This window comes from Fundulus heteroclitus, chromosome 15 (genome assembly GCF_011125445.2).
Source record: "Fundulus heteroclitus isolate FHET01 chromosome 15, MU-UCD_Fhet_4.1, whole genome shotgun sequence".
Lineage (NCBI taxonomy): Eukaryota > Metazoa > Chordata > Actinopteri > Cyprinodontiformes > Fundulidae > Fundulus > Fundulus heteroclitus.
This window is the reverse complement of record NC_046375.1, coordinates 21239739-21383244: the sequence shown is the minus strand read 5'-3', so window position 1 is coordinate 21383244 and position 143506 is coordinate 21239739. Positions and strand designations below refer to the sequence as shown.

At 41.7% G+C, this 143506-nt stretch overlaps 5 protein-coding genes and 2 non-coding genes across 13 annotated transcripts; 6 read left to right on the top strand and 1 right to left on the bottom strand.

Moving 5' to 3' along the window:
- The first annotated feature begins 4821 nt into the window (after nt 1–4821).
- LOC105930627 (serine palmitoyltransferase 2) lies at nt 4822–23383 on the top strand. Of its 2 annotated transcripts, none has more exons than XM_012868917.3 (12): nt 4822–5113; nt 8694–8888; nt 9234–9388; nt 11187–11335; nt 11656–11780; nt 12627–12720; nt 14037–14142; nt 14525–14744; nt 15542–15668; nt 20320–20455; nt 20589–20718; nt 21772–23383. In XM_012868917.3, the coding sequence occupies exons 1-12, from the start codon at nt 4970–4972 to the stop codon at nt 21883–21885; spliced, it is 1695 nt and encodes a 564-aa protein (XP_012724371.2). In that variant the 5' UTR covers nt 4822–4969; the 3' UTR covers nt 21886–23383. The 2 variants fall into 2 exon arrangements, with proteins under 2 accessions (XP_012724371.2, XP_021175342.1); XM_021319667.2 differs by having other exon boundaries at nt 8673–8888.
- Nucleotides 23384–27570: 4187 nt separating this feature from the next.
- Nucleotides 27571–45560, top strand: ism2b (isthmin 2b). Of its 2 annotated transcripts, none has more exons than XM_021319657.2 (6): nt 27571–28276; nt 37636–37881; nt 39764–40052; nt 41571–41708; nt 41802–41870; nt 43004–45560. In XM_021319657.2, exons 1-6 carry the CDS (start codon nt 28163–28165, stop codon nt 43519–43521), a joined length of 1374 nt encoding a protein of 457 aa, XP_021175332.2. In that variant the 5' UTR covers nt 27571–28162; the 3' UTR covers nt 43522–45560. The 2 variants fall into 2 exon arrangements, with proteins under 2 accessions (XP_021175332.2, XP_012724392.2); XM_012868938.3 differs by having other exon boundaries at nt 39734–40052.
- Nucleotides 45561–57907: 12347 nt separating this feature from the next.
- On the top strand, nt 57908–57990 carry trnal-cag. The gene has a single exon. It is a non-coding gene; the product is annotated as a tRNA-Leu (tRNA).
- A 2971-nt stretch (nt 57991–60961) lies between these two features.
- trnat-ugu lies at nt 60962–61034 on the bottom strand. The gene has a single exon. It is a non-coding gene; the product is annotated as a tRNA-Thr (tRNA).
- An 83-nt stretch (nt 61035–61117) lies between these two features.
- Nucleotides 61118–66656, top strand: LOC105930637 (cholesterol 24-hydroxylase). Its single transcript, XM_012868936.3, has 15 exons — nt 61118–61347; nt 61428–61505; nt 61726–61807; nt 61903–61976; nt 62680–62766; nt 62886–63024; nt 63114–63224; nt 63320–63482; nt 63921–63986; nt 64155–64227; nt 64307–64391; nt 65160–65270; nt 65421–65509; nt 65624–65690; nt 66252–66656. The coding sequence occupies exons 1-15, from the start codon at nt 61199–61201 to the stop codon at nt 66393–66395; spliced, it is 1518 nt and encodes a 505-aa protein (XP_012724390.2). The 5' UTR covers nt 61118–61198; the 3' UTR covers nt 66396–66656.
- A 1181-nt stretch (nt 66657–67837) lies between these two features.
- Nucleotides 67838–76827, top strand: LOC105930632 (cholesterol 24-hydroxylase). Its single transcript, XM_012868926.3, has 15 exons — nt 67838–68929; nt 69012–69089; nt 69171–69252; nt 69399–69472; nt 69601–69687; nt 73260–73398; nt 73522–73632; nt 73694–73856; nt 73988–74053; nt 75201–75273; nt 75340–75424; nt 75543–75653; nt 75791–75879; nt 75970–76036; nt 76136–76827. Exons 1-15 carry the CDS (start codon nt 68781–68783, stop codon nt 76283–76285), a joined length of 1524 nt encoding a protein of 507 aa, XP_012724380.2. The 5' UTR covers nt 67838–68780; the 3' UTR covers nt 76286–76827.
- Nucleotides 76828–79255: 2428 nt separating this feature from the next.
- ccdc85cb (coiled-coil domain containing 85C, b) lies at nt 79256–139011 on the top strand. 5 transcript variants are annotated; one of them, XM_036147662.1, is made up of 7 exons: nt 79256–80587; nt 123837–123916; nt 126079–126120; nt 130732–130836; nt 136422–136514; nt 136691–136798; nt 138808–139011. In XM_036147662.1, the coding sequence occupies exons 1-7, from the start codon at nt 79876–79878 to the stop codon at nt 138895–138897; spliced, it is 1230 nt and encodes a 409-aa protein (XP_036003555.1). In that variant the 5' UTR covers nt 79256–79875; the 3' UTR covers nt 138898–139011. The 5 variants fall into 5 exon arrangements, with proteins under 5 accessions (XP_036003555.1, XP_036003557.1, XP_036003556.1 ...); XM_012868930.3 differs by having other exon boundaries at nt 79876–80587; nt 136691–136789; XM_036147664.1 differs by lacking the exon at nt 126079–126120 and having other exon boundaries at nt 130735–130836.
- Nucleotides 139012–143506: the final 4495 nt, after the last annotated feature.

Here is a 143506-nt window from a genome sequence, read left to right as displayed (position 1 = left end):
AACAGAACGGCGAGGAGCATATTCGTACTGATCACTATGGTTACTGGTGCTCCATTGTTATTTCATCATTTCTTATTTACTCCACTTAGATGCCACTGAAGTATGGGAAATGGTTGCTTGCCAAGACTTCCAATCACAATGAGTCTTAATATGCTGTCAGGGGGAATAGGAGGAGAACCAGTCCTCCTGGTGATTTCATTAGATGACATCAAAGCAGCAAAAGAGAGCAGGACTGCATTTTCTCTGATGAGGAAATATTATGCCATTCGGATTTTACTGCAAGACAAATCAGATGCGACACTGCAGTTGTGATACTTTAATGATTATGCGTTTCTCTACAGGGAAAATATATTGGGGGGGGGGGGGGGGGGGGGGGTAGGAGGAAGAGGGCGGCATTCACTGTTTTTCAGCTCATGATGCAACAGAGAGCAAATAGATCATCTTATCTTTTAAAAACATGTTTGTTTGAATGCAGGCATTTAAGAATCGTTGCCAAACCAAAGGGCCTTATGGCTGTCACCACCTGATGCGAGCCTGTCTGTGATGTACGTCTGTGAGTCAGCATGAAGTTAATAACTGATGGGACTTGTCTCGACTTGGAGATACATAGTACCTTGAAAAGAAATATCAATTCCCTCTAAAACCATTTCAAATTCTGTTCCATTATAACAACAATTCTGTTGGGACTTTATGACATAGGCCAAAACCAAGTAGCACATAACCAGCTAAGAACAAAAATAACACCTGTCTTTTTCATCAGGGAATTGCTACATTTTTTTGCATTTAGTTCCCTTTTACTATTTGGTCTAGTTATAGTGCTGTGAAGGCCTCAGAGCTTTGTTGGAGCACATTAGAGAACAAACAGCCTCATGAATACCAATAAACACAGCAGAACACAGCAGATAGATCAAGGAGAAAGTTATGGAGGAGATTAAAGCGGGAGTGAGATTACTAAATCATTTCAAGATTTGGGCACTGTTTGATCCACGGTATCGTCTGAAAATGAAATGAATGAAAATAGTGTGCAACAAAAAAAAAAGCCTACAAGATTGCCAGAGTTACTATGAGCCAGCAATGAAGAGGCTCGTGGTAACTCTGGAGGAGCTGCAAAGATTCACAGCCCAAGTGAAAGAATATGTAAACTAGACGAGTACGGTATTTATCTTTGTACGCTTCTACTGTAGAATTATTGGTAAGATCAAAATGATTTATACAACTGGATATTTAAGTTTTCTTCTGACTGGATATTAAAGCTTTAGAGCACCCCAGACAAAGTCTTTGCTTGTCTGAAAGAATTTCTGAAAAGGGAGCTAAAGATTAGGATGGTGCCAAGAAAGTCTTTCAATTCAAAAGCCATGAAGGTCATCGGTAGAGATTAATCATCAAAAATGCTTGTGGAAACATGCAAAACCTCTTGTCAGTAATCATAAAAATGGTTTAAATGCTGCAATTCCTATTAACATTCTTATTGAAATAGGTATAAATATTTGTCAGCATACTATTTTTATAAATAAAATGCAGATAAAAATAGAGATGTTTAAAAATGCTATCAAGTTTTACATAATAGTTTCTGCTGATAGGTGACTTTCTCATTCCATTTAGCGACAAACGTCTTAATTGAGTAAATCAAGAGGCTTTGAGGCTTAACTGTGCCTGTATTATATCCTTAAATGAATATTTTGAATTTACGAAAATTTGAATTGATAAAACAACAACCAAGAACTTTGGAAATTTGAGCCAGGAAAACCAGTGTAGACATTAAAAATGCGGGGAGACCTTGTTTAAAGATGTAATAAACAGCTACTTTGACTAGGATTTAACACATAGTTGTAAACTACTAAATTACTTATCAATCGATTTCTGTGTAAGGCTCCACCGTAACAGAATGATTTTGCAGCCACTGTCAGGGCTTTAGTTTTACGAGCCTATATTTTCATTTTGACCCCTGCTTTGACCCTATTAAATCAGAATCAGCTCCAATAGGTTTGGGAAGTGTGTGTGTGTGTGTGTGTGGGGGGGGGGGGGGGGGGGGGGGTCGTTGTACAGGCACTCGGTGGCCTTCGTGCACAATGGTAAGAGCTGACCCAGCTAAATGTCCATTATCACAAGCTAGAGGTTGCAACCTTGAGAGGAGAGTTAGAAAGAGCTAGAAAACGGATGTTATCACCAGTGTCTTTGGGTGTGACATCCAATAAATACTCTGATTGGCTAACCAATCTCACTTAATTCTGGACTATTATCCAGCAGCATTACCTCCTCTGATTCTAAACCTGTTAAGAGACAGCAGGCAACCCTTTGGCTGCCCAACAGTGCCATCTAGGCGGTTGAGACGGAGAAGAGGTTTTTGCAAATGTAGAGCTGCTTTTGCATTTCAAGAGTCTGCACAGGCTCTGTTTGCACACAGAAATGCAAATACATCCAAACAAAAAGGACAGGATTTGCACTGCTGCCAAACTGCATGAACAAACACTCACATGCCTGGCACGTGCTCGCAGGCACGTTTCACAAGACAACGCCTACCAAACAGGAAAAAGAAAGGAAGCAAGTCCTGGAATTTTTGTGTCCGCCCAAAAGCCAGGAACATTCTTGTCTCCAGCAGTCACTCACAGCAAAATACTTTTTACTAATGCGGGAACCCGAATAATCAATACTGCATGGGGTTCTGCTATAAATTGTATCTGTGAGTCAATGTTGAGCATTACCCCGTGTTAATCACTATGTTTGCTATAAAGTAGGAAGCTTTTATTAAACAGTTTAGGGTCACACAAACACTTCTTTGTATCATGAGAGGAAATTAGCTTTTTTTTTAAAGAATTCTGCAGATCAGGAGAAAATGCCTCAAATCACCTGCAGGGTTATGGTTTCACATCATACTGGGATAAAAATCACACTAATGCATTTTAAGACATTTTAATCAAAGCTCTGTACAGTAGAAATGAAGACCAACGGACAGAACAGCACATAAAGCTAAAAGGAATCAGAGAAAAGGCAGAAATAACATCTAAAACATCTAAAAACATCTAAAAGGATCAGAATAAACATAAAAGCATATGAAAACAATTTAAAATATTTTTTAAACACGAGAGAGAGAGAGAGAGAGAGAGAGAGAGAGAGAGAGAGAGAGAGAGAGAGAGAGAGAGAGAGAGAGAGAGAGAGAGAGAGAGAGAGAGAAACACGGATAGTTCAAATGATACACACCAAGAAATGGGTCTTTTATTTTGAGTTAAAAACATCAACTGAACATCCCAGCCTCGTTGTTGGAGGTAGACTGTTCCATAATGTTGGTGCAGGGAATGAAGAAGCTTTGGGATTTCCAACAACCCTGGGAACACAGAGCACATGTGGCTGTGGAAGGAGTCAACAGCTCTGACAAAACGCAGCAGAGCTAGGCCATTTGTTAAAAGCATTGCCTTAAAGGGTCTGTTTGGATTATTATTATTATTATTATTTTGAAGGGTGGTTATTGGTAACGGTTGCATTACCTGTAATAGAAAGATGTAAAAACACCACAAGCTTATTGGTAAATTAAGTAAGCAAGTCAGACCTGTTGTGTATTAGTTCACCCCGTAAAATGATCTACATACCATCTTCGACTCTGGTGCACCCCTGACCCAAAAACAAATTGACAGATCTATCCAAACCAACCGGGCCCTGTATGCAAAAGTAATTACCCACAAAACCCGATGAAAGGACCTTGTGCTCCAGTTTAAAGCTTGGAATAATTTGCCTCCTTCACTTAGGTGTATCACCTTTTTAAAACATTTTTACGTTGTCTTTACTTACTTTGTCAAACGTCTTGCTCTTGCTTTCAATAAGAAGAAAGACTTGTTTATCCTGGACTTGGTATGTGTGTCTTTATGTTAAATTTGCATTGTGTTACATTTTGGATTTACTTATTATTTGTATTTCTGTTGTTAATATTTATGTTTCGGAAGGACCCTCTTGATAAGTAGATGGTACAGCTCAAGGGGTTATCCTTGAAATAAATTACATGAAAAAAAGCTTTTCTAAAAGAATACATGCTGTATTCTTTTTGCTGTTTTGGCTGATCTAATTTTAATAAAATGTGGTTCTTGCCCATTGCAATTATTTGTCCTTTTATTTTTTTTATCGGTCATTATAGAATAAATGGAATTTATTGTTTTCGTTTTTAGTTGTCATATAGTTAAAGTGTATATGTTCTCAAATGCGTTTCCTGTGTTACATTTTATGCGGTATTGTACTCATTATAGATTCAAATTCAATTGGTTCAGACGGTTTTGCGCTTCCAAGGGTACTTTTGAATTGTTGTTTGCGTGCACGTTAATTTGTTTTCAACTTTTGCCAAGCCCTTCGTGATACACTGGACTGTGCTAAATAAAATCTAATTTAGTTTTCATGGAAGGAACGCCTTGCCAAACGAAATCAACGGTACAGCGGTGGGCGGTTGGCTATGCGCTAATTTTACTCCCAATGAAGAAAAAAAATACAGCTCCGATAAGGTCTCCTATGCTTCCATAAATTTGTTTATATATTGCAAACCACGTTCACTCTTATGTAATGTTTAACTCATTCCAGTAGCGTTAGCAGCAAGGGTTGTTCAGGTGTTTTAAAAGGTTACCACAGGTTAAGTGGGCTGAGCTTCATAACGTCCCACGCAAAACTAAGAGTGGGGAAAACGCAAGAGCTCTCACTGTGCTCCAACAGACGACGTGACAGCTCCAGTGGGAAACAACGCTGCTTTAGGGTTTCGGTCCTAACAAACCGCTGTTTGAATAGACGATCTTCGTAGTGGCTTCACGCCATTGGTCGACAACACCAACACAGGGGCGTGAATTTCCGGCAACCTCGGCGCGGTCACAGGGCAGTGTCGGGAGTGGGCGTCAAAATCCGTCTCCCCCCCCTCCTTATCTCAAATCCGACTCACGTTTTCAATCGCTACACAAGCGAGAGTCCGCTCAGTTCGCGAAATCTCGCCCCGGGGTTAAAGATGACGGAAAGCGCCGCGACGAAGCTGTTGAACGGCGACGCCTGCCGCCGGACGCTGAATAGGAAAAGCCCGAGTAAAAATGGCTACGTGAAGAACCACTGTCTATTCCAGCAGTCACAGAAGTGCCGTCGCTCCGGGGACAAGGTAAGGCCCAACCGTCACGGAGAGGAGACAGGAAGCGGGGGAATAGGACGGGCGTTGCTTTCTGTTGCACTTTTTATTTTAATATATATATGAATTAAAACACTGTCCGTGTTGTGTACGTTCACACGGCGTTCAGATAGCGGCTGCATTCTTGTGTGGGAGGTTCTTTTCCTGAGCAGCGCCGTGGAAAGGCGCGGCTGCGCGTCAGTTAGCGGTCCGTCGCTGCTAATATCGCAAAATTACAGCTAGCTTCTAAACACACAGGCGGCCTCACATATCAGCTGTGCCGAGTTTTCTGAACGCACAACATTTACATTTCCCCTCGTGACATGACAGGCAGCATTTTTTTTTTATAGCTTCAATTATGTAACTTTGCCTTTTGTTGTGGATCGAGAAACCTGATCAGGGATGATTGTAGTAGTGACTCCGCCACCTCCTGTAACTTTACACCCTGTTGTTTCCATAGTGTGTGTGTGTGTGTGTGTGTGTGTGTGTGTGTGTTAGACATGCTCTCTGTTTACTGACTGCCATTTGAAGAGGACCAGTGTCCTGTAGTGTTGCTGTAGAGGTGACGTCTGTTTCCAGGAGGGAGGAAGGGTCAAAGGGGGGTTGCTGGGTCTATTCCCTTCAGCTGGAGGTTTCCAGACTTTATAAAAGGGCGTGGTACCTCAAGGGTTTGGTTGAAACAGCAGAAATTCTTCACTTGGGTGTGTGTGTGTGTGATGGCTGAGATGGGTCTCTCTACTCCAAAAGAGCATTAAACACACATTGGGGGGGAATGTCATATTCCACAGCCTCAATATCTTGTAAGGGGGGGATTTCAACTCCCAGTTGTTTTTACCTCAGTCGGTTCCATGTAGGGCTGGGCGATGTGGACCAAAAATCAAATCTCGATATTTTTTGGGCTGAACGCCGATATACAATATTCATCTCTGTTTTTTTTCTTTCTTTCCAGAATGTCATTAAAAAAAAACAGCCATCTCTGAATCAAAGATTTATCCCAAATGTCTCACTGGCATGTTTTAACAAACAGCTGTTGGATAAATATGAGAAATGGCTGAAAAAGAACATACTGGAATGCGTAAAAGTAGGCCATCTCGATATAAACGTATAGTCCCATCTAATCTCTTTTTCTTTTTTTTCTTTATCTAGATATTTTCAAAATCTCGACATGCTGTCCAGCCCTGGGTCCATGTTGTCGCTACTGAGCTGAACAAAATGTCAGGTCTGCCTACTTGGAGTTAAAGGGAGAGCTAGGGTAGCCTTCACAACTAGCATACTACCGTGTGCAGTTGTGACCGGCGACGGGAAGTAGAAATGCACCGATCGCAGACTGTCGACTGATTTCTGTGCAGCGTTTTGATTTTTACGTAATCCTTGAAACGGCTTACTCCGAGTGTTCTTTAAAAACTAAAATCAGCAGCGTTCAAAGTCTTGGCGCAACATTGGGCTTGAAAGAGCAGTCAAAACAAAACTCAAAACAAACTTCCCAAAGTCTCTAATGCTGCGGCGTAGCAGCCTGAATAAACTACTTTTGAAAAAACTAATTTTTTTTTTTTTTAAACAACTCCTTGCAGCCTTCTCCTCTTCCCCTGACTTGATTTTTCCCACCCCAGTGACACTAAATATCAGCCCACTTTGAGTCTTCCTGCATTAAACGTAGTTCCACTTTTTGGAAGTACAAGCAGCAGTTTTTTAAACCACTTTTACATAAGGTGACGCAAAACTCTGATCTATTTCTAGTTTTTGCTAGCGGTTCTGTTTTTTAACGCTGGATATTTGCTTGGCAAATTCGGCGTAATTCTGACGCGGGAAACGAAACAAAAAAAAATTTTGGGATGTGGGAACCGGGAAGGAATGGAAACGATCCCCCACTTTAAAGTTCGGCCCGTCTTTACAGCGGCTCAGCATTTTGCAAACAAGACTTCTGGCTTGCTTGTTTATTGTCTGAGCTTGATCCCAGCGACGTGTGCTTACGCCATCAGCGTCTCCTATTGTGTAGGCAGCGTAATCTGATCGCCGCGTCTCCGAGATGCAGAGCCAGCGGGTGAAGGAGCGGCCGTTCTCGTCCTTTCTGTTCGGGGCTCTTGTAGTGGCCGGCTGACGCGTGACCTCTTGGATTTTAGTCTTTTTTTAGCGAACCGATGAGCCAATATGATGTGTAGGAGTTAGCTGCATTGCTTGTTATCTGCAGGTGTTAGAGAGGTTGAATCTGGTGACATTTTTCATAAACAGCCACTATGTATTTTATTTATTTTTTAGAATGCTTTGGAGATGGACCTGTTCAGCAGACTTTCCTAACGTACAAACAACACGTGCATCGCTCTTTCGGTTGCTCAGAGGCATTTCATCAAGAGGCATGACTAGTCACATGAGGAGTGGCTGCTTAGCTGCTGGCCGGAGCTGCTAATGAGTGACTCCGTGTTCAAGTAAAAAATCTCCCCAGTTCAGCTTGAAACTCTGCTTCCATTTCCTGATGCGGCTTTCGCCAGGGTGTGACAGAACGTCCGCTTTGCTGCAATCCAAGCTCAAAATCCTGTTGCTAAAAGGCAGTCATTTACAGCTCTGGGTTAATAACATTTTCTTTTTTTTTTACACTCCGTGACCCTTGTGTGCGACGGTCTCTGGGACTTTGTAAATATTCAGCGTAGTGTTGATTCGCCTCCTCGCTCTAAGATAAAGCGCCCTGCCGTTCCTCAGCACACGCGGAGCACGTACCCACCGACGTCTAAACTGTTATTGTTTTACAGTGGCCCGTCATTTCATGAGTCATCTAATCTCAACGCCGATAAATACTTGTCTTTTTTTTTTCCTTCCATATCTGACGTTTAATTAGTTTTTACGCCAGTCATTGCAATGAGTCTGGTTTTATTTATTTCCTCCATCAGGTGACTGATGATAAACAGGGCAAATTCTAGGAGTTATAACTTTTTTTTTTTTTCATCACGCCTATAAATAAGTAAATCAAAACCGAAAACTCCCATGTTTTTTTTTTTTTCTCTGCAAATGCATCATGTTCCTGATTCCTACGTTTTCTGTTGGATCTAAACCAAGCAAGCCCTTATCAAAAGACTGGTTGCACACTGGTACTTTTTGTCTTTGTTTGCTGACATTTATCAGCTGAATTAAGAGAAATCGTAAACAAAAACGTCTTGTTTGCGTGATCATTATCAGCCCAAACTGTTTAGCCCGAGCCACGTTATCTATACAGGCTTCTCATGATGTCGTACATGTTCCATGTTCTAGATAATTGTACTTATTTTTAGACCTTTTTATAAGGTTATTGTCCACACGTACCACTCATCCATCTAAAAAGAGTTCATTCATCCATCGACTTGCATTCGGAATTTCTTTTTTTTTCTCCTTTCAAATTCTGCCTTTACTTTTGGCCAGCGTAGAAGGAGGTGTAGTTAAAGCGGGAGATATTTTTGTATTAATACTTTAGTAGTTTAGAAAAAAGGACTGAGAGCTTTGGGGAAGTATGCAGATTTAGACCTGAAAAAGATGTGGGACTCAGTTCTAACGAGAGTTGTAACGGCCGCTTTGGGTTCACCCCCAGCTTTCCTTTCTTGTTCCCCAGAGGCAAAATGCCACTCACAATCCCAGTTTGTACAAGAAGCCCTTCGTGGAGTCGTTCGAGGAGACGCCTCTGCTGGTGGCCGTGCTCACCTACATGGGCTACGGCATCCTCACCGTCTTCGGCTACCTCAGAGACTTCCTCCGCCACTGGAACATCGAGAAGTGCCACGTGGCGAGAGAGAGAGACGAGCAGAAGGTAAAGCGCCTTTTGGCTGTGTAGAAAATCTCAGACGTCAAGAGTAGATGCCGAATATAGTGACTCTAACAAAAAAATAAATAATCCAGGCCTTCTATCAGTAAGATTTGGGTTTTATTTTTTTTTCCTGATAGGGTTGCTAAAACAATCTTTCTGTTAAGATCCTAAGCAGAGCCGCAGCTTTTTCAAAGCCAGCGTTCTGCCCGCGTTTCCTGTCTTAACTTTCACTCCCCGTTTATCTCCAACAGTAAATATTTCCTTTTGGCTTGGAGCAAAGATAACGCACAAAGTATGCGTGTCAAAATGTGAAGATAATCTCGGAACGCGTTCTCTCCCTCCTCCCAGGATTTTGTCCCCCTCTACCAGGACTTCGAAAACTTCTACACCAGGAACCTGTACATGAGGATCCGGGACAACTGGAACCGCCCCATCTGCAGCGTCCCCGGAGCCAAGATGGACCTCGTGGAGAGAGTCACCCACAACTACAACTGGACGTTCGAGTAGGTTGTTTCCTCGTGCGTTTCTGTTGATGTAAACTAGAAAGTTGACCCTTTTATTCGTTCATTTTCATTTAAATTCACGAACATTCCCCGTCGATCATCGTAAAGTAGGCCTAGCTGTGCTTTTCCCAGCATACGGTTTTCCAGTCGCTGTTTCCTGCCGCGATGACGCCACTCTGGCGTCACGCTCAGTGGTTGCTTAAGGCCCACCCTGAGCATCGTGTGAGTTTGGTTCTCATAAATGTGACGCAAGCTGTGATTCAGTTATTTTGTAAGCATCGGTATCTGTCACATGGCCTTTCATGGAAACGACATTTATAGAACAACCTTTAGCACATCTCATCCCTAAATGTGGTGACAGTGGCCTTTTGATCGGACAATCACAGCAGCAGGGAGAGAGCGGATGGGTGTGGTCACCTGTAATCAGATGTGCTAACTGAAGGAAATGAATGCTATGTGAGTTTCCAACACTAACATTGGTGAATGCTTGAAATATTATTAATGGAGTATCTCTTTCACAACAGCTAAAGGAAGCGTAGGGCATTCTTCACTGTTTATGTAGACAAGCTGCTCTGATAACGTTCTGGTTGAGTTATGCTTTCCTGTTTATCACCTTGCTATGACAGGCATGAGCAAGAGCGTCTGAAGTGCTTTATAGAATAAGTTACTGATGGTGTAGATGAAGATAAAGACAGGTAAAGCATAAACTAGAAAATAATAAACAAAGACACACCAATCCTAAATTTTGTAAAAGTCTGGTCGGCCATTTCTAGTTGTAGCTTATTTCAACTTTTCATTTGTTATTATAAAGAAGTTATTTTTCAGAAACCACTCAGTTACAGAGCTCTCTGTCTCCTAAGACCCCAAAAAGAAGTACAAGTATGGTCAAATCCTCCAGGTTATGGGTCCTATATAAGATATTTTTCTACAAAGTCATTAATCAAACTGTTTCCAATTAAATCTTAAATGGGCAAACAAACTGCAATCTATTTTTATGTGTCTTATTGTTAAATCATTCATTACTTATTACAGTTTTAAGCCGATGTTTGTCAGGGTCTGTCATACATTTTGAGCACAGACTAAAGGACCTTTTTTAAGGAGTCATGTAATTGTTTTAATGAATGAATGCATAGTTTAACATTTACAGCTCTGCTGATTTAAAAAGGAGTCTTCTTGTGTTACAAAGCAAAGAAGTAATTACGGAGTAGACATTTTTGTCGTCGTATGAGCGATTTCTGCAGTTGGAATGACTAAAATCAGGATATTCCCTGTACTATAGGTACACCCTTAACTGTTAGATACAAAAAATGACCGACACAATAGGATTCTACCAAATTTTAAAACAGAACGGCTTTGCTGCAACATCTTAAGCTCCCTGTCTTCTTTTTGGCATCTATCTTCCTGTTTTACCTGCCTGAATAAAAAGCTGCTGAGTCACGTCTGTGAAAAATGCAGTTTTTGTTCTTATAAAAGCTTCCTATGTCGTCATGCTTTTAAAGCCCCAGTGGTTCTGAAAATGGCTCAGTCTTCCTCCTGCAGTAACGGCTTCCTGACTGAAGAGTGTTGCCGTTAGTCCGAGATCTAAACATTTAGGTATAGTGGCTCAACAGATAAAGCGAAAGGTTTCAGCCGGCTGTTTACTGTAAGCGTAAAACCATCATTATTGGCCGATATCATGGTACCTCTGGTAATTAAAGCAGGCGGCTCACACTCTGAAGGTTAATGGGGCTAATGACCAAGGGTCCATGTCACAGTTTTTTAACCCAGCTTTTTATTTTACTTTATTTTTATTTTTTAGGCACACCGGCAAGGTGGTGAAGGACGTCATCAATATGGGGTCGTACAACTACCTGGGCTTTGCTGAGAACACCGGCACTTGTGCTGATGCTGCCATTGAAACCACACAGAAGTATGGCGTCGGAGTGGGAAGCACCCGCTCTGAGATGGGTAAGGGCAGCAACCTGTGACTGCCGCCGTTTGTTTTTGTTTTTTTGAGGAAAATAAAATTGGCTTTAAAATGTCTTTTTTGACAGCTGCTCCATCAGTTTTTTTTGATGGCAGTCATCAAGTTTAACCCAGGACATAGTCCGGTTCAGGCCTATTTGAAATAAGCAGCTCCTTATTTGTAGAACCTCGGGTCAGTTTTGCATTGGACTAAAGTAAAGCCCACCGAATTCTTCCCTTTTTATCAGGGTTTCTGTCTGACGGCAGCAAATAAAAGGGTGCAGAAGACAACTTGGGTTAAAACTGAGCACGCTCTTTTTAAGGCAACCTGGATATCCACGAGGAGATGGAAGAGTTGGTTGCCAGATTTCTGGGCGTCGAGTCGTCCATGACCTTCGGAATGGGCTTCGCAACCAACTCCATGAACATTCCTGCTCTCACTGGGAAGGTGGGGACTTTTGGTCACTTCCTTTTGTTTTTTTGTTCTCTGACGAACCTTGCGTAACTCTTCCTTTTGTTCGCCTCATGTGTTTTTTTCCCCTAACCAGGTATTGAAACGTACTTCCAGTAACCACTTTACTGTTGAGGAAAAGCAGCTCTCCCGCCTGTGTATATGTATTTTTATTAAAAATATTTTCAGCAGTGAGGCCAAACAGGAAAGGTTCAGGCTGTTCTACAGCGCAGCTGCTTCCGGATTTTTACTGGAGAGGGCTGATGTCTGGCTATTTAGCCGAATCTCGGTTATCAGCGGTCATCATCATAGTTTTTCTTCTTCCCCATTGTTGCTTTTACAGGACTCGCTGTCACTCAGAAGTGTACAGAGTGAGCCGATATAATCATTTCCTGACAGAAAACAAATGAGGAACAATTAAGACTCATAGTGAGGATCAAAACAGACAAAGGTTTAAGTCACAGAGGGTTCATAGAAGCTCAGATGTGTATTATGCAACAAGTGTTTTTGTTCTTTGGCCACGGGACGTTACGTAAACTGAACCCTTGCTTTTGTAGAATGTTTGTTTGCTTTTTAGATTAATTTCAATAGCTTTTTTTTTTTTTTTTTTCGGGATTCTAGTCCCTCACAGGCTTTAAAGATTAATCATTGGAATCCCATAACATACATGTATTGTTGACCACTGCATTTATTACATTTCTTTTTGCCATGCAAAGTAAAAAAAATATGGCTCTGTTTTTAAGCACAATAGCCTAGATTAGCATTAATCACGAACAAATGTCTGAATGTCGATGCAAAAGATGGTGTAGTAAAATCCAGGTGGTTTCTTTCATCTCCCCGCAGGGTTGTCTCATCCTAAGCGACGAGCTGAACCACGCCTCTCTGGTGCTGGGCGCGCGGCTGTCGGGCTCTACAATCCGAGTCTTCAAACACAACAGTGAGTGGCTTCTCACGCAGACAAAACGTCACACTGAATTAAGAGTCCAGCCAAAGTGTGTAGAAATGCTTACATTTTTGGATTAAATGCGTCCTTTCGACACCGTTCGACGATTAGCCGTGAAAGGCTGTCTCCAGGTGGCTGGTTAAACACATAATGAGATGGGCGTGTGTAGGTCTCTGCGTGTTTTTACATTATTCTGACTCGCCCGGCAGAGTCTGACTCTTTCACCACATCATTGTGGAACAGATTTATCTTTAAAATGTGGCTTACGTTTGTATTCATCTCCTAGAGTCAATACTTTGAAGAAGAACCTTTTGCTGCAGTTTTAACGGCAAGTCTATCAGGATGTTTCTACCCTCTAGCTAGTAAGGCGCATCGATCGACTGAAGGTTCTGGTCATTGTTCTTTGCTAAATACCTGAAGCAGTGGGGAATGAATTTAGGTTTAGACTTCGACTAGGCCTTTCTGACACAAATCTGCTTTGATCTAGCCATTCCACTATAGCTCTGGCTGTATGTTTGTGGCCATTGTCCATTTTTCTTTCTTTATTTTATTTTTTTTACAATAAAAAACTTTTCAAATAACCAATTATTCTAACCCCCCCACAAAAGAAATAAAACTACTTTTTTAGTTTTTAAATGTCACCAATGGAAATTTTCATTTTAAAGTATGAATTCTAAGTATAAAGTCTAAAGTATAAAGCCTCTGGCATGACAAAATGAATGCATTTATTTACAAATAAAAGGGCCTTCATTTTCACAATGATGGGACATAACTGGAAATGAACAAATAGTTAAGATTAGTAACATTTTAATACATAAGAATACAACTTTAGAATGAGTTGTATTTTGGAACCACGTCAGCCTGGTTCCACATATAGCGTAATCTTTTAGACGGTTAACTTCTGATCTCGTCTGACCAGAGCACTTTCTCCCACACGTTTGCCGTGTCCTCTACTTGTAGCAAGCTCTTAACAGGAATTGTTACAGCTCCGTTCATCCATGGTGGTCGGACTTGTGCTTTGCAAGAGTAAAAGTGGTCCTGATTCTCCCACCGGAGCTGTGGGAGTCTGCAGCTCCCCCAGAGTTACTAAGAGCCTCTTGGTTGTCTCTGTGATAAAAGCTCTCCTTCCTTAGCCTGGACAGTTTAGACAGACCGGCAGCTGGGCCGGACGCTTTCCATTTCCAGATGATGTTACTGTCAGCCCTCCTAACCTCAGTAGTTTAAACCCAAGTTTTGACAAATCTTCCGATATGCAAAGGCCATTTAAGACTTTTTTTTTTTTTTTTTTCCCCACCTATTCTTCTCTGTAGACATGCAAAGCCTCGAGAAGCTGCTGAGAGATGCTATTGTGCATGGGCAGCCCAGAACCCACAGACCCTGGAAGAAGATTCTTATTGTAGTGGAGGGCATTTACAGGTATGTAAGCGCACCAGTTCGGTAATTAAGTTGGCTTAATGAGGTGTTGCCTGGCTTTAATCTGAAGGTCAAAAGTTGTTTTTTCTTTTTCTTTTTCTTTTTTTATTAACAGACAAATAGTTTTTAGACAGATTGCGATGTAAATGACGTAACCATGGCATTTCATTGGCCTTCCTAAAGTAGTAAATACCTTAAATGTGTTTAAAGTCCCAAGCTGACAGAACTGAAACCGCAGCTTTCTAGGGTAGCGCCTCTAATCGCTGGTATCGAATAATATTCCATTTCAAAAAGAGGGGGAAAATGCCACCCTGATTAAAAAAAATGTCACTGTTTATTTTATGTTTGTTGATGACATCGAATGTATTTCTTTAAAATCCCAAAGCATGGAGGGGTCCATCGTGCGTCTGCCTGAGGTCATCGCCCTGAAGAAGCGCTACAAGGCGTACCTGTACCTGGACGAGGCTCACAGCATCGGTGCTCTGGGACCCGGCGGCAGAGGCGTCGTGGACTACTTCGGCCTGGATCCCAAGGACGTTGACATCATGATGGGAACGTTCACAAAGAGCTTCGGGGCGGCTGGCGGATACATTGGAGGCAAAAAGGTTGGCGCTTATACGTCTGCTGGCGTAATGCTTCATTCATACCAGAAACCTAAATAGTTTACCCATAGAAGTAGACGACGTAAAATCTGATTGTAATAGTTTAAGCGCTTAATCATCGTCAGCTGATTGAGCAGTTTTCATGGTGCGTCACTTAGTGTCGGTTCACGCTGTTGCGCAAACACAGGAAATCCGCCTTCTTTTTTTATTTTTATTTTCAAACTCTCTTCTTCCTGTCATTGTTATCCCTTCAAGAAAAAATGCAGACCAGATTTAGTTGTTTCACAGTAAAAATACAGGAATTTTAATACACTTGTCTTTTGATCAGAAATAGGATCTGTGTGTCTTAAGCTGAGCACGATCAAAGGTGGACCAACTGTCAAACTATGCAGCTTCTTTTTTTCTTTTCTTTTTTCAACAGACTAAAGGTATCAAAGTTCATTAACTATTTTGAAGATTTTTTTTTTTCTACTTTGAGAAATTTAAACATTAAAATTTTGAAATGGATCTAACATACTGTAGTTAATTTAAGGTAGGTAGATGCCAACCAAACCTTAATGCCCAATCAGAAGCCATTGTTGGCTTTATTTCATGATTTGGGGAGTCGAGTGAACCCTGGTAGTGTGTGTGAGCATTTTCAAGGTGCATTGTTGGTACTCAAATTTTCTAGAACTGTGATTAAAATCTAAAAACTTTGGTTGGAAAAAGTTGCGGTTTTTGAAAAGGAAAAGGCTTTGGAAGCATTATTTTTAGATATTAAATGTCACGTAAAAAACTAACTTCAGTGATTTCCCTGACAGGAGCTGATCGACTACCTGCGCAGCTACTCTCACAGTGCTCTCTACGCCACCTCCATGTCCCCTCCTGTGGCCCAGCAGATAATCACCTCCATGAAGATCATTATGGGAGAAGATGGAACCACGCTGGGTACGTGCCAAAATCACTATTGGGGGAAAAATTAATCCAAACCCACCTTTTTGGTTTTGTGTAATATATAGAAAACAATAAAACATTTATCATCTAGAACAGTGTGGAAAAAAAAAAAAAATCGAAAAGATGATGCAACCTCAGAACAGACAATATATACAGTAAGTACAGTGATATTAAAGGTAGAATGGATGACTTTTTTTTTTTTTTTTTTCTGGAAATGTTGCTAAGAAATGGTCAGATCAGTTTTTGAATATTTGCACAAGACCACCCTACCTGCTCTTCCTGATTCTCAGAGGGATCGCGTGAAATATTATCATCTCCCCGGAGCTCAAAGATCGTCCACCATACCTTTGAGGGCCTGAACTTAATAAGCAGCAGTTGGGTAGTTTACCAGCTTGTTGCATGACGCTGTGCTGCAGTCTGATTCGATTATTGATCTGGTAGTAATGTCAGGAGTTCGGTCTCCTTTTTCTTCAGCGGCCCTGAAACAGATCCTGGCCAATTCAGTGGTCCTCTCATCTCCCTTCACTGTCTTCTACAGGGCCTTCTTGTCACCCACAGGGCTGATAGAGTATCATCTTAAAGGTATATAGCCACATTATATGCCTATTAAAAAAAGACCAAAAACCATTTGATCTTGATAAAATACGGTTATCTACACCAATCGTCCTTCCTCACAGTGTATTGATTGTCCTTTTTGAGGCTTAAAATAACCCCGGCACAGGGCATGATGATCAGATATAAACAGATATGGCGCCGTCTAACGGCATTGCCACAGAACTATCAGAAAGCATAATAATAAATAAAATTAAATCACTATTAATAATTATGCCGAACCGAGCCTGACCCTCTGCAGTGCCTCGCTGTAAAGAGGCAGCTCAGCGTAACCGAAGACCAACGAGTTATTAACTAAATACATCGATCTACGGCAACGCTGAGAGCCTCATATCAGAACATCACGGAGAAATTAATTTCTCGTTTATGAATGCAAACAGGGACATAGCACTAAGGTAAGAACCAGTCAATCAATCTATTTATAATGTTTTTTTACTTAAGACTGTAGAGGCTAAGAAGAGCATTGCTATTACTATCAGTATAAAGAAGGACTTTTGCTCAAGTCAATCAACTCTGCGGTCACATCCTGGTAACTTAGCTTTAGCGTCCGTTTCAGTGAACACCAACATACTGTATTCCCAGCACTGTTCCAGCCTTTTCCCTTTTGGAATCATATTTTTTGCGTTTTTTGTTTACTGGATCTTGGACCATTGTTCCCATTACTTAGCTGGGAGATGCTAATAGCCATTAGCTGCACACACGCAGTGTCGTACTTCTGTTGTTATTGTAAATAAACATGAAGGGCTTTATTAATAACAAACTGAGCAAAAACAAAGCATTAAACGGCAAAATAACAACTAATCAGCCAGCAGGAAGTGATAACCTTACATAAAAACTTTGTATGCAACCAGAGTGCGTTACTGACATATAAATTTAAAAAAATTCATAACGTGGCTATGCACCTTTAAGATCATCAGATACCACTCATTACATATTGCCAGGTGGTGGAGTGAGGTAGTTTGTGATCGTTCATCCAGACTATATGATAAAAACATTTCTTTGCCATCCAATACAATAAAAGATCATCCCTGTCATTTTGATTTTATTTTAAAAGTTTCTTTTACAGCCTTGAATTGTTAAAAAAAATGTTTGGTAAAACCCCTGAATTAAGTATTTTGTATTTGTATATATCTATACCATATTAGACTGAGGTTCATGCTTTACTATTTCATTTCATCTGAAATATGCAAGAGTTTAAAAAACGTTTGATTTTTGTTGCCGCTAAACCTGTTGCAGTTGTTTGATGTGACCACAAGATGGCGGTAAAACCCTGTTTTACATTAAAGCGTGCAGACCAGAGGCTGAGCCGTTGCTACTCAAGCCAAAGCATTTTGTTTCTCTCGGTTCCCATGAGCTTCGCCAAACTCACTGGCAAACAAAAGTGGTTGGGCAGCTTTATGAATAAAATAAATAATTAAGACGTCTGTGATCTTCACACATATTAAACTATATATCAGTATAGTCAAATTAAATGTAAAGTTCAATAAAATTGTATCTTTTAGTTAAAACTTGACTTTTAATAAATGCTGGGTTTTTTTAAAGTCATGTTCTTGGCCCATTTCCTGAGCCCTGACAGCTTTTTCTTCTTAAATTTACCACCTTTTCGTTAATCCTAAACCCAGTAGGACCCTTCTTTGTTTCTTTGTTCGGCTTTTGGCCCGGCTGCTGGAAAGGTCTTTGCCTATTCCCTTTTATCACTTTCACATGTGTGCTTGTTTTTTTACTTTCACACTGTGGGTGCAAAGCAGCATGAGGCCTCAGGACCAGAGGCCTCTGCAGACCCGACTCGGCTGGACTCTTCTGCACAGCCAAATAAATGACCCAAGTCTTGTTATTCTTTCTGGGCGGCACCCCCTTTACCTTTTGCCAAGCTTGATTGATTCATCCCCCCATCCAAAAGCCGATCCTAGATCAGGTTACACCGCTTTCAAGCCGTGCGGTTGATAGGTACAAGAAAAACAACTCCTGCTGTAACCTTTGTAGTGTTCTCTTCCTGGTGTGCCACCAGCTCCTCTTTTGTGTCATTTCCAAGAAGAGAAAGCCTGACCTTGCGGCAAGCATATTGGCTCGACAGGTTTTCCCCGCGGAAGAGTAACGGCGACAGTATGATTAGTTGCAGCTCAGTCACTGTTTGCAATTCAAGCCTTTGAAGTTTCAGATGCTGACACAGAGTCAAAGTGACAGTTGAGCTGCCTGTTAAAGGCCTGTTGGTTTCCATATGTTGCAAACAAAGGGACACCAAAACACATGCCTGAGTTGAGATGGACGCTTTGATTAAACATGAATGGGACGAGGAGGGCAGAAACGAGGTGGTCTGTGTTCTGAGGCCGAAGCGTGTGAATGTGAAGTTCTTCTCGGCCAACGGATCACCCTGTGCCAAGAATACCTGTGGATTTCTTCACAATGGAAAATATGTGTGGGTAAATATAAAGCCAGAGGTTGTTGTGTCTCAGGTTGCTTTGAAGCTTCGCTGTTTCTAGTCTGGTGTTTTTGAGCGCAGGCAGGCAGGCAGGCAGGCAGGCAGATGTGTGTTGCTGTTGCCACTCTGTGGCATATGGCTGTTTGTTTGGTTAGGATGCTATCCCTCTAGGCCTGGTCTTAGAGTTCAGCATGTGACTCTACTGTGTGTGTCAGTTTTTTTTCTTTTCTTCCCTTATAATAAATGAGGGTCGACATAAATATTTCATATGGTTTTGAATTTCTTTGTTGTTGAATTGACCTCTTACATGAAAAACTGAGGCATGGATTTAATTTTTCAATCTGGGTCAAACATGCTGAAAAGCAGGCCTAATAAAGCGGCTTGCAAAAAGTATTCACACCCTTTTCCTTTATTGACCACTCAGCGCGGTTGGACTCGATATTCGGGGGTTTCCATTAGGAGCAGTTCTATGATACCATCCCCTTTTTTAAAAATATCATCTCACTATAAATTTTATATAGTGAGATTGAATGATATGTGTCTGGGCTCAGGGCAGGGATGGCGACAAGAATATTTTTACATCTGCAGCAGTCCAAAAACAAGTCCAGTACTCCTGCACTCTGAGCCGGCAGCTAGCTTCCACACTGCAGTGACCCATTTCTTTCTTAAGGGCGCACCTTCACTGAAAGTTGTCTTGTTGCTCCTGAGCTGGATGCAGTTTGTTGCACAGGAAGCTAAACATTTGTTCAGACATCCTGAAGTTCTGCAGCGCGCCGTGCGTCCGTAAAACCAGGGACGGTACCGTCGCACTGCTGGGAGGATTATATAAACATCCAGACCAATGGGTTTCAGCAATAAATGTTCAACAGGACAGCCATACATGCTCCATTAACAGATGCCTCCAACCATGAAGCTGTTGTACGCTGGGCTTATTGTGTATATGACCACTGTACCAAACTAGCATTAGCTACCATTAGCTTAGCCTCACACGTCATCTAGCTCGTACCCTTCAGGTTGATCCCGCTCTGTGTTTCTTCTTGCCACCCGCACATTAATTCATTAATTTATTTTTATCGGGTTCTAGGACCACCTTGCTATGTCAACAGAAAATGGCCCGGGCAGTGTAGGGCCGAGCAGAGTGGGTACAATTGGGAAAAGGGCCATTAGAAGCTCCAAAGCTTTTGAGGCTGGGGTGGAGGTTCTTCGTCTATCAGGACAACATCCCTAAACGTACAGCAAGAGGTACAAATGAAAACGTCATGTTGGAACGACCCATTAAGAGTCCTGACCTAACCGAGAAACTGAGAATCTGTGGCAAGACCTGAAAGCTGCTGTTCTTACGGTCTACACAAAAGTCCGACTGAGCTTTTCGGGTAAGGAAAGGCGGGTTACTTCAGTCTTTAGACTAGAAATGGCCCGGTACAATGACCTTAAATCAAAATAACATGGTTTCACCGTACGGCATGATACCGTGGCCTTTGAGCAGAACTGTTCACTTTGACCTGATTTTGTAGTAGGCCTGGTACTTTAGTGTCCACTCTTTTCCCGACTTGAAATGCTGGTTTGAATGTGACGGGAAGATGGAAATTGAGTGTCCCTCTCTATGTTTTCTAGGAGCCGATCGCCTCAAACAGCTTTCAGAGAACACCAACTACTTCCGCAGAAGACTCCGCGAGATGGGTTTCATCATCTACGGCAACGATGACTCGCCCGTTGTGCCCCTGATGCTGTACATGCCTGCCAAAATCGGGTAAATGGTTCAGTTTTTAATCCTTACTAAATCAAATGAAGTTGATTTAGTTAAAAAAAAACGCCATGTACCAACAGGGGATCTAAAACAAAATGTTAGTGAAAATGAAGTTTGCATATTTCTTGTCTTTCAGGGCTTTCGGCAGAGAGATGTTGAAGAGGAACATTGGCACCGTGGTTGTCGGCTTCCCAGCGACGCCTATCATCGAGTCAAGAGCACGCTTCTGTGTTTCAGCTGCTCACACCAGAGAAATGCTCGATACAGTAAGTCGATCATAAGCGGCCGCTGAGGAGAGATGGTGCTGTAGGCTGCTTTAGAAATGTCCTTTCAGATTGGAATGACACGTAGTTTAAGTCCAGTCCTCCTCCTCCTGAACTCTACAGTCACAATACCTATTTATGCAGACAGTTCCATATTGGGAGAGATGATCCCCCTTCTCTGAGTGCATATTAGTGAAAAAAGATGAAGGTTAAAGTGGGCTTTTATTATCACAATAGGGCCTGTCTTAATTTACCAGTCAGAAAAACTTGTTCAGACAAATGTTTTCTAAAGAGCTTAACTACGGGGACAGTATGTATGTGCATTCTGCTTCCTATAAAAAGAGCAGAGATACAAAGAGCCTAATAAAGAAAGTGAAGAGCGCCTCATGGTGGACTATATAATCTGGATTCTTGACCTTCTCTTACCTGAGTACATTCTAAATATCTTACCATGATTTGTAGTCCTTGGGTTGCCTTCTCACTAGAGTTACCAAAAAAAATAAAGATCACTTCAAACCTCTTTTTTATTTAAATCACCTGCAAGGCCAAAAGTCTTTCAAGATTACTGCAAAGCGTAGACAGATTTTTATTAAGTCGCTCCGTTCCTTCCGCAGACACTTCATTTATCTGTCCGGGGAGCACATCGGCACCGTTTGTAATCGTCCGTTTAACGGGCATCTGCCTTCTTTTGTGAAGCAGACAGAGGAGCCGCTTTTTCCGTCTTTGGAAAAGCCAGCCCTCTCTGTTCCTCAAAGCATGGAATCAGGAAAAAAAGAAAGAAAAAAAAAGGTCAGGAGGAAGGTAAATTGTTTCCAGGTGCCCTGCAGTGTGTTGCAATACTGATAGGGTCTCTGTTGGAAAGAAGTGTGGGGGGGGGGGGGGGGAGTTTTTGTTCAATGCTGTTTTTGTTTGTTACAGTGAGCCTTCTGTTCACCTTTCACCTCTACTTTCCCACTCGTGACATGTCCAAACATCCTTACCTGCGTCTGACTGGAGCAAACGGAGTCTCTTTGAACCGTTATTAATCTAAATCTCCTGCTTCCTGTTTCTTTTAAGGCACTGGAGGCCATTAGTGAAGTGGGCGACCTGCTGCAGCTGAAGTACTCCAGACGGGAACAAGCTCTTTCCTCTCTGGGATGGATGGCTGAAGAGAGCCTTCTCCAGGACTGAACCAGCTCCGTCTGTCCTCCTTCACCCTCACTGTACACCACATCCCTTTTTTATATATCCGTTAGTCTAATAACACTTCCTCGTACCTCGTTTTTGCTTTGAGCCAGTCTCGCCACTCGGCTGCTCTGTAGCTTCTTCTACGAGACGCTCGCGCACTGCAGTCTGTGACCTGTCCCGCTTATTCAGCCTCACCAAAATCGACAACGCATCCAAGGCTGCAAACTGCTCCCACAGCTTTTTTTTTTCTCACTTGCTCTCACGTCATGTCTTAATCCTGAACGCACAGTGAATATATGTTTTATTTGTGCAATATAAAAAGAAAAAAAAAGTTGAGATTTCAAGAAGGCTTTAGCAAAGTAGGCAGAGGTGTATTTTGAGCACTTGTAGGGGGGAGGGGGGGTCCTGATCTCAGACTATTGTATGTGGAAAACATGATGTATGTAAATATTATTTATCACAATGGTTGTAATTCTGCCCTATAGGGGTAGCACCCAGACCTCAAAGACAAGCGTGTTATTTCGCACATGATCCCCGTGTTGCTGATCTGATTGCTCCCCACCGGTCACCTCTTTATGCAGAGTCTTTTTTTATTTGTTTCCCTAACCAAAGGTTGCATATGTATAGATATATTTTCTACCATTTTTCTTGAAATGCAAAGCAGATGTTTCCAAAAGAAAAGAAAAAAAAGAACACACACACAGAGAACGGGGCGGAAAAAGAAAATCCAGGGAACAAGACTGACAGATATTTTTTTACTGCTCATTTTCTATTAATAGTCTGCGGCCTATTTTACTGTTTACACCTGCACTCAAACGTTTGAGCCTAGTGTCTTTAACATTTCTCTAAGGCGATGAGCTACATGTGGTGATTTGTATGTTTTTGTTTTTTTTTGTTTTCCATTTCTGCTCACTGAAGTGCTTTTACGCGAACGGCTGATCAGAGCATGACGACACGCTGTAACTTCAATCTGTATGCATGACGATGCTGCTTCCCAACTCATCCGATGTACAGAGCAATTTATTTATTTAAAAAAAAAAGTTATTATCTTTTTGTCTGTTTTTTTTTTTTTTAAAAGGCAGCTCTAAAATGTGCTACAGTTGAGAGGATATATATTTTAATCAGTTACATGTATTAACATTCGCACTCTACCGCTGAGAGGCGTTTTTAAATGCCTGAATGACGCTGGTAGGAACGTTTATCTATCTATAAATATATATGCATACTCTGAATGTTTTTTTTATTTATTTTTTTTTCACCATGATTTAAATTTTATGTTGATCCTCTGAAAACAGCATTGCATAGTCGCCTTGCTTTCAGTCTGTAGTTGTAGTTTTGGTCTCAGTTTTTTTTCGGTACACTGTCCACTGTCCAGCATTTCTTTGTGTTTTCATGTTCCATAACTACTGATTTCAACTTAAGGGGGCGGTTGTTGGTCAGACAGTCGTGTATTGTTTGCCAATGTGTCCGTTAATGCCGATAAAACTCTACAAACATCAAAGGCTTTGTTTTCATTTCGCATCTTTTTGTCCTCCTTGCATTCATTATGCACTATAGTGACATTTTTTTTTTGTCTGATGCATTCCAACCTCATCATTTAATGGTGTGAGCTAAAAATCTGGAAACATAACCTCAACGGAGTTCTCAGAAAAAGTGCTCTGAGAAAGAATTTTCATCTCATGAGAAGTTTCCCATCAACCTTGCTGTCGGTTACAGTTGCACGGCTAAAATTATTCAACCCTTAAAATAGGTTTGTTTGCAATAAATAGATTACTCAGGAGCAGCTTAAATTGTTAGAAACGACTAATAGTACCGGGATTTTGTCTAAATTCAGCTCGACGCCTTCAACCTCCTGGATAGACTTCCTCATGAGGGCAAACCAGGCGTGGTCTCCAGCACCAGGGCGTCAGGAGCTGCAGGTTTGAAATATGGCAAAGACAAGAGAATGGGACACAAGAGAGGAACCTCTTCAATTTTTTTTTTGTGTATCTGCTCTGTCTTCTCTAACCCCCAGTTGGTTGAGACACAGGGCAGGTCACACTGTACCTGGTTCTGCTGGAGGTGTTTCCCGTCTCGTTAATGGGGAGTTTTCCTCTCCACTGTCGCTTCATGCTTGCTCAGTATGAGGGATTGCTGCCAAAGCCATGGACAATACAGATGACTGTCCCTGTGGCTCTACGCTTTTTGATGAGGAGTGAATGCTGCTTGTCAAGACTTGATACAATCTGGTGGGTTTCCTTAGACGGGAAACTTTTTGACCAAACTATAATCTGATCCAATCTGTATACTTTGATTGAATTTTACTTTGTAAAGTGCCTAGGAATTGACATGTATCGTGAATTGGCGCTATATAAATTGAATTGAAAGACAAATGTTTCAAAGGATGTTCCTAGAGATGGAGGTGGAAGTGTAGTTTCCAAGTTGAAAGGAACAGAGGTTATGCCACCTGGACGAGGCAGGTTTTCATCTCACCTTTAAACAAGAAAATTAACTTAAATCACACCAAGGCTTGGTTTCATAGGAGGCCCTGGAAGATGCTATAGTGGTCGATACAGTTGTCTGACTTGAGACTTCTGGAAAATCCCTGGTGGGATTTGAAAAAAAAAGTGGCTGCAGTACACCAGCATAAGACAAGAAACGAACTGGAGGCCTTTCCCTGTGAGGGTCAGGCGAAGATTCCTCAGGAACTGTGCCAGAAGCTGGTGCCTGACCAGTGGTCACCTTTGCAGCAGGTCATGACAGCGAAGGGGCGCTCTAGTACTAGAGATGCTTGTCCTGAAGGGCTGGAACAATTTTGAGAGTCCAGTAGTTGTTAAAAGCAACATTAAGCGTTTAATTAGGAAGAAACACTTTAATTTTGAGCTCCTGTAATCATTCTTATTTCATTTGGTTATTGCAAACAGCTGCTGGTTTGTATATTTTACCAATAAAACCTCCAGTGGGTGTTGCGTCATTTTAGTGTGACCGTGAGTCTCGGCTTTTCTGCATGCAACATTTTTTTTTTCTTTTCGTTTTTAGCTACCATTACATTTACTTCCTAAACTGCTAAATGTTGTGACCACTGGAAACCGATCAGCCACTGTTGTACTCAGAAGTGTTTTCAGGCGGATGATCAGCCGGTTAGAGGATCCAGCAATGCCGTGATGTTTATGAAACATGCTGCTAGAAAACTGTGCCAAGAAAATAAAAATTGGAATCCAGTTTTGAATGGGTTTTTTTTTTTTGTTTGTTTTTTTGTTGTTTACCATCTGCAGTTAAACGTTTAGAGCTAAAATGGCAAATTACGAAGGACAAGTCGTTGACATTCTGACAAAAGCACCACCTTTTAGTTTTATGGAGCAGGAAAAAAATAAAAGGTGCAGGGCTTTACCCATCGGTTTAACATTTTAATTGGTTTTAAGAAGGTTTAAAACCAATTTAAGGTACAAAAGCGCATAATAGATTTTTTTTTTTTTTTTTTTTAAAAACATGCTTAAGTGGAAACGTTGGTGTGTTTACATGATGCCAACAGGGAATCTTATCAGCAATGATGCTCAGGAAGCTATTATGGCTGCACATAAATCTGGAAATGGTTAAAAGACCATTTCCAAAAGAAAAAAAAAAAGCACAAAGTTCTTCATTCCACAATGACAAAGAAAGGATTTTTCTGGACATGTTCAACTGTTTCCACCTGTCTCAGAAGTGGACAACTCCGTGAATGCCCCTCATGGTCAGTGCGATGCTCAGAGATGTTACAAAGAACACTCCCTCTTAGACTTCACAGGCCTCATTTAGCACTTTAAACCTCTGTGTTCACTACAGTACCGTTAAAAAGATTAAACAATCTTGTTTGGAATGAAGAAAGTCTTAAGAGTTATCTGAATCAAACGCAAGACTTTTTGGACAGTGTCCTTCAGAGCGATAAGACCAAAGTAGCGATGAATATGAACGAACAAATATGAACCAAACAAGATATTTCAATGTCAAAGTCAAGATCCAAAACCAACTTCAAACGGTGTTGAGGAACCCTAAAAGAGTTTTCCAGACATGAAAAAAAAAAAACGTAAACTGGAACAATTTTATCGAGAGCCGGTCAAATACCCAAACATCAGTTTGAGAGATTTACTTAGTTGTACATAAAATACACTTCGAATAGCTGCTGTGAAAGAGGGCTCTGCAGGCTACAGAATGGTGCAGGCAGATTTATTTTTTTATTTGTGAAAGAAGTAAAATTTAAGTTTTAGAATCTGCTAAAGTACCGTCCTGAGGTGTCAGTCCTTGACCTTTATCACATTGTTTCACGAATCCTTCTATGTGTCGTATTGTGATTTAACGTGACAGATCACAAGAACAAAAAAAATACATACATAAATGCGAAGTGATAGGAAAGTGGTTTATGGTTTTCAGACATGGTTTTAATGTTTGTTTTTTTTTGTAAATAAGAATCTGAAAAATGTGTCAGGTATTTTTTATTCAACCCATTTCAGTGGATACTTTCCTTCATAGGACAGGATTTTGTATACTGAGGATAAATTACGTGTTTGTACTATTTACTGATTCGATAACTTTTGAATGCAATTAGTGACACTGGGTTTTATTTTAAGGTTCCTGAGTAAAGGGGGCTGATAACAAATGTACGACACACTACAATGAATGGAGCTACAAAGAACGGCTGAAACCGAAGCTAACCACTAAGCTATACACTAAGCTAACCGCTAAGCTAACTGGATACATAAACACTAGAAGTGCGCATGTGCAGGCAGCAAGCGGAAACTAACACGGAACGTTCACGCACCCAGGTGTTACGTGAGGGCGTCAGAATGATTGGCATATGGAACCATAAACATAATATAAGACATCTTATTTTATGTCTATGTATGGAACAACCAATAGGTAAGGTGATACCCCAGGAACCTGGGGGACAGAGGGGGTTGAGAGCAGAACCAAAGCTCTGACCAATCAGTGCCCTTCGGTGTGACTGACTGATTGGTCAGAGTTTTTACAGGCCTGCCGCTCCCACAGAGATCAACATTTTTAACCTCCTTTTTCTAAATACATAATGTATTGACTACTTTCAGGATGGAAGGACCATTTCAGCCAGTATAACAAAAAGTGTTTCTGAGCCGGATTACCAACTATAACTTTAAAGAAGGTCAGCTCTGTTTTGGGGACCCATCTAGAACTTCTGGAGATGGTTGCACAAAGAGGGATTCTTCATAAAATGAAAAACATTATGGACAACGCTGAGCATCCTCTTCATCAGTGTTGTACAACAGAGTCTTCAGCAGAGGCTTCTCCAGATTTGCTGTAAAACAGAGGACATCCTTACTGCCTGCAGCCATCAGTATCTACAACAACATGTGGAAGAAACCACATAACACGAGTTACAACATCATTTAATTACCCTTTGGGATTGATAAAGTATATTTGAACTTAATGACGAGACACCTTGATGGTATATCACATTAAAAAAAACTGTTAAAAATACACTGAAGCTTATGCTTATGTAAAAGTGTCAAAATCTGAAAATATTTAATGGGTTTGAATACGACTATGACCTCTTCTGTTGCTTTCTGTCAGTTCCACTGAAAAAAAAAAACTTGCACCTTGTCAAACTCCTCCGTGGCCCCGCTGCACTCTCTCCTCTCCTCACAGCTGTGAGCAATCCCACCCCCCCAACTCTCAAAGCGTGAAACCTCCAAGTGCGTGCGTAAAAGAGGCAAACCGTTTGGCTGGGCGGGACGCGCACGAACACACGTCCCGTGAAACCGTTGGATGAACCTTGGCTTGATAATGGATTAGCGCATCAGACCGACAACCACCGAGATCAAGCCACATCGCCCGCTTGTCAATCTCTTGGAAGAGAACACTTATGCGCCCACTGACGAGGAGTGAGTCACGGTTTAAAGCAGTGGAATAAGCGTGCGCCGGTGCGGACGGGGAGATTCAGCGTGGGGTTTTACACTCCATTTTCGGGTACTTAAAGCCCGCCGCTGCAGCGGGTTTTATGGGGAAGAGAAGCGAGGAGCTCGCGCCGCCGAACGGAACCACAGCTGCTGCGCGAGCCTCTTGAATGCAAGACATGGAGAGCGCGCGGGATGCCCACGCACACTGCTGGTGCGCATCTTCATAAAGAGCGACTCTGCGACCGACGAGACTACAAAACTACCCCTGTTCCGAGATAAAGTTCGAGTCCAAGCGGAGGACGTTTTTTTTTTTTTCAAGAGCGTTTCTCGCTGAGAACAAACCACAGAAACATACTTTTCACAGGAACCTCAAAGGGACCGCCGCCGCCGAGAAGATGCGTGGAGAGGTCGCGAGGAGATTTCAGATGCTGCTCGCGCTTTATTGCTTGATGCTTCTCGTCAGTTTGGCAGGGGGCTTTCCAACAAGACGCAAGAGTTTTACCCATAAAGTAAGACAGTTTTGGTAAACCTACCTTTTTTGGTTGTTCCTGAGTTAATTGAGCAAAACCATTATTATCAAATGTTCACTTAATACTTAAAACAACCAGTACAGCTACCTGGTTTATTTTATTCCTAATTATAATGGTAATAACATAACATGTTAAATCGAACTAACATTGGTTGTAGAAAATTAAAGTAATTGTGTTATTCCAGAGCCGGCCCAAGATAATATAGGGCCTTAGTTAGAAGTTGATCTGGGGACCACCCGAGCAGAAATGGTTGAAATAGACTTAACTTTTCTCATGATATCTTGTGGTAATCATTGCAAGAATGTAACAAGGGATGGTCAAAAGTATTTAAAATCTCTGTCTTTTGGCAAAACATCTGTAACTGGATCAGAGCCCAACAAAGGCAAACACTGCCCTAAAAGTAATAGCCATTTTCAAACAGACTACCAACCCTAAGCAGCACACAATAATTGCTCGCATTCACTATTTCTCCTCCTTACTTCAAACTACCATTGGTCTACCAAAATCTCCTGTACACAAAGTATGTAAGTAAAAGTTTTACTAAATACTTATTGTCAAAACAAACGGCTTAATATGAAAGAGTTTAAAGTTTTCTGAAATGATACCAAGATTATTAAAGATTGTTGGAGAAGTCTACATCCTTCACTATATATATATATATATATATATATATATATGGATAGATAGATAGATAGATAGATAGATAGATAGATAGATAGATAGATAGATAGATAGATAGATAGATAGATAGATAGATAGATAGATAGATAGATAGATAGATAGATAGATAGATAGATAGATAGATAGATAGATAGATAGAGATAGATTTAGATGCCGCTATGAAGCATGTGAAGGACACCTGGAGGAGGTCAAATTTGGTAAAACTTTGTAAGATAATAAAACTTTCTAAGATAAAAAAAAAATTGAAAGACATTTCATTTCCCATTCATCATCAAAGAGTCAGTTAGCATACAAAAGGAAGGATTGATTGTCATCGCGTGATTTATAATATTAGTTACACTGATTTACAGATTGATAAATACTGTACATAAGGTACACAAAATTTGATTAACCACTAGGGAACGCCCTGGGAACTAATCATGTACTAATAGTTAGATAACCGGCACTTACCGGGGAATGCCCCGCCAGCCTTGTTTGGAGACTACTGGTTAGTTACCTGGAAAACAAATAAGAACTAATCAGATTTATCAAGGAAACCAAAGAGGAACAAACCAGGAGCTAATAGGCAGTTAAAGCTATTAGTTGGTAATCCTGCTAAGGAACACTTTTTGTTATACTGGGTGAAAGGGTCAAGTAAAGCATGGCGGCCCGCCAGGCTAACAATACGTTGGGGGAAACCCTGCGCACCACTTACACTTTGCTGGAACGGTAAGTCTCATGTTAGGAAACGGCACCTGTCTTGAGATCCTTCAAACATGGTTTTGTTGAACCAAAGGGTTGACGTTGTGCCCTGGCAATGTCGCTAGCAGAAAGTATAGGTAGAGAGAATTCTGAGTTTGCCTTCGTCTTCTCCAAAACTACAACCCACAACGGCAGCGTCTATATAGCAGATCCGCCTACTGGAACTAAAACAGCAGCCAGACTCCATAATATCAATGCTTTTATTCATGTTACGCATCTATCAATGTGAAGTTCGGTGAATCTAACATCTAACATCTTACTTATTGGAGTTTACAGCATTAAATGAATACCTGAAATGAGGACACTGTAAAAGATTGAATGACTGGGGAACCAAATCCGTGTTGCTTCTAACGAGTCACTCTTCATGACTGTATGTCAAAACAAAACAAATGTACAGTAAACATTTCTTGTCTGTTTGTTTTTCAAACAGTTCAGTTTCGGTTTGATGACGCTCAGAAGTTATTTCCGATAAAAGCTCTCAAAAGTTAACGCCATGTTTTTAGGAGTTGGGCTGATTTTAAACTTCACTTTATTTAATCTTCTTCATGCCCGTGGGGGGCCCCCTACTGCTGTGGAGGTGTAAGCGGTCTGTTTAGTTTAGCTATGCTTTGGGTTAGCTCTGTGTTATTATAACTAAAATAAGCAATTCCTAAATTGTGTTTCCACTAAAGATCCTAAAGGAGCACTGTAATTAATTCACTCCCCGTTTCAAATGTTAATGTCATCTGAATCCCTTCAGTATAAAAGCAACAGGTTTTTAAAATATGTATTCCTTTTTATATCAGCATGGCAATAATAGATAAAATATTGCTATTTATTCTCTGGTAACTGATTACATGAATCTATCATGAGTTTAAAGTCGGCTGCTTCTACGTTTCAGCTTAGACCCTATTTCTTTTCTTTAACTTTACTTCTCTTTCCATGTATAGTAACGTTTGTCATGACTGGCCATGCACTCTGCTATCATAAATCCAAACTCAGTGCGTAGCTCGGCACAAGGGGAATGTTTGTGTTACGCGCAGACATATTTGGAAATCAAAGTCTGTTAGTGCATGTGTGTGTGTGTGTGTGTGTGTGTCTGTCTGTCTGTCAGGGTTCAGTTTTTGCCTTTGAACTCTCCCATCTTGTGTGGCCTCCCATTGATGGCCTGTTGGGACTTTCTCTCTCATCATCCGTCTGATTGATGTAAAAGCATAAAGAGGCGGAGAGAAAACAGAAGGAAGGGAAAGAAGGGAGTCATTAGAGTAAGTAGAAAAAAAAAATAAAAAATCTTCCCTGCAGAGTGTGCGACGGTTCATTTCTATCCCCAGCAGCTTGTGGAAGATGACGCCCTACCTGTGCTCGTGACCTGCAGGGCGTAGGCTAGCCCCGGTGGGAAGGAGAAGCGGGAGGCTAACATCGCTAGAGTAACTGGATGCTTATGTAACCAGAATAAGGCAGGCCTTCAGCCTCTCCCATACTGGGGCTCAGGTCAACTGTCATTCATCTGTTTGTTTACGCTGGCTCTTTTTTGTGTTAATGTGGAATTTCCTGTTTTTGGGTTTTACCCCCATCTCTCCTCACAGTAGAGAAAGAGGAGTGTTGTGTTGAAGTGGCCTATTTCCCAAATATCAGGACCTGTTGGCTCTGTTTAGTCTCTGCTTGTACCCCCAGGCTCCACGAGCTCACCCCCGCTTCCTCTGAGCATGCATTTGCTGTCCTGTTTCTATTTGAAAAAGATGCCGATCAAAGAGCATCCATAGTTTATTGTTCTTCTGTAATGGTTTGGAAACGGCCAAGTGCAGGGGCCTTTGATTTCTGCGCGCACATAAATCAGGCCTGCCACTCCGCATGCGTTCCCAGCCTCCTCACCAGTCCTGCCGGATCTCATCTCTACCCCTTACTGAAGCCCCCCTGCTGCTTCACCCAGTCTTTCGACTTCCTCTTCTAACCCGAATGTGTGTCATCATCAGCAGTAGCAATGACAGTAGCCCTAATTGGGTCTAATCTGTTAAACCACATTAGAGCAGTACTCTCCGCTTATCTTCAATTGTGGCTCTCTGAGGAATAAAAGAAAAAAAAACTGCAGTCTCCCAGGTCAGGACTGATGTGTCCACATGCATCCACGCAGTCTCCCTGTTAAACCCGCTGCATGCCATCAGCCGTAGAGCCTTTGATCAGGGGAGCCCCACTACCAAGTAAGGAGGAGAGGAGGATCAGAGAGAACAAGGGGGAGTAAGAAAGGAGGAGGAGAGTGATATACAGGGCAAAGGAATACCAGATCCAGATGTGAAACAACACGAGATGAGGAGGGTGTGAAAGTATGTGGCCCCTTTCATGGCTCTAGACTTCAACGTTTTTGTGTTTGTGTGGGTCTGTAAGGTATATATGAGGTGAGCATGGTCTGATCCAATGCATTGCAGCCAAGCACAGAGTCAAGTTTTATTTATAATAATAAATTATGAACCAGGCTTAAGCTATAAATCAGATACGGTACACAGCATTATGTTGACATCCAGGATGGCAACAGTTCTTTGTAGGTATTCTGCAGGTAAATATAATTAAGCTCCAAGCACAATGTGAATAACTCCTAAACATTGAGATGTCCACGGACATCTTCTTAATGGTTATTTTAAGTGGACCAGGCCTTGTCTTTGTTCAGCCCGGAAAACATATATTGAATATTAGAGATGCACTGATCAACTATTTGAAGCCGATTTTCCATCTCCAGTCTTCCGAAAAGGATTTCTGCCGATTTCAAAGTATAATTAACAGTTTTCAAAATATTTATTTTTTAGCCTTCCAGCAGAAAGCAATCATTATTGTTTAATACTGGAAGCAGAGGGTTAGCATCTTACATTAGCGGTTAGCCCATTAGCATGGTTAGCCTTACCAGTTGTGAACATATATCCCCCAGTGAATATAGACCCTGGGCGCTCCAAACAACATCGTTATGGATGTTCAACAAAACGTCCATAATGAGGGTATGTTGGTATTCTGTTTAAAACAGCTCCTCTTTGTACCTGAACAAGTTAATTGCAAAACATCCAACTGCCGGAGCAACCTAAAAATCAGTTAATAGCCATCTGTAGAAAATACAATTTCCTTTAAAATAATTGCCTGCTTTGACTTCATTTTTTAACAATTCTCACCTTAAACTGAATGTAGATGATTTGATTCGTCTTCCCTCATTAACAACTCCAACACCGAAGAGTGGTATGTTAGAGCTAAGATAAATATTGGATATTTTTGGCTTCTGACTGGCATCAGGCCAAACATAATCTGATCTAAGACACTAGCCAAGTTTTTTAGCCCACATGTATTGTCCAAATGTAGTCTAAACACAGACACGGAAGCCTGGTTAGTCTTTTTGATCAACTCTAACAACTTTTCACCCAGGTTTAGATATTTTTGTATATGTTTATAGACGACATTTCTAGGTTTAGACAAAACCAGTGCTGTCCTGGCTAATTTTTGCTCGTGGGAGGGCTGTAATATTTTGTCCTTTTAGTTCAGTGAAAGCTGACAGTTTTACTGTCTAAATAACACAGAAAATCCCAAGCTATCGAGCAAATAAAACAGCCTGAAGATGGAAGTTTTTGCCAAGAAATTATCTTCACAACTCAATTTCGCAGCTCTTTCAAATGCGTCTTTTATCCGTGCTCTCTACAAAGACCTTTAACTGATTGCAATAGTTACATATTAGTAAAATATTTAAAAGTTTAACTTCATTTTAAAACATGGCCCAATGAGTCAACATAATATTGCTAAAGGATAATTTTTTTTGTTTTGTTTTTTGCAACACCTTTCATTTGTCTTATGAGTCTATTATCATAAGATGTTGAGGCGCTCACTTAGGATTTACTGGACCAGGTGTCATGTTGGCTGGAAATACATCCGGGAATGGATTCAATTTGGGGTAGAGAGGTATAATGACCCTAAAGTGTAACCTGTTTTCCACCATTACTTTAAATATATTTAGGGATGGAGGCTGACTTCATCCATCATATCTTGACAGAGTTATCTGCTCCACACGCTTCACTTGTCTGTACCCTTGACCAGTGGCACAAGATCTTTACGGGACAATCATTGACATTTCAGCGTAACTCCTCCTCTCGAGGCCATAACTATATATCATCAACTCACTGGTCATGACTTCAAGCAATTCTCCTTCTCTTCAGTCATCCAACTGGCCCTGTTTTACTGAGCAGACCACTAGCTGATCTCCAATCTTTAACTCTTACATAGTCATGCGCAAGAACGAGTGCAACATATTACAAACAGTATCTCGCAAAAGTGAGTACACCCCACATTTTCTTTGGTAAATATAAATGTTTTCATGGGACAACACTGAAGGTATAACACTTTGCTAAAATGTAATGTAGTTAGTGTACATCAACAGTGTAACTTTGTTTTCACCTCAAAATCACTCAGCATACAGCCAATAATGTCTAAACCATTGCCAACAAAAATAAGTACACCCCTAAGTGAAAATGCCTAAAATGTGCCCAAAGTGTCAATATTTGGTGTGGCCCCCATTATTATCCAGCACTGCCTTAATGTTCTTGGGCAGGGAGGTGACTAGAGCTCCACATTTTGCCACTGGAATCCTCTTCCACTTCCCCATGAAGACCCCATAGAGCTGCTGGATATTAGAGACCATATGCTCCTCAACGTTCCATTAAAGATGCCCCACAGATGCTCAGAAGGGTTTGGATTTGGAGACATGCTTTGCCAGTCCGGCACCTTCACCCTCACTTTCTTAAGGTTCGGGCTTAGCAAGGCGGTGGTCGTCTTGGAGGTTTGATTGTGGTCTTTATGGTGTTGGTAAGCTGTCCTGCGGTCCAGTTTCCACAGAGAGGGGATCGTGCTCTACTTCAGTATCTCAGTACATCCATGCGGACCAATTTGATGCAGAGTGCAGCGTACAGTTTGCGCACTGACCAGCTGACATCCCCACCCATTCAACCTCTGCAACAATGCTGGCAGCCCTCATGTAATGGTGGCTTGTCCATAGGGGCTCAGGTGTCTCCCCCATCAAAGTTGCTAGAGAAAGTATAGACACTGTACACATAAATTACAACAAAATAAGTTATCACCTCTGTTTTCTCATAAAATGTTTCTAACTTTAGATTTTTCAGTATTTTCATTCTGTTTTGGGTTTATGTGGGGTTATGTACATATGTTTCTATGGTAAGGAGCACCAGACAGATGAGTATGTATCTTCTTCAACTTTTGTCTTCCACGTGACTTCATGCTGGTCTCTAATTGGCCACTTAAAGATTCTCCTCTGGGGAGAGGAGCACTTTTTGTGCCATTCTTCATCCATCCATCCATTTTCTTACTCGCTTTATCCCTCATTGGGTCACAAGGGTTGCTGGTGCCTATCTCCAGCATTTCAATGGGCGAGAGGCGGGATACATCCTGGACAGGTTGCCAGTCTGTCACATGGCAACACAGAGACAGACAGGACAAACAACCATTCACGCACACACTCACACACACCTAAGGACAATTTAGAGAGGCCAATTAACCTAACAGTCATGTTTTTGGACTGTGGGAGGAAGCTGGAGTACCTGGAGAGAACCCACACAAACACAGGGAGAACATGCAAACTCCATGCAGAAAGACCCAGGACTGGACTTGAACCCAGAACCTTCTTGCTGGAAGGCAACAGCGCTACCCACTGCATCCACAGTGCAGCCCATTCTTCATCCAGTCGGATTAATTTGTAAAACCTGTAAATGAAAGCCACACCCGCAGCAGCTTAAGGCGTACGGGCGATAATTCCACCACACATACGGATGCAAACAGAAGAGTCAGGCAACAACAAAAAGACAGGAGAGAATGGAATGACACAGTGAAAAGAAAACTTTGGTCATTCATTTACAAAGTAATAATTTAACAAAGCTTCTGCTGGAGGAGGAAAAAAAGAGGATAAAGGAATAAAGACCACGCCAACCAGGCTTAAAGACAGAGTGGACGGTTTTTTTTCGGAAATGTAGTTAAGAAAGAGCCAAGTCTCTTTTTGAACAACTGCGACAGCTCACCAGATACATAAACACTAGACATACTCAGCCAGCAAGCGGAACTTAACAAGGAACGTGCGCGCACACTGGCGTTATGCGACCGCGTCACATTGACTGGCATGTGGGACAACCAATAGATGAGGTAATCCCCCCTGAACTCGAAGCCGAGAAAGATCGTCCACTATACCTTTAAGAATCTAGCTGCAGCCAAGTGACCGTAGATGGACTTATTTTTTCGCTAGAGTTTATTATTTTAATCCCTGACTTCTAGTATGTCTGTTTTCAAAAGACAACCTCTGGTTGTGACTCTGGGCATGTGCACTCATCTTCTTTTATGGACCATTGGCGAGGCCTGTTCTGAGTGGAACCTGTCCCGTTAAACCGTTGTATGGTCTTGGCCACCATGCTTCAGCTCAGTTTCAGGGTGCTGGCAATCTATCTATAGCCCTATAGCTCGGCCAGCTTCACATAGGGCTTCAGAGAGTCCTCTGCCATGAGGGACCATGTTGAACTCTGGTTATTTTGAGGGGACAACAAATTTATACTGTTTTACAAGCTTTACACCGACTCTTTTACATTGTATCAAAGTGTCATACCTTCAGTGTTGTGCTGTGAAAAAAATATATAATAAGATATTTACAAAAATGTGAGGGGTGTGCTCGCTTTTGTGAGATACTGTACAGTAAAATTGGTTAAAAGTTGTGGCTCAGTTTAGAATCAGACCAACAAAAAGAAGATGCAGTTTGTTTATATTTGCAATTTTTTTTCCTATTTTGCCTTCACACTTCTTCCTTGGTAACTGCGAAACCTGGAAGGTCCCATTCAGTGGGGAGTAAAAACAGCAGCACAGCAGGTCCAGACACCCTCGCATCAGCCCAGGAGTCCCACGCCTCCCAGGCCCTCTAATTAAAGCTAAAAGAGGATCTCGCCGGCACAGGACGCCCTTTGTCCACAGCCTGGATGCCATGACTGTTGTGGGGGGGGAAAAAAGGAGCGAATGCTGGTTGATTACTTGGTTAGTTATTTGAATGCCTCAAGTCTTTTACAAATTGCTGACCTTGCTACAAAATGAAGAATAGTAGTTATTTTTATAAAGAAGTACTGCACTGGCGGTGTTTGCTCTTCATTTGGCCCCCCGAGTCAATGCTTGGTAGAACCATCCTTAGCTTGAATTACTGCAGCAACTCTTTGGGGGTATGTCTACCAGCATTTCGCTGTGACTTAGACTTATTCTTCTTTGCAAAATAGGGTCCCTGTCCTGCAGGAACATGGACTACTGACCCGGTCTCAAGTGTTTTAGCAGCCTGTAGCAGTTTTTTTTCCAGATTTCTCTAGTTTTAGCTCCATCCATCTTCCCAGTATTTCTGACCAGCCTCCCCGTCCATGAAGAAAAGCATCCCCACAGAATGATGCTACCACCACGTTTCACGCCGGGATGGTTCTTTCAGGGTCATGTGCAATGCAGGTTTTACAGCATTTGGACCACTTTCTTCTCTCCTCTCTGACCGTGTCAACTAAATTTGTGAATTGCGCAATTTATGGCTGTCCTGTTGAAAACTGATGAAACTATTCATTGCTGGACCTTATTCCCTAATTGGGGAACTTACGAAAACACTGGTTGCACTAGATTTATTTTCTTGGTACCAGAGTAAAGGGAGGAGGGTGATTTGTTTTTCAGATTTATAATTGTTATTTTTAAGAAAACCACATGACGATTTTGCACTACTTTGTATTGGTTCATGAAGTCTAATCTTAGTAAAACACATAAGACATGACAACATTTCAAAAGGATATAGGGATATTCGCAAAGCCCTGTAAATGTGTGTTTAAAGTTATTTTGTCCCTAAACATCTGCTTTGCACCTATGCTAGAAAATTCAGATATATTTTACTTCCTGTTTTTCATCAGATTCACGGCCATCCAGTTCACGGCGGTGGGATCCAACATGTCTCTGAGGAGCAGCAGAACCAGGTCCAGAGCATTCTGCCTGAGCCTCACAGCCACCAGAGGAGGTGGTCTCACCCCCAACACCGCTCCGTCGGTGTCCTTCCACAGCCGGAGCCCGAGGAGGAGACCAAACCTTTTATCTTCGACCTAAACAACTTTCCAGACCTAGCCAACGCCGACATTAACTCTCAGAACCCCAACATTCAGGCGAGTGAGGAGAGGGCAGACACACTTTATTGTGTTTTTTTTACTACTTTGTTGAAGCAGCTTATCTGTCCGTTGGAAACTTTTAAATTACAAGAAAAAGTGGATGTGAATGACAAAAGCACTTCACTGTCCTGTTCCCCCCAAAAGTCTAGCAAAATCAGTAATCTCTGATTGTAATCTGTGCTTCTTTTTGCTACTTTTTTTAAAATGTAAATGTAAAGAGAAATGGCTTTATAATAATGTTTCTATGAAGTCCTCGTAACTCTCCCTAAAAGAAAATGTTGAACTTTTTTTCCCCATTCAACTTAATTCTCTCCACCTCTGCTGAGTGATAATCATGACGTCGTTAAAGGCCGTTATGATGTAGGCCTGCGCTCATCAGTCACATTAGAGCACTCGTCTCCTTCAGACCACGAGAACAGCTTCGACTGTCAAGACATAATTCTGAAAAATTGGAAAAACTGGAACCTTTTTTCCTCCCCTGCAGCACATGGATTTGTTGCAAGACCAACAACATTACCCACTTCTCCCTTCCAGTGATGATTAAATCTTTTATGAGTGGCCGTTTAGCGCACAAACATCCAAAACAGCAGTTTTTACAATTTATTTCCCCGCAAACAGTTTTTTTTTTCTCGGTCTGATGAATGTCTCGACTTCACATCAGCTGAATTGGGCTTTGGGAAATGCTGTTGCACCTAGGATGAGTCATCTTGATTTAATGAGAGGTATTTATCCAGAGTGAAGGTTGACTAATTCCCTGAGAGGGTTGTTTGATCTACTGTATGCTCATGCTCACTGACTGACTTACATCTATGGAAAGATTCAGTCACTGGCTTAGTCCTCGAATGATTTGACAGGGCTGGGTTTCTGAGTAGAGCTTGCCGCTCAAGCAAAACTTTAGATTTCCATGAACACTTTGATGAGCGTACCTTTTGTAAATCTATATCACACATCAAAAGCAGACAAAAACGAGATTCCCTTTTGCTTTTTAGAACTACAACGAGAAGTCAGCTGTTGCCTGGCATGGGAAAGTGTTCACGTTCATTGGCCCTGACCAATGAACTGCCAGTCGGAAACTCAAGAATCGGATCTTTTATTGATCAGTTAACACGACGCCGAAAGCAACTCATATCAGAGTTGAAGCTGTCACTGATGTTCAGTGTCAGTTGGGTGCTTAAAATCAAGTTAGAGGAAGTGCAGAGGAAAACATGTATACAAGTTGACCTATGTCTGCTGTTCATTTAGACTGGAAGAAGAGAAAGACTTTTATCAGATAAAAAAAAAAAAGACAGTTGCTCAATTTCATTATTTTAAACTTTAATGTCTGTTTGTCATGAAATACGCTGGATTTGAAGATATTGGCAGCTTTCTTGAGATCCTGGAGTTAACTTAAGGATCTGCTTCCTTTGTGAGTCACCCAATTTGACTTTTGTTTACAGCACGTTGAATCATCTTGTTACGGAAAAGTGCTATATAAATAAACTCGCCTTGCCTTATGGAACGCACACGGACATGTTGATTCGATTTCAGTGACGCTTGTTGAGTTGTCGGTGCTAGTCCTTAAGAATAGCTGGCTCAAGTCTTCACTACATCAACAGATCAAAGCTTGTGAAAGAAGGTCTGATAACTTAATATAGAATTAGAAAGCTCATTCCAAGTCACGCTATTCTGAAAGCAAGGCAAGTCAAGTATATGTGCATAGCACATTTCAATAAAAGGACAAGTGCTTTGCATGATTGAAACATAGGAAAATAAAAACAAGTAAAGAAAGCCTTCTTCAGGTTCGCAGAAGCTTCAGTTATCCATGTTTAGAAGCATGGGGTTAACAGAGCGTCCCCCTTGTTTCGCGCAGGTAACCATAGAAGTTGTTGATGACCCTCAGATGGAGGTCGAGATGGACCTGGCCAATGAGAAGGACTGGCTGCCTTCCTCCCCCTCCTCCACGGTGGATTGGATCGGAGGCAAGAAGCTCTTCTGGCCCCTCTTTTGGAGCTACACCGATTCCAGCGAGGAAAACAACAGTCGGTCAGGCACGGAGGACACTGGGGAGGAAGAGGAGGAAGATGACTACTCTCTGGATTATGGAAGCGAAGAGCCCTTACCCAGTGGAGTGGGGGCCGACTGGGATACTCGTTGGAATGAGGGTTGGGATCCCATGGAAAGCTACTATGGTAAGCTTTACCAAATGGCACAATCTATCTATCTATTAGTAAAAAAAATCACTATTTGTCACAACTTTAGATTTTTTTCTCACACTAACAAAGTGTAATAGAAGGTTAGACGGAATTTAAAATGATGAGGATAGTGAACTAACTATAGCTGACATAAATGAGATTCAATGCAGAGCAACCACTCGGTGGCTTTTTGAGGCCTTGTCACTCTCAGAGAGAGCCAAAATGATGCCAGCATACGAGGAAGCATGAGCACTCGACCATGAGGACATTGTGGGCTACGGCCACTTTGAAGTCGACACTGTCGTGCCGGTCTCAGAGGCCCGCCCTTTGAAGATGGCTCTCATGGGCTCGCTAATAGCAGCGTGAGGCCGGCACTGTTCTCTGGGACAAAACATCCCTCTGCTTGTGGACAATTAGAGGGCAGAGTTGGAACACGGAATGGCAGAGACCATTTGGCCGGCTCTTTCATCCCTCCCCGGGACCCCTCGGGCCCCCCCCCCTCCTCCCCTTTACGCCCTCACTGTCCTGCGCGGCGCAGCCTTTTGAGCGAGTTCAAGAATTTGCGAGGCTGTAAGGCCGACCGCATAACTTGTGTTGCGTCTCAGCTTTCACAAACAACTTAGTCGGGGATAAAAATAGTTTCAAAAAAAAAAGTGAGAGAAAGAATAGCAAGGTGCACAGTGTCAGGGCTAGAAGAAGGGAAGAGAATCCCAGATGCAGAACCAATCAGATTGGTATTTAGGAGGTTTTGGGGGGGGTCAGTGAAAAAACATTGAGACACTCCTGCTGTAGACAAAAATATGTTATTCAGCAGGTCTCTTACCTTGGGATGTGTTAAATCTAAAAACTGGGTTTAATCCAATCTGTTCTCTTATCCATTCGGCCAATATACCTCTTTTAATCTGTTTTAGTGCATACAGAAGAAGTTGCAACAATACAACCTAAATGGTCACATCTAAAGACTTTGTGAACACAAATGAAGGGTGCCAACCGTGGCTGGATCTGTAATTACAACCTCCCTGAGACCTCATGCCCCTTTGGCCACATGGCGAGCTGGCGTTGCCCGCAAAGTCAAATTGGGTGACTGCTACACCCAGGCTGGTATTTCTGCACCCACCTCGCCTTTAATCAAGAATGACTTGTTTTCAGTGTTATTAACACCACAAGGAAATATGGTGCGGAGGCGGACAGCCACAGCACAACCTCTCTCCCTCTAATTTCACTGAAGTCTGCTTAAAAAGAGCAGAGGATCGCATGGGAAAAGGTTAAACCAGGAGGAAAATTGCCGTGTGTATAGACTAGGACGTTTGGGGAACTTTGAAAGCGTGTTCTGGATTAGAGCGTAGAAGTACACAAATTCCTGTCAAAACAAAACGTCTGTTTTGGTTGTTTTTTTTTGCTCTGTTTTTTACACTGATCTAATCACAGAGTCTGGAGCTGGCTTTGAAATAAATCACAAGAGCTTCTGCTGGGTTTGAGTCGGTGGTGATTTTGGATTTGGTTTCTCTCCCACAGAGAAAGAGACAGATGAATGGACTCCTTGGTCTCCCTGCTCGGTGACGTGTGGACACGGCGAAAGGAAGAGGACTAAATCCTGCGGCTACTCCTGCACGCTGACAGAAGCTTCCAAGTGCGACCTGGAGCCTTGCCCTGGTAACATTTCGCCTCTATGTTAAAGAATAATTCTAGTCTGCTTTGCCAAATTGTCTGTAATCTGAATTCATCTACGCCTCTTCCTCCTCGTAGGCGACGTTAACGCTGTGGTAGAGCCATTCCCTTTTGAGATGGAGAACGGCACGGAACCTTTTGGAACAGGTGGGTGTTTTATAGAACGATAGCTGAAAATATCAGGTTACCGATTAATAATTCGGGTCCAGAATTCTTCAGTGGTAGTTCTGTTATGAACAGAACTTCATAACAGAACTACCAAAGCTTCATGGAAACCCACTTAGACAAAATCTTTAGAAGTCACAAAGCAGCATCAGGAAGACCAAGGAACAATGGCGGCATGTCAGGGATGTGAGAACCTGTCGACTGGAAAGCTGTTATTCATGCACTCCACCAGTCCGGCCCGTATTGGCCAATGGAAACCTTCTGTTGACAGAAAGCTACAAGAGTGGCGGTTTTTCACTGCGGCATAGGCGACACAGCAGACGTGCGGAGGATGATCTGCTTAGATGAGACCAAAACTACAATTTTATGGCCCACATAGAAACTGCTAAGGTTTCTATGTGGGCCATAAGCAGGGACAGGGAAGCTGGTCAGAGTTGATGGGAAGACGGGCGGAGCCAAACCCTAGACTGGAAGAGAGCCTGTTAGAGGCAGAAAGACTGGGATGAATGTTCACCTTCCTGTAGGACAGCAGCCCAAAGCATACAGCCAGAGCTACAATGATCTGGATCAATTCCTTTTGATGTGCTAGAATGGCTAAATCAAGGTCTGCATCTTAATCCAGATGAGAATATGTGATAAAATGTGAGAGCTGAGGTTCACAGATGCTTTCCACTAAAGTTCTTTAGTAGAGACTTCTACAAATTATTTATTCTGGCATATTTTTAAAATGTTTTTTATATTGAAATAACTTTTAGAAGCAGGCATCATTTCCCTTCAACCTCACCGTTATACAGTACCTTATGTTGGCCTGTCACCAAAAATCCCAATGACAGACTCAGAAGTTTGTGAAAAGGTTCAAGGGGTGTCAGATCTTTAGCAAGCCCCTGGATGTACTGGAAATGTTAGCCAATGAGTCACGACTCTGTGTAACCGATATATTTCCCCCGGAGAATGCAGATGTTCTCGGTCTGAACGGCGATCTAAATGTTTAGAAAAGCCACTCACATGATGTAGACTCGCCTCCGTTCTGACACCTGTTCATTCCGGTCAGCGGAGCTGCCGTGAAAGTGCTCAAGACCCGTTTTTTTTGCTTCCTCTGCCCTCTTTCCCAACAGATGTGGACAGCTGTGAGAAGTGGCTGAACTGCAAGAGCGACTTTCTCCAGCGGTATCTGCAGCAGGTTTTGTCTGAGCTGCCCAGCTGCCCGTGCTCCTACCCGTCTGAGGCGGCGTACACCGTGGTGAGCCTCTACGACGAGACCCGCGGGCGGCCTTTCCGCTGGCGCGACGCCAGCGGCCCGAAGGAGCGGCTGGACGTCTACAAGCCCTCAGCGCGCAGCTGCATTCGCTCGGCGCTTTCCAGCGACTCGTCCACGCTGGCGGCGCAGCACTGTTGCTACAACGACCGCGGGCGCCTGATCACGCGGGGGAAGGGCGCCGGCACGCCCAACCTCATCAGCACCGAGTTCTCGCAAGAGCTGCACTTCAAGGTGGACGTTCTGCCTTGGATCCTGTGCAAAGGGGACTGGAGTCGCTTCCACGTGGTGCGGCCGCCGAACAACGGACTGACCTGTCCGGAAAACCCCCACGAAGATGTGTTTATGAATGAACTTGAAGAGGCCAGAGAGTACTGAGTTACCGCAGCCAAAACAACTCCAGTGCAGTCGGAGAGTCAGAGGACCCTGTCCTAATTTAACACAAAACAGCCTAAAAGTTGTGACATATTACTTTCAAGCCACTCATCAGCTATTAATGCATAAAAATACAACCTCAAGGGGCGTTTTCATTTGTGTTTGTGAGTTTTGATGAGGCCTATTTTCAAATTAGGAATAGCATCATTGTCCTGAACACAGGCGCGACGGACTGATTCACATGAATGGATGAGGAGAAAAAAATGTCCCTTTGGTTGCCATCTACTCACACATCCAGTGTTACATCCATTCACTGTATTTTTTTCTTCTTCTTCTAAATTTCCTTCCCTCTGTGGCTTGTTTTATGGTATCTTGAAGTTACCGTCTACAAGTGGATGCTAACCACATTTGCCCTACATCTTTATCGTGCTTCTTAAAAGTTTTATAGAAAGAACGGCTCTATTAAGAAAGCGTGGTTCTTTATAAGACATAAACAAAGGTATGGGCATATTTTAGCTGATCAACATTATACCAATGCTGCTACAACGTAAAACCCCTCAGGCTTTATAAGGCTTTTTAACACAAGACACGTGCAGATCCAATACATGCATCCAGTCAGCGCTTTTGCCTACACAACTGCAAATCATCAAGGAATGTGGATCTGAACACGAAAGGGTCTAAAAGGCAAAGTGACATCGTCCTTGTAAGAATTTTCGGCGAGCGTTACGAGAACGGCCTTTTTTTTTTTTAGCAGGAAACCATCCAGACGAATCGCGCTCGATTCCAAACGTTTTGTCACACTAATTGATCTCATCTGTTTCCCCGCGTTTTGCTTTCACAACCGCGAACGCGTACGATCCGGGTGCCAAAGAGATAGAAATCGGACCGCTGGGTGCCAGTGTAAACCCAGCCTCCACATCTCTCCCAGGGCAGATGTAGGTAAAGAACAGCTTGGACAGAGAGTAGGTTTTTCTTGCAGGTGTGTCTCTACAATGTTCTCAGGGGGACTAAGTGACCACGTCAAACTAATTTGTTCATATACCTCACCAGCAGGACACTTCTGGATCTCTTACAAAGCATGTGGGGGGAAAAGATTAGTGGATGCGTATCAACTGTGGAATCCACATAAGAAGGGATGAACAGATTATGTTTTTTTTTTTACGAAGCTGTTGGATCCTTTAAGTTCGAAGAGTTGTACGGTTGGTACGTATTCCTTTCAAGCTGTCTTGATCGAACTCGATTGGATAGAAAAGACATTCCTTCCTAAACACTGTCACGTAGTCGGCTGACACAGGATATTGGTACTGGCAAGAGAAGCAAGTTGGTATTACCAAATACTTTAGGCTTTAGCCATTATGTATGGTGCATGATATTGAGAAAAAAGAAAAAAAAAGCACAGTTTTAACCTCTGGCCAAACATGTTTCAGCTTTCAAGAACTGCCTTTGTGACGGACACACCCAGCGTGACCCCCAGGACTTGTGCTTTCTATCCAATCCTATTCCATTGGATGTTTGCTCCGAACCTCTTTTCAGGAATTCCGCCTCCACGTGCGTACAGGCATTTGTACTTTGAAATAGCCAATTTTAAAGTAAGGCACTTTATTTTCGTTTTGCCATTCATTCACACGCTTGTTATCGTGAAGGTTAAGCTCAAGAGAAATGCTGCGTTATTTCATGAAGTTGCATACCATGTAAGAAGTGTTGATAAACCGCATGATCTCTTCGTGATTAAGTCTAGTATTACATATTATGGTGTTGTACAGTATTTATTTGTCTGTTCTGTACTGTTTTTAAGTTTGCTGAAGCTTTGAAATGTCTCTCCACTCAACATGGTGCACTAATTGAACTGAACAAATGAAGGAACCCAGTAACAAAGGGAAGCATTTTGCCTCACATCACCTTAAACAGCGAAACACGTCTGTGTTTGATTTTGCGTTGGACTGCTCTATGACTCTGTTGTTGCAATTATACTGAAGAAATATATAAATATCTATATATAAATATATGTATATATATATAAAGAGTTTGCATTCATCATCTGATTTATTAATGTGTGTCTTTTATTGCATCTCAAGACGGCGTGGCTGATATCAAATCAGCTTTAGTTGACGGATTCAATCAATTTCCCACGCGTGTGAGACAGAAGCCACTATAAAACAGGTTGTTACTACTGCAAAACAAAGACAAAATGATTACAGAGCTTACACTGCCTTTAGCATCTTATGTTAACATGGTTAACATTAGTGTAAACATTAGTCTTAACATTAGTCTTCAAGTGTGATCCCTGGAGAATGTAGAGCTAGGCCTTATCCCAGATCCAGCATTTTCCATAACAAACACCGACTTAGAGCTCAAAAGAATAAAACAGTTGCCTTCAGCTAAAATCTGCTGCGGATCAATTCCCCTCCTTCGCCTGTTAACCAGAACGTCCCCAAGGCAAGGCAGGATTGACCTCCCATGGCAGATGTTAACTTTTGTAACTTGAAAACGAAACAACCAAAGCCTCAAAAGTAAAAAAAACAACAAGGAATAAAATGACCAGCATCTGCTAAAGGTCTATTTTCTGTCGTCATAGCCTCAGAGAAGAGCTGACATAACACACAGAAGACAAGATTTTAAATAGCTGCTTACAACTTTTGAGCTTGTCCTGACTTCAACGGAGGTATTGATGTCAGAAAGTTGCTAGCTTTGAGTCTTCTTACTGTAACACCTTCCACAGCAAGGAGTATTGTGGTTAGCGCAATCTGATACATGTGGGTAATTCACTGATCAGAAAAGCACAAGATTTTATGAGTTTCGACCTCGGCAGTTAAAGGTTTAGTGGACGATCTTTTTCGGGTTCCGGGGTGACCACTTTATCTATTGCTTGTCCCACACGCCAATCATTGTAACGCCAGTGTGCGTGCACGTTCCTTGCCCATTTCCTCTTGCCAGCTGCACATGCACACTTCTAGTGTTTATGTATCCAGTTAGCTTGCATTCATTGTAGCTCCGATGCACTCACTGTATACTTTGAAAATGGCGGAGAGAAGAAGAGGAAGGCCTCAGAAGAAAGAAATAATATCAGAGTGGATTTGGGAGATTCTTTCACGCGATCCCCCTGCGGAACAGTCTTGCGCATGCAAAGTCCATCCACTTTACCTGCGACAACATTAATGACTTAAAAGTGTCCGGAAGATTGACTTAATAACTTTGGTGCATTTGGTGATCAGAATAAAACTTGTCCAACTTGTCGGCCATCCTGAAAGTCAGACGATTCCAATATAGCCACCTCAGTAATAGTCAATAGAGCTCTGAGTCTTCTTCCTACAGTAGCAACTTCCACACTGAAGAGGGTTGTAAGTCCTTTAGGCTGCTCCCTTATTCTGGGGTCACCACAGCAAACCTTTACAACTTGCACACACACTTGGCACAAGTTTTAAGATGGATGCTCTTCTTGACGCAACCAGGTTTCAAACCTCGGTCCCCCGTTTCAAAGATGTAGACTTGTGCTGCGTTAAGACCAAACACTCTCTGAGCGTCAAAAAGGCGTCCAACAGCTCAACTTGGACGTCTGTGCACATAAAAGTCAGATGAGCCTCAACACTCGGATGGCGTATCTGGCAAAGTCGCACCCATTGGGTGGACCTACCCTGTTCTTTTCCTCTGCCGGACTCTTTGAAGAATTGCAGAGGAAATCGAGAAAGTAGCTTGTCTTTATTTAGTGAAAAAAGCTAGAGAACATCGCCTATCTGCCGTATCTGAATTCACCAGGATATTCAGAGGTGTTTTGAGTTCGATGAGTTTCACCACCTCCTTCAGGAGCTGCGTGTAGACGAGGATCGCTTTCAGCGCTATTTACATTTCACCTGAGCCCAGTTTAAATGACCTGCTGACCGGCGTTGGTGCCCGCCTTTCCCAGCAGGACACCAACTACAGGTGCCCCATTTCAGCTGAAGAGCATCTGTCCATACGTTAGTGGGCATCATTCAGGAGACTTGATGTTAACATTTATCCGTGATAAGAGGTATATTTGTCACATAGCGGGATCTCTCTGATTGGTTGCTGCTCTGCATCCAGATGCAAAAGTCCTGATTTTCCAACTCTGGGGTCGGCTGCTCAAGAGGAGCTTATCGTGCTTCAAGCCAAACACGTAGCACGGAATACACGATAAGATTTAAAATATGCAGTGCAAGAGGCACGTCCACCATAGACTTTGCGTGTAAACCTGATGCCCTTGATGCTCAGAGCGCGTTCGGTCTGAACGCCTCATTAGCCCACCACACGACAGAGAGCCACACCAAAGAGCTCTATAGTTGGCATAATCTGGTATGTAGAGTGCATTCACTGATCAGTAAAAGACTGAATCTTTGGGTCTCTGACCATCTAATCATCACAAATACCTAGCAAAGAATTGTCCAAACCAGCCAATGTTTTTGGTCCATCTGTAAAAAAACACAATTTAGTGAGAGCTCTATTGTGATAAGAAAATAAGTGTACCTCCCAAACTACTCCTTGTTTGTTCCTTTGAATGTGCTTTGATGACAGACCACAAAGAGGGACGCCAAAGAAAGGTTCCAGGTTAACGTTGCTAGGTTTATCCACTATATGCAGAACTGATGGAAATGGCAAAGATTTGCAATCTGTAAGAAAAAACAGTTTGTGGTTTTTGTGAGTTAGTGCCCACACTGATGAGGAGTAATCAGAATGAGCCTGTAATCTTTCCAGTCGAAGCTACATTTTCCACATGCAACAGATGCTGGAAATAACAGGAGCCGCTTAGATATTGCATCTCTCACAAACTCGCAGGCTCGAAAGGCGGCCATTAGTCTCATCAATTTCATCAGACGCTTGGGCATTTCCTTCACAGGCCGGCTGATGACGAACGCAAGTCGCTGATCATACACATCTCCTGCATAAAACAACGAGCCACGGCCTTGCATTTATCGAGAACAGGTTGTTGGTGATTCATAAAAGGGACAAATGTTTCACAAACGTGACAAATAGATGTGGTCAAACCACCATTCATGTGGTTCCTAAATTGAGCCATGTCTGCCACAATGTTGTCTGCAGCTATAGCCTTTCCAGGGGATTAAATAACCTTGAGATTATAAGTTTAAAGGTCAGCGTAATGCAGATCCATAGGCTTAGGCAATGCAGACTACTAAATGCTCCACTTTTAGTGGGTCGTGCCATTCGTCCCTCTCTTATTGTTTACTTTAGGCCTACAAAATCAGAGGTTCGCGCATTAACGCTAAATATCCAAAGGATGGGACTAAATGTGAGCCCGTGTACATGTCCCTGTGTTAAGTTCTCACTGTCAAATGAACAACACGCTTCTTCAGTCTCTGTGTGGTTCTGAAGTTGACTACAAATAAGTGCTGAGTGAAGGAGAGCCAGACAGATGCTGACCACATTGCTGCCACAGAATAACAGATAAATAACCACAGATGTGTAGACAGAGGAGAAAGCCAGAGCAGGGGGGAAAACAGGGGAGCGGGGAGCTGGGAGACGAAGGAGGCACTTGAAAGAGAGGGCCGGTTTGGAAACACCAGGGGCCGGGAGATGTTATCTGACACACTGAACGAAGCGGGCGTTTTACGGACAGATGCGTTTAAAAAGCGACCGAGTGGAAGGCATGTGCGTCTTGTCACCTTGCGAGAACGCTGCGGTTTCCTGGAAGTTTAAAGCCGTTTAGCTGGAATGGGTCTGGCTAAGTAACAGATCGAAAAAAAAAAAACGGAGCTATGAGTCAAACTTTCTAATACAGGCTCTGTTGCGGGCCCTCGTTTTCGATGGTTATGTGATTCACCTCTGTAGCTGAGCGCTGGTGGCTCGGGCCTGGTGCCAGCCTTCGGCGGTTACAGATATGTTTACTTTTGTAGGCTGGCAGGAACACGAGATTTCCTCTGGGTGCGCTGCGGCTGGCTGACCTGCAAACAGCTCGGCCCTCAGAGGGCCTCCCTGCTCCTGTTGCGAGCTGCCGCGACCCCTCCCAACCCCCAACGGCGAGCGCTCGCACGGCGGGTTAACGCCGCACAAACAAATACAATTTAACGCTGACCTGCAAAGAGTTTTTGAAGTCATGTAAGGCGGCCATTATGGACACGCTGACAGGGCGATTTGTGCGAGCACACGCAAATTCATGCGCGTGTTTTAGCAACTCTGCCGACACGGGAATGCCAAAGGGCCTTAGGATCTTATGGATTATCAGAAACTTGATTAATCCCATTCCTTAGCTGGGCTTGACACAGAAGCATGCCTTGTTCTAGGATGATCAGCAACACTAACCTTAAAGACGCTGCTTCTGTTCAAGAGATGATCAGAAAAAAAAAAAGATGATTTCCAATCTTTGCGATTGTTTTTTTCCCCCTTTTCTGACATACATAGACCAATGCGATCTACAGCAATGACATTAAAACTCATGACAGAAGGGCTGAAATAGTCTCGCTTTATACTGAGAAACAGAATCTTAGTGCAAAAAGGAAGGAAGCTGATGTCAGTTTTTCTTTGTCGTAGCAATGCTTCTTGGGATTTACCCTAAAAGCCTGCTTTTTTCCCCTTAAATGGAGGCACACTTCTAGGTAAACTGCTTTTATAGGTTGAGGCCAGAGATATTGAGATGAGATGAGACCAAACTCTGTCGTTAAAGATGACCGCACGGGGTCGCTGAACTCCAATTTATTAAACTCTGGCCTCCAATGATGTTCCCCCCCCCCAGAGATTGTGATATAATCCCATAACATCACACTGCCTCCACCAAAAGCTGTTTGGCACTGGCAGTTTATTCATGGACGCCACCCACATACAAAACTCTTCTTCTCAACCCGCGAATGCGTTTTCATTCCAAATGTGGCAACATAAACATGCTTTCCAACGGTGCAGGATAATTCATTGCAAAAAGCATTGCCACAGCGACAAAAAAAAAAATCAATTAAATACAAATCTTCTCCCTTTTTGTGGTAGTTATATCAATTTTGTAAGGTTAAACGGTCATTGGACTGGGTGTTTAGGGGGATTGGGGTAGTCTCTAATTAACTTTAGCTTTGGGAGGAAACACTTGAAGTAACCAAACCTCTGTCAACCATTTTGTGGAAAACCTTGATGTGATTTAACATCAGAATGTTCTTTACATAACTTACAAATTCTGAAAACAAATGTGAATGCCTATTAATTTAAAACGGAGCCTTTTCACTTTTTTGCCACATTATAGCCACAAACCAACATATTTCATTGTGGACTTATGTAATGGACCAAAATAACAGTTCTGTTTTTGATACAAATTTTTAAAAAGATCCAGTGGAACCAATCAGAGAATCTCATTTAACAGATATACAGAGATCACTTTTGTTCAATTTCCTTTCAGTATGAATCCCGCTGTTCTCTGAGCTGCTTCAAAGGTCTGTTGGAGAACATTAGTGGACAAAGAGCATCGCGAGGACCAAGGAACGCAGAAGACAGGTCAGGAGGAAAGATGTGGCGACGTTTAACATATCCGGCACTTTGAACATCTTTGTTGTCCTATCCGAAAAACGGAGAGTGTTGCAGCACTGAAAAGCCACAAAGGCGTGTTTGGCTTCTTCTGTACATTAGAGCCTAAATGGGAGAGAATTAATGACAGAAACAGCCGAGAGGCACCTGACGAGAGAGCAACTACTGGTAGCATTATGGTTCACAGATCCATGCTTTATGGAAAACTTTCTGGAAGACAGCAAGAAACCAGTATTTGAGAAGTTCCCTTCACAGTTTTCAAACATATAGTAAGGAGTGCCCTCTTCAGCTTAGAGCATAATTAAACTTTTTTTTGTTTGTTGCCTACATGGAAACACTATGCATGATGTTAAAAAAAACACACGCAATGCACCTCACCCTGAACACACCGTCTCCACTCTGGAACGTTTTTGGTGGCGGCTTCATGGTGTGGGGTTGCTTTTGTTTGCCAGGGACGGAGAAGCTACTCAGAGGCAATGGATAGATGGATAGAGCTAACATCTGAGCAATCCCGGAGGAAAGACGGTTAGAAGTTGTAAATATTTGAAGATGGGGCTGAGGTTAACCTTCCAGCGGGACCACAGCCCTTTACATCCAGCCATAGCTACAGGGGGAAATCAAACCATATTCCAGTGTCAGAACGGTCAAGTCAAAGTCCAGACATAAATTTCATCAAGCATATGTGGAAAGACTCGTAAAATACTGTTTACAAACACCACATCCAATCTTACGGAGGGTGGGCTATTTTCTATTGAGGAATGGGCAAAACGTTTGGTGTCTGGATGAGCAAAGCTGGCAGAGACACAACCAATGATTTGAAGCGGTAATTGCAGCGAAAGGCGGTTCTACACAGCACTGAAGGCATTGGACCTTTCAGATTTGTTTTTGCAAAAATTTGAAATCATACATCATTTCCCCTTCAGTTCCTGGTTATGCGCTACTTTGTTTTGGCGTGTCATCCAAAATCGTCTAAAATGAAATACTTTGAGGCTTTAGGGATTTTGCCAGACACAAATGGACATTTTGGGGGTATTGTGGGAAGGGAGGGGTATGTACATTCGCTTTGGGGTAAGCGAATGTCTTTAAGCCCCACCTCCGGCACAGGGGGCGGGGCTTCATTGTGTTTTGCCTGAATTTGTGCTCAAAATAACTTGCTTAAATCTGATTATGTTTAATTTAACACTAGCAAACTCTATTCCGCGCATGTGGAATCTACCAAAATGTCAAATTATTTGATATATATATATATATAATATAATTGTTAATATAATAATTATTTAAATAGTTTGTAGTTGCTGAAAGGTTATGTTCCTCCACCAGTACTGGGGGCTGCTTGAAGGCTGGGCTTAAGAGGTTGTAAGCTTCAATATCTGGTGGTCTGAATGGGATAAATTTGGAAGAGAAATTTAATTTGAATGTACATTCGCAATGGCAAATATTTATATGACGGTTATTTAAAACAGAATTGCAGGTAACATGGTGTTGCTTGTTCAGAAACCACTTTACCATCGGCCAAACCAAGTATTTGTGGACCCCAGACCTTAACAAAGAGACGTTTATGTCTAAACTTGGCAGAATGGTGTTGATATGTTCATGTAATACAAATCTGTATTTCTGATGGTGCCTGCCTGAAGTTAAGTCCTGGGTCATTAGAAGCTATTGCTTGCTGTGAGTGGAGTACTTGGTCACCTGAATCATGATGAGATGCTGATATAATCTCTTTGGAACGTGTTGGAGGACCGAGCTGTAGACACTGGGGAGTTGGAAGTGCAATCCTCCCCCCTCTGTTCAGTGATGGGTTTTCTCTTTTCACCAAGATGGCGTCTTTTACCCCTCTTTCAAACCATCTGTTCTCCCTGACCAAAATCTGGACATCATCAAAACGTGCCTTTTGTTCTTGAGGTGCACATAGACTGCTGAATCTTGCCTCGAACTGCTGCCACTCCTGTGCTGGTTTCTCCTAACCCATCCTATCCGTGACTCATCCTCTGATTAAGTGTCAAGAGTCTGATTTAACTGAAGCAACAACTGTACACTTTTATTACATTACCTTTTTAATATTCTCCAACCGTCCCATCTCCAGCTTTGGCGTTTTTCTTTGTATCAAGCAAGACCAACACTGAGGACGATAACACTAACACTCGACAGTGGACATCAATATCCTCTGAGAAGTCTGAATAACTTGCATTCTTTGGCAGAACCAGACTGTACAAACTTTTGCTTGTTTACTCGTGTCCAGAGGGAGTCTTAATTTTTCTCCAACTTGCACTCTCTGTTGATAATATAATCAAAAGACAGGCCAACACAATACCTTTTGACGTGAGGGGGGGTTGCCTGCAGATCCAGTCAGTTCTGAGGCGGCAGCCAGCCAGTCATAACAACATCAAACAGGCCCCCTTAGCCTCCAGTGCTTATACACGGAGCCAAGACCCCGGACTAGAAATATGATTGCCCCATCTTTTTAAGATAAGAATGCAGACAAGCTTAAAAGTTATTGCGGACAACATGTGCAGGTATGAGACGGCCATAAAAGCAGAGGCTGAATCGAGGTGAGCAAAATTGGAAGGAGGCGGTGGTTAGGGTCAAGAGAGGAACCTTGATATCTTGCCTAAGATCAAAATTAATGTTCCTCTTGCTTGGCAGGAAATGGGGGGAACAAACGCCTCACTGCATCACACAGGTGCACTGTAAAAGAGAACACATTGTGATGTTGTCTACACAGAGCAGTTTTCTTCCAGTCAGTTCAAGAAGAGGACAGCAAAGGCAGAATGGAACACCTACTGGTCACAATTAGCAATTACACCACCTTTGTGTGTACTGTATATATATATATATATATATATATATATAAATATATATATATATATATATATATATATATATATATACATACATATATATATATAGATATATATGTGTGTGTGTGTGTGTGTGTAAGTGATGCATTGAGCAGGAACACATGGATCAGCGAGCACTGTGTCATCATTATTTAGAACTTGAATGGGCATGTTTTAGATCAATACACAATGCATGGTACGCTGAATTTTTTTTTACAATCAAACACCTTAATTGATAAAATAAAGTCTATTAAGACAGAATTTAAAAATGTATCATTTGAAAATGTACCTCCTCAAAAGGGACAGTGTTGATGACGAGAGCTACGGGGAACCACAAGGACAGAAATAGTTATTTTGGATCTAGCGACAACTTCCCTGCCTACTCCACCATGGGCTTTTAGTTGCCTTTTGAAAATTAAGCAAATGTTCAAAAAATCCATTCACCCAAAATAATTTTGCATTTCAACGTTTATTTGCATCACCTGCTCCATTGCCTCTTTCTACGTTTCTTTTGTGAATCTGCGCAATATTCCGCTGTGACTCAGACAATTACGCTGCTTTTATTTCAGTATTCATGGACATGTGTGCAATTGCATGAGCCACAACTGGGTCTCCCAGCTTCACCAGCCGAGTGACGAGCGCGAGGGAAATTGTGCATGAAGCACATCACTCTATCTGTGGTTGCATGCTCTGGTTGACAATACCAATCCTGTTATTTTAGGTTTTGGTGGATTTCCCAGTGAAGTGATTAGTGGGGGATGAAAGCTGTTAAAAGCTGAAACTCTCCTGTGTCATATGCAATATTGACTGAGGGGAAATTTTGTGTGAAAGCTATATAGTTCTAGTTCTGAGTCACAAGCCATACAGTTACTTTAAAAAAAAACATTGAGCTGTGGTTACTGCAAAGAAACATTGTGTGTCAGATGCGAGATTCAAACCCACGTCCCCAGGGGAGCCTGCACACCTGCGCCCACCGAAGGGTGGTGCGGGTTCCGAAAGGCTTGGATGAACGTCGAACATTAGCACTAATAGCGTTTGTGGAATATTAACATAGCTCTCAACTCTCACGCATTGACCGTGTGACACACGCATTTCATCAATTGCACACGCTCACACGCATTACTTTGAAAATCTCAATCTTACAATGAAAATCTCACTCTTGAAACGCACGCGTACGGACGCTTCACGTCATGGCGGTACAATGGTTTCCGCACGTCCAGTAGTAGCGGTAACACAGCTGCAAGGACCGGCGCCGCGCAAACAAGGTTCCCTCATCCAAAGTGAAACACTTCTACGGTCCGTGTTGTGTGCGAATTAAATGGTAAGTCGGCATGTGTTATTAAAGTCCGTGTAAAATAGTGACCGTCTTGAATCGAACAACAGCACCCAGCCCCCCCCCCGTCAACAATCTCACTCTCAACAATCGTCAAAAGTTGAGAGGTATGAATATTAAGTTCATGGCCAATGGTCTTTAAGGGATGTTGAAATGAATAGCCAATCGCGTTTAGAAACAATGAATGCGTAGGCCAACGTCGTTCAGAAGCTTAGGTTGGAGTCGAGGGAGCACGTGTGTTGAAGTCTGTGGTAGACTGACGGTAAGTTCCTTGTTAATAACAGAGCAAGTCGACGTTGACAGTAGAAATGTGTCTTTTTAACGATATGGTAAGTATCTACACCTTTCTGGTAGTGCTGTATGATATTGGCATGATTATAAGATAACCTTTTACCGGACTGTTACACCGTGAAATAACACTAGCTTCACAGTCATGGCGTTTTTATTACTCCATTAAAACATTTCGAGTTGGGGTTCATGGACGTTTGGAGTAAATTTTATATATCTGTTATATTTATCTATTTATTATATTTATATAAACCTTTATTTAACCAGGAAACCATAATTGAGATTAAAATCCGTTTTCTAAAAGTGGTCGTGGCCTAGTCAGCCGACACTTGGAAATAGACGGTTAAGATAGGCTACGTTAGCGCTCTCATAAAGATTAGCTTCGCGCATACATGGTGCTTTACGGTAACAGAGCAATCCGGGATGGCCTTGCAAGCGAAAAATATAGAAATGAAGAGAGAAGGAAAAGCATAATCCTGATAAAATGTATATCTACGACAAATCTATTACTTTCACACTCATACTATAACAACAATAAATATTTAACAATGTTACTGTATATTTTTGGAATAAAATATAGTGTAACATATACAGTAAAAAGTTCCTTGTCTAATTTTCAGGAATTTATTTCTCCAAAATGCTAATTGTGCGTTCAGACCAAACACAATTCCTGGAAAATTTCCGGCTGAACGGAAGTTTTTAATGTATTATAACTTACAGGATAATTTGTTTCAAGAGAATAAACACAAATATATATTATGATAAACGGATGAACAGCCATCTAACCAATAAACATTAATTTCCTCCTGTAAAAAAGGCAAACATTTGTCAAACAGAAACCACTGAATAAATCTAATATAATGTAAATATAATGTTTTTATTATATCAGGGTCCTCACCAGGATTTTATTATCAGCGCAACGATGGACAGCTGGCGGGAAAGGTGGACAGCTGGGGGCTTTAATGTTGTGGGGGGTTATTTATAGCTGCACTGATGCACGTTCAAGAGCTTTATTGACTTTCTATGGTGCTCTCAAACATCTGTGTCATAGTGTTCCCTGTCTGATTTTTGTCTAATTTCAGCATAACTTTGACAACTTATATTTAAATGCGCTGGCGAGAACCCTGTTATAATTTTCTCTGAAACTGCTGCACTAAAATAATTCCCTAAATTTGATTCCCACACAGCTTCAGTCACTTATTCAAATCACGGAGTTAAAATGTTCAGTTTTCTAAGTTTAAAAAAAAAAATTTTTTTTTACCTTAGCCATGGCCGTAGTGAAGAGAACAACGTAATAGCTTAAAATATATATTTTTACCGCAGTGAAATTGTTTTTACAGGATTGATTTGGCATGTAGACTCTATGTTTCAGTGGAGTAGAGGATGCTTTCAGGCGCTACGTGTTCATCTTTTTTCTTCTGTTTTCCGCTTGTAATTTCAATTACATAGAATGACAATTGTCCAAAATAACATCCACCTGATTCAGTGATGCACTTCACATTTTGAAAAACCTACAAAACACTACCACTAAAAATGATGTGCATGTTGACTAATATAAATATTATTTGGTCTTTTGACTTGTTTTTTCTCCAACAATCTACAGAATATTTACTTTAGATATAATATAAGGGACGCTTTAACAAAATATGAAGAGAGTTTATTGTCACCTCTTAGCATTTTGGAGAAATAAATTCCTGAAAATTAGACAAGGAACTTTGACTATTTTATTGGATATTTTACACTGTATTTTATTTAAAAAATATACAGAAAATCTTTTGAAATATTTATTCTGGCTATGGCATGCGTGTGTGAAAGTAATAGTTTTGTCATAAATACACATTTTATAAGGGTTACGCTTCTTTTCTCTTTCCTGTCTTTTTCGCCTGCAAGGTCACCCCTAGCACTATGTTACCGTAATGTACCATGTATGTGCGAAGCTAATCTTAACGAGAGAAGTAAGGTAAACTGTGTCGGCTCACTTGACAACAGTCAATAACGCAATTGAGTAGTAAGTCAACTAATTTCATGTACTGGGACAACTACAGGGAGTTAAGCGTACATATTTTGCATTATTTTATCAAAAAAATCTAGCAGTAATGGTTGTAATTGTGCTTAAGGTTAGAAACGGATTATTTTTTATAAGTAAATATCCTGTTTAAACAAACACAAGGTTGTTGCTGTCAAAAGTACAACCATAAATGTGTTCAACTTAACACTTTTGCTAAAATCATTTGAAAAGTCGCCTATTTGCTTGTTGTTTGAGTCAACGATGACTTAGTTTAATTTTAAAAGGGCTACGCCACCTAGTGGACATTAAATACATAGCAGCTACAGGATAGGGAAATGTTATGACTTATTTTGCCGTAGCTCTAAGACATTTCCCATATTCTTTAGGAATATGAATCCATAACGCACGTGATGCGTGTTTATCATTACAATTCGGTTGTAATGGTTTCCAGTTGTCAGGATGGCCGAGCGGTCTAAGGCGCTGCGTTCAGGTCGCAGTCTCCCCTGGAGGCGTGGGTTCGAATCCCACTTCTGACATCAACATTTTTATTTACAGAAAAGAAAGCTATTTTATTACCTTTTAATATATGAGCCTTCATTTAGAACAGGATTTTGAACAAGCCAAAATGTACATTTAAAGATATTCAAAATATGCCTTCTCTGTGTGTTTAGAAATAATATGACTGTGCTAATTCTCAGTTATCCGGGTCATTCCAACAGCAAACAAGCTTAAATCGGAGGCAGCCTGACTTTCGTGTTGCCTCCGATTTAACCCTGTTTGCTGTTAGAAAGAATCGTTAAAAACTAATTTTAGATAGGCTTTCTATCAAATTTTTCGAGGCATTCTGGATGAGTAGATAAATAAAAATGGGAAATAATATTTTAAGAAAACCCCAACTCAAACAGCCTCTTTCTGTATCCGTGTGCCGTGGAACCTTTCTGTACACATTATGCCAGCCTCGCACACAGTGCACTCCGCCACCCGTTTGTCCGGGCCGGTATGACGGACATTTATTTTGCTGTTGGTCTGTGAAGCTGCTCTTGTGTTTTGACTTGTTGTAAACGGCAGCTGTCCGCTACCCTGCTGCTCCATCCATGAGAAGAACAACACACAAGGCAGCAGGTCGGAGATGACGTCACACGGAAGAAAAGCTGCAGTATTCCATGCATTCTACCAATGATTACTCATTTCATCATATTTTCTAAGCCTTATAAAGACGTTTATAAGGCTTTTGAGACCGTAGAGCACGACTTTATGTTTAAAACAACTGAGGGAATTGGATTTGGTAGGACAGGCGTCCCATTACTGACTCATCTCATGTGCGTATCTCCCATCTACTTACGTAAAAGTAGCTCATTAAAGGGTGTTTCTATCGCACATAGATGAATTATAATTAGTCAATTGTTATCCTCTTCTAAAACTAAAGAAAGTGTAATTTCCTCTTAAAGACTGCAACGATACTTCAAAAAAGCAGCTTCAAAAAGTTCTATCTCTAACAGGATGGTTATTATTAACAAAGGCAGAAGGATTGTCTTTTTTTACTGTCCATTAACAAGTCTCTACCGCCATAGATGAGTTACTATCCAGTTTTATATGGAAAAACAAAACACCTTATGTGAAGAAAATCTGTTATTATGGACACTTTTACTTTCCTTGACGTTACTGACCTCAACACTACCTTTAAACTTAAATGGATAAAGCAGTTTTTGCATAACCCTAAGTGGAACTTTTTACGCAAATACATTTTCTCTGCCATTGGAGGCCTTGAATATGTAAATTTATATTATTATAAAATAGAGGAGCTTCCCCTGTGGTTATGGGATTATCATAGTGCTGCTGGCGTGGCCGCTAATTTATAAGCACAACTTTGCCCCACTAAGGAGTACTAAGAAACCTTTTGACCCCCCCAGTGACAGCAGTGGCAGTGACAGCATATTATTTTCTATCACATCCTAAAAAATTTATAAATAAAAAAAAAAGCCTGTTGCTACATTAGGTCTTTATTTCAAGCAGATATTGCCACCACCTCATCTGTTTATTAATCTGATTATTGATCTGGTAAATTGGGTTAATGTGTGGAACTCGACTTTTAGGCACGTGCTTACAAACAAAGTGAGGGAACTGTCATGTAAACCAGCTGTTAGATATTACCCTGCCAAGCAGTACATGTTGAAATTTAAGATGTGTGAACTGGTCCCTGTGGAAGTCTGAACAGCTTAAACTGTCTAAATACACCAGTGTTCTGCCTCACGGCTCACTACTGCCACCTTCTGGCAAGAAGTATTCCTGTCTGTCCAGATGAAGATTGACATATATACGTCTCAGTTGGAACAGTTTACTGATTGGTGTCCATTATCTTAAAGATAAAAAACAAACAAATAAACAAAAAACAAAGAAAGAACACTATATTATAGATATCTCTGGAAAAAAAATACCACATTGAGTTTAGTCATAATATTCCCTCTGTTCTGCCGTTTAGGTTTAGGTTCAAAAACACTTGGTTTATGTATTTTAATTAATGTTCTTTCATATGAACAGACTCCCTAGCTTCTGTTCATTTGTTTAAATGTGTATTGAATGCATTCCTGCTAATAAAACTTGGGAGGTCAATGTATGCCGATCATTTTCATTATTGTACGAACACTCCACCCCGCTGGAGGACCAGTGTTCTGGCTCTGGCTCACTACTGCCATCTTCTGGCAAGAAAGTATTCATGTCTGTTCCTGGATTGTCACGTAAACTTAAGGTAAATTTCGGCTAAAAAGCCTGAAAACCTTTTTTGTCTGAGGCTCAGACTAGAAAAGTATCTTGGAGAAAAGACAAAACTTTTCAATAAAGAAGAACCTGTTCAGAGGACCATCTCAACTTTCTTTTTTTATGTTTCTACCTGAATTATTGAGATGCATCGGGACATATCTTTTAATGTTGTATACTTAGTGAATCGAGTTACTGAAATCATTTTCAAAAATTTTAGTTATTTATTGAGACGCATGTGTAGTGGTTAAATAAGGTAGAGGATCAAACGATTAACCTAATTACCTCTTATTGGCCGATTTGACTGTTTTTTGTGTTATTCTGTCTGCCATTCAAAACGGCTTAAAGGAAAGAGATGGAAACAGCGCCCCCAAAATGACGCTTGTGGCCAAATATTATATTACATCCGTAGTGGTTTAGGACTACTTTTGCAAATGGTTGAGGGTGGTTCAGCTAAATAATTAGCGATGCCGAGAGGCCCCCATAAGATAAGAATTACTTTTACTGTCCCACAATGGGGATATTCCGGCAGAAACACATAGACATATCCTGAAAAATGTGGATGTTTGGTCAGCTTTAGGCCCCGTGAGCGCGTTATTGCGTACCAAGCAACAAACATTAATTGTTCATACGACTAGCAGTTTCACAATAATGCTGCGCAATTTAAAAAGGATTTAAAAATATTAAAACTGGCAGGTGCGCGTAACGTCCCTTAGTTGTACCAATAAAAAAATAAAAAGATTTTACCCGCAAAGGCCCCAGCGAGGATCGAACTCGCGACCCCTGGTTTACAAGACCAGTGCTCTAACCACTGAGCTATGGAGCCTCTTGCGATTTTTGCGAGTAACACGTACATTCTTAAACAACTACGACAACAGACGACGTCTTGCGTAATTACTGTGTGAAAACTATCCAGGAACTGTCGCCTGGATCGCCCCGCTGTAGGCTGGTTTGCAATCCGTCCTAAAGATCGACGCTGAATGTACCGTAATGGCACTGCTCGCTCTCCTTTTTAGCGTGGGCGCTAACGTTCTTACATGGGCGTGCTTTTTTCTTGTTTTTGCATTTCTCGGGTACTGTTGTTATATCAAGTACATCCATATGAAATATGACCACATACCAGGGCCGCCGAGAGACAGGTAAGCCAAGTCCGCTGAACTCTGGCACAAATGGCCGTACACTAACCCCACCTCGTTGTTTTTTTTTCCCTCCGCCACAGTTTCTTCTTGGGACACTCACCAACCTTTGTGAGGATCATGAAAAATGACGGGATTGTGCACAACAAATTTCTGGAGTGGTGAGCGCCCAAAACGTATCTGCGATGATTTGTGTTGGATAACAATAAATAATTTGAAACTATCGCGCCTACGTTTTATTTCTGCTGCCTCAGCTGTCTCAATATTCTGATGTAAGATTTAAATGGCAGACACTAGTGCTAGTTAGCCCCGTCCTTATAGTTTTATGTCCAGAGATGTATCTCTTTCTGTTCAAACTTACATTATTCTTGTCATTTACAGGGCCGAGACTTATGGGCCTGTTTACAGAATAAACATCCTGCATTACATTATCCTGGGGGTGACCTGTCCAGAGGCAACTAAGGTAACCACGGTTGTGTCTAAACTTTGATCTTTGACCGTGTTTGGATTGAAAAGCATATTTCCGACTGTTTGGTGCATATATCTTTCTGTTTTCAGGAAATCTTGATGTCCCCTAAATACCCCAAGGATAAATTCCTCTACAAGGGACTGTTTAACCTGTTCGGTCAAAGGTAGTAAAGATGTCATTATCACTTGATTCATATACACCCAAAAATAAAATAGTTATAGACCGATTTTACTTATTTTTATTTTATTATAACCGGTATTTATTTATTTTTTTGTTGTTGGATTGATCTGTTTTTTGTGGGACATGTTGCTGTACGATGTCTTGTAACAAAGTATTACTCACACCACTTGACTTTTTCCACGTTTTATCAGGTTCCAACCGCAAACTTCGGTGGGTGTTTATGTCATATACCACCACAAAGTAGTACTTGTGAAGAGAAACGTTCACATCGGTTTTCAGGTCTTGCTACAGATTCTGCGTTATAGTTTTACGTCTATACTTTGACTAGGCCGTCCTAACACATGATCTAAAGCGTTCCATTGTACGGTAAGATGTTTAGAGTTACTGTTCTACTGGAATGTGAACCTCCACCCCAGTCTTCACCCAAAGCCTCCCTGGAGCACAACTCTGCCACCACCAGGATGTTCATCTCAGTTTTCCAGCTCACAGCATTGGAGGACAAAAAGTCCAATTTTGGTCTCATCTGACCTGACCTCTCTCTTCCATATCATATAAAACCTTTGCAAGCTTGTGGCTGTGATGTAATGAAAAATATGAAAAGTTCAAGTGATAAGAATACTTTCTTTTTTTTACATTCTTGAATGATTTTTTTCTGTAACATTTTCTCTCGCCTGACTCCTTCCCAGGTTTTTAGGCACGGGCCTGGTCACTGCAAGAGATCATGAGCTGTGGTACAAACAGCGGCGGATCATGGACCCCGCTTTCAGCAGCTTGTAAGTCACTCTGTCCCTCTTCCTTGTCCAGCTCTGTGTGAACGCCACGTCTCTCCAGTTCCCACGTGCAGCACCGTCCAGTCCCAAGAAGTCCGACAGGCTTTCTTTTTCTCCGTCAGATATTTGAGGGGCCTGATGGGGACCTTCAACGAGAGAGCAGAGAAACTGATGGATAAGCTTTCAGAGTTAGCTGACGATAACACAGAGGCCAACATGCTTCAACTCGTCAACTGTGTCACGCTCGACATCATCGCTAAGGTGTATGATATCTCCTTTAACGTAAAAAAAAAAATTTCTGATGATAGATTTGCCGGTCTTAAATGTATGTGACCTTTAAACATTTCCAGGTTGCGTTTGGAGTGGATTTAGATCTCCTCTCCAACAACTCGCCTTTCCCCAAAGCCATCGAGGCCTGCCTAAAAGGGATGGTGCATCAAATCAGAGACTCTTTGTTTCGGGTAACTCTTTTTTACGCGTTTTCAACAAACAAACGTTGCGCGCAAAGCAAAACCTGCCTGACGTCAGCTACGAAACGAACTCTGCCCCGTTCCAGTTCAATCCGAAGAACTGGGCGTTCATCGGCGAGGTGCGGGAAGCCTGTCGCCTGCTGCGCACGACTGGAGCTAAGTGGATCCATGAGAGACGGCGCGCCATGCAGGACGGAGAAGACGTGCCAAAGGACATCCTCACGCAGATCATTAGAACTGCTGCCACAGGTAAGGATGCTCTAGGGAGGACGTTCTTGATAACGGGTGGGATTTTGAACACTTAGGAATTGTGTATGATTTTCATCCAAATTTCCTTATTATCAGACTTTGGGTTGCACCGCTTTTGCGGTCGGTGTCTGCCTCTATCTCGCCCTGTCCTCTGCTTTATTTTAGCCTGGGGTCTCATTTATAAAACTTTATAAAGCTTATATAAAGCTTTGGATAGTAGACTCCATAAACTTCAGCTCATCCACCTTCAGTACTTCTTGCAGGTTTTTTTCTTTCTGTTGCTGCATTAAGCACCTATGTTATGAAGGATTTCATTTAACGCTCTTCACAAATCAGAAAAAGAAGCTTTTATCTAGTGGATAAAAGCTTCTTTTTCCTTAATGACGAGTACCAACATGTATTTTTCCACTGATATGACTCTTGTTCGCATTAATACAGAGGAAAACATGGCTGAAGAGGAGGAAGAGTTTATGTTGGACAACTTTGTAACATTCTTCATCGCAGGTAAGTTTCTTGACCCATCCATTTCGGGGCAGTGTAGCATCATTTGTAGCCTTTTCCCTCTTTATTGTTTTGTTTTTTACTGCTTCCATATATTCTTAAAATCTACATTTAACTAGATATTTAACTAGCTTTCCCCCCCCTTTTTGACTTGGTGTCACATCCCTTTAGGTCAGGAAACAACAGCCAATCAGCTGGCGTTTTGCATCATGGAACTTGCGAGGCACCCCGAAATTCTGGCTAAGTGAGGACAAATAAATGGCCAGACCACGATGATTTGTAATTTGTTGGGTGAACCACGCCTTTCATGTAATGTTTTCCAGAGTGACAAAAGAGGTGGATGATGTCATTGGGATGAAACAGGAAATAAGCTTTGATGACCTCGGGAAGCTAATTTACCTCTCCCAGGTAGGTCAATTCAATTCAATTCCATTTTATTTATACAGCGGCAATTCATGACACATGTCATCTCAAGGGACTTTCAAAAGTCAAATTCAATCAAATCATACAGATTGGTCAAAAGGTTTCCTAAAGAAACCCGGTAGATTGCATCAAGTCTTAACAAGCAGCATTCACTCCTCCTGAAAGAGCGTAGAGCCACAGGGACAGTCGTCTGCATTGTCAATGGCTTTGCAGCAATCCCTCATACTGAGCAAGCATGAAGCGACAGTGGAGAGGAAAACTCTCCTTTAACAGGGAGGAAAACCTCCAGCAGAACCAGGCTCAGTGTGAACGTTTATCTGCCTCGACCCAATGGGGCTTAGAGAAGACAGAGCAGAGACACAAAAAGCACAGAAGCACACATTGACCCAGGAATCCTTTCTATGTTATATGGTAATAGCGGATCATCTGTCTTCCCTGGATGATGTCACAGCTAACAGAACACCAGACCAGGTGTACCTACTATGAAGCAAAAAAATTACAGAGAACAAAAAGGTAAAAGATGAAATAACAACAAGCAATGCGAACTGGAGAACAGTAGGAGAACTCAGCAGAGTGAGAAAAATAGACCTTGATCAGTGTTTAATTCTGTACGGACCGACTTTAGCTGTGCGTTTCTTAATGCATTTGTTGTTTGAACGTCTGGCAATGTCTGACTGGTTTAATTCAATCATTTGGAGTCCTGTTTAAGCAGTTAATCCAATATGTGAACTCCACATTGATGCCGTCCCACAGGTGCTGAAAGAGACGCTGAGAATCTACCCGACTGCTCCAGGCACCTCTCGGGACATAGAGGAGGACATGACGATCGACGGCATCCACCTGCCTGGAGGATTTACCTGTCTGGTGAGCCTCTGCCTCAGAATAAGCCCGTAGCTTTGGAACTGCTATTAACTGTCCGACTTTCTAGGACGTCAGACACTTCAGAGCATTCGTGTTTACCCGCCACTTGTGGCAAACCGTTTACTCCCATCAAAATGTGCCACTGTAATGCAGTTTAGCTCCTTCGCGACCGGGAGAATGGAAAAGTTCTTCGAGGAGCCTCTGAAGTTTGATCCAGACAGATTTCACCCGGATGCTCCCAAGTAAGTAAAAGACAGTCCTGACATAGTGCCAGGATTTTATTTTTGCCTGAGTTTGCACAATCTGATAGAGAGCAAGAAGAAGAAGGAAGTGTTTTCTCTTTTCTGTTTCACAAGGCCCTACTACTGCTACTATCCCTTTGCCCTCGGTCCACGGTCATGCCTGGGGCAAAACTTTGCTCAGGTGGGTGGGACCAAAAGAAAAAAAAAACAAAACAACAACACACAGTGACTTGCAAAATACTCGTTGAACCTTTTTCTCTTTTGTCATGTTGCATCTACAAATTTCAATGTTGTTTAGTTGGATTTAGTGGGTAGATTAAAAGATAAATTAATCTTTTAGTGAGCCAAATAAATGTTTTAAAAAACAAATCAATGTGTCTCATCTCTCCACACCCTTTCTGTGTCACCTTGCTTGTCGGGAATCACGAGCATTCTTCATTCCCACAATGCTTTTCTTCTGGCCTCTAAACCATGGGGGTCAGATTTGTAGCGTGCACGGCTGACAGCTGTCCTGTGACCAGATTTTTCCTTCCTGAGCTGCAGAAACCTGCAGCTCCTCCAGAGTTATTCTCTGGATGGATTCTTGCCCTGCCTGGCTTCTCAGTTTAGGTAGCTAGAATCACATTAAATGGCAATTAAAGAGACTGTAATTTGTGGTTGTAACATGGGAAAATGTGAAAACGTGTAATGGCACTGTGCAATACCGCAGCAAACGTTTGTTTTTTTTTTGGTGCGTTTTCAGATGGAGGCTAAAGTGGTGATGGCGAAGCTGCTCCAGAGGTTCGATTTCCGCCTCGTCCCGGGCCAGAGCTTCGACATCCAGGACACCGGCACGCTGAGACCGAAGGGGGGAGTGATCTGCACCGTCAGACACAGGAAGTACTAAAGCTAAGCAGTGCTAAAGCTTTCCGTCCGAAGACAAAACGCAAACGCTCCTGACCGTTGTTAGGTTTGATTTCCTGCCCCAGTTGGTTGTGTTGTAAAACTGATTTGCTATGATTGTTTTCATCAAATCCTATAATAATTTTGCCTTTTTGAATTATTTCTCCATATCCCTGAACCTTTTGTGCCTCTAACAGTAGTATGTAAATACCAAATGTCATCAGTGTATGTCAATAAAACTGAGCTGTTATAAGTCTGAACCTGACTGACATGTTGTCTGCTGTGTTTTGATTATTGCCGAGAGTGCACACACGGGGGCGCTGTGATTTTCTTAACAGAATGGAGTAAGCTTTTATTTGACTTTAACATAGAAAAGCATATGATATCAGTAGCAGAAGCACATTTTAAACTACATAAAAAGTACATTTATAAAGACACTGGTGAAAATTATAGCAATAAATATACCATAAATACACAATAAATAATTATCCAGGAGTGCGGCAGCTAAATGTTTTTAAATGAAAACATAATCATTACTCTTAACAAAATGTAGCAGGATATAAATATACCTGACAAAATTAAAAAGTGTTGGGAACCCAAATAAAAGTATAGATTATTTTTTGCATTTTAGTTCTGTAACAAACTTAGTGAGCGAGAATGTTGCAAGAAAAACACTGTTTAAATTAAATTTAAAAAAGTACCAAACCTCTACTCATTGTAAGAGAAAAAGGGAGAAAAAACAGAATCCTGAGCTTTTTAATGTGGAAGAAGAAAAGACCTGTTTGAAACAGAGCTGACCATATTTTCTAGATTATCAAGGAATTATTTGGCCTTGTTTCTGAGGAAAAAAAAGCACACCGATTGAACTGAGTTGAAACTCCAGTAATGTTGACCTTTGTCTCGGCACGTACGGTTGCAGACTTTAACAAATGGCCTTATTTTTGCACACTTTGAATATTTCACAATTTGCACAATAGGTTAAACGATGAGTGGAAGACGAAGACTGTTGCTCCCGTTTGACACTTCTAGCTGCTTCCAAAAGCACCTTTAGGTCGCTAACACCTTTTATTATCTTAACCTTCTATTGGGGTCACTAACTACTGTGTATGTGATGCCAGCATCAGTGTCATATTAACTTTGTCCCAACAATGGAGGGCAACTTTCTCTTTATGCTTATTGAAAGAAAGTATAGGATGAATTTAAACTTTAGTCCTATAGTTCTGTGATACTCGAGCTACTTGTACATTCACCGATACTCAGACAACATTTTTCTACAAGTATTTGAATATTAGGTGGTTTAAATGTGATAATTATGAAACACCAACATCCAAATGGTTTGTTTAGCCACCCTGCTCACTCTGTCCCTTTGCTTCATCAAAAACAGATCTAAGATGGGTGCAGGGAAGAAAAGAAAAATTAGAGTAATCCTTGTACTTAAATGAAAAAAGGTGAATCAGAAAAAAGTGCTGTATGCTGTATTTACCTCTAAAGTCAGAACATAGATCTGGGGATGAAAGCGAACTGGACTAACAGTAACTGCGCTCCAGTTCGGTTTGAAAGTCAGTCAGACTGGGGTAAATATCGTTAGCAGTGCTGGTTAGTAACAATGCATTTCCCTTCATTTTGCACTTTCAAACACCCTGGCAACACGTTCCCTGAAGGGAACCATATGTGTTTAAAATATCAATAGAAAGAAAAATCCCTAAAAGTGCAAATGAACTGTTTTACTGCAGCTACCAGAAACGTAAGACAGCCATGTTGGATTCTGAGGGTGGGGTTGGTGAAACACCAACTCTTGAACTATTTCTATTTTATTGGACCTTTCTGTTAACTTTTCCAACTTGAAATTTCCACCGCAGAGTAAAACCCGAGAGCATGATTAGATTTGATCTCTTTTGCACCATGATTCAGCGTTACCAGAAGAAAGTTTCTTTCTCCTTTTTTCTTTTCTTCCAACAAACCGAAATAGCCCAGGTCCTGTTGTCGCACCTTTTTAAAGACTCCGTCAGTATGGTTCCACTTGGATAAGTTAGCATTTGCTGTGATTGTACTTGTTAGGGAAGGGTTGAGAACCACTCCCTCAGAAGATTATAGAAATCTAAGAAGCAGCCGTCTGTGCTTGTGTACTTTTAGAACCAGACTATGGAAAATTCCCAAATATTGCCCCTCCTCAATAAATTAAGATCTAAGAAGCCAAGTAAAGAGAGCAGATCATATAATTTGATTGCTGTATTTACTTGCTCTCTACAGCACTACCTTACCCACCTCGAACGCAGCATGAACTTTGATTGGATTATTTCTGTTTCAGAGTTCAGGGGGAGGGACCTGGATTTGATAGCTGTACTCTCTTTGAACGATCTCTCAGCTTTCCTGGACTGAGCTCACTGAAATGGCTGTTTTTCACCTTCTTCTGGGTTTGCTCGGAAAAGCCCTGTTGCTGCTCTCCTGTCTCCTCTTCGTCGCCTTTCTGGGTTACTGCTTGTACCTTTGGCACGTTCACGCGAAATATGACCACATACCAGGGCCACCGAGGGACAGGTAAGCCAAGCCGGGCTGTGTTTGCTACTGTTCTCTGTGAACACTGGATCTGACACTGTTTGTCGTTTCCTTCTCCACACAGCTTCTTCCTTGGCCATTCACCAACAATGCTGAAGATTATGAAAAAAGATGGAATAGTGCATGACAAATTCCTGGAATGGCAAGTTTACACAACAAACCCAACGTGAGCTTCACCAAATGCCCCCGTCTTCAAAATTAACCATTAGCATGTCATCTGCAGGTCTGAGACCTACGGACACGTTTACAGGCTGAATTTTCTGCATTACGTTACTATATGTGTCACCTGTCCAGAGGCAACAAAGGTAAATATGAGCTGGATGTTGCAAGAGAAACAGCGTCGTAGTGCAGGCGTAATGGAGGCGTGTCTGCAAGGCAAGGCCCTGACAAATATGAAACCCCAAGTGTGTAAATCTTTGTTTATTTGGTATTTCATTGATTCCTGTTTCAGGAAATCCTCATGTCCCCAAAGTACACTAAGGATAAATTGGTCTACAAGAGACTCTTTAATCTCTTTGGTCAAAGGTAGCGTCTTCAGATTGTTCTTACGTTTTTGTAACATGAGGAACCTCCTCTTGGTGCAGTTAATTCACTGAGCTTGTGAACCAAAATTTGAAAGCATTACGGTGACGCTAATCCTCAGGCTTTTTCAGGCTTTTTGGCAACGGCCTGATAACAGCTCGGGATCATGAGATGTGGTACAAGCAGCGCCGGATCATGGACCCTGCCTTCAGCAGCTTGTGAGTCCTTCAGTCTCTGCTCATTGAATGATGTTTGAATGATTGTTTGCAATAGAAAGCCTAATATTAGCCCTTGTGGTAGTAGGTCTGGACTTTGACCGGGCCATTCTAACACACGAACACGGTTATTATATCTAGATCACTTCTCCCTGGACGGTAAACCTCCACTCCAGTCTCAGGTCTTTCACTGCCTCTAACAACCTTTTCTTCCAGGGTGGCTCAGTTTTTAGCTCCATCTGTCTTTCCATTAACTCTGACCATCTTCCCTGTCTCTGCTGAAGAAAAGCCTCCTCACAGCATGATGCTGCCACCACCATGTTTCACAGTGTGGATTGGGGTGTCAGGTTGATGTGCAGAACAAGGTCAATAAGGTCCATAAAGCCGGAGCACATTCCTCCAGAGCAGGGGTCTTCAACCTGTGGCTCTGGAGCCACAAGTGGCTCTTTGGACCTTCCACAGTGGCTCTTAATAACTTTGACTACAAATTATATTTTTATTATGGTATTTGAATGTAATAACGATTAAAAATGTAGGTTTTAGCTGTTTTTTTCTTGGAATAATTGCTTTTAATTTTTACAACAGAATGATGCTAAAAGCGCCAGTAATATTTAATTTTAAATCAATATTTTTTCAGACCTGTCCAGGGTGTACCCCTGCCTCTTGCCCAGTGAATCCTGGAGATAGGCACCAGCAACCCCGCGACCCCCTGAGGGATTAGGCGGTTTGGAAAATGGATGGATGGATATTTTTTCATTTTGTTGGAAACTATTATTTCTTTTATACATCATTATCCGCAAATAATATCCCATCCATCCTCTTTTTTTAAATCTCAAAATAGACATAAAAGGGCATTTCTTTAACGATGACAACATATTTCCTACAGTAGAACTTTATCAAAAATTATAACTTGTCTTTTTTCAAAAGGCCAGGCAACATTTGCGGCTCTGAATGAGTCTAATTCAAGTGGACTGTAGGGAAAATGGCTCTTTAGACTGTAAAGGTTGCAGGTCACTGCTCCAGAGGTTTGCTCTGACGGAGGCAGCTCCATCCTTCCCGTTGTTAGCGGGGCGTCTGATCACCTGATGACAGACACGTGAGCATATGCCCCGCATGCCAACACTACATGCCAATTACATGTCCCTTTCAGAATGCTACATCGGTGTAGCCTTCCACACGCACCTTTTCCCGTTTGCAGTCCAAGGGTGCACATTTGGTGACATTCGTATCCATTTTTACTCATACATCCCGAAGAGAGGACCGTGACTGTGTTTGAGCATGATAGATGGTTCAGCATTGAGCAGGAAGTTTGGAAGCACTGTGAAGATCATCTACTTTGGTTTCTCCAGTGCTTTTAATACCATCCAGACGGGACTTCTGAGGGACAGGCTGGAGCTGTCATGATGAGTGGTGGGAGACAGAAGTACTGTGAGTTAAGATCACCGTTGTGATCAATGTCTCCCACCCCATGCATGAAGCTATTGTAGAGCTGGAGAGTCATAGACTGTTGCATCCTCAGTGCGCTAAGGAGCATCCTCGCAGATTCTTCCTTCCAGCAGCTGTTAGGCGCATGCATGTATCCTTGTTTAAAATACAAGGTGAGGACCATGCATTGACTTCCATAGACTTCCATTCATTTTCAAGCCTTTCTATGGCCTAACCCTTACCCTAAACCTTTATACCTAAACCAACCCTAACCTAAGCCTAATTGACACCTTAGTACTAAACCTCCGTCCGACCGTCTGTTGTCTTCCCCTTATCCGGGGTCGGGTCGCGGGTGTAGCAGCTTCAATACGGAGGCCCAGATGTCCCTCTCCCCAGCCACTTGGGCCAGCTCCTCCGGGGGAATCCCAAGGCGTTCCCAGGCCAGCTGGGAGACATAGTCCCTCCAGCGTGTCCTGGGTCTTCCCCTGGGTCTCCTCCTGGTGGGACGTGCCAGGAACACCTCACCAGGGAGGCGTCCAGGAGGCATCCTTACCAGATGCCTGAGCCACCTCAACTGGCTCCTCGCTATGTGGAGGAGCAGCGGCTCTACTCTGAGTCCTCCCCGGATGACTGAGCTCCTCACCCTATCTCTAAGGGAGAGCCCAGACACACTACGGAGAAAACTCATTTCGGTCGCTTGTATCAGGGATCTCGTTCTTTCGGTCACGACCCAAAGCTCGTGACCATAGATGAGGGTAGGAACGTAGATCGACCGGTAAATCGAGAGCTTTGCCTTTTGGCTCAGCTCTCTCTTCACCACAACGGATCGGTACAGCGCCCGCTTCACAGCAGAACTCCTCCACTAGGGGCAGCACATCCTCCCCAACCCGGAGAAGGCACTCTACCCTTTTCCGGCACAAGACCACGATCTCAGATTTGGAGGCACTGATCCTCATCCCAGCCGTTTCGCACTCGGCTGCGAACCGCTCCAGTGAGAGCTGTAGATCATGCCCTGATGAAGCCAATAGGTCCACGTCATCCGCAAATAGCAGAGACGCAATCCTAAGGCCACCAAAACGGATCCCCTCAACACCTTGGCTGCGCCTAGAAATTCTGTCCATTAAAGTTATGAACAGAATCGGTGAAAAAGGGCAACCTTGGCGGAGTCCAACTCTCACTGGAAACGAGTCCGACTTACTGCCGGCAATGCGGACCAGACTCTGACACCGGTCGTACAGAGACCTGACAGCCCTTATTAAAGGGTCCGGTACTCCATACTCCTGGAGAACCCCCACAGGACCCCCCGAGGGACATGGTCAAATGCCTTCTCCAGATTCACAAAGCACATGTAGACTGGTTGGGCAAACTCCCATGCCCCCTCCAGGATCCTGCTGAGGGTGTAGAGCTGATCCAGTGTTTCACGGCCAGGACAAAAACCACACTGCTCTTCCTGAATCCGAGATTCGACTATGCGACAGACCCTCCTTTCCAGAACCCCGGAATAGACCTTACCAGGGAGGCTACTAGGAAGGTACTAAACCTAGCCCAGAAAAAAGTGAAGAACAAAAAAAAGGTCCACACTTTACATCAACGTCCTCACTTTACTAGTAAAATTAGCAAAAAATGCTCTCGCTTAGCTGCAAGTAAAAGAACACACACACACAAGGAAAGAAAAATATGTTTGGTTGGAGCAGCAGTTTGATTGAAATTTACTTTATGCTACAGAGCCAGCAGAGCTGATTGCGAAGGCCTTCAGGCAGACGCTTTTGACCCTGGTGACCGATGATGGCTGAAATGTAATTGGTCAACTGTTTGAACATGAAAATACACCTCTGGAAGCCGCAACTGCCTTAAAATCCACAAAAGGAAATGACTATTTGAAAATATTTTATGAGTATTCATGGACTGCAGCTCATCCAGAGTCACTGTGGGCCTCATGGCTGCTTCTCTGATTAAAACTGTCTGTGCCCCGGTTTGTTTAGCACCATGTTGTGCAAGTGTGCAGTACTATGTGTTGGCCTGATACATTCTATCTCGATAAAATACGCTGAAATCTGTCGTTAACAGCTGAGCTGTGAAAAAAACAACAACAAGCCATACGAATAATTTTGCAAGGCTTCGTTCTAGTGCGGAACTGTCTTTTCTTTCAGGTATTTAAGAGGCCTAATGGGGACCTTCAACGAAAGAGCAGAGAAACTGATGGATCGGCTCTCAGAGTTGTCGGATAGGAACATGGAGGCCAACATGCTTCAGCTTGTTAACTGCGTCACACTTGATGTCATCGCTAAGGTAAACACTTTCTGTGAAAAAAAAAAAGAATGTAGAAAATGTGGAATAAAATCCCATTTTAAACCCCAACCTCCTGGCTTAATGAAAAAACAATTGCCTTATTTTTTCCTACTCAAACCTTAGGTTGCGTTTGGCATGGAGTTAGACCTCTTGAAATATACTTCACCTTTCCCCAAGGCCATCGAGACGTGTCTAAGAGGGATGGTGCACTACGTCAGAGACGCCACGTTTGAGGTACTAATGCAGCTTTATTCGAATTGAAATGTGTGTGACAGCGTGAGTTTGCCGTTTCCAGTACTATCCCAGGAACAGAAAGTTCGTTAATGAAGTGAGGGAAGCTTGTCGCTTGCTGCGCACAACCGGAGCTCAGCTGATCCAGAAGAGGAAGGTTGCCATGCAAAACGGAGAGGACGTTCCAAAGGACATTCTCACGCAGATCATCAAGACTGCTGCCACAGGTTGTCATGATGTGAACACCCCCACCCCCCATTCTTTGTTTTTTTAAATATAAAATATTAAGTCCCTGCTCTTTAAAGCACATCCTTTTAGGTAACATTTGTTAACCCGTCCATTTTTTCCCTTACTGCAGAGGAAATCATGACTGAAGAAGACGAGGAGTTCATGTTGGACAATTTTGTAACATTTTTCATTGCTGGTGAGTGTTTTTCTTTCCTTTTTTCGTCCCTTGCCATGGTGCTTTCTCCGCTCTTAAAACTGCTGGGTAAAATATAAACTTGGGTTAAATATAGACTGATGCACCCCTAGGTTAATAACAATACATCACAGGTGTCAAACTTAAGGCCCCCGGGCCAAATCTGGCCCTTCAAGGTAAATCATCCGGCCCTCGAGAGCCAAAAAAAGGCATATATCCTTTTATAGTGTATAAAGTGGCTAAAACTGTGCCTCCTGTAAGTGTAACTCACCCCAATATCAACTTTTTTTGCAGATAAACTGTATAAACTGGGCCTAAGAGTGCTACTTTTATGTTACTGTGCATTTTTTATACTACTGTGTGAACTGGAATGAAATTATGAAATGAAAAGTATCGTCTCTACACATGCAAGCGGCCCTTTTTCATGATGCCACAATGGCCCCATATACAAATTAGTTTGACACCTCTGCAATACATGGTTGGGTTATGGGTTTGACCCGGCATACAGGCGAAGGTTTTGAACCCAAAAAGTCAGTTAAAGTTAAAGATTACAGTAAAGGCCGCAAAAGGGTGGGCTTAACAGAAATGTGGGGAAAAAAAGGAGGGGATTGGTAACACAAATCATTTTTATTTTAAGTTTAATTTTGCAATAGGTTCCATCAGATTTTAGTGTTTATAATTTAATTTGAATCCCTAGATTCTATAGTAGATTAGGTACCTTTTGGACACCTTTTTCATGACCACACAAAAAACAACACGCATGAAAAACAATTATTGTTTCGTTTTTTATCAGTCGGATTTGATATGCTAATCTTTACATTTTTGTAATAAAAAAACTTCATAATTAAAAAAAAGAAGACAGTCTGTATATAATGTGTATCACTTAGTGTGGTGAGTTGCTGAAATAAATGAACTTTTCTATTACCTTTTAATGTACTGGATGGATGTCTGTGTTTAACATCAACATTAGCCCAGAATTTTACTACTGGTGGACTACAAATTGCTATCTTATCCACCACATTTATTTGCATTTTTACATTTATTTATTTTTTTTACACCCAAATTTTTTGGTTTTAACCATTTCATATAAGTTTTGGATCGTTTTAATGTGATGTGTTGATTCAGCTTGGCTTAAACTGCACCTTTCCAGGTCAGGAAACTACAGCCAATCAACTAGCGTTTTGCATCATGGAACTTGGAAGACATCCTGAAATCCTGGAGAAGTAAGGACTAAACATTGTGTTTCGCCGTTCCTTGCAGTTCAGTTACTGATTGCTCGTACTTCACAGGGCAAAGAAAGAAGTGGACGATGTCATTGGGATGAAACAAGAAATAAGCAACGATGACCTTGGGAAGCTGATCTATCTCTCGCAGGTCATTTTCAGTGGCTGCTCCTCGATTTGCTGTCATTCTGCGTATTTATACAAGCTTATTTCTAATTTCGGCCTCAGCAAACCTTGTTAATTTGTTTATTTTTGTCATTCTGGCACAGGTGCTGAAAGAGACTCTGAGGATCTACCCGACTGCTCCAGGAACATCCCGGGACATAGAGGAGGACATGATGATCGATGGTGTCCACATACCTGGGGGGGTCAGCTGTATGGTGAGTGCTTTGCTGTTAAGTGGACTTCGTTAATATGCAAATCAATATGTTGCACAAATATCTGGTTTCAACTATAAATGATCCAGAATAGCAAGGTATGTCCGTTGTTACGCGTGACACGTTGCTCTGATACTCAGTTTAGCAGCTATACCACTGGGAGAATGGAGAAATTCTTCAAGGAGCCTATGAAATTTGATCCAGACAGATTTGATCCAGATGCTCCAAAGTAAGTAAAACAACAATCAACCCATAATGCCCAGTTTTCATTGCTGTGTGCCAGAAGAAAGAAACATTTTCTCTTATCTTGTTTTACAAGGCCTTATTACTGCTACTATCCCTTTGCCCTCGGTCCACGGTCATGCCTGGGTCTGAACTTTGCTCAGGTGGGTCAAACAATGAATCAGCATATGGTCCCAGTACAAATACAAACTCACAGGCTGATTTTGAAAAAAAAAAAAAAAAAAAACCTGCTTCGTTTTCAGATGGAGGCTAAAGTGGTGATGGCGAAGCTGCTCCAGAGGTTCGATTTCACCCTCGTCCCGGATCAGACCTTTGACATCCAGGACACCGGCACGCTGAGGCCAAAGAGTGGCGTGATCTGCACCGTCAGACACAGGAAATACAAAAACTAAGCAGTTTTAAAGCTTTACAACGCAAGTCACAGTGGTCCTTGTGGTAAAACTGCATCGCTTTCTAGGTTTACAGTCTTGTCTAAGCCAGAATATGCTCATGTAGAACGACAAATGTATGTATTTTTCATTTGATCGTGCTTATAACAATCTTTTATCTTGTCATTTACGTTTCGAGTGATGTTGCTAATCAAAATGACTTGCAAAGTTTATTTTGGGTGCATTATACTCTAACACGCAATCAGTTGTTACAGAGAATATCATTTGACCATTGCTGGCAATCTACACATGGGGGCGCTGTGATCTCTTCAAATAAAAGCTTTGGTTTGACCGTACAGGAAGCTGAAACTCCATTAGAAAAATGTATGCTGTGGTTGAACATCACAACTTGTGCTTGTTCTGCTCAGTCTAAACTAAAATCACAGCTCCTGCTACGTTCTCAGGAGACGTAATTGTGACTTGTTTTTCACAAATGTGTGGCAAAAGCTGTGTGAAACCAAAGATTAAATTATTCTGTCACTTTTCCCCCTTGAGACAACACAACCTTTGGTTCAGTTCTATGGTGTCATTATTCTTATTCTGTCTACACACCAAAAATTTCTTAAAGAAAGGAAAAAAAAAACACTAGAATAATTTTGGGGTACATCTTTCCTCTGCGCTGGATATTAGACCTAAGAAGTGTCTCCTATTTTTTTTGTTTGTTCTTTTCTGTTCAGTCTTTGGTAATATTTTATTTCATATATTTTTGTTTTTGCTTGCTTGAATTTATAATAAACAAATACATCGTTTTTGATTTTGTGTAATTTTCTAGTACATTAGCTTGATTTTAATTTAGATTTGTGTTTTATAAGACTTTTATGGGGTTTTGGATGTAGATGATATGGTTCTTCACCCAGGATGCCAATGTGTCAGGGGGCAGCAGGGGCAGCAGGGGCAGCTGTGTCACAAACAACTTGTTTCTTGCTTATTTGCATGACTAGTGGATGGGGAGTGGGCACTCCTTGTATTGTGAAAGGTCCAACCGCTATAAGTACCTAGATTCTTTACCAGTGGTCAAAGAGCTATTTCACTATTTATTTAGGAATCTAGATTGCATTTACCATGTCTGTTTTAAAATCGAAAATGGTAAAAGTTGTCAATTGCAATTAGGATTATTACATTTTAAAGGAGCTATAAGTAAGATATTTACTGTAAAATCAACCTCAATCATTCTAATTTGTCACCTGGGATGGAAGTAACGTTCCCTATAAACAATCGGTACTCTCCATCAACAATCATTTAGTCAAGTTTTTCTCATTTCAAACCAATACTGTCCAGAACTATTTCGGTTCAATGTAGCCCGTGTTTACTTCCTGGTTCCTGAGCCAATCCTATGAGATTTCCATATGTTCCCAACATAGAGCGCTGCATTTGGTATTATATCTTGGCAAAGGAGCAGCAGCCAACTAACTTGGAAGCCAGTAAGAGAAGCAGAGCAGAAATAGAACAGAATACAACGTCATAAACCTCTCCTGTGTAAATAAAAATTAATAAAAGCAAAAGACCGTTTAAGAACGGCATATTAGATTTTGATTGGCAAGCTGTTGTACCGATATGAGCCACACGGTGGCAGTATTACTTATAGGTCCTTTAAACATAGATGATTTAAAACACAGTTTAAAATTTTTGAAACCTTTATTCTAATCATATATACAGAAAAGCCCCTGTTCTGTTTTTATGGCTTCAAGACAAGTACAATTTATAGGCATATCAAACCTGGACTCAATATTCTACATTGATTACGGTTTTGGTTAAACACAGTTGGGGTTTGTGAAACCTGTTTGTGAGAACAAAAATATAAACTTTCTCGTTAACACTGCTAACATTTCTATTTGTCTTTTTTTTATCAGTTTCTTCGGTCCTCCCCCCCTTATAATCTCATAGTCTTGTGAAAAAAATTAGGATACCACATTAAAGCCTGTGTGTTTTTCAAGATTTTGATATCTCTAATTTTACAGATACTGAAAATTAAAGCAATATTAACCCAGACAAACTGAAAAAAAAAAAAACATCTTAAAAAGTTTTAGAGAAATGTAATACAAAAGAGCAAGGTCCCGGTGAGAAATAAATTAGTAACATGGCTAACACAGGCGTGGAACATCCGGAGTAGATGATTATAAGATCACTCAGTGTTTAGAAATCAGGTTGCCCCGTTTTTACCTCAGATATTTAGTTTGGTGTGCTCCTGACTGTTGAAGTGAGTGTGAACACCATGGTGAGATCCAAAGAGCTGTCCGAGACTTTTAGAGAGAAAACTGTAGCATTTTATAAGGGATTTGAAGACTTCTCAAAGACAACTCTGGCTGTCCAAGCAAATTAACTCTAAAAGAAAGACTCATTGCTGAAGTCTGGTTAATCAAAATATTGTTTTAAGGGAAAGCAGTTGTACACAGCGTGGTTATTCCATCTTTTGTTTGTTTGTTTATAACATTTAACTTTGTTTTAACATTTTCATTTATTATTATTATGATGATGATGATTATTATTATTAAGTCGAACTTTTGAAAAAATAAATGCTTCATTGTTTGCGTCACTAAAGCGTGCGCTTTACACATTTTAACATGCGTGTGTATATTGTTGGGAACTGGGTGTGTTTTCCATTTTCTCTCGCCAAATCCGCCTCTGCACATTAAAATCGAGCCAGCATAGTATTCCTCTATTGCCGTCTTAGTGTTTTCACGTAACCAGTATTTGTTCCCGGTTGCTGCGTGGTGCCGTGAACGCATCGTGCTGTGGCTTTAAGGGGGCCGAGCTTCCAACGCTCCGAGTGTGGAGCGCGCTTATCATCTACCTGCCGCCTGCCTCTCTCCTCCGTCTTGATTGGCCCTCTGGAGCCAAATCCCCTTGAATGATTTCAAACCCGAAGACTTTGGACACAGAGGAGGTGGAGGGGGGGTGAAGTATTTGCTGGAAACTGGTCAGGGTGAATGAGTGAGAGAGACTGAGCCTTCTCAGTCCACCGAACGCAACATCCCAGGACGGAGGTTTTATGCGCGGAGGAGCGCTGTTGCTGACGGCTTGCTGCGTCCAGGCGGAGGAAAAAGCTAAACACACACACGGAGCGGAGTCCGCGTCAACGCTCGCTGATTGGGGCTAAAGCTGGCCGAAAAGCAACCTGCTTCATTATTCATGTTTTTGTCCAGCGAGGATGGTTGTCTAAACTGCGGGACGCGGTGTGCTGACTGGACTCGTCGCTTAGACCGACAGGACCAGACAGGGAATTCCTCTGAATCAATATCTGGACGTAAACAGTGATCGCTGGAGAAATGTGAGTACCAACAGTTGTCTCTGCGCTCCAGTAAGGCTTTTATTTACCAAGATCAAAAGGGGGAAGGAGGGGCGGAGGGGAGGCATACCGCTCCTGCACAGGTTGCCATAGCATCACATTAATATTTTCATCCCTGTCAGAGCCCAACAACATCTTCACGTTTTGGACGATGTGTTCGTTTTTCAATACCGTTCCTCAGCTCAGGTTGGGTTGAATCAGGTCCACGCAGTAAACCCCCCCCCCACAGAGCCACGGTGTTCCCCGAGCTGAGCATCAGATCACAATCATGGCCAAAAACCCCTCCGAGGGGGCCAAGGATGACCTGAGCCAGCAGACGGACGACGACCTGCTGCGGTGCAGCAAGGAGGAGCTGGTGAGGAAACTGAGGAGGGTCGACGGCGAGAAAATGAACTTGATGATCGAGCACGGCAACCTGATGAAGGACATCAACCGGCGGCTGCAGGTGCACCTGCACGAGATCCGGAGTCTGAAGGAGGTCAACCAGAAGCTGCAGGACGACAACCACGAGCTCCGGGAGCTCTGCTGCTTCCTGGACGACGACCGGCAGAAGGGCAAGAAGCTGTCCAGGGAGTGGCAGCGCTTCGGCCGCTACACCGCCGGCGCCATGTGGAAGGAGGTGGGCGCCTACGTGATGAAGCTCAAGGAGCTGGAGGCCAACCAGGAGAGCGTGCTGAGGGAGAACTCCGAGCTGAAGGAGATCATCCTCATGCTGGACGAGGAGAGGAACGGCGCCGGCTCCCGGAGCTCCATAGACAGCCAGTCCAGCCTCAGCAACCTGAACGGCGGCGCCGGGACGGTGCGAGACGTCGGCGACGGGAGCAGCACGTCCAGCACAGGGAGCGCCGGCAGCCCCGACCACCACAACCACAACCACGTGCACAAGCCTTCAGAGAACAGTAAGATGCCTACCATGAGGAGGTCCATGGATGATCTCTCAGCGCCGCATCATCACAGGAGCATCCCCAATGGGCTCAACGGTGAGTACGTCGTCCAGCTCGTCTGCAACACCACTCGCTCTTGAAGTTTGTAATAAAAGTTGTTGAGGACGCCATTGGAGTTTCATGGTTAGTTTCACTGTCATCATGTTTTGCATCCTTTAAAAGACCTTTGTTTTCAGTCTTGAGCCATCCCATCCTTTGATGTCCGCCCTAATTTAGGTCAGCGCCCGCTTGCTTCTCAAGGAGGCCTAATAGCTTTGATGATGAGCGCCGTCTCCCTGCTGGAGGAAGAGAGCAGGACCTCTTTGCTACGGGCACGTTTGACATGCATGGCACGGGCCCAGAAATCAATGTCCCTGCATAAACCTAAATACGTGGCCAGAGAGCCACAAATGCCCTGATGGGACATGAGGACACTAAGCCTCGTTTTGGCTCCCCGTGATCTTTTTTTTTTTTTTTTTTTTGGCTAAAGGAATAAACGCTGCTTCGCTAGAAGGGAATAAAAAGCCCGCTTTCTAGCTGAGGCTTTAATTTTTTTATTCACAGGGCAGCGGCACGTAGGAGCAGGGTCGGATCGGATCGCGTGGGCACGCGTTATCCGTCAGACATTTCCAGAGTTGTGAGCTTGATAAGTGCAGGTAACAGATGCAAAACAAAAAAAAAACAAAAAAACAGATGAAGCAGTGCACGAGGGAGAGCCGAGGGAGCCCTTAATCCGCATATTGTCATGCACAGCGGTTAGGGCAGTTTTTGACTCCTGTTATGTAACATCACCATTGTGTCGCCGGCCTTCTAGAGCTGCTCTGAGCTGCTGTTTCACATGATGTGTGTGACATTGTGTGCCCCAAGGGATTTATCCCGGAGTCCTGTTCAGTGCCACATATTCTCCATTTGACTTTGACTAGGCCATCCCAACACCTGGAATGATTAGCACCGTTCCAGCGTAGCTCTGGGTGTATGTTTAGGGCCGAAAGCCGAACCTTTGCCACAATCCTAAGGCTTCTGGAGGTTTTTACAGGTTTTCTTCCAGGATTGCTCTTGTTGCATCTTTCTCCATCTTCCAATGAACGCTGACCAGCTTCTCTGTCCTTTTTTCTTAACAAAAAAATGTCTCAAATTTACTGTCTGTAGGTTGCACTCATTATCAGTAGTGCAAAAAACTTCTTGGACTGCTATATATTTTTTTTCCAATTCCATAAGTAGCACCCCTTGATTGCTAAATATTTGCTGCTGCATGCTGTTCAAAGCAGCAGGAAATGTTTTAATTTGGCATCGAGGTGTTCCAAACTCTTCTGTTTTCTTGTATCACAAAAGTTGATTCTTTGCCAACAAAAAAAGCAGCTGTGAGAAGATTTTGCTTTTTTGTATATAAACATGTTGTTGGTGTGTAAATGTTGATTTTTAGGTTTTTCCCAGTTTACTTCACGAGCAACGCAAAGCACAAAGACATTTATGCAGTTTAATTTCTTATTTATCGCCAGTTGCGTCATCATTATCGTGACATTCCCCAACATTCTTGCATTTAGCTCGCTTTCCTGAAATTTTGCAACCTCTAGTTTAAACTGAGAAGTAATTACACATGCTTGGACTCAATTTCAGGGTTGACCAGAATAACCAGAGTAAAGGGGACTGAATATAAATGCACTGTGGGATTTTCAGGGTTTTAGTTAAAAAAAACAGAGCGCCATACTTTTCGTTTTAATGTTCCATTTTTCATTTAGAGAAGCTAAAGTTGTTTTGGGAGAGTTTTTTTTTTTGATGATCTTGTTTGAACCCGTGCACCAGCAATGAGATTGATGCTACCTGGTACAGCACGGGGCTGAGCATCAAATCTGTCGTTCTTGTAAACAGCTGAATTTGGGAAGGAACAGAAGCGACATCTCTTTAAGGTGCCATTTGATAACGGTAACAAAGCAATCCTCCCCTGGTGCCGAATCTCTGTCTGTTGCACGTTGGATTGCTGTGAGAGGGACGCGCACGGATCAAAACGCAGTTTTCTTCCTCTGTGAATAATTCCCAACAACTCTCTCCCAGATAAGAATCTAGTCATGACACGGGCTTCTCTGCCAGACTGGGGGGAAAAACTGTCTTTTTTTTTTTTAAACCGGGAGAGATTTACTCAGTTGGCCGGTTGAAATCTGAGAGAAGTGACCGTGTTGTGAGGTCGCCTCTCTCCCCCCGTGGTTTGAGGTCTGGAGTGGCTTTTATTTCATGCTGTCCAAATGCCACGAACTCCCTGGGGCATTTAGGACACAACCTCCGGGATTGCCACTCAAATGCTAAATGAACAGCATCTGTCTGCTTACGAGACACACATACAGTCGGAGAGGAGGAAGAGGGGGTGGATAGAAATGAGCTTGACCATAGGGCCTGGCCAAGTAGAAGCTTTCTCTGGCTTTTTTTCTGGTCCAATCGTCATTGGAAAATTCCCACCGTTTTTGGATTGTAAAAAGCCCGAAGAGGAGCCTAAGCAAATTGTTCTAAGTAGATTTTGGGTTGTGGTGGGAGTGGCAGAACGGCAGCAAGGGGTTGGTTCAGAAGATTTGGAGAGCCATGGTGGGGGCTCCTGGAGTGCCTATTAAGCTCCACGGAGGCACGGTTTTGCAGACATCCCACTGTCAGCTTAATTGAATTTCTAGAGCACGGATACGTCTGAACATTTCCAAACCCCCCCTCCAACCCCCTCCCCTATTTCTTACTGTGTGGCGGAGGGTGACGACTTCTGTTTAGAACAAAAACGCAGATAAATCAGCAAGGGCTGCTTTGAGTGCCATGCCATGGGTTTCGTAACCTACTGCATAATCATAATAGGCTTTTCAGAGTCTGCAATCAATTTTGGAGCCATGGAACCCGATTCCAGTCAAAGGCCGGCTGATTCTGAGGCTGTCGCAGAGAATTTGCATAAAACTCCCTCATAGAGCCTTAAAAACTGAACTGAATACAGCCGTAGGATTAAGACAAAGTGACACGGGGAACTGGTGCCCTGACAAGGTCCAGATGAGCTGCAGAGAAAAATCCTCTTTTGCAATGATGCTTGTTGACTTTTAGCACACCTCAAATGCTCCTACGGCGTTTTAGCCGATGGCGGCTTTGAGAAGCAGTATTTGTATATCGGCAGATAAAAAGTGCTCTGACTAAGCCAACAGCTGTGGTTTCTCGCAGTCAGACGAAAACACAATTAAAACATATCAAACGCACCCTGACGTGAACGACTATAAAAACAAAAGTGCTTTGACAAACTGCGCCTCGGCTCTTCTCGCTTGGCGAACGCCGCTCGCGCCGAACGCGGAATTGACAAAAAAACGGGGATGTGCCCCCACTGGCCGCAAAGAGAGAACAGGGCGCTCCGTCCCAGCAGGGTGCACCCCAATGTTTATTTCATGAGTGGTCATTTGTACGTCCATAGGCTCTCAGGCACAAACACCGTGTGCTACTCACTTTTAAAAGCCAGTGGGATCTTGAAACTGGCCCCATAAGGTTGTATCTGTCAAAGACATAGATGAGTGGATTCTTAAAAATATAAACGGTACATTAGCTGTCCTGTTGACTCATAGGTGGTCATATCCGAACTAAGTACTCCCAACAACTTTTAATGGAACATCTCTTTAGGAGGTCCAGTATTTTGTTAGCCATGTAATAATTCCATTCTTTAGTGAGACTGTCTATTTGCTATTCCTATCAAAACCCCTGGATCAGTGATGTCAATCTGAAGGGAAAATGAGATCAGGCGTGTCTTTGTAACACCGTGTAAATCGTGGTTTTAGTGGGATATGACTCTCTTCATATTCCTGTTTTGTCAACTCTGTTGATAAAATATGGTGAGCATAAATCTTTGATTATCTCTGTGGCAGACCCTTCCTGCTGGTTTGGTGCTAAATTCGTCTCACCTCACGAGGTTTTGATTGGATATAAAATTCACACTGACTACGTTGGTTCTTCGGTTATACGCACTGCTTTTTGCCACAATAGAGAACGTTATTGGCCAAACCCATTCCTTGCAAAAAGTGACTTAAGCGATACATAATATTTATTTTAATGTTTTTCGTTTACCTTATTGGTTAGCATGATGTATTACTATCCAATGCAGTGGCAAGTTTCAAATCACATAACGGCTAGAGATGGGCAATACATGGATCAGCTACTTTATCACCATATTGTTTTTGTCAGTTTAAGCCGTGACCAGGCACCCATTATAACCCCTAACCCTCCCAACCAACGCCAGTAGCACCAAACCTAGCCATCCTTCGGGACACATTACAATATGTTATTCAGTTTTTGTATAACAAGGGAAAGAGCTGTCTCAACTCTTGACATTCTCGGCACAAGCTCAAGCTTGTCTGCAGTACCCGTTGGACTCGGCCATGGCTGCTCCTTGTCTCTGATCCTTGTTGTGGTGTTTATGGACAGGAACTCAGGATGTGGTAGTGGAGAAGAAGACGTCTGTCTCACGACCATGGTGTTTTGTTTGTGAGTGGTCGAATAGGGTGAGAAATGGAAAGACTGATTAGGACCTCGTCTGCAATAAGGCAGGTGCAGCTCTGGTCTCTCGTAGCGACCTACGTTCTGACCCTCGCTGATGGTTACAAGATCCCGGATCCCGGATACAATCTGGATAAATGGGCTTCCTCTGTTAAGTGGCTGGTCTCAGCCTTTGAGAAAAATCGAAAAGCTTCATCTTCTGCGGAGATCTTAGAGGACAGCCACTGCTCTTCAACATCAAAAGGAGTCACCTTAGGTGGTAACAGCATCTGGATTAGGACTCATCCTGGGTGCCTCCCTTCTGAGGTTTTCCAGGCTCATCCTTCTAGGAAGAATGCCTGGGAAAGATTTAAAACTCGCTGGAGGGGAGGAGTACCTCCAGAGTGAACCGGAGAGGATGTCTTGGGGGAGATGTCTCTGGGTTTCCCTGCTAAACTTGTTGCCTGTATGACCTAATCTTGGGTGTGCAGTAGATAATATATTTTCTGGCATTTACTACAGTGATGATTGATGAAGATTGTACCCAGTCAAACCTACCTATTGCATGTACTGCCTAAAAAGTCTGGACTAGATGGTTCTGTCTTTATTAGCCAATAACTGTTGATAATCTCCACCTCTATTGTAAATTATTTTTTTCTCACGGTATAGACAGGATTTAAGATTGGAGTGCGTAGCACCGACTCTTACATAAATGGGCTGAACTTTTTCCTGATGGCATCTGAGCCAAAGAACCAAGTATTACTTGACAAGGAAGCAATTGCTGGGTCAAAAAGCATAGTGCAGAGATTAAAGACACTCAAGGTGCATGCACTGGCTTTGCTTGTGATCGCTACCTGGAAGCAGTCTCCACAGTGTCTGGGCATTAAATATTTTAGGGATGAGCTCTGAGAAAGAAAGCATTGCTTTCTTTTTCAGACCCATGAGCCAATTCAGCTGTGCGCGACTAAGAAACCAGTCGGTTCGGTTGGTGATTCACAGAAGATTAACATTCATGAGACCTTTAACAAGACGTTCATTTAAATGTGCGGCATGCCACGGTCACTCGGGCATTTTGCATAAATCACGCTGTTTCTGGGAAAGAATTCCTCCTGGAAAGTTAGCCCTCCCGAGTGACCACTTAAGTTCACCTACTTAGGCTCAAAATGGACTCTAATTAGACTTTTAATGAACTTGTTATGGTGTTGAGTGTATGCGAACTATTCCAGTTTCTCATGTAGTTGCTTCTCACTGTTTTCATTCTATTTTTCTTTCATATGTTACAAAAACTCACAATGAAACCATTAAACCAGTCCTCCCAGATGTCCTCCAGTGCGCACGTGTGTGTTTCATAATAGTAACACAAATGAATCGATGTATAAATGTCGACATTTAGGCAAATCTAAAGGACTTCCGTCACTTTGGGCGCAAAAAAACCTGGGTCTACAATCTTAGGGATTACAACGTTGGAAACCTATGACTGTTCTAAGTTAAACGACAGTATCTGTTTAGGCTCTCCTGATGTGTAACAATCAAAGTTGTGTGCTGGTATGCTCTGCTTGGCTTAAATAAACCTTAGTCACACCCCGGCATTCCTGAGTTTCTATTTGAGAGCTCCTTTCTTTCGAACACAATGGTGTTTTCTTCTCAGCAGCTGTTTCAAGTCATTGTGTTGTACGTTTTCGGGCTGAAGGAAAAAAAAAAAAGGTCTACTGAGCAGGAAAAGGATGTTTCGGTCACTTATATCCTGTTTGTTCACTCTCATGTTCATGTTTCTATGCTCCAAAGTGCATAAGTCAGTTCCTTGCAATCCCCCCCCTATAATAATTCCAACCTTTTGTGACGCATCTGAACACACACCTCTGTGGTGAAACATCAGCAGCACCTGAGATTAAGATAATCCGTGTAAATAAGATTGTTTTGATTGGGTCAGGTTAAAACTTGCAGGAATTGCATCAGATATGAGTTAAGTGCTTCCCTGGACATCTCTGGTTTGTGTTCCCCCTGTGATGCCTGTCTGCCTGCGTGAGGCCCGGTTGGCTGATAAATCACAGATAATGGAGCACACACACACACACACACACACACACACACACACACACACACACACACACACACACACACACACACACACACACACACAGAGGAGAGGTTAGGAGAAAGTGCCACGGGGGAAACTCTCAGCTGTGTACTGTCAATGAAAAGCTTGCCTGTCAGGACGTCCCACATTCCATCATAAACAAAAGAGGAAGTGGGTCTCTCTACTCTTTGTGACACAGCAGGAATGACACCGAATGGAGAGAAAAACACCAGGAGTGGAAGGGAGGGGGGAGGGGTGGGTGAAATGAAACTTGTCTCCAGATTTCTTTTTTGAACTTTTTATGTCAATGTCTTATCCTACCTGGCTGGCAGATTTCTCCAATCTCTCTTTCTCTCTATCTCTCTCGCTCTCTCTCGCACTCGATCTAAGTTCATCTTTCTCACGATTCCTGTGAACCGGCTGTCTGATCCGCTGTCCTATCTGTCCCATCAGCACAGCAGCCTGCCGACAGAATGAGGTTATGGAGCCAGTGTGAGTCTTGCCCTGCACAGGCGCAACCTTGCTCTGACATCTAATGCAAGGACAGTAAACGCAACAGTGAGCTCTCCAATAAGATTGGAGCTGCATTGCGTTTGTGCGGTCACTTCTGATATTTTGAAACGTAGTTCTAGCTCTATTTGTTGACACCGCTGGTAAAGATGTACTACAGGCAAAACAAAACTATATATATTTTTTAAATCAGTTAGTCAGAGCAACATGATCTCTAAGCACTGGAACTGCACTTCTTAGGGTGTGCAATGGTTTATTTTTAATTGGAGATTCTAGTTATTCAGCTGTCTTAAATTCTCCTTGATCTTACTGCTGCTTTTGACACAGTAGATCATGATATTTTTCAAACTGCAGCCATCTGCTGATATTAAAGTCACAGCCTTAGAGTGGTTTAAGCCCTACTTATCCAACAGAAGTTTCTCTGGATCCATTTTGATCCTTTTGTTGCTCTTCTCAAATATGGTGTACCACAAGGTTCCATATTGGGGGCTATTTTATTCTCTTTGTACCTGCTCAGCTTGGGGTACGTTTTTCAGGATTATAATCTGTCCTTCCGTATTTATGTAGATGATGTCCAGATATATCTTCCTTTAAAATCCAGTGGATTCCAGTCAACGAGGAGTTTGCTGAAGTGTTTGGCAGATGTGAGAGCATGGATGGGGTGGAACCTTTTTATCATTTAAATTAATGGATCCATGCAGTAGTTCAGTCTAGTTTTTATCATCTAAGCTTTATTAGTAAAGTCAAGTGTTATCTTCCTCACGATGTCCTTGAGACAATAATTCATGCTTTTATTCTAGACTGGACTACTGCAACTCCCTCTGTATTGTCCAGTCTTCGAGAGACCAGGATTGATCATGATTGGCATTGTTGTTATGCCTTCAAGAGACTGGTTTCTTTAAGGACATGGAGGATGGGCCTCCATGTCCTTTAAAAACAGCAGCGCTCCAACTACTGGTTGCTCAAGTGCGAGCCACCAGAACTAACCAAGACTCCTGGATAGGTGTCGAAACGTTTTCATGAAAAAACTCATTAAAAGTCTGGTTGCCTCTGATTTAAGCCTATTTGCTCACCAGTCTCTTCTTTGACATGTTCAGCTGGTTCAAAATTCAGCTGCCTGTCTGCTAACGGGGATAAGACAACTTCAACATATAACCCCAGTTTTGTATTCCCTTCACTATCTGCTTGTTTCTTTCAGAATTGTTTTTTAGGTGTTTCGCTTTTAGTTTTTCAATATCTAAATGGTCTGACACCTCTTTACCTTAATGAACTTTTGCATTGACACATCCCCAGTAGAGCACTTAAATCTAGGCCAAAAGCTCTTGGTTGTTCTTAGGGCTCTGCTCATGACCAAGGGAGACAACAGCCCCTAAACTGTGGAATCCTCTCCCTCTTTGTGTGAGGTTTGCACTATCAAGAGACCAGTCCTTGCTTCTTCTTTGCTTATATTGCTGATTTTATTGTTAACCTTGTATTGCTTTTCGTTTTTTTTTATTGTTCAGTTTTATTTTGCTGTACAGCACTTTGGTTTCCTATTGGTTTTTAAATACTTTATAAATAAATTAATGAGTGAATCAATCAGAGGTCGTAGAAACTTCTGGTTAGTAATCCACGACTCAATGTTTCCCTGGGGAATAAATATAACTTGACACAGAGGCCTATTTCTCAGATGGGATCCATGTTTATCTTCCCAACACATGCAGAGAGAGGCATGATAAGGGAGGTACAGCAAAGCTCAGTGTTAGAGAACTGCTGAAAAGAGTGGCACCATGGGGTCACCAAGTTTTCATATCAAATATCAGCTGCTACCCACACTCACCGGCTACTTTATTAGGGACAGCTTTTCCACTTCTTGGTATCACAAGTAAATAATATGTCAGTAGTTATGCTTACATGGACAAAATTCCTTGATCACACCGAAATGTGTTTGGATTGGAAGAAAAAAAGTAATCCGAATACATCATTAACATGGGCAGAAAATCAATTAATCGGATCATGATGTACGTTTTCATGAACCGGCCTTTATTCAGAATAAAAGTCCTTTGACAAATTTCCCTAAAAAAACACAGAAGAAACTATACCTGCTTCTGTGTTGAAAAAACAAACAAACATTTAATTAGTAATCAAATTGTCATTTGATTACTTTGAACATGGCTTGTCTGTTCTGAATCTGCTGATCTACTGTGATTTATTATTATTGTTTTTCTTTTTCTTCAGGTTATTTCTTTATTTTTATTTATAAATGGGACAATACATATCAATGAACATAGAGCAGATATGTGAGATTTATAGCATATGGCCAATTTTCATCTCTAGTCCCTTGGCATGTTGAGGTAAAACTGTAAGAACATAATAAATACAAATGTTCATTACATAATGCAAGGTCATGCAAATGCTTTTAAATAAATAGCATAACTTGTTAAAACAAGAGAATAGTGCAGAAAAAAGACAAACATCCACTGAGCAACAAATGAAAATGCCTCATTGAAGTCAGAGGTTGTTAGAACCAAGGAATGCTATCTCTGAATGCACAACACATTAAACTTTGAAGCAGATGGGCCATAGTAGCAGACTATCCTGGGAGCCTCCCTGATAAGATTAGAACAGGATATGGGTGCCTTGGGTGTAAACAACATGATAGCACGTTGTCTGCGCTTTCCTGTATTAGTGATTGCGCCTGGTAGTAGTGGGTTTGGGGGAAATTTTCATGGCAAACTTTGGGCATATAGATACCAACTTAGCATGGGCTACATGCCACAGCCTACCTTTGTGTTGTTGCTAACCATGTCAATGCCTTCATGACCACAGTTTAACCATCTGCTGATGGTTACTTTGAGTTGAACAATGCACCAGGTCATAAGTTCAACAAATCTCAAAACTGTTTATTTATTTTTGTCTTCAACATGACAATGAGTTCACTGTTCTCCATTGGCCTTTTAGTCACAAGATCTCATTTCATTAGAGCCACTCTAGAATGAGGAGGACCAACAGATCTGCAGTCGACTCTGTGATGGCGGTATGTAAATCTGCATCTTTGAGGAATATTTCCTTCCCTTAGAATCTTTATTGCAAAATATTCAGGCAGTAATGCAGGAAATAATGAAAAAAGGCTGCTAAGTTAATATGCCAACTTGTTTTTGCAGAATATTGCCAGAGAAAAGCCTTTCTGGGCTACTATCACCAATCTGTGTGTCGTTTGCCCAACTCTCAACCCGGACCTCCACGGGAATTGGTTTTGATAAGATGAGACCAAGATTGAGCCTTGTTAGAGAAGATTAAGTGCTGATCTTCAAAGGGTTGTTAGTAGGGGTGACCTAATCTAGTCAAGTTAAAGGCTGGATTTTCCTGAATTTATTCAGTGACAGGTTATGCTACTGCAGTACAGGTGTAAACAAATCTTTCTGGCACTGTCTATAATCTGCTCTAAATGTAGCTGCTCCATGTCAAAAAGTAATTGTTTCTCTTTATCTGAGAGATAATGGTAAGTTAGGAAGTTTCAAATTATCCCCAGGAGCAGACATTCCTCTTTATAAAGCGTACAAAGCAAATACCAAGGCACTTGGCTCGTTCCGCTCCTCATCTTTGTCCCCCTTTTTTGTCTGTGCTGATCTGAGTGGATGTCCCTCTTTACTGATCGCAGGGCAGCGCGCCACTGGAGGGGCTGGGTGTTGCTCAGTTGCCAAGGCGACAGCAATGATCAGTGGGGCGAGTGGACGGCACCCAAGCCTAGCCTCAGAGTTAGTGAAGCGAAAGGGCAATAAGACGTAGGGGGATGGGGGATAGGTTCGGGCACAGTCGCCCTCCGTGCCGGCTGACCCGTGCACAATGATGCCGGCTCCAGTGAGGTCAGTGTGTGTTCTTACAGCATCAAAATTACTCATAAAAGGAACCCAGAATGTATTTCTATTAACGAAACATGCACGTTCCTCCTAAAATTGTAAAGGTTTATATACCTATTACTCTAAGGTAGACTTGTAAAGTTTGTTAAACAAAAACTACTTAAAACAATATTTATATAATGACATCCTGCTCCATCCAGGTTGGACATCAGTGCTTGCCTCAATCGGAGGAGTTAAAACATCTTGGTCTGGTATTCACAAGGAATTGTCGGATGGATAGACAGATCAGGACCTCATTTGTAGTAATGTATTAAAAAATGTTGAGGCAAGACGCAAAGCTCTGAATTTACTGGTTTGTCTACGTTCTGACAATGTGTCCCACATATCCCAGATACAAGTGGATGTGATGAGCTTTTTTCCACTGGGTGGATTTTCTTAGCTTCAGAGACAAGTAATTCATGAAACCCTGATATGGGCAAGCTCAGGGTAGAGCCATGGCTTCTCCTCATCAGAAGGCCGGTTGAGATGGTTTGGGCATCTGATCAGGATGTCTCTTCTATGTCTCCTGGATGTTTCCCAGGCAGGTTCCAGTGAGACCCCAGTGAAGAAGCAGTACTCGCTGTGTGTCGACCACGGCACCAGCTGAAACGCTTCCACCATGTGGATACCAAGGTAGATCGGGGGTAGAGCTTAGCTCTGTCACACTGTACCTAATCAGAGGCTACTGCATGTATGGAAACATCGCTCGAGCAGAGGCTATTTATAACAAACGGATGCTTCCACTTATTAAATTCTGGAAGTGATCTGCTGATATTTCCTGTGCATGTACAGTTGGAAACTAAGCATTCATGTTGTGCAACTGTTTACCAACTTTAACACGCAGGGAACCAACTAACGTGACACGCAGCTAGCTGTAACACAGTATTAATGTAACTCATGCAGTTTTTGGCCATGTGGCAGGTGACATTCAAAATCTATTTACCGTTTGGTCAGCTCCTAACAGTAAAATTTCTTTTCTGTTGTAACTATAACACGGAAAACCGAAATACATGTAACCAGGTTTCTAAAAGCTAAGCCAACATGGTGTTTTAAAGCTGCATCAAAAAAGGCCTGTGCCCGTATTTACAAGGAACCCTAAGACTAAAAGTAGCTCTTAGTTATGTCATTTTAGGAAAAAATTTAGAATTTTACCTTGGTAAGATAAAAGTTATTTAAATGCATTTACGGCTTTAAAAGAGCTCCTAAAGTGAAACATTTTTTAGAAGTAGTGAGGAAGACCTTTAGAGAGCCTAAGAGTGTCTTAAGCAGTAAAGATTGTGGAAACAGAGAGAGATGAATTGCTGATCCACCACCTACTTTAATAATCATACAATTAATAATATGTAAATAAGATAAATCCTATCATCCCTATAGAGGCAACTGAATTAGTTTCAGCCGCCCCATGAGTCAAATGCACGACTCTATAACGTCATTTTATTGAAGATAAATAAATATTAGAAAAATAATTGAATAATCACTTAAAAAGTGAAGAATTTACAAAGAATATAAAAGAGGCGTATTTTCTGTACTGCATCATGATGTCAGCAGCCTAAATGGTCATGTTGAGGTTTGCTTGTGTGATGCCATCTCCTCGCTTTTGATTGCTGCACGGAGCGCTTCTCACTTTCCAGGCTGTGAGCACCAAGACGCGCAGGAAAAAAAAAGATGCATTGGTCTGCGGCAATACGCTTCAAAGTCCGTGTATCCGGGGAGCCAGTTTACTTTTAAACACTCCTCTATTCTCCAAATGTGTGGACAGAAGTGCTGCTGTTCAGTTCGTTTTTTTTTTCACACCCTTTGTCTCCATTTTATGTTGGTCGCTTTGCCAAATTCATCACTTTTATACAAGCTGGCAATCCAAGTAAAATGCCGACAGGTGAGTGCGCATTAAAATCAAACAGATAAAATAGTAAAATGACTGGTGAGTAAACATAACAAGCAAATCAAACTAATGATGAGGATCTAAATAAGGTATGTTCAAACATTTTGATGCATGTGGCAATGAATTTTGCCAAGTTTCATCATCATGTCACACATTTCTTAATCCAGTCTAATCAGTTAATTTCTCTCCTTTGATTAGTAGAAGCTCATTTGTGTTGTTTTTTTCTTTTACTATCAATCAATCACAGCTCTTAAAAGACAGCGTCGCACCTAGCAAAGGGGTCAACCCCACCTCCTCACTAAGATAACATTTTCTGTCATTTCCTTCCCTACTCATTCTCAGCAGCTATCTGAGTCACTCTTAAGATAAGTCGGATTTGTTTTAGCTCTCTGAGAGTCTTTGTGAATATAGGCACTGGTTGTGAGTCTGATTCTTTGACCTGTTTACTTTGGTCAAAAATCAATAGGCTCTTTATTATGATCTCTGTCAATTGTTTCATTCTTTTCTTTGATAAAGTGTGGTGTTTATCTCATGAATAACTGTGCCTTTAAAGGCAGGGGTACTCAAAACTTTCCCTCTAATAAATATTCTCTACTGGCAGGAGGTTGCCTAAACTTCTTTTGGTGTGATCATAATCTCATTGTTAATAAGTATGAACCGTCAGAACCAACATAAATAGATATCAGTTGTGATAAAGGGTTTTATGAAAAAATATACAATGAAGTTAGATTATACCCAAGAACTGAGTTTATGGTAATGTTTCTCAATAAATCATTGAAGTACTTGGTTGCAGGAAGGGCTTAAATGCAAAGGTACGGAAGGCCAAGTTGACTGATAGCTGCATTCTTTTTTCGTTTTTTTCCTGATCTGAGACCACAAACCATTGGTATTAAAGCCAACATACAACGTTGTTACATTTTAGTTTTAAAAATCAGTTAGTTCAATGGTAAAATATGAGGAAAGTTTAGATTCTGAGTTTGGTAACAAAACCTGTCTGTTTTTTTTTTGTTGTTTTTTTATACTACAAAGTACCTAAACATAGTGCCTGTGTAACACAGCTGTATGCATTTTTCAAAACTCACTGAAAACTTTTTTATTTTATTTGTTACTGCTAAGCTTTTTCATAATCCTTAACCAAACACAGTTGACGTGAACTTTCATAGAGCACCTAATCGTTTAGTGCACCACGTCTTTCTCTTGTCCTCTGTGGTTAGGCTGATCCAAACTGACTTGGGCTGATTTTCTTTACCCTCAACCAGGGACTTATTGATTTGTGCCACATGCCACATTGCAGTAGGTCTAAAGCATCTGATTAGGATGCAAATAATGGACACGAGGAGTTGGAAAGAGTAAGTGGGTTCAGGTGGCACAGTAACAATAATCCATTTGGGGCGGCACCTAAAAGTCTCTATCAGCAGTTTGATTCTGTCTATGCAACACAACCACTGACCTTCAGCGGCAGCTCAGTCCCAGGTTGCCAAAAGTCAGCAGCCCCCGCCTGGAAGGAACATTTGGATTTTTCTGCCCGTCAGCTCTTTGGTTTGGACCGCTGTGACACTGGTGGCTGGAGTCAGCAGAAGTTTCTTCCCCCCCCCCCTTACTTTAGTTCATACAAAGTGCTGTCACCTTCCTCCAACCTCCAGCCTAACGGTAATAGATTGGTTTCAGGAGTGCAACATGACCTCTGTTTCCGACGTGACACATAGGTTGTCAGACAGAGAATCTAAAATCCTCGTTGGGGAATTTGGGTGAAATACGCTGGGGTAAATAAATATTTAAGCGCGTCGGCGGCGTGACTTCACTCTGCGGAACTGTTGTGCGTACAGAAACATGTGAAACTGGCAGCGGGCCACTAAGATGGATGAGATAATTTGGAGTTTTGACGGTGGGCTGAAGCATCTGGAATGAATTTTAAGAGTCTGCAGCGCTATTGCTCCATCCTCTGGAATCTTTTTTTTTTTTTTTTCTTCCCTTCTATTTGGATGGTTTCAGGTAACATTTCTTTGCTGTTCTCCAGACCAATTTCCTCTCGCAGGCTGGACTGTGTAACTAAGCATGTGTATGTTTTAGTTTGGTATGAGGGTCAAGGCACGCCTCTCTCTCTCTCTCTCTCTCCTTGTTCTTGTTACTTTTAACCCTGGGACGAAGCCCGCACATTTGGACTATGACTGGAATTGTGTGCTAGGATGCAGAGAAAAAGGTACCCTGGGGAGTTTTAAGGGGGTGCATGGAGGTAAAAAGGGGAAGAGTTTCTTAACTTTCAGACTTACTAAAAGTAAGAAAGCAGCTACTTTGCTTAGCAGGTCGTGTTTGATCTGACAATCAGATGTCAAATGGCTGCTGAAATTCCATCGAGAAGATGTTACAAACACCCCTGCCTAACAGAGCCAGCTTTTCCCTTTCATGTCCTGACCCAAACTCTTTGCATATCTGAACGCCGGCAAATGTCGGGCATTCAATTCCACCGACTGCGACGATTGTGAAGCGCTTACGTGAAAGCTGATAATGCAAGTACACGGAAAAAACCAGGCTTGTCGAGCTTAATCGATAACTGGCGGCAGAGGGACGAGGATGCAAACACAAAAGCTTTTTATCTTTTCATCTGTTTGCATGTATCACGGAATTAGAGGATAACCGCGTCAGTATTGATGTCCATGCAACATCCGCCAGGGGAAAAAAAATCTGGAGATGTTCTCGGGCCTCTTTCCGATCCTCTTAAACAACAGAGTCGTCTTTTGGGGTCTGCAAACGTAGAGATGCGGTCTGATTACATGCTGGCTCCTTTCCTGTAAGAGGAGAATAGGACATATAAAGTTGCCTTTGGTTTAGGATTTAGCTTATGATGGTTATTCAGAAGAGGTGGTACTTCTCTTTGTGGACGCTTTCTGTCCAGATGGCTCTTTAAATTAACCAACAGTTGTGTCAGATGAGACAAATGAAGCCAAGTTTTTCATCTCACTTACATGCTGAGAGGAGCCGACACCCATGACAGCCAATTATTCTCCTCGTCTGCACTGTGGCTTCTTTAGTTCTGATCTTCGCTCCTCTTCTGCCATCGGGAGAGTTCGGCATCAGCACATTTTTGACCCAGCCACCAGTTTGCAGGGCTGCAGAGGCTCGTTAAGGCTGAGGTTTGAAGTATTTGTTTTTCCTCGTGTTAAAACATCAAAGAAGTAAAAATGACTCAGTTTTCACTTAATGTTCTTTTACAACTTGTCCAGTAATAAAAGATGTACCAAGGTGATTTCATCCGCATGGCTTTGCATGTCAACAAATGGCTGGCTTGGAATAATTTTTGTGTTTTTTTTTTTTCCCCCCCTCTTCATTTAGTTTAGCTGTTGCTGTTGAAGATGTAAAAAGAATGTTTAAATTATTTCTGTACTTATTTGTATTGTAAACCTTGAGGTATTTGCTAATACCTCAAGGTTTTTCATTGGATGTTCCTACCTGGGGTCTTGGATGCTAGAAATAATATGTAAGGGTTGCATTTGACTATCAGCTCTCACATATGACGTTTTACTAGTTTGGTTTATGGGAGAACGGAACTTGTAAGTTTTTAATCGGGAAACAGATGTTTTCTTTTCCGTTGTTGCTTTTGATGTAATTTGGAGGCTTTTGCTAAAACTTTCAACCTCACAATATAAAGTACAAAAATTATATTGGTGTGTAGCTGAATTAATTTATCCCTTCAGGGTAACTGAACTTGCAGTCGCAACCAAGATTTTTCAGGTTTTTTGAAAATAAATTTTGCTACTGGAAATAACTATTTGCATCTTCACTTCAGTGAATAAAAGATTAGTGTTACCATGTAGGGCAAGAAAACGTATGGTCAAGACTGTAGCAGACTACTAATACAACTCCTACTACTACTAATACAACTCCGATGTTAAAATGTCCTAGGGTTTAAAGCAAAACGTTTTTTGTTAACCTTAAGGGCTACAAGTTGGATAGGATCAGTAGTCAGTATTGTAGATCGTGTTTCTTCCTAAAAAGGCTGGATAAAATCATGAATGAAGAGTCTTTATTGTCAATATGTAACCATAATGAAATCACAGACGCAACTCAAAGATGTAAATGTTCAAGTTGAGTGTACCAAACAACACTTCCAGAGAAGCTAAAAAGTGTGCAAACGGTCTGTAGCATCTGATAAGATTTAAAACAACAGCAGAACAGTCACTTTACAGAACAATATAAATTACTGTGCAGCTGCATGGAAAACTCAGAGGAGTAACAAAAAACTGAAATGGTTAAGTTAGCTAAAAAGTTAAAATAAAAAAAACTGTGCCATCTGCATTGATGTCCCAACAAACATTCCCTGAGAAGCTAGAAGGTAGGCAAATAGTCCTTAGCAAAAACTGAAATGTTCAAGTTACATTAGCATGTGAGAAACGGCGTCAATGATTCTTAATCGGGTCCGGAACCTGTGGAACCAGCAGAGTGTTTGTAAACATGTGGCTGACTATGAACTGGGCTGGTGTTTGTTGAGCTTTTTTTTTTTTTTTTTTTTAAATCCATCAGTTTTTGATGTAATGTTCTTGAATCATTTCCTGATGGAAGCAGGACAAACACAGTGCATTCCCTTGGTGAGTGGAACCTGTGGTAATGCGTCTGGGCCTTTTCTAAACTCTAAACCATGTCTAGATCTTGAAGACGGCATTCCACAATCCCCCTGTACTGACCTTGCCACCAGTGCTAAATCCTTCCTCTTCTGTGCAGCACTCATTCCACACTGGAAACGGTCTTAGCTTGAGAACAGAACTGTCGGATGTCTGGTAAACAACTTCGGATTTGGGGATTTTTAAACTTGGGTTTGGGTAGCGTGTCCAAACTTTCTATCCTAGTAAAACCCTGATTTTGTTTATCGTCTTTCTCCCTCTTAAATAAAACAAAGACAACTAAAGAGGATTATCAAAGCTTACGCAAACATTTTATTTGAACAGGTATTTGATGATGATTCCGGTATTTTCAGAGTTAACAACTACAGTATCCAGACAGGACAAAGATGTACCATTTTCTATCATAGATTTATGAGCTTAGATTGATAGCAAATGTCAATAAACTCATATTCGATTGCCTGACATCCTGCCAATAGATTTACCACTTACCTGTGGCTCTCTTTGCCTGCACCTATCTCCCTTTTGTGATTGCAATCAGGACCAGAAAAACAATCCCAGTCATGAGGAATTTCAGATATCTCCCTCCCCTACCATGTAGGCTCTCCTATCTTGCTAAATCTCCCCTCAGTCAACATAAGATATAAAGGGGATTAAGCCATTGATGTTGTAGCTGTGCCGTGGCTCGCTACAGCATGGCAGAGGGTTTGAAGAGGATGGCTTAAAAGGATTTTTAAAGTGGGATCCAGTGCTTTATCTCTGCCCACCGCTCCTTTAAATACATGGCACGTAGCCCTGTGTGCGATAGACGCGGCATAAACCAAGGCCTCTCTCTGAAACCCTTCAGAATACACAGCAGCGTTAAATAGCATGCACACTTCAGGAAAGGGCTGTTAAAGTGGTGCAACATGGGCCAATGATGGGTAAAAGGCAAGAAAGAAGGAGAACAGACCGGGAGATTTTGCTGAGGTGAACTTTTGTAAAGATGTAAGGTTTGAGATCCAGGAGCAACAGAGGATACCTGAGAACAAGTGGCGTTCTCTCTCCGCTTGTTGCTAGGATACTAGCATCCCCCCCCCACACTATTATGGGGTGTGCTGTACTCTTTCATCATGGAGAGACACCTCGTTTAGCTTTGCTCATCATCACTGTCTCAACGGGTTTTTTAATTTTATTTTTCTAAGGGAAATGATCTGTGAGAACTCTTATGTTTTTTTTTTCTGTGCAAAACTTCCAAACAAGCTCAATCCTGTTGGCATAGGAATGCAGAGAGATGGATGCTGTATGCTGTGGATCTCTGCGATTCTGCGCTTCTTTAAGGAGGAATACATGCTTTATGGCCGTAGGGCCTTCCTGTAAGTCAGTCGCATGTACAATAAGGGATACCAGTTGGTATTAAATTGGGAAGCTGAGTGAGACTGTGCCAGGCTGCATATGGGAATGTGTATGTGCAACCTGAAACGAGATGAAAAGGTGCACCGCAAGAATTTTCCATGCAGAAGTTAATAATTAACTGTTGGCAAAATACTCTAGGAGATAACGGCATGTAAGCAGACGTACGCAGTTGAATTCAATTGTGCTACCGCATTTATGGCAATGCGGTCCACCAGACGGACAGAAGGGTTGATATAGGAGTGCCCACATTAGTGGCTATCAGGGGAATCACATGAGTTTAAAAATGAAGAAATGTGTTTTAAAAAGGGGGAGATGGTGTTGAAAAAACAGAAGGAGGTTTGAGGCTATGTAGGGTCAGCAGAAGATCTAAAGGCTCAAGCAGCGAGGGCTGGAAATGAATAATATTTTAACTAAAAAGATGAAAGGAGGGATAGAGTGGAGCAGAGATGAAGCTGCGAGGAAGAGCTGTGCAGAGGGACAAGAAAAAGGAGAACACGCTGTATTGTAGAAACGAGGAATATGAGGGGAAGAGACATTATTAACAAGAGATGGAGAGATGCAAAGCCCAAGCAAATCTTGCCTCAGCAGTGCTCTAAACAGCTCAATTCGCTAAGCAATGTCTTTTTAAAGAGTCAGTGTTGGTCATTTAAATCTCTAGTTACTACCATGTTACCGGGCTGGCTGATAACATGGTAGTAAGTAGAGATGCATCAATTTTATGTATTTATTGATTTTTGTTTTGTCTTTGCCAATTTCATAATGCTTTGACTCACCAACACCAACAAGTTCAACCGATTCCAGTTTTAACTTCAAAAGATAGAGCTGCACAATATCAGGGAATTGTGTAATTTTGATACTGGTGCTGAAAATTTTTCTGACAGTATCTATTACAGTTAGTCATTTTCTTGGTTCTTTTCTTTCTTTCCCATCCTCAACTACAAACATACATATGGCATGAAGGCAGTATGGGAATCCAGCCATCCATCCATTAGCCATTATACCCACTTATCCTTGCAGGGTTGTGGGGTTGATAATGTGCCATATCAACCATTGCATTAACAATAAAAAGAATGCTGCATATCAACATGTAAACGCTATAGACAACAACTTCATAGACCTATAGATTGAAATTCGTGAGGTAACAATGCTATCAGCTGTGCCACCAGGCAGCCCTGATGTAAATACATGGCAGTTGGATGATAGCCAAACAAATACTGCATCCAGGCAGCCTTTTGAGACTTCAGTATTGCAGACATGGATATTGTGATCACGTTTGCAAGCCGATTGGCCTTTATTTTGATCTATAATTAACAGCATTTAAAATAGATTTTGCTGGCCTTCTGTGTTTTACTGCAGAATCAGACGCGACTGTTTTAAAAGGCTTTCTAAAAACGAAGAAGAAATTACTAACAACCTTAATTTAAACTTATATTAGTGATTAGCACGTTTAGCATGCTAGCATTGCAAAGATCCTTTACCGTATTTTAAATCTAAGATTTCCAAAATGTCGCCAACATTTGCAAACCCACACGTTAGATAACTGCGTTTAATGGGTGAAAATGAGTACATGGAGCAACTTTGCTGTACTTCTGTTGCTTTAGCGCAGCCTGAATGTACCACATGGCTAACCTAAAGCTAACTTATTTTTTTGTCAGCTTACTCCATTTTAAACACATTGCTAATATTAAAAAAGGCTAACATTGAGTCCTCTTCCTTCAGTAAGAACCTCCACGCCAGTGAGTTCTGTTATCTATGCATCCTGCTGAAGATTCCAATAAAAAAAAAATGACATTCATGATTTTCTGATGGGTCAAATTCAGGCTATTTTGTCTTTGCATCTCCACTTAAAATGTTGCATCACAAGCTGATGTAGGTAGACAGTTGAACTATATAACCCTAAATTATTTTAAGGAAGTAGTAGGAGAGTTCAAATAATGGAAATATTGTCTACCCAGAATATCTAACTGTTTTAAACTCTCTAAACTGGATATTTTTCAGACTATAATAGCTAGCTGTTATTAGCTTCACAGACCGCCTAGTAACAGGGCTCTGATTTGGGCCTTTCGAGCTGCACCTCTCAACGCTCGGCAGCATGAATACATGCTGAAACAGCAAAACAACATACAAAGATGTGTTCTGTCTTTGTTGTCTATAAGTTTCAATAAATCTTTAAGTGGTACCGGAGCAGCATATAGTTTTCATAAGCGTAGAACACCCTATTACGGCTCTAGATGGTAATGTTTACTCCTTGGTTCATGTTGGTCAGTATGATTTACTATTTAAAATTGATATACAAGTTGCACCTGACTATAAGTCGTAGGATTGGCCAAACTATAAAAAAAAAAAGTGAGACTTATACTCCGAAAAATACGGTACTTGTTGCCTGACTTTACTATAAACTCCCTTTCTGCATTTCATTCAGAAGCAGAATCCATCAGTGACAACACTCTGGCAACGTGAGCGGATTTCACCATTCACGCAGCTCAGAGTTCATCTGCTTCCATGGTGTCCTACTATGAAATATCTCAGCGGTGGTCCGAAACAGACTTATTTTCAGTTGTTCTTTTTATGAATTACAGCCATCACAGGGAAGCATTTAGCAAGAAACTCCCTCGCTTGCAAGGCTGCAGATGTAGTCGTTTTCATGGGAAGTACTACACAGAGACGTCACAGTTCTGAGGAACATGAATCAGAGGAGTGCGTGCTGACAGGATCTTGGATGAAAAGTGCATTGGGTGGAACACATTGTCATTAGGTTCTAATAAAAAGCACCCGAGTGTCTTACTTAAGGCATAGACCAATCCCTTTTTTCCTTGTCTCAGGGAATTCCACATATGGGGAGAAAAAGGTAATACATGGGTTAAATGTTTGCTTTCTATATATATATATATATATATATATATATATATATATATATATATATATATATATATATATATATATATATCTCAACAATTTCACTCATATCCTTTATTAACCTGCGACGGTGGACATATTTAGGTTCTTACAAGCTGTTGGGGTTTTTTGCTGATGGCTCACAGATTAAAGAAAGCACTCGATCCATTACTCGGCCCGTTTGAGCCGCTACATGCTTTCAGGGATGTTGGAGCCTTTCCCAGAACACACTGTTTGTCCAAGCCAGGTCACCGTTCTATCAGAGGGGTGATGCACTGACTAGGAGAGTAACAAATTCACACCTACAGGCAAATTACAGTCGCCTGTTAGGCCAACATGGATTTCAAACGACGGGAATCTGAACGCGTTCCAGCATAAGGAACAGGGAAGCTCTCCAAACATAAAGTCTTTTATTTCAAAGGGGGGAAAAATTGAGTTTTGCCAAGAAAAAAAAAAGCTAGCATATGCTGCTCTATACTAATCTAGGGCTTTTACAGTAAGATGATTAAAGGTTTGATAACCCTACATTTAAAAAAACAACAACAGTAAGGGCTTATTTAGATCCTGTCAGAGCTGATTTGCCACCCCCTTTTTTTTTTTTTTTGCAGAAACTGCAATAGCATCAGATTTAGTATAGCTTTTTATTTTTTGCTACCATTTTTCCCAGTACATTCTAGCTGAAATCTAGATTCCAATATCTTCCGATTCACTTTAGTTTTCTTGGTTAGTTCCGGCGAGTCCGTGGGACCACCTGCTGACCTGCTGTCTGGTCCCGACCGTTGCCGCTCTCCGCTAATGTGAGCTGACACAGCGACTCTCAAAGGACAGCTGGCTGACGACAACGGACACACTAGAGCGTCTGACCCAACTGCGTTGGCTGGGGGAAACTTGTTAAATATACTTCAACTCTTTGGTCAGTGTAGTCCTTTACAGCTGTAAAGGCAAAATAAACTTCTAGTTTTACATTTTTGGGTCCATTTATATCACTAACTTTTTAAAACCCACTGAATGTTGATGCACCCTTCATTTTTCTTTTAAAACGTTACACTTTATAATGTATTTTTAAACTTTGTGACCCTTCAAACAAGCACCAGTATTGGGCATGAAATGACTGAAGGGTTGTTGTTCCTTTAGGCTGTTCTGACACAAGGAGGAGGTCATAATAAAATGGAAAAATTATCATACTGAGGAGTTTTGAAAGCCCTTTCCTCATCCCTGATTTAAAGGTTTATAAAATGCCATTTGCTCAAACCACTGTGATGTTTTCAGAAATGGAGCTGATGGTTAACGGTAGAAGTCCTCTTTGGTCTTGGCTCCTCTCAGACTCACTGCTATAATTTACCTCCTGGACTAATTTATGCAACCGAAGATGACAGGGTGGCTGTTAATTATAAGTTTAGTAACTTTAACAGAACCCCGCTTCACAAACCCCAACAATCCCTTTTTAATTTAACCAAACTGTGCTAAGCTGCTACAGTTTCACCTTTATTTCAAGAATCTTTGTCATTATTACCATAATGACATTTTTGATAAGGCAGACGTCGGCTCAGAATGCACATAATTGCACATACGTAGTGAATTTAAGAACGGCACCTTTTAAAAAAGCTTCTAGGTCACTTCTAGAGAGTTTTCATGGACTATTGTCTATTTCACTTTGAATGTTCTCTGCAAATTTTGCTCCCTATCTAACCCCTAGGACAAAGGATATAGAACCGAGCGGCAATGGTTTCTGACTTTGCTAACTCTTTGTCAACATAACTAGTTGCTCATATTTAGAGGAAAAAAAAAAAAAAAAAGCTTTCACAGCTACTACATTGATTCTCCTGGCTGCCCCATCTATGGAAGCGTCAGACAACCTTGCATGTGCACCCATGGCTGAACAAGCTAGAAAGTGTTCCTTGACGACAAGGAAGGTCATGTGTAGTAAAATTACCAGTTGATGGCTTTCCATTAGCCTTTATGAGGTGTTTGTGTGTGAGCCTCTGCGTGTGGGCAGATAGAGTCCCACTGTGGTCTCCATCAGATTGATTCAGGGCAGGTTAACCATCTGGCTGTAAACCTCCAGTCTCACTTGCTAATGGAATTTGTTTCTGTGAGTTTCCACATGCCTGTGTGTGTGTGTGTGTGTGTGCGTGTGTGTTTAACGCTGAGTTGAAGCAACACTAATAAACCTAATGACTGTGAAGGCAGACAGGGTTTCGGCCTATTAAAAGGATGGAATGCTCCAGCGCTACGTCGGCACTTATGGATTGCGACGCTTATGATGCCTCTAAATAATTTATAATGGTACTTAAAATTCTCCCTACATGTAGTCTGAGAAATGGTTAGGAATTTGAAATGGCCATCTTCATCCTATCAGTTTCGATACCCTAAATGTAAAAGCTGCGCGGTAACGGGAGCCGTGAATGTTTTTATCGTCTAAAAAGCGCAGAATAGGGTCGACGTTTAACACAAGAAGGCTCAGTGTAGCCGCTCATCAGCTGCACTTAAGTGTTTACTGGCATAATTAATCAGTGTCATGTGTTTGGAGCAGGGTAACACCGGGTTACTGCTGTTTTTTTTTTTTAATGGACTGTGTTGTGTGTGTGTGTGGAGTGCTTAGCGCACAACAACGCAGTGTCTGCATCAGCGCTAACTCTATTCCTGTTTGTTTTGTAAAGAAGCTAATTATGACTAGGCATGTCACAGTTATTACATAATCACCAAACTGTAATTATTTCTGGATTATAAAGGGACATTTCACACAGTCTCCGTAATGGCTTCCAATCCTTCCTTTAAAAACATAGACAAAACTAATTATATCATGAGTCCTGCTTGTTTTTTTTTTAATGTTTGACCCTTTTGTTCTGTTGCCATCTCATTCTCTAAGTGGAGAATTAGCATCATGTTTAATCACCTTCACAACTAACTTCCTCCTCATTAGGAGTGCCTTACGTAATGAATGAAATTATTCAAATTTGGCTCCAGTGCATTAATTATCGCATCACATCATTTTCAAAAGTCCTGATTTCAGTGTGATAACCTTCAACCAGAGAGTCCATAGCTCTGGGTTGAGAGCACCAGTCATAATTTTATAGGCCTGTTCTGATTTAGTTTACTTTAAGCTCTGACATTACAATAACAATTTAAGCAATTTGAACTTCTTTAAACCAGCCGTGCCTTTACAGCAATCTATTAGATGCACACTTGTGTGCATTTACTGGTAGGATTTTTCAGAAAAAGGTCTTTGGGTGCAAACCGTGGCTGGAGCTAGAGCCAAACTTTAACCAGTTCCAAGAGAACCGGTTTGTTTTATCACAACTAGATAATCAGGTTGTTGCCAACTTGGCACAACATATTGCCATTAGAACACCGGCCAAATTAAAAAAGAGCTAGAATGAGAGTTGAATGTCCTTTCAGTGCATTCAAACCATCAATTATTATTATCATTATTTTTTTGATGGGCAAGGTAGTCTTAAAGTTGTCAGATTGAGTTTACTTCAAAGTTTTAAACATGGTGCTTGCAAGCCGTTTGTAGACTGGCTGCCAAGAGCCCTGCCTCAAGCTCCTAATGAAACCAGTTTTATTACCCTTTATTTAGCATCTTGTATTAGCGATTAGCGCAATTAAAGTGACTAACATTGCTAGAACAGTCGTCTCTGCATGTATTCTCATTATCTAAGCTTAGAGATTACTAGAAGGTGGCCAAGGTTTTCAAATCCAACATGTTTTGGTAGGGACGGAGGTTTTAAATCCCAAAAAGATAAAACAGGGCAATTTTGCTGTACTGTGTACTACCTTCCTGTTATCAGCTTAAAGTCTTGCTCTCTCTTTCTATCTCTCATAGCCTGAATGCTCTGTAGACATGTCTGCACATGTAAAATAGTTTCTTCTAGATAGCTTATTTTGCACCTCTGTGCTTCTTCTGACATCAGTTTTCAATCGTCTTCTTCACTCAAATAAAACTCTATTGTTGTTCTTCTAGCAACCTGGTATCACTGTGCTTTTCTGGCCAATAACACGTTGGTTATCCATCTGGCCTCCAACTCATCAGGCCAAATCAAAGGAAATGGTAACCAACTCCAGTCATCTGCCAATTTACTGTTGTGGCTCAAAATCTTACTTTTGACCAAGCAAAGGTTTGGTACTTGGACAGTACTAGTTTGGGTTCAGAGTTTTTGCTTGGGATGATGGAGTTGTGATGAACTGTTGTCAAGCAAACGTACGTAAGCACCATTTTGGCATTAGAACAAAAATAGTAGAATATATCCTAGCTTGTCTTGAAGTTATCTTGCTCTTACTGAACATATTTCCAAATCTAGCACACCCCATGAAAGCTCAAAAGACTAAAGCAGGCTTTTGATGCAACTGGTGTCTGAATGAACATTCAACTCTTTAGTTTATGGGTAACACAAGTTAACCTGAAAACCAGCTGCTTCACTGGTGCATCGCTAGAACGGAGCAGAACTCATAGCTGCTGCTTCAAGAACTAAAGACGTTCATTTGGCACCAAATTCAATCTATAGGAGGAACAGGTCGCCCTTTGTCATTTTTTAACACCATACTTTTGATCTTAACAGAACGGCCTCTGAAAGTAAATGTTTGCAGCGTTATTTGAAACTTGTTCCATGAGGCACATTCGCTCAGATGTGCCTCGTGGTGTCAGAAGGCGAAAACCACTGACAGAACCAGTCGTTGGGAAACAATGTCACCAGTAAAGCCGGAAACAATTAGACAAGTTCAGACACCTGAGGAATGCTCGGGAGCTCCCATCAACCCGATGCGTTGGAAGACGTTTCCCATCGGGTCATCTGTCAGCCCTGCAGCTGGCTAAACATAACTGCAAGTTTTCTCCCAGAAATCACTGTAAGTGTGTTTTGATAAGTAACCTTTTTAAAAACTGTGGACCAGAATATGTGATACCGCAAATCTAAATAGCCTCTCGGTAAAAAAAACAAAACACTGCAACTGCAAAACATATGGTACTTTTGTATGAACTTTAAATTAACAGTGGCTATCTGTTAGAAGAAAAACCTCTTAAAATTCCATTATGTTTTAAATTAATCCTGTAATGTTTTTCACATTTCACCAAGTTGTGTGGTGTTTTGATTTTGATTTTTCCATTATTTTACCCAGAGTAAAGCCCAATTTTACTCACAGCCCTGTCACATTTTGATTTAATAATCTTTAAACCAAAAATGTAGGTTCTGCTAAGAAATGAGACATCCATTTGATAGATTTTGCATGCCAAAAATAATGTGTACCTTTCTCAGTAATCAGTGGATTGGTATTTAATATTTATTGGCGTTACGGCAGTCAAACTGTCATAAATCTTACAATCTTTGTGTTAACTTTGGTAATGAGCTCCACATCTCTGATGGCATCACCTTAATCTTTAGCTCCTGAAACAGTTTCTCTGTCGGATTCAAGTTGGGAATCTGGTTGGGCCGCTCTGAAACATTTATTATTGCCTCCAGTCAGAAGAAACGTGTGGGTAGGTTATAAAAGATTTCTTAAAACGTTTAACGTTAGCCTTATCTGTAAATATAACATTATATTGTGTGAATAGTATTATTTTTACATCTTACCAAATAGTCAGTTAAAATTACTGTATCTATACCAGTAATTCATTACTGGTATAATTTAGTTTGACTTAATGTTAATGGTGGTAACAATGTATTGTTTCCATTTTAAGCATCACCTGTTCACGGTACTGTGCTGTTTGTGGAACAGGTCTAATAACACAATAGTAACACAGCATATTACGCTGTTGCCATTTGACAGTTTCTTCTGGTAGTTTTGATCCTTTAACGCTTCCAGTGGTGTGAGTGGGCAGAGTTCATTGTTTTTCCCCCTGTAGCCATCCCCTTCAAGATTCTGCGGTGGTTATTTAGCCTGTGTTTGTCCTGTCTGCCCAGCTTTTCTTGTCTCCCCCAGACGCAGAGTGCGTCTCGCTGTCATTCTCCGGCTACCCTCCCAATGGCTTTATTTTTTCCCTACGACTGCAAAGTCTCAGCGCTGTCGTCTTGATTTAGTTTCATCTAATGCTGCCGGAGCAAGCAGGAGGCTGCAGAGCTCCGGTCCAACGTCATTACGGTTTCTTGTTGTGGTCGGGAGGAGATAACCCTCGATCCGCACAGCTCTGCTCTTGCGTAAGAGCCCTTTTGTCTTTGTGGCAATTACGGTGCTAATAGTCCTTCACAGATCCCTTTTACCCTGGATGGGTCAGCGAAAAGTCGCTAAAGCTCCAGACGACACAGGAATGTGCGCTTCAGTGCTTATCCATGTGGTTTGATCTGAGAGATTTTTCCTTGTGGCTTGGATTCCGTGAAAAATTCCTATGTTACTTTGTTTCCAGACACTTTTTCTGGTGTATCTTTTGCATTTCCCGCAAGTTGTCGCATGCAATACTTCATCGGGAGATTTACATCTGCACGGTGGCGCGGAGAAGGTTTTGTCTGCACTTTTATTTACAGTAGCAGAGCCACAAGTTGAAACTTGCCTGGCCTCCTTTTCTCTCCGGGATTTGCATGCAGACGGAGTCATGGTTTATTATTGGGGTGTACACCAACGACACCACAACATGATGTCATTGGAAATAAAAAGATTGTTTTCACTGGATTTGAAGAGGCAGTTCTGGTTTGCAAATTGCCTCATATCCCACATGGGATATGGGGACTTTTTAGCTGCGGATAATAAAGGGGTTTCAGGGTTGTACTTATGGAAGGAACGTTCTCTGCAGCTACCATCTAACTGTGCGCCGTTGGGCCTTGCTTACATAAGCACAACCTTTGCCAGCTCGGCGCTCACTCAGACAGGCTTTAAAAGAAATGCAGATTTATGCAAATAAGGTTGCTGAGGGGATTGTGGTGTCAAAACCGTGGTAACAGGGAGAGGAATGGGGTTAAAGAGGCCTGTGGGTTCCAAGATGACTTTCTCTACCCACAAGGCCCTCTGGTGTTTGTTTACACACTGAGTTGGTTTGCAGCTTGTACATGGTAAAGCCAGCTATCACGTTTAGATTAAAATCTAAGCATTTATGGGAAGGATACCTGCATGGCTGTTACCTAAAGTTACATATAAGTCTATCCTGTTGGTAACGTTTTTACTGATATTGTTGAAAGAAGTTACGACCCAGAGCTGTTTCCACATGGTTTGCCACAGGCGCTCCATTAAATTTAGATCTGGGCTTTGTCTGGTTCATTACAACTCACAAATTTGCTTTGATCTAAGCCATTCCATTACATCTCTGAACGTATGATTAGGGTTGTTGTGTACCTCTGCTCAGGTTTTTTTGCCGACTCCCAAAGAGTTTCCTTCCAGGATTGCCCTGCGTGTAGCTCCATTCATCTTCACATGAACTCTGATCAGCTTTTCCACACAGGAGAAGCATCCCCACATGACGATGCTGCCGCCATGGTGGGGATGGTGTGTTCAGGCTGTTGGACACTGCTAGTTTTTATTGCATACAGACCACACAGTTGGTATTTGGTGAATGGTAAATGGCTTGTACTTGTATAGTGTGTTAACTAGTAACCAACGATCCCAAAGCGCTTTACACTACAATCAGTCATTCACACCCTGACAGCGGTGAGCTATGTTAGTAGCCACAGCTGCCCTGGGGCAGACTGACAGAGGTGTGTTTGTCTGATTATGCATGTTTGCGTCTCCTATATAGCTTGTGGCAAGTTGCAACGGGGAATTTTTAGTACTTTGTTTCAACAATACCTTGCCACTTTTTATTAAAGGCCCTAGGAGTGGAGTACACTGAAGACAGCTTTCCTCCTCCTTTGTGAGCTGTGGTTGTCTGCGTCTCATTCAGAGCTAACATGAGCCTCTTTACATTTCTGATTAAAACTCCTCTCAGTTCAGGGTGGACTGCCGTGTCTTGGTTGGTTTGCTTTGGTGTCGTACGCTTTCCATTTTCAGAAGATGGAATAAACGGCGCTCGGAGCAATGTTCAAAGCTTGGAATATTATACCTTGCCCTATAACTTCTCCACAGCTTTCTCATTGACTGTCTGCTGTGTTCCTTGTTGTAAATGATGCTGTTCATTTGGTTAATGTTCTAACCTCTTAAATATTCACAGAACAGGTGGATTTTTTTTCTGGGATTAAATACCACTTCTAGGTGGACTTTATTAAGCAATAAGGAGACTTTGCTGCATTGGATTTCATTTGTGGGTATCAGAAAAATGTGGGTCATTTGTGGGTATCATTTTGGGTATCATTTTGGGTATCATTTGTGGGTATCAGTAAAATGGGGCAGATTTATATGAACGCCACACCTTTCGTATTTTGTATTTGCTAAAAAACATTTTTAACAATGCATCTCCATTCCACTTAATAATCATGAACTACTCTCTTCAAAACTCAAAACCCACATGTTCAAGATTGCCTTTTCACTATGATTTTTCTGTTACTTTCCTGCGTGTAGTTTGTGTTGTTTCTTTTCATTATGACAATGTTGCTATTACCATTTATTGTTTTTACCTGTACAGTGTCCTTGAGTGTTTTGAAAGGCGCTTGAAATAACATGTATTATTATTATTATTATTACTCTGCGTTGGTCTGTCGCACAGAATGTGTTGAAGTGCGAGGCGCATGAATATTCTCGCAGGCCACTGTAGATTATTCCTGAAGGCAAATGATTTGCAGACCTCTAAACAGACAATTTCCTCAATCCAGCTGCAGGATAGTGGAGTGCATAAAGATTGAGCGGATTTTGCAGCCATATGGCAGTCTGACCTGAGTGGTTGTCTGATTTAGCAGACTGTTGCATCACAATCTAATATCAGACGAGCCTCATTGTTTACCCAGGATGTTTGATGTTAGGAGTTCCTTATGTAACTGATGGCGATGCAACAGGAATCTCTTCCAGGCCTCTTGAAAAAAACGAAGGGATACTTTGTTGAAGGTAAAAAAAAAAAAAAAAAAAAGCCACAAAAAAGTGGACGGGAGTTATTTTGTTAAATAACATAAAGCATTGTTTCTACAAGGGTGAGTTCACAAGTTGCACAACACCCCAGAGAAAAACAATAGCCCATAGCTAATCCATCTCCAAATGTCTCATAATCCCTTCAGTTTTTTGTCTTGCGATGAATAGCCACTATGCTCACGCATGGACTGTAATTAAGACTGCCGACCAAATATTAGCCTGCAGCTTTGATTTCACGGGATTAAACCAAACTGCCTGCCTGATTGCCTTTCTTCCGGCCCAATCAAAAGATTAAGGTTTTGCAGCTTTAGCTGATGTCTCGGAGCAAATAGCCCGTCAGTAGGGAGTAAACTTATTTCTAAAGGACACAGATGCATTACCACGTAGGTATGGGGTTTATGTATGCGCTCTGTACAGACGCACACGAGCTTGTCACAACTACAGGCATATTTTTAGCCTGCCGCGCGATCCTGGAGGCGTGAGGAAACGTCCGCTGACCCTGCAGAAGGTGGTGATGTCAAGCGGAGGAGACAGCAGAGAAATGCATCACTTTCCCGAACAGAATATGTGATAGCAGCACTGTCTGCTGCAGTGCCCATAAATAAACCGGGGGTCGTCTCTCTCCGTCTCTGACAGGGACAACGTTGACTGACTGAACGATGGTCAGAGACGGGTTTCCTCGTGAAAGTGTACCACCTGACCACCACACGCAGCGTTGAGCGGTCGCAACATCATAATTACACGCATAACGAGATGCGATTATCGTGGGTAATTAGATTAGGTCCGTAATGACTCCCTGTCGTCTTGCCTTTGCTTTAATGGTCTGAGTGATTGGTGCTGTGTCACATGAGGGGAAATGATGGTCCAATTGCTTTAATAAAGCAGGTAACAAGTGACCTTCTGTTTGGCTGTTTTTAGACTGAACTCCTAACACGTCACTTTGCACTTTCTTTAAATCAACATATACCAAGTAAAGCATCCATATTAGCCGTTGGTTGGTTTTAGATTCCCACATAAAAAAAATATAATTTTGTGTTAGAGAAAAGTAACAATTATTCTTACTGCTGCTTCAATAATTTGAATATTATACTTCTAATAATGTTACTGTAACATTTATTTAGATTTTAATTTAAAGACTTAAGCAAACCTTAAGAATAAACCCCCTAAATTTAGATGTAACTTTTAAGAGTTTATTGGTCCGAATATTATAACATCCCCATTTTGCTCTTTCGGGAGGAGGGTTCAAGCAGCAAATTTTTGCTGGGTGAGCTAATAGCTTACCCAGAGTAAGCTATTAGCTATTGGATCGTCACCTATTATCTTAATAGGTGACGGTCCTTTAGGTTTTTTTTTTTTTTTTTTTATTTTATTTATATAGTGCCAATTCACAACACATGTCATCACACTTTGACTGTCCCTTGTTTTGCATAGGAAGGTTTTTTTATGTATCCTTTTTCCCAGAAGGACAATATTTTTAAATGTGCCCTTTTGGTATGAAAAGTATAGCAGCATTCTTTAAACCTGGTGGCTGGCAGCATGCAGCAACAGGCGGGAGAGGGGCAGCAGCTTGTTACTCCAAACAGAGTAACCGAGGAACAGTGTAACAGAAAATGTTAGCTGTTTATAATTAATAAATTTTTATTCATTCTGTTTAATATGGATCCGGTAGTTAGGGGCTGACTTTTAATTGTCCTTTTTTTTAATAGGACAATTTTACTGTCTTTTAAAAAAGAGTACGACTAGTAAGACTAGTTTTTAGCGGCTAACCACTAACTTAACTGTCATTATGCCACCCTTTATCTTTTGTTTTTTTCTGTCAGGTAGCCAAAATGATGTGTCTCACATGCAAGCAGTCTTCTTTCCGTACCTTCACCCTAGTGCTTCAGAGAGATGGGGTTTCCATGGGATACTCCAAAGGCAATGAATAATTACAAAAAAAAAAAAGGTTGGATGATTCAAGGCAGGTTGTTGAAACCCACCAAGAAAGCAAATGAGTACAAAGTTGATCCATCTAGTCTGTTTTTAACAGTTGTTCAGATACGCTGGATGTCCTTTGGTTGCGTAATCCAGCTGACGCTTTAACTTTGACACAAGTCACTACACACACTACGTCTCTAAGCGTGAAGCAATTCTGAGCTGTCATTGCATGCCAAGGCACACATTTTTACATTCTTATCTACATAACAAATGTGCCTTTTTTCCATCCAGATCACACTCCTACACAAAAACGCTGCAGAGTGCACAGTGAGGTGAGGTGCTTTCTCTCCCCCCCCCGAGTGGGTGCCATGTCTTGTCAGATGGGGTTAGCTCCCTGCCAGCTGATGAGCCAGTCGAGTCTTTGAAGCCCTTCCAGGGGCTTGTGGTTTACGTGCTTGGGTTGCCAGGTTCTGCCGTTCGCCTCATTAATGCAGCATGGGTACCCACTTAACTTGTTCCTCTCTGTTGCTCTGGCCAGCTTGCCCTGGCCTTGACCCATCGTTGCCCAGCCGAGCAGAAGAAGCATGTACTAAATCAGAGGATGCACGCATATTTTCAGTTATGTACATTTTTATCAAATATTAGGTCACGATTTCTTTTGATGTTGTGAAAATAAAATGAAGAGGTTTGGAACAGAAACAGGTGTTGTAGTCGTCCATTGATCTTTATTACTGCTCTTATTCCATACTGATATCCTCAAGTGCACATAAGAAACATTTTTATTATTACTCTTTAAAAAGCATTATTTCAAAATCACTTAGGCGTGCCTGATGGTGCCATGCAAAGTCTTAACTCCCATTAATACGACCGTCTTGTTTTAGAATGAGGCAGAGCAGCTCTGGAGTCAGTGGCAAGCAGACTTAGTAATAGATTTGCTTTTTGTGAAAACAAGCATGATTCCAGTGAACATCCACACTTCTGCCACACTTTTTAGTTTATATTCAGAGGCTACATTTGTGTTCCTGGGCTTTGAAAAGACTCATCTTATACCCCCTCCTAACACTGCTCCATTACACTTCACTGGTGTAGGAATTTAGGATAGCGATGTCCCCCTATGATAACAACACCCCTTCTCATGACACACTAAGCATACGCTCTGTGAGCACTGACGAATATTAATTCACCTATGTTATGCCCAACACTTGGCTAAACACTGTAAAGTCGGCCCCCGTCATCCGAGCACACCACAGATGTAGTCGCAACATATTTAACAGCTGCTCCTCTTCCTTCTCGGGCAGCTCTACCGCCGCCGCCACTGCTTCAACCTCCCCATCAATTTCACTTCTTGTTTTAGACTGGATGGGTGGAGTCACGTGACTACAGAGTGTAAACGTAGCACAGCGTCTTAAAGGGACAGGAGCATAACCTACCTTTACCCTATAAAAATTAGTTTTCCTTAAATCTTTTATAAAGCTGAAAATGCAGACAAGGGCAAAATGACGTTGGTTGTTGTCGTACATTTTCGGTGTCGGTAAATTTTCGGTTTATCGCCCAGACCTACCTGATGGGGCTTTCTCATTTTCTCACCTTTTGACCAGGATGCCAGGATACAAAACAAGAGAAACATTGAAAAAGCAGCTGTACTGCTCAGCTGGTCGTTTGTGTGCGAGTAGTTTCTGACGGGGATACCGATGTGTCTCTGTTTGGTTTTGGTGAACTGACAAAGGTGGAACAAAGCCGATTATATAACGTGTAATATTAATGAAAGATGAAGAACACTGAAGAAAATTAAAGTTAATTAAGATCATATCTTCATAAAAAAATCAAATGGAGTTCAAATCGTATTTGCTTACCTTTCCATTTCCTCACGATAGCGAATAAAATGTGGCTACCATTGCCAATCAATTCACTCTCCTGCTGTATGGAATTACAGCCATATTGAAATAAACAATATGGAGCAATAACATCTGTCAACATTATGCAAACAACTACACCACTCATCTTTATATACTTGTTGGATAGCATGAGGTTTATTATTTACTCAACTATGCTGAATGTAGAGGTGCACCGATCAGGCTATTAATGTGTGATAAAAATTTCCAATTTTCTCTGAGCTCCAAAGTACCCACTCCGATTTCTTTCCAAGGACTGTAACGTATGTTTATTGAGTTGTGTTGAACGGCTAAATTTGATAAACTAGTGACCATAAAAGGAAACACGTGCTGCAGAAGGTATGAGTTTAGACAATGGGACCAGCTCCAGCGCAGTTGTACTTTGATCCCATTGAGTATTGTGGATGATGCTTATTCTGGCAACGGCTCTTTTTTTTTTTTTTTTTTTTTTTTTTTTTTTTTTTTTTTTTTTGCCAAGCGGCATGGATGAAGAATCTGTTACAGTCCCTCTGAGTCGGTTAATTTTTTTCAAGGTGTTATATGAAGATAAGACTTAGACAGACTGTATTGTCATTCAACTCCATAATCGCAATGTACATTTGGGCAAAATGTAATATCAAGGCTCAAAAGACAAAAGAGAAACAAGTACCTTTGACATCCAGGAATTACAAACGGAAATTTTCTTATTAGGCCTAGAAAGGACATTATTATAGCTGCCCAGTTTTCTTTCTATTGATCATTGCTCCTTTCATCAGTGAGCTGAACTGAAGCAGCGGTGCCTCCTTCTTTGAGCTTCTCTCTCCCCCCCCCCCACCTCTTTCTTCTTTTCCTTTTTGGTTCTGTTTTGTAAGGGACTTCTTTTCAAGTTTTACTTCCCAGCATGAACTCAGTGTGTTGCAGACTGACTTGGTTCTGTGAAGTTGTTGGTTAGCAGAGTTGTTGGCACAGACAAAGGCAGAAGGGAGCGTTTGGACGGTTTCAGCTCTTTCTTCAACATCTTGAGGTAATTGACCCAACCTGGTCCCTCCTTAAACACACACACACACACACGCGCACTCGCCCACATGCACAAACACACACACACACGGTGTAATCACAGATGGGTTTAAAAATCCCCTTTCTTCCACAAACCCTCTTGCACATTTTCCCTGCCTCCCACACAACCTCACACTGTCAGCTTAGACACCCATTCAAACCCACACACTCCCCTGACTTACAGACACCGTACATGAGCATTCACTCCTAGTACACACACACACACACACACACACACACACACACACACACACACACACGCACATTGCTTAGAGAATATCCATGTCTCTTTGCTAAAACACTGAAATACAGCTGTGAATAGGAGATGAAAGCCAGAGCTGAGCCAGGAATAATAAAAACAGGCTGATTTCAGTATGCTGTAGGCTTCTAAACTGCTCTGGGAACCGACATGAAAACATGAGGGGATTCCAACGCACCGTCCTTTTTTAACTGAACGGTTTTACCAAAAGCTACTTTGATGTTCCAAAGACCTTGGAGTCCAGAGAGTGGAGGATGGTTTTGTGTCATTCCCTTTGGCATCAAATTACCGCCTGATTTTAATAGTCACACGTACTGTACATTCACACTAATTCTAAATTCATGTACAATCTCCTGCCAGCACACCGGATGCCATGCTCTTTGTCTGGGCTCTTCCTTCTGCCTTTAATAGACAGGCGTGTTCCGACCCACGGTAAACTCTTTCCCGCCCAGTGTCCCATAATGGGATTTGTGGCATGCCCCCAAAAGGCGTGATGTGCAACTTAAGAATAGATGAAAAGGTAAGCTGCCAATTTAAAGAGAGCCTTGTTTCACCAATGTAAGCAATTTGTACCACCAAAATGGTATGTACTGTAAATAACTTTATCAGATTCACTCCAATAGAGAACAAGATTACAGAGCCTGCTTTCAATGTCAAAGAAGATCAAAAGATTGAGAGTTTTAGGTTTGTTTTATCCAAAATCCTGCTTAAAAGGTAGTAGCTCTGACCTAACTGGAAGTCAAGCATTATAGGTACCATTAACTGTTACCCATGCTGGTTTCACATGATGCAAGAGACTGGGAAGCCACATAAGGTGACTGAAGGACATAACAACTTAACTCAATAGAGAGAATACTAGCAGCACCATAAAGCACTGTATTTAATTTTTTTTTTTTTTTTTTTTTTTACATAAGCTGGTGTTTGCAATGCAGCACAGCTAACCCCTACAGCAAGCTAGAAAAGGTCAAAAGCTTAAAATTCCCATGAGCCACTGCTTCCGAATTAGACTCATGGGATATTTTCAAATCTGTTGTATGGAGTGGTTTCGGCAATAATGTTGCTGAGTAATTTGTTCTCTTGTGCTAATTTACAGCTAAATTTATTTTCAACTACAGTTCAAACTATATATTTACAAACGGTTTATAACAAGAGACTTTTTCCTCACTATCTACTATTAAATCAGAGTAGACCTTTCCTGTTTTAAATCAGTTATGCTTACCCAAATTATCTCTGTATGCTAAATGCCATGATGATGATGATGATGATGATGATGATGATGATGATGATGATAATAATAATAATAATAATAATAATAATAATAATAATAATAATAATAATAATAATAATAATAATAATAATAATAATAATGAGCAAGATAATTACTTGTGAAATATTTTTTTCAAAAATTTCGTTCTCATTTTCTCTGTATTTGGTAGAATTGCCCTTTAAATTTGGGCTCTTGGTTTTGATCTCGGCTTCCTCCTGTCACATGTCGATGTGCCCTTTGGCAAGGCACTTAACCCCAAGTTGCCTACAGATCTGTATTAATGTATTAATGTGTGCATGTTTGTGAGTGCAAATGGATTGCTCCAGAGTAAAATGCATTGAGTGGTCTTTATGATTAAAAGCATTGTATAAGTTTGATCTATTTACCATTTAAATATTATAATGTAGATCAAAGGTCTTTGGTAGCCTTCCACAAGTTTATCACAATAGTTTGGCATTTTGGCTCATTTCTGCTGTCAGGTTAGCTTTTCAGCTTTCATAACAACTTTTTCATGAGACAGATATAAGGGCGTTGCAGCGGCTGGATTGTTCTTGGGTTGATTTGCACAATATGCACCAAAACACCTTTGTGTCAGGCATCTGGTAGGGATGGAACAGAATCAAGCCGTAACACTGTCATCTGGGTGTTGCCAGATTGTTTAATGGCGTATTAGTCATAGGATGTACAAACTTCTGAATTTGAAAAAGTAATAACAGATTGGCTAGTAAAATATCTGTCATTATTCTGGCATTAGACAAAATTATTTTGGTAATCCCAACTAAGCTTAAATAGGAAATCCATGATTTAAAGTCAGACAATAAGGAAAAATAAAGTTGCCATTTTATACAGTGTATGTAAATAGCTGGTTTCAAATGTATATTGCAAAAAGACACGTTGTTATTAGACAGATATTCTGGTGCAGGTTGGGAGGTACAGTATTGTAAGTTTGTCCTAATTGCTATATTTTATAAAAAAAAATTGTCCAAAAGGTTTAGCTGAGTTCAAGTTGAGTTTATGCTGTAAAACATGAACCCTCCTGTGCTGTCTCATTTCTAAAGTTGCTATTATTCCTATTCTGGGTGTGGAGTTGGCCCCGGTTTTAAGAGGAATTGCAACTATCTGACTTGAAAAATGGCCAAGAGTAACTGCGGTGAATTGCAGAAGAAACCAGATTAGCTGATTAGCTGTTATGGACAGATGGGGATGGGATGCTTTGGAGCCCAGGAGAAAACAAAGCAGGGTCAGTGCAGGTCAGGACCTTTTTTTAAAGGATCAGGGCTTGGATTTCTTTCAGTTGAACTTTCTTGTTGTTTGGTTTCAATCACAGCGTAGCAGCAATGGCACTTTACCGCTGGGCAGTCTGGAAATCATCAGGAATTTTTCGAAACAGCACAGAGCAGTTACAATGGCTAGAGCAGAAACAATAAGAGCATGTAGTAAAGGTAGGAAAAAAAACCGAGGGAAATGAGGAGTGGGGCAGCGTTAAGGAGGGAGTGGCCAGTGGAAGTGGGTCACAGCGGCAGTGACGCGATCCGGCATAACGTGCCGAAAGGCAGATGGACTTGCGCCACACTGTGCCTCACCTTGTCCTGTACTCTCACACACTTCTCCAAGTCTGCCGACCGTTTCTCGCCGAGCTGGGCATATTCTGCATCTTCACAGGACGTTTCGCTAATCCTTTAAGCAGCTCATAATGCTGCATTTAGGTTAAACCTGACTGCAAGTAGCGTCAGCTCCGGTGTCGGTTTGCGTAAACGAGTGCAAATGATCTCAACAGTACGAGCATGATCTGAAACTGTACCTCTGATGTTGCTGAGGAGGAAAAGACGCAAAGCAGCAGGGAGTAAGGAGAGATGAGGAGACCAAAGGGAACAGTTTGATTTCCTCCCCCTTCATCCATGAGGATGACACGGGTGTTAAAGAGTGGCAGACTGTGGCATTCTCCCTGTGTATGTGTTACTGGATGTGTTGTTCCATGCTCATATTGAAAGGCAACAACTATCAATCCAGCTATAAAGTCAATTTGGGGTCAGTCACATAGAAACTGACAACCATGCAGAATCCTGTGCATCCCTACGGCTAATTTAGTATCACAATTTACCCTAGCATCCATGTCTTTACAAATGGGGGAGGGGGAAGGGGGACTTGCAAATTCTACATTGAAAAGCTTGAACCGTAGCCTTAACCAGGAACTCTGAGGGGCCAGTTTCTGGTATCAAGGTAGGCAAAGGTTTGTAAAAAAGTTGCTTTTAATGAGATTCCAGACAAAGACCTGGAGAGAGCGGGTGTTTTTTTTTTCCACCTCTTTGGAGCATTAAGGATCCAGCCTTGCTTCTCTCCCTACTATTGCTGCACTCTTCTACCCAGCTGGCTGATAGAAAGCTCCCACAGTGTCCACTTACCTACAACCACATTGAAGTAACATGGTTTAAAGCAGGACATGCCAGCTGTGATAAAAGCAAGAGGTGCCGAGCCCACAGCCCAACCAAAATAAACATGGCGGCGCAGGAGGACACGCGCGTAGCTGCTGCTGTCACATCTGTTTTGTAAAAAAAGGCAAAAATCACTCGACATGATGACATCAGTGTCACTATCCAAATAAGCATGCCTTGACCAGTGTTACTTGTGGTTTATTATAGCGCCTGCTGCTTACATTTTCATTTGATACCGTGATTGGCTAAAACCCGACTTTGGTAGGCGGGCACCAGGTGTCGATTCCTCCAATGGGCTCGGAAAGTTCTGCTAAAGGTCCCTCCTTTACCCGAACGGATTTGATGGGAGCAGACCCAGATTGATAATGCGTAGGATTAAACAGAGTGTGCTATACATTGTCAATCTGGCGTGCCAGAATAGTTTTAAGTATTAAAACAAAAAACATCAAAGAAAGGCTATCTATCAAACAATATTATTCCTGTAATAATCAGTATGTTCATTTTTTAAGTAGTAGTTTAAATAATTGTTTCTTTTTTTATATAAATAAAGGCATTTAGGCCATTTTGTACATTTTAGTTTTAGAATATTCTTGTAAATACCATTATACAATTTAAAAAGTAAAAGGTTTTCTTGTGTGTAGAACAGCGGGGATGGTGAATTTTTGAAAAACATGGTAAAACCAAAGTACATCCATATTTTTTTATTTTTTGGTTGCACACCTTGAATTATACGGAGCTGTATTGTAACCACTGTTTATGTACCCTTCCCCGGCCTCTTTCGGAGTAGCCCCCCTTTGCTGTGTGAGCGTGCTGGTGATGACTGAAGGCTGAGGAGCCTCCGTCCTAATCGGCTTGAGATCTGGCTGCAGGTCAGGCCAGCAGATGACTACAGATTAGAGGGTCACAAGGCAGTTAGAGAGGATTACCAGCTCTGGGCAACTCTAACCTCCTGCTGTAGGTATCCAACCATCGGTTAACAAGCCTGCACAGACTCTCTGTGGAAGTCAAGGGGGCAGACTGTTGTTGCATCTGCTGTGACTCACTAACCTTGAACTTTTGTCAGCGTTTTGTCACATCACAACCACAATATGCAATGCGTTTTATTGGGATTTTATGGGAAATATCAATGCAAAAGTAGTGCACACTGGGAAGTGCATGGTAAAGGACAATTTTATTTTTTTTTAATGATGCATTGAGCCCCTTTTACTCTGACACTGCTCTATGAAATCTAGTGTCACCAATAGACTTTAGGAGCCACCTATTTAGTAGACTTCAGCTGTGTGTTTAATCTCAGTATAAATGTAGCTGTTCTGTGAAGGTCTCAGGTTTGTTAGGGAACATCAGTAAATAAACAGCATCATGAAGACCAAAGAACACAGCAGGCAGGTCAGGGAGAAAGTTGTGGATAAGTTTAAAGCAGGATTTTTCAGCACTGTAATTCTGGAGGAGTTGTGAAGAACCCAGGCTAGGGTTGAACAATCTGTGTACAGGACAGCTATTAATCAACCACTTCTGACAAGAAGCCATTGTTGGAAGAATCCCATAGACACTGTGAAACACGGGGGTGACAGCACCATGCTGAGGAGCTGAATTTTCTTTAGCAGGAACAGATTAGATGTTAAGATGGATGGAAGAGCTGAATACTTACAGAAGAGAGCTACAACACAGTGGGTTAATTCATAGCATATTAATGTGTTATAAGGGCCCAGTCAAAGTCTTCACACAAATGTATTGGAGAACCTGTGGCAAGTGGATGTTCTCCATTCAGTCTGCTACTTTGCAACAACAAACTGTCTCAAGTTTTATTCTCTAGATAAGCAAAGCTGATAGAGACCTACCCTTTAAGACTTGCCTCTGGGACTGCAGCAAAATGTGGCTGTACATAGTGCAGTGAAATACACCTACAAGGAACCCATCCATCCATCCATTTTCCAAACCGCCTTATCCCTCATGGGGTCGCGGGGGTTGCTGGTGCCTATCTCCAGCATTCACTGGGCGAGAGGCGGGGTACACCCTGGACAGGTCGCCAGTCTGTCGCAGGGCTACAAGGAACACTTTTCTTAATACATGTTGGGTGTTTTGCTGACTGTCTGTCCTGCAGTGCCCCAACTCCCTACATAACACCTGTGCAATGAACCCCACGGGATTCCTAAACTGATGGATACATTTGTTTTTTTTTTACCCTACAGCAGCATTTTCATCAACCTTTGTTGCATCAGTGTGCCCTCTCTCCGTCCCAGTGGAGTCCCACTTCCTAAACCCAGTGAAATAAAGCAGTGTGTGCGCTGCAGAAGTGTGCTCCTCCTCGTAACTTGCCTTTTATCTCCGCAGATTAAACACACCTTTTTAGATAGCAGGCTCGGTGTCGTCTACCCGAGTCGAGCTGCGCCTCCACTCCCTCACGGAGCTTCTGTCCTTCGACTTGAACTCCGTAAACCGGATTCAGGTTGGCACAGAATGTGGCCTGTTAAGTAGGAGCTCAGTTGGGAGATAATTGTGTCTTTTGTTATGTAACGAGTAGTGTAGGAGACGTGTGGGGCGTTCAAGTGCTCCGGGTTAAAACAAACAAACAGAACAACCAGTGCTGGTCAGCATAGGAATGCTAAGTAAATGGATGTTGGGCTGCAGTTAGCAATTTCACGAAAAAAGTGTTTGAGCCGAATAAACTAACAGCTGCAGAAAGGGTCTTATGTTGAAAACTTGTTATTCTGTGAGTTTTGTTTGAAAATCTGGGTGTTAATGCATCAACGTCGGAATATACAAATTAGCATCTTTTAATGATGAGTAACAATACAGCATTATTGACTGCTACAAAAGGCTCTTTATCTTGTATTACTGATAGATTAGGTTCTAATTTAATGGATAAACTAAACATAAACTAAAAAGGCTAAAGATGAATATTTGTTGCTATTGCGTCACAGAACAAAGTGATTCAATCAGTAAATGAAACGAGCTGGAATAAACTAATAATAATCATCATCTTTGTTTGTCATTGCAACAGAGATGCCAATGAAATGTGTCCTCTGCATTTAACTGATATCTTTTAGGGAACAGCGTTCTGCCACTCAGCCGTGGCTAAGGAATATTCTGGGCCTTGCTCACAGACCCAGGATTGGAACCCAGAAACTTGTGGCGTCTCCAGGATGAAGCGCCTTAGTTTTACCACTAGGCCAGCCTAAGATACAGTCACCTTACCTTTTGTTGGGCAGGTTTAACAGAGTCTGGTCCTGCTTTAGTTCTGACATGCCAGTACAATTCATTTCAAAAACAGAAAAGTTAAAGTGTAGTAGCCCTCTTTAAGCCAGCTGACTGGAAGTACACAGCAGCTGCGCTATGCTCCAAACAGCGGGACGTTCTGGTCACTTTGGCAATTTCCTTAGTCTCTATTTAAACAGGGTTGTGGAAAGTTTTTCGTGATTTTTTTAAACTAAGCAGCACGCCCATCATGCTGCATTTGTGCTCTTTGAGTGGGCTGAATGGATTGTGTGCCGTCAAAGTGTTCTCTTTGGACAAACCCATGTTCAGTAAAACTGGATTACAACCCAACTAGACTGAACAAAGTCAAGTCCATATTGTTTAGAGTCACAGTTTAATTCAAGAGTTGGAACAGTTCTGAAAAAAAAAGGTAAAAGGTCAGTTCTCCTTTTGTACACATAGCGGCGTTTGTTTAATTCTTTCACTAAACCACTGTGGAGAGCACTCTTGCAGAAAGAGTCCTTTTGTTTTGTTTTTTTTGCGGGCTTTTTTTCTTCACCGTCGTATTTGCGCAGCAACCTTTTCCTGCCCCGTTGGTCCGCCCGCCTTTTCTTCTCCGCTCGAGCTCTTTGAAATGCTAATCACCTCTCCTCCGTCTTGTTTGCAGATTCCTCCTCCAACTACATCAGGCAGCTGGAGACGAAGGTCCGGATACTGGAGGACGACAACAACAAGCTCCTCTCTCAGGTGAGATGCTAATATGGCCTTTCCTAAACAACTCTCCATCAGGACTTTCATTAAAACTTTTTTTTTCCAGCTCACCCTAAACATGAGATCGGCAGCTGCGATGACATAACGTGCTCGGCCTGTTCTTCTGTGGAGACGTTCCCTTACCACAGGCCAGCTTGTTAGTTGCAAAAGATGTGTATCCATGTTTAATTCATAAGGAGTCCATAATCTTCAGTTGCGAGCGGAGATGTTAGCCCTATCTGTGAGCTGGGGAAGCGGAAGAAAGATGTGAGGAAGAAGGGGGGCTGGGAGGCGGAAAAGCTTTAAGTGACAGTGACTGAGTAAAAGTTTTTCCTCCCTATCTTTTTTCCCCTAAAGTTGACCTCTTGCTGACTTCTCCCAAATTCAGAGGATTTAAAGTGTGGAGCATGAAAGAGGGAAGAGGGGGTGTGGGGGTGCTGCAGCGCAGTTCACCAGGAGGTCACATGTCAGTCTGCCGAGGTGTGTGTTTATCCACACCGCGGCTAAAACCGAGGCACTAATTAGCCCTCGGAGGGGGATGAAAAGTTTGGAACATTCAAAGGACGATCATTAATTATTGCTAAAGATGTCATTAAAAGATAGAGACCGACATTATCATTTTATCATAAGGTTTTATGATGTGCGGCAGCTCATTTGAATGCCAGCCAGACTGCAGACAGTCAAACTGAGGTTGAATTTTCCACGCTGAAAGCCTTTTCACTCTTAGGCCTTTTTAAAACCAATTCTCATTTCAGTAGTTATGCACAGTGTCGCAGTGGGTTTACCTGACTCCGCCAGATAGATTTGCTCCGCATATCCATCTGGAAACCTTCCGTTGAAGTAACTTTGGGAAGGGGCGAAACTACTGGTTAGCTGATTGGCCTATGTTGGTGATAGACGGGCCAAATAAACCAATCAGATTCGTTGTCGCTCTGTTACGAGCAACGATGAAAACACAACCACAAGCCAAGCTACTCTTGCTGCTGCAGGTAAAGGCTCGTTAGCTCAGCAAAGAAATACTCTGTAATTCCGATAAAACTTGCTCGATAGCCACGCTAACGCTAGTTTCATCGGCTGAACCCGCCATGTTGTTTAGACTGAACTGTCGCGCTTCCCGTTGCGTCACACTTCAGCCCGCCTCAAAGCCAACGCTGATTGGACGTTCGTTTGGTGAACGGCTCCAAATTTTCTTTAACGGAGAGTAGCCAGACTGATCTGCGAGTGAAACCTTGAAAGCTCGCGAGATCAGGATGGTCTCACGAGGCTAGCAGTGGGTAGCGCTGTTGCCTTGCAGCAAGAAGGTCCTGGGTTCGACTCCAACCCCGGGTCTTTCTGCATGGAGTTTGCATGTTCTCCCTGTGCATGCATGGGTTCTCTCCGGGTACTTCCTCGAGAGTCCCACATGTTTTTTTTTGCTCAAAAACATGACTCTCGCCCTTTGATAGCTGGAGATTGGCACTAGCACCCCTCGCGACACTATGAGGGATAAGCGTGCATTGATAATGGATGGATGGGATTTCCTTAATGTTAAACTTATGTGGGGGAAACTTTGTAAATGAGGCGCAAGTCATTTGTGGCATGTCCCTACCAACTTTGTGAATCTACAGACAGACATTTGTGTCCATTCTTCTTTGCAAAATACCTCAAACTCAGACAGTTAGGCTGGGGGTGAGTTTAAGTGAACCATGAACCTCCCCCCCAATGGTACGTTTCTTGTAGCTTTCAACAGGTCTTTCCTGTCCTTGACTGAAGGACAACAACAACTGATTATGTCGTCGCAATTTTTGACAACTTAGTTGTAATCAACTAAAGTCGTGCTGTTGTTAGCTCAGTCACGTTTAAAATTTAGGTTGATGGCCTGCACATTATCACCCAATTCTGGTTTTAAGTTATCCATAACCCATGGTCTTCATGATGAGGTTTTTTTTGGGCTAACGCAAATTAATGCAAATATAAAGCACTCTTCAGATTATTTATAAAACAAGTCCTCATCCTCCTACTTCAATGCAATTTGTTGGAGTTTTATGTACAAAACCAACAGCAATTGTGAAGTATGTAGTTAGAACATGACACGAAATGTGGAAAAGGTAAATGTGTTTTAATAATGAAACAAGAAAATAATGTCAAAAACCTCTACACGTTATGTTTTCTCTCCCTAGGCCTATAACCGGTATAGCTTATCACAGATACAGATGAAAAAGGTAACTTTCTGAAATGCAACCATTCTGAATGTTGGCTCTGCTGCTTAACAAGTCTTTGGGTCCCTTCTTCAGTCCTCTAAATGTTTGGTGATGGGACTTTTTACAGCTTTCAGATTGAAACTTTCTGCTCCCTAAGGGATGGACACAAAACAACAGTTGTAAAACTGAATAGATTGAATTGTTTATTAATATTTATTATTATTTTTTTGCTCAGTTTGGGGGGTGGCTTTTGCTGGTAGTGATACTTGAGCATGTTTTACTTTTTAATTACAAATAAGTACATTCTAGACCCCACTGTGGGGAAATCAGTTTTTTATGTATGCCAGCTTTTATTTAACATGGCCTCACTGTAACACGCCTAGGAGAATGGGCCTCCATGTGCTTAAAATCCGCAGTGTACCAACTACAGGTTGCTTAAGTGCGATACGCCAGAATTGACAAAGACTCCTGAATGGGTGTCGACACATTTTCCAAAAAATACTGATGGAAAGTTCGGTTGCCTCCGATTTAAGCCTGTTTGTGGTTGTCACAACCTAGATAACTGAGAATTAGCACAGACGTGTTTATCGAGTCCCTTCCCACAGATAGTGGCCTATTCTTAACATGATGACACAAAAGTAATGATTCACCCTGTAGGTGAGTATTGGTGATTCATCAATTACTCCTACGGCTTTGTCTGTCATCACGCACAGTCAACCTCTGCAACAACGTGCAAAACCGGTTGCCTTTAAGAGGGTAGTAGAGGAAGTCATTTTGACATTTTAGTAAATGCAAACTTGAGACTCCTCAGTTAGACTGCAGGGAAGTTGGACGGAGCAAATACAGGCAGAGAGTGTCCCTGAAGTTTTTGCAACAAAGCAGGAAACCAGCAAAAGAAAATGTTGTTTTCCTGTTTTCTGAATTTTGAAAGTGCACACGGTAGCAGATTAATGTAGGAAGTTGGCGCAGTTGCCAGTTTCTCATGGATTGCCGATGATGTTAGCTTTTTTCTTATGACCATGGCTGCCCCTGGGTTTCTGCCTCGGCACTCTCATTCTTTAACTCCGGTGATCTTCGCAAAAATCTTTCACTGCAGTGAAAAAGCAGACAGCTGCTGTTAGAGTGTTGATCGAAGAAGGAAATCTATAGGACTGAACATGCTGAGTTTCAAACAAAGTCGCACAACTTTTCTGTATTAGCTTTTATTTGAATTAATTAATGTCGAGCCTTTCCCTCGGCCAACCAATAGCATGTGCACAATTTGGAGGTGTGCGCTTTCATCAAGCTTGGTGTCCATGGGCATATATGCTTTAGTGCCAATAAATTAAGCTAATTGGAGCACTTCAGAAGACGTCTTCAAGAGCCTACAGAGACTTTCCATGTTAAAACAGATTTTTAATGACAGGGTGCGGTCTTAGCCCATGCTTTGATCTGACCAAAAGTGGTCCAATGAGATTCATTTGTTTTACTTCCACGTGCTTTTAGTGATATTCCCTGTTTTGACGTCTTCATTCCATAATAAAAGTGGGGGATTAAATGTATTATGAGCAGGGATACATAATAAAGATACGACATACGACATGTAGGACAACTATTCTGAATGTTGACAATAAGTGGAGTCCATTTCAAGCCTTGATTAAAACACCTCCTGTATGAATGCAGCATATTGTGTATTGAATGAAACAGCACATCTAATCTAGCAGGGGTAGATATGCTGATTCCACCACTTTAGACAAGATACTTCCCAGTGTGGAATTTCTTATTTAACATAAAGACCGGAGATTGTAGTTTCCTACCTAAAATAAATAAATACATAAATAAATCAGTCTCAAATATTTTAAAATTAATTTTTTTTTTTCAAAACTGTAATTATGGGAACTCAAAAACCTTTTTCTGCAGAAGTGTTGCTTCTGTGTCCAGTCCTCTTTCATGTGCGTCCAGTATGTTGTGTTAATGAATCACAGTGGTGGCCCTGTTGTCGATATGTGGCTTTTCTCGGTTAGAAACCTCTTTACCTGTCCTTGGATCAGTGCTGCACCACGTTGGGTACTCTGGAGCACAGGTGAATGAATGCTACATCATGCATAAACCACACTGGCTTGTTCTTGCTCGTCGAGACGTCTGGTGGGCTGAATAATTTAACACACGGGGGTAACACAGGTGGATCCGTGTATGCATTATGCAAGGCTGACAACTGGTGTGTGAGTGTAACAGAATAATAAAAAAAAAAATGTCGGTTTGAAGATAACAAGCTTGTGATTTAAAAGAGAAATTTCTTTGAAAGAAAGGCAAGTACCTGTTTTTTTTTTTATGCAAATTGCCTCTTGATGACTGAATCCTAGCAGGTGCAAAGGGTATGCTGGATAAGTTGACTCAGTGGGCACAATACCTAACCTCCTGAACAATGAGGCAAGTCCATCGAAACTTGTGCAGCTAAGAGGAAGACAATAGCTTCTCATTTCAGGAATGTTGACCCTCCAGACCAGATTTGCTGAGAGGTATTTTTACTGTGACAAAGGGACTGCGCAGGAAGTCAAACAGTGGAGTTTCGCCGTAGGCATAAAAAGGAACCAAAAGACAGCAGACGAAACAAAAAGAAAGAATTCAACATATCTAAGAATGTATTGTTGTTCTCCCACATGCCTGTTTGCTATCACTGCTTATTGACTGTAGTGTGGGGCACTCATACCTTCTCTTCATGCTTGCTGTTCTTGAATGCGGGCAAGGACCGTGACTGAATACGACCGATTTCAGATTCAGATGGTTCTCCTAACGACAAACTTTAACGGGACTCCAGCGGAAAAGATTGGTCAGCAGTATGGGGAGTTTAACAGTTAAATAAGTCATTATATTCCTCATCAAAAGACGCTTTTCCATTACAGGAACCTGTTGCTGGATCAGGGCCATGATTCCCACTCTAGAAATTTACTCTGGATAAAGGCCATGAGTGAGGCTCTATAATTGAGTGTTATGGAGTGAGTGCCTATATGTGTTAAAACAGTCTACAGCTAACATTTTCTGTTAGCTTAACTATAATAGATTTTAAAGCATCAACATCTAGATATCTGTGACAAAAAATGGAGAAACTCCTCCAGCCAAAGAAATGTTCATGGTTTTAAAACATTTTATGTTCTGAGGAACACGTAAAAACAGTCACAACCCCGGTGGATCATTGTTAGATTTTTCGGAAACCAGCCGTTGCTCCATCTACTAAGGTTTATGTTCCTATGGTACATGTTTCTCGGGCTTTACTAACCAAAATGTCTGCAAAAGTTACTTACTGTACTTTGTTCTCATTTAAAGGGACTCTAACCCAGTTGTTCAATGTTTTGCCTTTCTCTTGTCCTTTTCTTTTTTACCTTTTGGTTTCTGTGTCCATTGAAATTTCAAATAATCCCAAAATAATGTCCAATAAAGTCTTTTTCTGCATAAGTATGAAGTGGAGCCCTCTAGCGAAAGCAGTAATGCTCCGCTTGTGAGAGTAAATCTGTTGGGGTCTATTCAGCACTAAGAAAGCAATTCTGAGGGCTACACTTGCCAGACAGGCCATGTTTAAAATTAATTTGTGAATTAATTGGAAAGTGCATCCCTGTGTTGTGTTTTGTTTTTGACAGATACAGCCTGCCAAACTTTGCAACTAGAGCATTTGGATCTTTTTTTTTTTTAATAATTCATAGGCAGAGACAGATAAAAAGGGACTGAATCTCATCACTGTCGTTGCGGACCTCTTTTTTCCCCTTTTTTTTTTTTTTGCTCCGTTCATGCACCGACCACTTTTAGTGAAAGCAGCATCACTCCTGCCGCTCATAACTCAAAGGGGATAACGATGGCTGACATTCACAGCTTCTTTCTGTCACCACCAAGAACACAAGGATGGATGGATTGAAGATAGACCCTGAGTTTTATTGATCCTTGGCTGTCTCACGAACAAATATCTTTAATGGCATAAGTGGTCAAGGTCAGCTTGTGCTTGGGAGTAAAGTCAGGCCCGTTTGTTTCTGTTTTAAAAGGCAGAACGCAGTGAAATCCTGCGGGAGGCTCTAATCACTTCTTAGAATTTAGATTTAGACTTATCAGTTAGATTTAGGCGTAACACCACATGTGTTTATCATTGGTCTTCATATGACCTCTCAAGGCTTTTGACGCAGCCTGGAGTAAAGAATTGTGGGTTTTTAATGTTGAAAACCAAAGGATAGTTAAGGAGGGAAAGATTAGGAAAGGTTAGAGGAATGTCAGGGAAGAATGATGCCAACGTAGAGAGGAGATTTATGAAATGCCGATCGTGGGTTTGAGTAAAGAGAAACGTACCTGAGTGCGCACCTGACTGTTTTACCTGAACAGAGATAAAACCATTCCTAGCCTAGAGACTCTCAGGCATTAGCAATGTCACCAAGGATGACAGAGATGACATTAGCAATGAGGCCAGGGATGGAGCTACTGGACCCCCCCCCCCCCATCCCATCCCAAAGCAGGGCCGTTTCCCTTCTACCATCTAAAGTTACATTAGGGTTGACAATTGGGATTCATTAGGATGCATTAAGAGTTGCTGTTGTTGTATTTTAAGTGTCCTGGCATTGACGTCTTTTTATCTTTTGTGTCGTTTTGTGGTGTGTGTGTTTTTTCCGGGACCAGCAGTGCAACCCAGGTGACCTCCGAGCCCTGAGGAAGGGAATGACTCTGTACCACTCAGAGTCCCAGCTGTCCTCCCTGCCCCAGCGCCAGGAGGCCATGCACATGGTCAGTACTCAGCCAACACACACACACACACACGCACACACACACACACACACACACACACACACACACGCACACACACACACACACACACACACACACACACACACACACACACACACACACACACACACACACACAGGGAGAACAGCCTGCACTTACCTGCTTAGACAAAAGCCATAACAACAGGCCGTCACTGCCGCACTGCCTTTTTATGTGGTTAAGCGTGCATTCGGGGTTTGATTTCATACTGGGATAAACTAAAATAAACTCAGGCACGCCTAATTGTTGTGAGTAGGGCCCTGTTGCCTACAATTTCAAATCCAATCAGATAAGCTTTAATTCACTTTACTATGAACTCTTCAATTACACCCCCACAGACAACTGGGCTCTGTATTACTCATGTCAGGAAGGGAGCTCAATCAGTGGGAAGACAAGGGATGGGTCACAGGGTGGTGAAGCCAAACTGGGAAAGAAACAAACAGGCAATAAAAGAAACTTACCAGGAGTCTGAACCCCATGCACTTGATCCCATTTCCCAGCCCTTGGGCTTTTCTCTGCCTCCCCGGACACCGTTTCTTCTAAATCCCACTATGAAAGTAATAATCCTCTTCAGTCTATCTCTACCTCTGACCCCGAGTGTCTCGGGGGGGTGGAAAGGCTTGGTAAATATTTTTCAGTCTACTTGAAGGAAAGCCACTACCCAGAAGAACAAATCTTTTAAGTGGGGCAATTTTATTTGTATAGCATCATTTATACACAAGTCAATTCAAAGTGCTTCGCAGGAACACAAAGCAACAGGGATTAGAGAACGGCGTAGAAAATAAGAAGTGCCCATGATAGAACAATAGTAAAAATGTAACCCTCCCATAAAAGGAAATGTTGAAATGTAAATTTAAAACAAGTAAATAACAAAGGCATACTAAAAATGAACTGATAAGGCAATCTCGCTTCACCATGTCATCAAATAGAGGGAGTGTCTATTCGTTTGCCGGTTCCTCCAGCAAGTCCAAGTGATGTGTGTAATGTGGAAAGCCAAAAAAACGTGTTGTCGCCCCTAGGTCCACTAGATCCTCAGGACACTTACACTGTTTGGTTCCTCGCAATTTTTTGTCAGTGTAGCGGGGGACTACTCGCTTGAAGGGGGAGCCCCGACAGAACCCCGTCATCGGGCTGTTCGTCAAGCTAATAACAGCTAGCATTAGCTTATGTTGTCCAGGAGGATTACAACTGAGCTGATGTACATTCAAGATCTTTACTGACCTTTCTATGTTGCTCTCAAACATCCGTATCGTACTGTTAGCTTAACACGTAGCACCATTACGCTCATATGAGTGTAATGGCCTAATTTCAGCGACCCGTTACACTGTCAGCGTAACGGGTCGTTACGTTGAAATGCACTGGTCAAAACCCTGCTATCCCCGCTGCAGAGCACCTCTCCATCTGTTTTAGGTCAGTGGATCAATCATTGCTCAATAGAAATATAGCCTAATAGCACTGTCCTAAATACGTAATGATAAAAAAAATGTTTGTGCTTGAATAAATAGATGAGGAGGACCCTTAACACGACGTGAATTGACAGAAAAGTTCAGAACGTTGAACTGAAGCGAAATTTCGCTTCTTCTCACTGCATTTTATTCACCCAATTTATGCCATTTGCATCACTTGAAATATGTTGTTTGGATCGCATCCTGTTGAGTCGCTCCTGATCGTGCCTTTACATTGGGATAACATGTAAATTACTGCTCCATTCACCTTTTCTTGCGTTCAGTGTGAACGCACATTTAGAGCCCTAGCAAATCATGAACGTTTTTGTTGAAAAAAAAAAAAACCTTCTTGAATCTCTGTGGTTCCTCTGAATTCATTTTTAAAACACCGTAGTGACACTGAGATTAAAGCAACTATGACTCCACTCCCATTAGAAGTAACTTTCACACGGTTTTGTGGTTGATACAGAGAGCTGGTAGTGCTTTGTAATGGTGAGTTTAATGAATGGAAAGGATCAGATATTTGAGCTTCCAGTCCCCTGCTCAACTTTCAGGACTGATCGAGCTGAAAATCAGCTGATTTTAGTCAGTGGCTGATTTCTCGATGCATCTCTAATAAAATCTGCTGCAAAGTCATTTATCTTTTATAAAGCCTAGCAGCTAAATCAATGCCGACTAATGAATACGCACACACGCAAGTTGCATTGTACCGCAGGAGCAGCCAGCCTGATTTAATACAATTAGCTACCAATAATACAATCAGCTGGTCCCAAATTTAGCCGAAGTTAATCCATCCGTGAGAAAGAGGTAGGAGCATGTGGGATGTGTGGAGTTTTATGAATAAAAGCAGAATCTCAGAGAACAGGACATTGTGTGCCCCTTTCACTCTGTCGGCTCCTCCTTTTTTTACTGTATTTAGTCCTTTGTCTCATGCAACGCACAGTTTCAGGTCAGTGAGCGTGAGTGAGGGAGGGAGGTTGTCAGACTGAAAGTGATTGGAGAGACGAGAAGGAAAGTGGGGAAAAAACCGCGGCCTGCGTGCGTGACTAACCCGAACACTTTTCCAGTCTGATCTGATTATGTATACTCTAACTGCACACCACTGATCTAACACTGTTTGATTCGCCCCTCCCCTTTTGCAAGGCCTGTTGATGCAGCAAAGCCTTTCCCCGAAAGGAGCGTTCAAACGAGCGCTCAACTCTGCGTCTTTCTACTGTCTGGATCTTTCTTTTCAATGCACAGCCCAGGGACTACAGAATGAAGTAAAAACTGGGCCTCGTGCCCATTGCCAGCATGTTTTAGATATTGTCCTGCTTTAAAACCGCTGACCTACATCCTTGGGCCATCAAAAAAAACCTCTGGCAAACTTAATGATGAGCAGAGGAGGTAGTTTAGGGGAACATCTGAAGTCTGACTTTACTACCAGTTCTGGTCTTTGGAGACAGCTGTCCTGCAGAGACTACATAAAAAAAAAAGTACCTGTGAACTCCAAGTCAGAAATGTCAGCCTTTGTGGAAATTGATTGCACCTCCATTCTGCTGATTTACCAGTTAGGAATACTACTATCATCACTGCAGAAGGTAGTACCCTTTTTGCCCCAGGGCACTGGTCCTTAGGGATGTTAAGGTAAACTCTTGGATTTGAAATGTAAAAACCAAATAAACAGCTTCTCTGATTTAGAAGAACAAACTTCAAAAGACCACCGCTAATACTTTAACCACAATTTATTTCAGCTAAAGTCATTTAAACCATTCCAAGTTTGACTTCTCACCAACAAGGATCAATGAAAACCACCCAATCAGCTTCACTCTAGCTCGCCATCCTCGTGGAACATCCAACCTCAACTACCGTAACGTAATAACATGACCTAAGATTATAAGTTACATAAGACCTAAGTCTTTCTGCTTTAAGTTCATCACAAAACTAAATCTCAGGTGATAGTCTATCCAGCTACGGTGGGGGAAAAAATAACAATATAAAATTCCCTATTTCCATTTCTGTGACATTTTATTGAAAATGTAGCTTACTGTTTTGGCAGTAAACTTAGTTAAAAAATTGGCTAACACTTACAGTACAATGCAGTCAAGGCAGTTCTAGGTATTACTGTATATTATACAGATATTACTTCAGTAATTTCGCAATAACTACATATTTGTGATGTACTGTGTAGCCCTAATCTGTAAATATCCTTTCTATTACGCTCTGCTGTTATATTTTAAAATGTTTCCTTGAGCTTTTATCAACGCAGACTTACTGATTACTATCATTCAAAAACCTGCTTTCCTGGCTTTTCTGTCGTAGCTGGCTCAAAATACGATATGAGGGCTCAAAAAACTCAAAAAGTGTTGGGCTTTTTGTGAAAATGCATTAGTAGTTAAAAGAAACAAAGCTGTACAAAGTAGCACCATTGTAAAGGCAGGGTGTACAGTCTGTTGACATAAATGTATTTTTTTTTTGCACAATAAGTGCAGTTAGCTTAATCAAAGTATCAGTGTCTGTGTGTATTCTCTAGAGAATGTAGATCCTTAAATGTGAGATTTATGAAGCTGCCAATATTTCCAAACCCAGCATGTTCAATGACAGACCGCTGAAAGCTCAAAATGAATAAACTGAACAAACTGGCCTCTCCATTCAGCCTTCCCGGTATCCCCTAACACTCTCAGTCTCTCTCGCAGCGTGAATGAAACACGTGTAGAGGGATCCAGTCATCTTCCTGCCACAACAGCTTCTACACCAAAGGGCAGTGCTGTCAGCTCAAATTAGTAGCACTTGCTTTTTGGTGCATTCACTTATCGACACGACGAGATCAGATTTTTGAGTTTCCAAATATCCGGTTGACAGTCGAGGCCAATTGAGCCGACAATCGCCCCAATCAGCAGCGGATTCCTCTGCGACTTTCTACGAATACCTGATTTTAGATCAGATAAACTGGTCAAACATCACTTGCGGTCTTTTCTTATGTGTTAACTAAACAGAAGTAAAAAAAAAAAAAAAGGAAAGATAATGACTCAACTGTTCCTTAGCCAATGAAAATTCCATCCCATATTTGTTCTGCACTAAAAGCTGTACACAGTTTTTAATTGGTGCTGATTGGTTAGTTGTTGAGTGTTTTTTTTTTTTTTTTTATCCATCACAAATGACCTCTTTTAGCACGTTTAACAATATTTAACTGAAAAACGTCTGTTGGGGAAAAGAAGATGCGTTTAATGCCTAACCAGAGACGTTTAAATGTACAAAGGCAACAGAACAAATAGATTTTCCTCGGTGGATTTTTGAGGCTTTCACTCTCAGAACCAGAGATAGAAATCAATGTTCATCATGCCTGATGTGAAATCACTGGCTCTGGCTGGGTTATTGGTGTTATCAGAATATTTAGGCACCCATAGGGTCTGAGGAGCAGGGGGGGGGGGGGGCGACAAACGCATCACAAGCGTGAATTGAATCCGGGTGAACAGAGCCAGAGAGCTGTGTCTAATGCCTGGGTCCTGATGCCAGGTCACGCTGAATGCTGCCATTGTGTGGCCCTGAGAGCTCTGTGTCCCCTAGACAGAGAGCCACTGTCTGCAGCTAACCGGGGGGCGAGATGAGTCAAGCAAACACCCTGGTCTCCTCCCTCCTGGCTCACTGCTCCCATCACAGCAGTTTAAATCACGCTGTGCAGGTTGCAGACCTGGGAACTGAATAAGGAAAAGGGGTGGGGGGGGGGGGGGGGGCAAAAAGATAAGGAGGGAGAGGTGATTTGAGTTGTGATGAAAGGGATGACATTTTCGGTGCTGAAGCACAGGAAATGTCTCCCTTTTTAAAAAAAAAAAAATAAATCCTGACCCAGCTGGTCGTGTGGTGAACCTTCCTTGTTTTGGTTGATGCTCGAACGAGGAGCTCTGTGAGGAGGAGAGCAGGGTTTAAGCTCTGAGTGACGGCGGATGCGATAAGCAGCACGGTCTCCACATGTTTAGGATTTCGAGCTCCCACTTAACCTCTGTAGCGGGTCAGCCCCCCCCCCCGTTCCCGTTTTTGTTTTGATTGTTTTGCTGTTGTTCTGTTTTTTTTTTCTGCTGTGAAAGGATGACACATCCATTTATCATTGTTGACTTCCCACAGGGCACAAACCGTCTACCAACCAGCGAATCGTCTCCTGCCACCGGCTACCTGTCCTGCGTCCAGAAGCCCGAGGCGGTGGTGCACGCCATGAAGGTCCGTGATTGGCTCACACACGTTTATGGGAACGTAGTTATGGAGACAGATGTTTTTTCCTCCTGCTTTTGTTGATCGACGTGTGAAGGAACACATGTCACGATCTCTCAAACCTTTCTGGAGTTCTTTTTTTTTTGTTTTTTTTTAAACCAGACCACCTTCTGTCTTTCTACTAGGTTTTAGAGGTCCACGAGAATTTGGACAAGCAGACTCCTGAAGACTACGAGGACGACCTCAGTGAGAAAGAGAAGGCCATCGTGCGAGAGATGTGTAACGTAAGTTCAGTAAGTGCCCTACTGGTGCACATTCTTTTTGGATTTTTTTTTTTCAACAATGGTTTTCTTGCCGCTCTTCCGCAGAGGCCGGCTTTGTTACCGCGTACAGATCAATAGTTCAGTTGTCAACATATTCTTCCCCCTGAGTTTCGAATCTGTGCAGCTCCTCCCGAGAATGCAAATATACACTGGGTTTTTCAGATATTATATGCAATAAGAATCTATTATTTACCTTCCACTTCACAGTTATGTGCAACATTGTGTTGATCCATTTCATAAAATCCCAGTAAAATACATTAGTATGAGGCTCTATTGTGGAAAAGCTCAAGTGGTGTGAATACCCTTGCTGTAAATAATCTTTATTTATTTTAGGATTTGATACACTAGATTGTTTTAAGCCTCGTTTATTCTAGGACTGTGAAGCACCTTGAGAAGTCGCAAGATTTTAAAATGTGCTATACAAATAAAATGTATTATTATTGTTATTATTATTATTATTATTATTATTATTATTATTATTATTATTATTATTATTATTATTATCCACCCATCCATCTATTTTCTGACCTGCTTAATCCCTCATTGGGTCGCGGGGGTTGCTGGTGCCTATCTCCAGCGTATTATTATTATTATTATTATTATTATTATTATTAAATGGTATTATTACTAATAGTGGCCTTGTAGTTGCAAGTACCAAACCTTAAAGCTTTTCTGGAGATTCAGGATTTCTCCCGAATAATTTTTATATGTCAGTTTATCATTTTATCTCTACCTTAAATGAGCCTGAGCCCCAAACAAGATAGTGCGGTTTCTCCATTTCGGTTGTCTTTCCGATGTTACGGTTCCTCCAACTTTTGGTTGGATAACCTCATCCTGGAAAATTCTTCGGAATTTTCTTGAATACACAACTATGTCTCAGACCCATTAGGGTTTTTTTTTTCTTTAAGTGTTTCTGGCATATTTTCTTTTCTGGTGTATTTATTTAGTTTTTATTAGTGTTATACGTTATGTGCAATACAATGCATCCCTTGTGTACTCTACATGCATTCCCACTTTTTCTAAAATTAAGGAGTAAATATTACATAAAAACAAAAGTCTAATTCCTTTTGAAGTACAGCGAATAAGTCGCCCATTGTCTGGACTGATGAGGATTTAGCCCTATAATCCCACAGCTTCGGCTTCAGACAGCATCCTAGCTACAATACACATTACAGTACAGCTATAGTTTGAGATTTCTGTCCCAACAACCCGAGCGACCTTGTTGCTCTCTCTCTCTCTCCCTGTCCCTCTGTCTCCATTCTTCTCTCATCTCTGAAACAAACCCCGCGCTGGAAAGCCATCAGCGGAGGCTCACCGTTGAGCTGTCAAAGCAATTACAGTGTATCAGCAGGAAAAAAGAGCGCTCCTCCAGCCACACATGCTCGCCTATCTACTGTTCCTCTCTGCTGCCCCTCATTTGCCTCCATCTTTCTCTCTGTCGGTGTTGAAAAGGCCCTGTGCTGAATAAAAGGTGCACTGATGAGAGAGATGGGGGGAGCAGGATCTGGCTATCTGGGCCCTGCAGAGGTATGTGACAGGGCCCGGAATCTGGGGAACACTACAATAGTTCTTTTGTGATATTACCGGGGGGGCCCCTTTACATAGACGGTAGAGAGAAGCCTCACAGAGAGGAAGGCAGTTCAGCTGAGCTGTATCACATACGCAGGTGCATTAATAAAAAGTCGATTTATTTCAGTAATTCTATTGAAAAAGAGCAAGCTGACTTGAATGATTTAAATAAAGTAGCTTGCAGATGATATACCCGATCTCCTGGGATGCACCTGTAGGTGTGTGAAGCTTCTACAGCTTCAGTCGGTGGAAGCATTTAGAAGATCTCTCTCTTTATGCTCAGATTGTAACCCCCCCCCCCACCCACCCCTTTCTACTTCCATACCGGCCCACCTGTCTCTCTGTGTTCAACTCGGCCGCTACCCACCCTCCTGCATCTCTCAGCAGCTCCTCTCTGCTTCTGTTCGCAGGTGGTGTGGAGAAAACTGGGCGACGCCGCGGGATCAAAGATGTCCATCAGGCAGCACCTCTCTGGGAACCAGTTCAAGGGCCCGCTGTAGCCCGGCAGCGGCGGCTCATCAGGATACACCGCACCTCCACTCGCCTGGGAAAACGCCACCTTACCTACCACGCTGTCTACACGCCCCCATCACGCCATGCACCCCCCCCCCCCCCCCCCCAATGCCAACGGAGCTCCGCTTCCCAGCAGCAAACGCTGTCTTTAGGACCCGCTAAGATGGCTACAGAATGAACTATGTAGTCTGTTACTTCCATGTACAGTCACAATATACATGTTTCTAACCTTTTACAATGGTGAAGTTGACTACTGGCAGCTAGTTTGGCCACTTTTCCTCTACCACAAACACACAAACACCTGCTTTTAGCTTCGTTTTTCAAGAGCACAGCTGGGCTCTTCTGAGCCAGCGGTGCAACATGGTTCCAAGCACAGACCCGACAAAGCCGCGGGAGCCGACACCCACCCCGCATGTTGGGGGGCCAAAAGTGCTAAAATGCAACAAATAAATAATTTCTCAGACAAATATGCAGGTATTACTTTGAATAAAACTTTAAATAAAGTGAATTCATTTTAAAAAAATCAATATTCAAAGAAGTGTTCAAATGATATTTTAAATATACAACACGGTAATGAAACTGGTTGATTATTAATAAAAGAAACAGTTTAAAGCTGTTTTAAGTAGGTTTTAAACTGTTTCATATTTCCTGTGCTACCGTTCATAACAAAATAGTTTAAACTTTGCGAGGGTGACCAATAAAATAAATTCAAAATATGCAAAAAAACTAGATTATAAAAAAATATTGAAATTATTATTTAGGCATTTAAGATACAAATTGTTTCCACATTTAATGATTTAATTTAGTATTTTTTATAAATTATTTTGACAATGATCTGATTATAAATACATATATTTATTTAATGTATCTATCACAAATCAAATTGCATTTAATGGCAGTTGCCACACAAATATTTAGCAACTTATTTATTGATTGAATTTTGACACTTTTGTTGCTCCATACCAACATGCTACTGGGATGAGGGTGCTACACTGTGGCTGAATTTCCAGATACCTTTCGATAGTACCCCCTATACAAACCCTCGCTCCTGTCACATGCACCCTTCCACCCCCTAGTGGTCAAAGAGTATAATTAGGATTAGCATTCTAAAAATATGTTAACTTAAGTGAAACCCACTGTGATCTAGCGCCTTTTGCTCATGAGACAAGTCTATAAATAACTACGTCTAGGGATCACTGTTAACTTGTGTATAAATGTGTATAAAACCATAGCACTACTTCATGGTTGCTGTTGATTTAATGTTTTCTCTGTTTTGTACACTAGCGTGGCCATGTGATCAAAAGTTTCTGTTTCGAAAGCACACACCTTCCACGGGCTTTGCTTTCGGTATTAACCACTTTATTATTATTTTAATTATTATCATTATTATTATTATTCTCAAAAGCATTTTCCCAGATGAACCTTTTATTATACCTTCTTGATGTAACCTCTGAAAATGTACCGAGGCCATTCAGATTCTACAGATAATATGACTCTGTGTAACAAGCTAAAACTTGTATGCTGTGTGCATGTCAGACAATCATTTTCTCAGGTTGGGAGGGCGAGAGCTTTACCTTTACCCATCTCTGAGTGAGTGTGTGTGTGTGCGTGTGTGTGTGTGTGTGTGTGTGTGTGTGTGTGTGTGTGTGTGTGTGTGTGTGTGTGTGTGTGTGAGAATGAATGAAGACAGGATGGTTTTCTTGCAGCTGTAGCATCAGGTTACAAAATGATTTAGGAATAGCGAATGCGTTTTCTGGATCCATGCAAGAACTTATCAACTGCAATAGGATTCTGAAGGTCTGACATTTGGTGCACTATAATTTTTAATCAGAGGATTTTTGAAAAAAAAAAAAAAAAGCTATTTTTTCCCAGATTAGACTCTTTCCGTTCAGCAGGTGCATGGTTTCTTTCTATTTTCTACTTTTAATTTTAGAATCTGATAAGTATGTCTTCCCTTCGATGTCTTTACACCATGAAACTTTGTAAAAACCAGTATTTCTTGATGTCAGTATGAGCAGTTCGTCAGCGTATTTATTCCCAGGTTTACGACAGAGATCGGAGAGCAGAAAGTAGCTGCAAAGCTTTTAAATGCATCAGATTTGCTCGATCTGTAAGTTTATCAGATAGATGCTACCGACTAAATGGGCTCTCCCATCTCTAGCGCAATTTGTTCCAAATTAGAACATTTCCGAGGCTGCCATTACGGACCTCTGCTCCCTTAAATGATGTTTTAAAAAGGAAAAAAAGTAATCAAAGTATTCATTTTGAAGTGTCCTTTTTTTTCTAGGAACTGCTTTAAAGCCATGGTACAATTTTGAATACTTAAAAAAAAGAGGCATGTAGTTTGAAATGTGCCACATTTTCTTCCAGTGTGTTTCGATTTGGTACCCGACTACATTTTTTAAAAAACCTTTTCTCTTTAATGCTCCTTTTTCCACCTGTATGCTAAAGCCACAATCCAGAAGTCTGGAATCTCCGGCCCAAATGTCAACCCTGTAGCAACTAGCATGACTGTAACTTTTTCTCATGATTTTCACTGATCAACGATTTTCAGGTGAAGTGAACATGAATTTTAGGCCACTTTTAGAAAACTCTGGGGGAGGAATAAAAAAGTTGCTTCCTGATGCTGTCAAGTGTTGTATTTATTTAGAAAGAGGGAACTATTTTTGTTCCCCAACATAGAAAGATCAAGTCCACCCTCTGCTGGTAAGCACATAAACCGGCAGCCCAGTCACCCACCAGCCACTTTATTAGGTACACCACCTCAATTGCTACTTAGCATAATGTTAGATTAGACAAATAGATCGCAGCACCTCATTGCATTTAGCTACCTAGACCTGGTGAAGTTCAAACTGAGCAAAAGAATGCAGAAGATAGTTTTAAGGTTGCTGGAGGATCACCAAAATTGGTCAACAGGTATTGCCTGGTCTGATGACTCAATTTCTGCTACAATATTCATTTGTCGGGTCAGAATTTGCTGTATTCAACTTGAAGGCAACTATCCTGCCATGTATCAGTAGTTTAGCTTAGTGGTGCAGATGTGATGGTATGGGAAATATTTTCTTGGCACACTTGGAACCCCTTGGTACTGAATGAGCACTGATTAAACACCCCACCCTCTGAGAGTTTCGTTGCAGATCTTATCCTTTTATTTCCCACAGTGAGTGTGTACCCATCTTCTAATTGCTCGTTCCGGGAGGCTAGTGCACCATGGCACAAAGCTCAAATCTTCTCCAACTGGCTTCTTCAAACATGGCACTGACTTCACTGTTCTCGTGTGGCCTCAATACGTTTGTACATCATAGCTGCACAGTCGACAGATTTGCTACCACTGCATGACAATGTCTTGCCAATATGGATCAGATTCTATACCGCAAACTTCTGGAGGCAAAATGAGGTCCAAACCAGTACTAACAAGGTGTGCCTAATAAACTGGCTGCTCAGAGTGTAGTATTTGTTACTAAAAGTGTGGCCCGGGGGCCATTTGTGCCCCCTGTGCTGATTTTGTGCGGCGCTCCAACCGAATTGCAAGAAAGATTTGGTTGCTTTTTGCATATGGAAACTTTTAATTTTTAATTAGGGTAAATTTATTATAGACAAGTTAAAATCTTATAATTGAATGTTCAGTACAGCACAAAGCATTTGTCTTTTAATAATCTTTATTGTCATTGCAACGTATTCCAATGAAATTTGTTCTCTGCATTTAACCCATCCCCTTAGGGAGCAGTGGGCTGCCACTGTGCGGCGCTCGGGCAGCAAGCTGAGGTTAAGGGTCTTACTCAGGCACACACTTTTTACATTCGCTTTAATTTCTTAAAAAATGGGGCACCTTTTACTCAAACGCAGACTTTGGTGCATTAAAATCTGATTGGTATTAATTTTATAAAATGGGCTAAATACAGTTTAATATACTTTTCTTAAAATGATTATATTCTGTTGGGCAGGGTTAGTATTTTTGGTCACTTTTATTCATTTTTTGGCCCTTGATCACTTTCGATTTAACAATTTTGGCCTAGTAGCCGAAAAGTTTGGACACTGCTGCTCTAAAATAAGCATCACAATTTTCAGCAACGTTGAGAAAGAAACCGGTCTAGAATAGTCTTTGTTGCCTTCAATGGGCAAAATACTTCTTCAATGATGCGTAAGAATTGTTCACTAATTTAAATCAATTAGCAAATTTTATTTTTGTCCCTCAAAATAATTGTATACGTTTCTTAAATGACAATGCCTAAAAGCATACTTTTTTTCATATGGATTTTATACCTGTGCAATGACGCCCCCTGCTGTGTCATAGCGGTATCAAAACAATTTCCCCTTCACCCTGAGCTGGTTTAACATTTTATCTAGTTATTAGCTGTAGATAAAATGGGAGAGCTATCAGTTAAAGGCCATTACATTGTATAAAAAGGCACATCACAATTTTTAACTACCATTAAGTTAGAATAAATATTTCCTGTTTTAGGTCAGCTAGTTATCAAAATAATTTCTTTTTGCCAAAGATCAACACAAAATTAGAGAGAATTAAGCTTTAGAAGTTGGAAAAAGTTGTTGGAGGGAGGCCATAAACTCTTGGTTTGGACCTCCCAGGCATCCAGG

Excerpts from the sequence above, each read along its gene's own strand:
- LOC105930627 (XM_021319667.2), top strand. The coding sequence starts at position 4,970 with ATGACGGAAAGCGCCGCGACGAAGCTGTTGAACGGCGACGCCTGCCGC. Across the intron at positions 11,781-12,626 it reads TTCCTGCTCTCACTGGGAAG|GGTTGTCTCATCCTAAGCGA; the intron begins GTGGGGACTTTT and ends ATCTCCCCGCAG. Across the intron at positions 15,669-20,319 it reads AGAAGATGGAACCACGCTGG|GAGCCGATCGCCTCAAACAG; the intron begins GTACGTGCCAAA and ends TATGTTTTCTAG.
- ism2b (XM_012868938.3), top strand. The coding sequence starts at position 28,163 with ATGCGTGGAGAGGTCGCGAGGAGATTTCAGATGCTGCTCGCGCTTTAT. Across the intron at positions 40,053-41,570 it reads TCCCATGGAAAGCTACTATG|AGAAAGAGACAGATGAATGG; the intron begins GTAAGCTTTACC and ends TCTCTCCCACAG. Across the intron at positions 41,871-43,003 it reads CACGGAACCTTTTGGAACAG|ATGTGGACAGCTGTGAGAAG; the intron begins GTGGGTGTTTTA and ends CTTTCCCAACAG.
- LOC105930637 (XM_012868936.3), top strand. The coding sequence starts at position 61,199 with ATGGCACTGCTCGCTCTCCTTTTTAGCGTGGGCGCTAACGTTCTTACA. Across the intron at positions 63,483-63,920 it reads CATTAGAACTGCTGCCACAG|AGGAAAACATGGCTGAAGAG; the intron begins GTAAGGATGCTC and ends GCATTAATACAG. Across the intron at positions 63,987-64,154 it reads TGTAACATTCTTCATCGCAG|GTCAGGAAACAACAGCCAAT; the intron begins GTAAGTTTCTTG and ends ACATCCCTTTAG.
- LOC105930632 (XM_012868926.3), top strand. The coding sequence starts at position 68,781 with ATGGCTGTTTTTCACCTTCTTCTGGGTTTGCTCGGAAAAGCCCTGTTG. Across the intron at positions 69,253-69,398 it reads CCTGTCCAGAGGCAACAAAG|GAAATCCTCATGTCCCCAAA; the intron begins GTAAATATGAGC and ends TTCCTGTTTCAG. Across the intron at positions 69,688-73,259 it reads GACCCTGCCTTCAGCAGCTT|GTATTTAAGAGGCCTAATGG; the intron begins GTGAGTCCTTCA and ends CTTTTCTTTCAG.
- ccdc85cb (XM_036147662.1), top strand. The coding sequence starts at position 79,876 with ATGGCCAAAAACCCCTCCGAGGGGGCCAAGGATGACCTGAGCCAGCAG. Across the intron at positions 126,121-130,731 it reads CACAGATACAGATGAAAAAG|CAGTGCAACCCAGGTGACCT; the intron begins GTAACTTTCTGA and ends TTCCGGGACCAG. Across the intron at positions 136,515-136,690 it reads CGGTGGTGCACGCCATGAAG|GTTTTAGAGGTCCACGAGAA; the intron begins GTCCGTGATTGG and ends TCTTTCTACTAG.